At 47.2% G+C, this 141,057-nt stretch overlaps 4 protein-coding genes and 2 long non-coding RNA genes across 10 annotated transcripts in view; 3 read left to right on the top strand and 3 right to left on the bottom strand.

The window, feature by feature from the left end:
• LOC310764615 (uncharacterized protein) overlaps positions 1–15,375 on the top strand; it is an 18,720-nt gene extending 3,345 nt beyond the window's left edge. Inside the window, exons 4-15 of the mRNA XM_083618917.1 lie at positions 363–488; positions 1,211–1,262; positions 2,762–2,822; positions 4,171–4,262; positions 6,042–6,215; positions 7,818–7,859; positions 9,824–9,979; positions 10,955–11,028; positions 11,423–11,471; positions 12,645–12,702; positions 13,428–13,507; positions 14,972–15,375. Coding sequence (XP_083475043.1) covers positions 363–488; positions 1,211–1,262; positions 2,762–2,822; positions 4,171–4,262; positions 6,042–6,215; positions 7,818–7,859; positions 9,824–9,979; positions 10,955–11,028; positions 11,423–11,471; positions 12,645–12,702; positions 13,428–13,507; positions 14,972–15,013 — 1,006 coding nt within the window. The 3' untranslated portion in view covers positions 15,014–15,375. The remainder of the gene's footprint in view (positions 1–362; positions 489–1,210; positions 1,263–2,761; positions 2,823–4,170; positions 4,263–6,041; positions 6,216–7,817; positions 7,860–9,823; positions 9,980–10,954; positions 11,029–11,422; positions 11,472–12,644; positions 12,703–13,427; positions 13,508–14,971) is intronic.
• A 14,833-nt stretch (positions 15,376–30,208) lies between these two features.
• On the bottom strand, positions 30,209–56,190 carry LOC310764621 (uncharacterized protein). Its single transcript, XM_083618929.1, has 16 exons — positions 55,876–56,190; positions 52,976–53,102; positions 51,528–51,615; positions 48,087–48,194; positions 46,508–46,624; positions 45,742–45,793; positions 44,339–44,399; positions 42,748–42,839; positions 40,854–41,027; positions 37,659–37,700; positions 35,333–35,488; positions 34,770–34,843; positions 34,050–34,098; positions 32,780–32,837; positions 31,990–32,069; positions 30,209–30,556 (listed from the first exon to the last, which is right to left on the bottom strand). The coding sequence occupies exons 2-16, from the start codon at positions 53,082–53,084 to the stop codon at positions 30,515–30,517; spliced, it is 1,302 nt and encodes a 433-aa protein (XP_083475055.1). The 5' UTR covers positions 53,085–53,102; positions 55,876–56,190; the 3' UTR covers positions 30,209–30,514.
• An 8,356-nt stretch (positions 56,191–64,546) lies between these two features.
• Positions 64,547–121,195, bottom strand: EFCAB8 (EF-hand calcium binding domain 8). 4 transcript variants are annotated; one of them, XR_014549157.1, is made up of 28 exons: positions 121,056–121,195; positions 113,169–113,235; positions 111,182–111,362; positions 108,817–108,935; positions 107,259–107,362; positions 101,670–101,838; positions 99,093–99,198; positions 98,557–98,641; positions 96,972–97,084; positions 95,611–95,684; positions 94,277–94,407; positions 90,296–90,363; positions 88,810–88,958; positions 87,366–87,503; positions 86,513–86,608; positions 85,115–85,342; positions 82,284–82,354; positions 81,699–81,906; positions 79,586–79,747; positions 78,725–78,833; positions 77,566–77,699; positions 75,486–75,707; positions 74,619–74,814; positions 73,642–73,810; positions 71,829–71,961; positions 70,033–70,231; positions 68,478–68,576; positions 64,547–64,949 (listed from the first exon to the last, which is right to left on the bottom strand). XR_014549157.1 is itself a non-coding variant. In XM_083618371.1 (28 exons), the coding sequence occupies exons 1-28, from the start codon at positions 121,151–121,153 to the stop codon at positions 64,737–64,739; spliced, it is 3,810 nt and encodes a 1,269-aa protein (XP_083474497.1). In that variant the 5' UTR covers positions 121,154–121,195; the 3' UTR covers positions 64,547–64,736. The 4 variants fall into 4 exon arrangements, 3 of the variants coding, with proteins under 3 accessions (XP_083474497.1, XP_083474498.1, XP_083474499.1); XM_083618371.1 differs by having other exon boundaries at positions 74,650–74,814; XM_083618372.1 differs by having other exon boundaries at positions 74,650–74,814; positions 77,566–77,703; positions 78,729–78,833.
• Positions 108,833–121,115, top strand: LOC310764897. Its single transcript, XR_014549333.1, has 3 exons — positions 108,833–108,958; positions 110,364–110,551; positions 120,991–121,115. It is a non-coding gene; the product is annotated as an uncharacterized lncRNA (long non-coding RNA).
• A 362-nt stretch (positions 121,196–121,557) lies between the features above and the next one.
• On the top strand, positions 121,558–123,355 carry LOC310764854. Its single transcript, XR_014549279.1, has 2 exons — positions 121,558–121,688; positions 122,228–123,355. It is a non-coding gene; the product is annotated as an uncharacterized lncRNA (long non-coding RNA).
• Positions 123,152–138,468, bottom strand: MAPRE1 (microtubule associated protein RP/EB family member 1). Of its 2 annotated transcripts, none has more exons than XM_083619153.1 (7): positions 137,847–138,468; positions 135,035–135,158; positions 131,645–131,790; positions 129,146–129,353; positions 128,140–128,258; positions 127,093–127,245; positions 123,152–126,129 (listed from the first exon to the last, which is right to left on the bottom strand). In XM_083619153.1, the coding sequence occupies exons 2-7, from the start codon at positions 135,153–135,155 to the stop codon at positions 126,073–126,075; spliced, it is 804 nt and encodes a 267-aa protein (XP_083475279.1). In that variant the 5' UTR covers positions 135,156–135,158; positions 137,847–138,468; the 3' UTR covers positions 123,152–126,072. The 2 variants fall into 2 exon arrangements, with proteins under 2 accessions (XP_083475279.1, XP_083475280.1); XM_083619154.1 differs by having other exon boundaries at positions 135,035–136,913; positions 137,176–137,857.
• Positions 138,469–141,057: the final 2,589 nt, after the last annotated feature.

Raw genomic sequence — 141,057 nt, 5'->3', positions numbered from 1 at the left:
CATTTGATTCATTTGATTCCTCCAATATGGCGCCCTGTGAAAGCCCCAAATTTGGCTGCCCCAAATGGATCTTCTCCATCACAGATCTTCACAATTCTGTGCTCCCTTGGCTGGGCACCCTGCGCGGAGGAACCACCGGCAACGCCCTAAATCTGATTCTGCTCCATTACTGGCAGAAGTTCTCCAGTCTTACCTGACGTTGCCAATATTTGAACCCGGGACCATTTGTGTTCAGAGCACATGCCTGGCCACTGAGCCGTTCCTCGTCTGGGGTGGTGGCGGCGGCCATAGTGCCCTCGTTTCATCCTCGCCTCTCGAATCAGGGATGGATAGCAGCTGACCTTCCTCTCCTCTCTGCTTAGGCTGCTACCGGCCACAGTGAGCGTCGCATTTTGTGCTACCATCCGGCTGGCGGTGGTACCTTTGGGGCTGAGCTTTGGCAGCTGCTCTTCAGAGTACGTGGAAATCAAAGTAGACCCACTGATCAAGTAGGTGATGCTCAACTTCCTTTCCTTGGCAGGGGGACAGGACAGGCGGGGGTGGGTTGAGCGCCTCTCTTTCCCACAACAAGGGAAAATGCTCTGAGCCGTCAAAGGTGTGTGAGATTCCAGCCAAGTCTATCACCAGATCTAGGATAGCAGCATGTTCCACTGTGGAAGGAGGTGTGGGTCCAGAACTGGCCTCCACAGTCACTTACGGGCTCACTGGTCAAACCGTGTTTATGGAAGACAATCTTACTCGGCTACGAGGGATCGCCCAAGAAGAAAGACCCAGAAAGGCAAAGGGCTACAGCTTCCATGCAGGGGTGGAGTGCATGAAAATGCTGCCCAGGTGGGGTCCGCAAGGCACCCCTCCCCCAGGGGTGTGGTGCGGAGGGAGCCCACTGCTGCAATGGGGCAGGGGCTCACTCCTGCACCCCATTCCTGGAGAGGGCGCAGCAGTATTGCAACCCAACCCTAACCCACTTTCTGCCAGAGCTGCTGGGCTGGCCATGAGGAAGCAGGATCTGATCTTCACCCTCCATGCTCTCCAGCACCCCCTGCTGGCAGGGCACAAGGGGGATCTCTGCCGGGGGGCTGGTTCAATTGCAATTATGGGAAGCGATGCATAAATGAAATGAGTAATAACAACAGAATATGAAGAAAGGAAAGAGGAGCAGGATTCCAAAGAACCTCTCTGCTAACTTAATTCCTGCTCTCTTTTTTTGTAGTTTGCAGCTGCCAGTAGTGGCGCAAATCCTGGCCCCCATGCTGGATCCTGTGGTAGGTCTCACAGAGCATTTTATCTCCCCTCTTCTAGCAGCCCCACATCAACAAAGCGGTTCCAAAAAACAGGAAGCAAATTCAGTTGATCGGAGGCCTCTGCCTCTGCAATGCTCTCTTCAGGGGAATCTGGTGTCTCTTGTGCATCTATGCTTTATTGTTGTTTAGTCGTTTAGTTGTGTCCGACACTTCTTGACCCCCTGGACCAGAGCACGCCAGGCCCTCCTGTCTTCCACTGCCTCCCTCCGTCTGGTCAAACTCATGCTGGTAGCTTTGAGAACACTGTCCCACCATCTCGTCCTCTGTCGTCCCCTTCTCCTTGTGCCCTCCATCTTTCCCAACATCAGGGTCTTTTCCAGGGAGTCTTCTCTTCTCATGAGGTGGCCAAAGTCTTGGAGCCTCAGCTTCAGGATCTGTCCTTCCAGTGAGCACTCAGGGCTGATTTCCTTCAGAATGGATGCATTTGATCTTCTTGCAGTCCATGGGACTCTCAAGAGTCTCCTCCAGCACCAGAATTCAAAAGCATCAATTCTTCGGCGATCAGCCTTCTTTATGGTCCAGCTCTCACTTCCATACATCACTACTGGGAAAACCATAGCTTTAACTATACGGACCTTTGTCGGCAAGGTGATGTCTCTGCTTTTTAAGATGCTGTCTAGGTTTGTCATTGCATACTATCTGCATGCTATCCCTTGCTTTTCCCTGTAGGACTAATTGCAGTTGTTAACAGTCATCCACAGGTTCACCATACCCATTGAGTCAATCACCCATCTCCTACTACCCTCCTGAGAAAAACCCCACCCCACCCTCCCAGTATATATAAGGGTCTGGTGACTTCTATTTCATGTGACTAATAGGTGGCCATGACCTTTCCAGACCTGGTAAAAGCATGCACACGAAAGCTTATTCCCAGAACAAACTTAGTTGGTCTCTAAGGTGCTACTGGAGAATTTTTAAATTTATTTTGAAAAAGTTCACTCACATTTCAGTTCACGATTTGATCCCTGAAAGGCAAGCTTTAGCTAGTAGTTACATCAGAATCTGTGAGTTCATCTCACATGGAGATTGAACTTGTGTGCTCCTGGCTAAGAGCCAGCAGACAGCAAAATTACATTAAGAAAACAAAATGGCCGCAGGAGAGCAGCATTGCAGTAAGAGATCAGCTAGCAAGAGAGCAGGTGAATGTGTGAGAGAGAAAGCTTAAAATGGCTGCGTGACTCGGCTCTTTTATGGAGTCAGCCCGGGCTGTGCCCATCTCCCAGGTCACATGCAGAGGGAGGACGCTCCAGACCAGAGGAACAGGAAGTTTGACTGGCTGGACGGTCATCCCCTGTATGTCCACTCTAGCAGTACAGGTAATGTTGTACTTGACTGCTCCACTGGATCACATCCCACATCTAGGATGTCCCCAAAAGAGTGGGGCATGAAGGCACCTGCTTGATCCCAAGAGACAAGGAGTTCCAAGTTTCTGACCCACTGAACCTTCTCTTTTCCTGCAGGTTTGTGGCCATGCCCCGAAGATGATCACGCAACTGAACATCCTCCATAACTTCCAACTTCGTAAGCGTTAATGGGGTGCACTGCTGGTTTATTTAAAAGACTCACGAGTCGCTTTGATATTTTTAAAAAATCCCAAAGTGGTACGCAAAAGAATAGAATGTCTACAGCAGGCACAATAAGATGATATTTATCCAGAAAGCTCTACGCCTTCACAGTAACCCAGTGATGGCCAGACTTGGCCACTGTGGTAACCAATAACGTAGCTGAGCTCTGCTCTGAAAATGAACGCAAATGGGTTTTGGCCAACACAGAGGACACAAACGGCATTAAGAATGAGGTCACCAGGGAGGAGGCTAAAGCTGATGGTCTGAGGGTCAAAAATGAAGTCTAGCGTTAAATAGGTCTTTGGTTCCCAGTCCTGGGATTCTCCTTTTTTTGTTTTTGAAGTAGAGGATTTGAGAGGAAAAAGTTTGATTTGGATTTTTGGGGGTGAGGTGAAAGTCCCTATTCTTCAGAACTCCCTGCCTATCAATGCTTTGGCTGGTACTTTTTTCAACACCCACTAAAGGCATTTTTCGCTAGGCAAGCCTACTATGCATTTGCTTTTTCAAACTGCTGATTTTTTTGCTTATATTGTTACAGGTTTTTTAAAAAAATGCATTGTTTTTAAAGCATTGTTAATGGATATTGCACACCGTTCTATGTAAATGGTTAAGAGTTTTTTTCCATTAAAGCAAAGCGTTATATCGTTCTTGCAAAATAAATAACTGCCCTGCCCACATTCCACATGTAAAACAATAGGATCCCATTCACAACCAGAGGTGCCAGTGTATTAGATATTTGTTAAATGGTACAAGTCATAAAACGAATGGGTATTGGGGAAACATTGATAAGGGGGCAAGGTGAAATTAAGGGATGCAGTTAGTCTTAATGTAAAAGAGTTGTGAGAATCTGAGAATCAAAATGTAATTTAACGTATTTAAAATTTCGAGGGCATACGTTGCCTATTTACAGGAGGCTCATTTAATGGAACAGGATAAATCTTTATGAATGAAAGATTGGGGCGGGGGTAACAGGTACACGTCACGGATACTTTGACGAATGCTAAAGGTGTGGCCATTTGGTTCAAAAAGCATTTTTCTTATGTACTTCTAGCCGAGAGGCTGGTACCACCTCTCGCCCCCCCCCCTTAGTCTCAGTGCTGTCCCTTGCAGAACTCAGCAGGGGGCAAGATGGAGACCAGACCGGGTTGCCTCTGCCTGACATTGGCTCTCTGGCGCCACCTACTGCCCGACTCCCGGCCTCCTGCCCCATCAGTCCCAAGAGCTGCCAGCCATCCCTGCTTGGGCTACTGTTCTGCTGTGCTTTGTGGTCCAGCTTTGGAAAACTCCCAATCTTTCTCCCCCAGAGCCAACGCCGTTCTTCACAGGCTGCCAGTACATCTGCACAAGGCCCTATCCACCTCAAATCTACTCTGCCTACCTGGATTTCCCTTTTGTGGTGAGTGGCTTCATCTTCTAGAAGGCTTGCTACAGGCCCAGAGGGGGTCAGTCTGAATAATGGATGCAGGGAGGGAGGGCTAGAATTAGGGCCGGGCGATATTTCAAGATTGTGATACATCACCAGCGAAACATTGCAATATACTGATAAATCACTATGCCTGAAATAAGGATCAAGCTACGTACAGGCATACGCGGGTGGCGCTGTGGGTTAAACCACAGAGCCTAGGGCTTGCCGATCGGAAGGTTGGCGGTTCGAATCCCCGCGATGGGGTGAGCTCCTGTTGCTCAGTCCCTGCTCCTGCCAACCTAGCAATTTGAAAGCACATCAAAGTGCAAGTAGATAAATAGGTACTGCTCCGGCGGGAAGGTAAACGGCTTTTCCGTGCACTGCTCTGGTTCGCCAGAAGCGGCTTAGTCATGCTGGCCACATGACCCGGAAGCTGTACGCCAGCTCCCTCAGCCAATAAAGCAAGATGAGCGCTGCAACCCCAGAGTCGGCCACGACTTGACTGCAGCGAACGGAAACGCCATTTACCTTCCCACTGGAGCGGTACCTACCGTATTTATCTGCTTGCACTTTGACATGCTTTCGAACTGCTAGGTTGGCAGGAGCAGGGAAACAAGCAACGGGAGCTCACACCATCGCGGGGATTCGAACCGCCGACCTTCTGATCGGCAAGTTTGCAAGGGGAGACTCCCTTGATTAGATGCTGGCCGGTGAAGGGACTGACCCATAGCTGTCAACTTTTCCCTTTTCTTGCGAGGAATCCTATTTGGAAAAAGGGAAACGTTGATAGCTATGGACTGACTAGTCCACCAGGGGGCTGCAACACCTGCCCCATCCCGGGTGCCAGCAACCCACGCTATGCCCCTGCCACAAGGGTTATCTAGTTCAACTGGCTGCAGCGCAGGAATCTCAGCTTGCTGCTCTCTGGGCTGGCAGTTCCTTTAGCAGTTGGCGCTCTGACCTTCCCACCTGCTTTCTGAAAGGCCGCTGGACCTGCCTTGGGTCGTTTTCCAGCCAGTGGCTTTCCTGTTGCCTCCAGATCTTATGTTCGGGCGCAGGCTGACTCACGGCGACTGTGCTGGTCCCGTGGGTTACCCAAGAGGCGAGGTCCAAGTCCGGCCCGTGGTCAGAGGTGCAACGTGGAAGCAGTCCGTAGTAGCTGAAGCTGGGTGCAGGGCAGGGATTCGGGTGAAGTCAGAAACAGGCATGCAAGCTGGGAGCCAGGGTGGGTCAGGAGCTCAGGCAGGAAAGCAGGACAGGGTTCAGGCAGGAACTAGCAACCAACAATGTTGCTCCCGCACCCTGGGACTGGGGCTGGCCGGCTTTTATCTGCCCCGAGGCATAGGGCGGCCCCGATCCACAGGTGACTCACCTCTCCTGGCCTGGAGGCGAGCACTCCTCCTGTGGGAACTTAGTTCCCTCCGCCTCTCTGCCCTGAGCCTCTGCAGCTCAGGAGAGGCTGGAGGGTTACCAGACCCAGAGGCAACCTCCGCTTCCTCTGACGGGGCTGAGAGTGGAGCACCTGCAGGCAATGGGTCCTGCATCCCCTCAGGAGCCAGAGCAGACTCAGCTGACGCCTGCACCTGAGGCTCCAGCATAGGTGATGACCCTTCAGGCTCATGCTCCAGCCCCGGCTCATCTGATTGTGGAGGTGGGGAATCCTGTGCAGGCTGGGATCCCTCAGGTTCAGCCTCCGAGTCCGAATCCCAGGCCATCACAGCGACTGCAGTTGGGTCCCACTGAATTTCCCCCCTCTTGTTCTCCTCGCAGCCTCAAATGTCCTGCGGAGGAGCTGTGGTTCCCTGGCCCACCTATCCCATCTACTACCCGCCAGCCACCCTCATTCCTGACGGACACATCTGTTATTTTTTGAACGAAGCTGACACAGGCAACATCTTTTCAACTTTGCTGGCAAGAGGAGTGTTCAGCCTTGAGCTCACCCAGGTGAGTTCTGCACAATGAGGGCCCTTTCCCTGGGCAATTGACAACAAGCTGGAGGCAGTGGTCGCCATTTTGGGGGGGGGCACTGCCCCCTTGATTCTATAAGCTCACCCCCCAGTGCCCCCCAACCTTACCCTATTAAAAAAAAGCATTATTCAGAGCAGCGGTTTGCACAACCTGCCATGGAAGAGAATAACACAATAAAATTCAAACCAGTAACAATTAATTGCACATTTATCCACAATCCAATTTATTTGTTCGTTTAGCTTAATTAATGCAGCCGAGGTGATCAACTTGATCCAGGGTTACCAGCTTTTCAAAGTCTGGAAGCCATTAACACCTCCAGTGCCCTTTTGCCCCTTTGCCTCTTAGTGCCCCCCCAAGATGATTCCACCACCTTTAGGAAGCAGTGAATCAGAGGGTCAACACCAGAGATATTTTTGCCCCGCTCAGTGAAATATGAAGCCTGTGCAAAGATGGCAGCTTGATCCGATTCAGCTGAAGCCCTGGGATTCAGAGCTTCAGGGGCCAGTTTGTTCATCTGGGCCATTAATATTCTGCTTCATACTGCTTAAAGTAAGGATAGGAGGAAAGGCTATATTGATTAAGTATTATTCTTCCTTCCCATCAATATAGCAAGAAACTAGTTTGCAGATTTGTTTGAATCTCTTTAGTTAAACAATCCAATTTGGCTTGCTCAGAGGGATAATTCCTGGTGTCTCCTTTTATCCTTCTTAAAAGAATAAAGACACAAGAGTCTTTCCTTAAAAGTAGCAAGAAGTTTACTAGAGTCAGGTACGTAGCCTTGTTGGTCTGATGCAGTCGAAATAAATTTAAAAAAATTCTCCAGTAGCACCTTAGAGACCAGCTAAGTTTGTTCTGGGTATAAGCTTTTGTCTGCATGTACACTTCTTCTAAGCTTTTGTCTGCATGCACACTTCTTCAGGTACACTGAAACAGAAGTCACCAGACCCTTATATATAGTGGGAGGGTGGGGTTTTTCTCAGGAGGGTAGTAGGAGATAGGTGATTGACTCAATTGACTGAATTTGACTTCTCCAAAGGATTACATCCCACACGAACACTCTCCGCTTTTCACATCTGGATCGCAAAGCAAATGTGTGTGTTTTTAGAAAAATGGGGAAATCTACAGAAAGGAACAACTACAATTAAAACCCCACATTTTAAAAATCCCAGAACAATTAGCCATGATCCCCTTAGGGCAGTTCTACACTTGCCATTGATAACGTTAAAAATGTGTTATTAAAATGTGACACCAGAGGGTGCTGCAGAGCAGAGAGCCAGCGACAATGGGAAACTGCCATTCAGCGTTCTAAACGTTATTAAAAAATAACGTTCTGTAAGATCAATATAGATCCAGCCCCTGTCATAAATATAAGGGTAGTATCCGGTGCTATTTGCAACAGGACACCCGTTTCTTCTTCTCCTCTCTGTGGCTTCGCACAACCTCAAGCCTCAGTTTAAGTAACCAGGGAGACATCCTTTCAGACAGCGTGTCTCCTGGTTGACTCTTTGAACAAAGCCCAGCGTGGGGGGGGAGCGGCATGGCAGAACATTATAATCAAGATGTATTTTCTTTCCACAGTCGACTGTGACCACCACTTTAATAATGAGCCACATCCCTGAGGTACGTGATCCTCCTTGGCTGTGTGTCAGGGGATGGGGAGATTTTCAGAGATTTGTTCATGGGCCAGCAGGGTTGCGCAATGGCTTCTTGGCCCCCCTGCGATGGACACACCATTTTTGGGAGCGATAACGACCACTTTGGAAACACCCCTCAACAAGTTCAGGACAACGATACCCTTTTCCTCTCCCCAGGGGAAGCTCTGGAAACTAGCCTTGCAAGTTTGCAGCTTGGTTCAGCTGATGCTGCGCAGCGGGAGCCGATTGGCTAGTGCCTGTGTTGTCGCCAGCACATCTCTCCGCTCTGTCCATGGAGCAGTTTTGCAGCTGTTTTCAGGGGCTTCAGTGGGGACAGGAAGGACTGCCAGCTGAATCAGGATTTGCTGGTCTGTCACACAAACTGTGAAGCCAGCTGCAACTGAAAGTGAAGAATCCTCTGGGCTGGCTTTTTCAAAAGCATTTTATTGTTTTCCCACATGAGAGAAACACAATTTAAAATACAATAAACAGCAGCAGCTCATAGCTGGAATCGCTGCTTAGAACAAGTTTATGATGCGTATGGAAATCTCTCCAGATGTTTCTGTGGGTCTGGGGAGGTTGTCTCAGTTGATTGTCCCATCTCATATGGTGAGATATTGCCTCTGGCCTCCCTGACCTGGCAGGTCAGTTTCTCAACCAGAGCAACAGGGCCACACCTGAGCATGCCACGAATCTTATCGACAGGCCTGCTGCAGAAAACCAATGTTTAGCAATTTCTAAACAAAAAAGCCAGCATCTCCTGGTGAGATAAGTTGATTTCATAGAATTATAGAGCGCTGGAGCTGGAAGGGAGACCCAGGGTCATTGTATATTATTGAAATTGTATATTATGTCCTACATCTTGCGCCCATTTAATCATTACTGATTTTCCTTCTTCATCTTTGGTCTACCATTCCAAAAGGATATTATATGCCTTTTAAAAATTATTTTGTGTTTTCTTCTATCACTTTATCAAATTAGAGCAAATCATATAGCCAAGGTAGCCACCAACTGTAAAGGAGATGAATTTATTTGACCCTATCTACATCAAGCTATATTCTATCTTTATCACCAAACTCCGAATATAATTGCACATTGTATTAATTAACATTATTTTTAATATACTAGTGGTCATGTGACAATCTTAGCTTACAAATTTTATTGTTTAATGTCTTAATTTGTATAGTAAGGTACTTTTATAGCTCTGTTAAGAGTAGGTAATGTCTTGATAATATAAATGTTTTAAGTTTCAATTCAGTATATTTTCTTTTAACTGTTGAATGATTCTGTGTACATTGCGGCAGCCTTTGGCTATGTGCAATAAAACTGACTGACTGACTGACTGACAGCTCCTTAAATACCAAATTGGTCTTCCCTCTAAAAGATAGCTTCCATAACACCTTACGTTAAAAACCTGACAGTACCAAATGATCGAAGGTTATTCACCAAAGCCAGAATAAACGTCTTTCCTTCTACAATGTTGGATGGCAGGTTGAGAGGAGTTCCCTACCAGGACAGACTTTGCTCGTGTGCTCAAGACATCGATTCCATAAAACATATTTTGTTGCACTGTGCAAAATATGAGCAAGCCAGGGCTGAACTGATATTACCCTTGCTGGTACCTTTCCCGGGAAAATCAGAGGCTCACTATGTCAGGTACCTATTAGAAGACCGGACAAACGCTAGAACATTAGCAGTGGTGAAGTTTTTATCGGTGGTTGCAAGAACCAAGGATCCCTATCTTTAAGTTGGAACAAAATGCTTGTTTAACCTGGAGGTAGGCTGTCTGAATTCTGCATTGCTTTGTAACGATTTGTTGGGTCTCTGGACCGTAATAAGGATTGATTGATTGATTGATTGATTGATTGATAACTTCCACCCCACTGATGACGTGCGCCAGAGCCAGGATAGATGATCTTGAGAGATCACATCTACCCTCTTTTCCGACAGATTGAATGTCCAGCGGATCTTCCTTCTTTGCTGAAGTTCTCGTGCAGAAGCATCTCCATCCAGTTTACTGCTAATGCTGTCATTCTTGATGCTGAGCTGCGTATCGATATTGGCTATTTCCAGTCAGAGTTTGTTGGCCTCCTTCAAGCCACAGCGGTAAGTAAAAACACCGGGCAAGTGACCCTTCAGGAGCCCCTAATCAGGGGTGGAATTTTCTGAAAACCTCAATGAAGATTTTATCTACACCTATTTCCCTCCCCAATTCTTGTTTTGCTCCTTGGTCTCAACAAGAAGTGCGTCTTCCCCGATCACCCACCCTGCTGTACTGAAAAGATGAACTATTAGGCACACGTGCTATCTAGGTTCCTAAAGGCAACCAGCACGCAGCTATAAATGAAAGGCAATAAATTGGTGAAAGACGAGCCACTCCTCTGTGCAACCTGAGCTTTGCGTTTAATTTTGCACATGCTTATTTCGCTTTATGGGATGTGGGTGGCTCTGTTAAACCACAGAGCCTAGGACTTGCCGATCAGAAGGTCGACGGTTCGAATCCCCGCAACAGGGTGAGCTCCCGTTGCTCAGTCCCTGCTCCTGCCAACCTAGCAGTTTGAAAGCACGTCAAAGTGCAAGTACATAAATAGGTCCCACTTCGGCGGGAAGGTCAACGGCGTTTCCGTGCGTTGCTCTGGTTCGCCAGAAGCGGCTTAGTCATGCTGGCCACATGACCTGGAAGCTGTACGCCGGCTCCCTCGGCCAATAAAGCGAGATGAGCGCTGCAACCCCAGAGTCGGCCACGACTGGACCTAATGGTCAGGGGTCCCGTTACCCTTTCCCTATATTACCGATAAAGAGTTGGTGAATGTTTATTCCAAACCTGCCAAGGAGTCCAGTTCATTTTGTTGTTTCTTTAAGTATTTTGTAAAAGGTTCCCATTCTTCTTTAAAGTCACAGTTGTCCTTGTCACGTAGTTTATGTGTCAATTTTGCCAATTCCACATAATCCATCAGTTTCTCTTGCCACTGTTCTTTAGTCGGTATTTCCTCATTCTTCCATCCTAAAAAACCCCTGGATTGCTCTCAATCTCCCCGGGCCAACGGTTCGACTCTGATGCCCTTTGCAACCCAATTTCAGAGACTGAGAATAATTCTCCGCCCGGCCAATGACTGCCAAAGAGGACTGCTGCTGTTGTCGGTGGATGTGATAAGGTAATGCATGCAAGGACCCTTCCTCTGGTTTCGATTAGGTCCCTTGGGACCGTGGATGGAGGCCCTAGTGGGCAGCTGTGGTGGGCTTGGGGCAGAGAGCGTTGTTTGTGGGCACCCTTGACGCTTCTTCCTCCCTGCACACAAGTCACACTTCCTGCCACCTGACTTTTCCTGGCTCTGGAAAGGTCCCCAGATAAGTAGGTGTTGAAGAGGCCTGTCTCAGAAAGCAGGGATGCAGGGCTCAGGCTGTGAATGCAAGGAAGGAAAGAGGCCCTATAGATTGAAAGTTGCAAAGATACCTGGGGCTGGCTTGGGATTGAAAGTTGGGGAATGGATGGGGAAGGGATGGGTGGCTCTGCCCTCGCATCACAGCGGCTCATTCCTCTCTCCCCAGCGACCTCCAGATTACAGCTGCTTGCAGCGGGAGCCCTTGCACGGTTTATGTAAGTATCGGGTGATTTAATGGGGCCAGTGGGGCTCATGGATGGAGCTGACCTCACTCAGCCTTTCCCCCCCTCCAGCTTTTAGTCGGGCGAAATCAACATCTCATGGATTTTTGCCCAGGCCCTTGTAGGGCATATCGACCGCACAGATTTTAAACCAATTGACACATCTCTTCCCTCTCTCTAGGGTATCATGGGCCCTGTGGTTTTGAGGGTGGCAGGGGCCTCTAGCAGAGACCCCCCAGCTTTGATATCCAACTACAATTCCCATGATTCCTCAAGGGGAAGCCATGACAGAGTGGAAGTGGTGCTGAAGCGATGCTGGTTGCAATGCAGAGAATACGCTCCCGCCTTGCATCTTGCACTTTCTGGGCTCGATGGTTCTCCCCCTACTATCTGGTCTTCTTTGGGGTCTTCACACCTCTGTGACATTCCGGGGTCTGCCCAGTGTACATGAAGGAGCATCTCCACACCCATCGTTCTGCCAGACACTGAGGTCCAGCTTCGAGGGCCTTCTGGTGGTTCCCTCCCTGTGAGAAGCAAAGCTACAGGGAACCAGGCAGAGGGCCTTCTCGGTGGTGGCACCCACCCTGTGGAACGCCCTCCCATCAGATGTCAAAGAGATAAACAACTACCTGACATTTAGGAGAAATCTGAAGGCAGCCCTGTTTAGGGAAGTTTTTAATGTGTGACATTTTGATGTATTTTTAATCTTTGTTGGAAGCCACTCAGAGTGGCTGGGGAAACCCAGACAGATGGGCGGGGTACAAATAATAAATTATTATTATTATTATCCAACACACCCTGGTAGAAGTGCTACTTACCTACCTTTCCCCCAGTCTCCTTCCAGATGCTTTGAAAGGGACCCCTAAAGGCATCTAGTCCACCCCTTTGGCCCAAGGGCTGGTGGTCTCCCACTCACCCTCCTGCCCCACTCCCTTTCTTCCCTATACGGAAAGCAAGTGCAAATGCAGGAAAGGTGCGATGCCTCAGAAGGTGGCCCAATTCTCCTTCATTTGGAGGCTGCATGGCCATGATCCATGCATTCTTTAGACGTGGTTCCTGCACTGCAGCAGGTTGGACTGCATGACCCTTGGGGACCCCTTTGAAGTCCACAGTTCCATGATTCCCATCTGCCTCTCTCTTGACGCCTGGAGGGTTTTCTTTTCGCAGGGCTCCGTGATAGAGGAACTGTTTCCGATAAGGACACACTGCCAGAACTTATTCAACGGTGAGTGTCGCTCAGGGGCGCGTTTGGCTGAGACGGCTGGTGAGATTTGCACCGGCTCAAGCATCTCCTTCCGACTTCGCCGCAGCGAAATCTAGGGGATGGTCGGTTTAAAGGTTCCAGCATTCGGGGACCCTTGACATGAATGTCAGCAGCCCCCCAATCCTCACTTGCCCCCCAATGGAAAACCTTGAGAGACTGGCAACTTCCACATTGGGAGCTGCACGGCCAGGGGAAAAACAGTGCTGTTCAGGGTTGTAAAGACTGTGGAGAGAATTGGGTGCACTCTTCCCACCTTAGATCAAATCTATGCTTCCAGGTGCCATAAGAAAGCTCCAGAGATAGCGCAGGATAGTGCGCACCCCGGAAATGATCTCTTTCAGCTTCTGCCTTCTGGAATAACGTACAGGGTTATAAAGACTAGGACTAGCCACCTGAGAAACCGTTTCTACACAAATGCAATTCTGGTTCTAAACGCAGCATAAGGAGTCTCTATAGTATATTGTATTTTAAAATGGGGTTTCAGAGTTTTTAGGGGTTTTTGAATGTCTTATGTAGATTTTCAATTTTGTTGTTCTGTATGGGACAATGACAATAAAGATATTGTATCATATCATATCGTAAGTGCTCCGAGGTGAAAATGCCAGGGGTATCAGTCTTTAGCTCTTGCGATGTGGGCTCAGCCATAACTGCATGATAATTTTTTTATTCCCCGTCTTCTCCTGCAGAGAGGCTGAGAGGCGGAATCCCCTGGCCTTTCCCCATAAACTGCGCCTGTTCCTTCTGTCGTGATGTCATCATTGTCCCGGTGAGAAGAGAGACTTTAAATTGTATGCCAGTGTTGGGTGGGAGTGCCTAAATCTCCGTTTGGGGAGAGAATGGGGGACGTAAGAAACAGGGGAATTGGGAAATAATGCAGGGAGGGCACTGTGTCCCATAATCCCTCTTCTGCATTCATAAGAACTTGATCATTTAGTGTGGCAACAGCTACCCTTTGGAACTCCCTGCCTCTTGATGTTGAGCTTGGAAACGCTTATGTGATTTTTATTCTGTTCTGGTATTTTAACTCCAGCTATTGACGCAGATCAGAGCCATTCTGGCTAGTAGCCATGAGAACGGGGGGAGTCTGGGGTGAGGAAGGTCTACCTTTTGGCTATAGCTTGACTTCCACCAAGGATCTCTCTAGCTGCCCCTGACAGGCTCCCTCTCCAACCCATGCTGCTTTTCCCTTCCCAAGTTTCATTTCATTTATCTCCCTCCTGCTGTGTCCTGAGGGACGCAGGTGGTGCTGTGGGTTAAACCTCAGAGCCTAGGGCTTGCCAATCAGAAGGTTGGCGGTTCGAATCCCCGCGACAGGGTGAGCTCCCGTTGCTCAGTCCCAGCTCCTACCAACCTAGCAGTTCGAAAGCATGTCAAAGTGCAAGTAGATAAATAGGTACCGCTCTGGCAAGAAGGTAAACAGCGTTTCTGTGCGCTGCTCTGGTTCACCAGAAGCGGCTTAGTCCTGCTGGCCAAGTGACCCGGAAGCTGTACGCCGGCTCCTTTGGCCCATAGAGCGAGATGAGCGCACAACCCCAGAGTCAGCCACAACTGGACCTAATAGTCAGGCGTCCCTTTACCTTTACTGTGTCCTGAAAGGGTCCCTGTTTGCCAGGATTTCTTCCATTGCCATCTCCCCCCCCCCATGCCCCCATTCTTTCCAAAGGGGCCTGTGCAGGAGAACGTCCCAAAGGAATTGTGCCCTGAGTTTATTATTTCATAAAAGTTGTACACCCCCTTTGAATGGGAAAGAAAAACCCTGAGGGTCCTTACAAAAAGAGAAAAAATAATGTGTACGAGGAATGTGTAACAATGCAAGAAATATAATTGTACAAGGGAAATGTATACGGAAAGTTTAATTGCAGACACAGATAAAAAGTCCCGCCAGCTTTCTAAGCACCTGGATGGGCTTGTCTAAAGAAGAATGTTTTTAGCAGGTGCCAAAAAGTGAACTGCAAAGGTGCCACTTTGATGTCCATAGGCCGGGAGTTCCAAAGTTTGGATGCTGCCACACTAAATGATGGAGTTCTTACAAAGGCGACACGGGTGTTAACGTAATGCAGTGGCCCCAATTCCCTTTCCCCGGAGTGCATGTGTCCACTGTTTGGGTTTTCTGCCTCAGGTGCCAGAATTTGCAGGGGCCTGAGTTGATGAGGGTGGAATCCAGTGGCAAAATGGGAGGTTCATCATTCTCACCCAATCTCTTCTGGCCTTTTTTTCCTTTAAAAAACAGAAATTTGCCATGTGGTGCTGCAACCTGAACTACCTGCCCTGATGACCTCGGGTGGCTGGAGAAGACCCTTCGACGGAAGCCAGAGCGGTCCCTTTGCTTCGCTCAGAAGGGGGAAAAGGAGGGGAAACCGGGGTGGTTGATTTCTCTATGTTCTCTTTAGTGGGATGGGGTCAATCATGCACAGGTGTGTATCTGCAATTGTGCACATCTTTAGATCTTGCAATCAGGGCTTTTTTCAGCTGGAACTCACTTGGGTGCCATTCTAAGAGAACAAGGGAGGCGTTTGTGGTGAGTTCTGGCACCTATTTTTCTAGGAAAATGGCGGTGCTTATTTTGCTTAAGGGCAGTTTTCAGGGGTGATTTTAAGGGCTAAAGGGTGAGAAGAAAGTTGTTTCATTAAAGAATCTTTGGACTGCATTCCTGAGTTGTGGCATCTGATATTTATTTCTTTATTTAATTGCTTTGTCAAATTTATGCGCCGTTCGATTCTTCAAACAAACAAACACACACACAAACCTCAAAGCGGTTTACGAAAAGGTGAAATGACAAAATCAGGAATAATCTGCGATACTTTAAAACGTGCAGAGAGTTAAAATGCTACAACAGATTAAAACTTGCACCAACTTTCTAAGCCTCTGGACGGGCTTGTGTAAACTAGAACGCTTTCGGCAGATACCGAAAAGAATACGGCAAAAACATCTGCTTGGCTTCAAGAGGCAGAGAATTCCAAAGTTGAGACACTATCGCACTAAATGATCAAAGTCTCAGCTAGCTCCTCATTGCTTGAGATATTCGCACCTAACCAAGGCTGTGCTTTGCACATAGTTCAGGTCCACATATGCAAATAAGGGATCGAAAGTAACGTTCAGTGATTGGATAGTATCTGAAGAAGTGTGCATGCACACGAAAGCTCATACCAAGAACTAACTTAGTTGGTCTTTAAGGTGCTACTGGCAGGAAAAAAATTTTTTTGTTTTGCCTAAATTGCTGGTATAAGATCTCAGGAGTGGCTGGTGAGAGCCATGCGGTCTGAGCAGCCAGCTGAAAGCGCATCCTACCCTCCAGAGCAGGAGAAAACAAGCTTGCCCCATGCTCTTTGGGATGCCCCATGGCACCATTGGCCCCTTGCAGAACACGCCCACTAACCCCCACAGATCGGGAGGGGCCCAGGCCATGGCTGTGGGCTGATGGGACTTGTAGTTCCCGGAGGGCGCCATGTTGGCGGAGGCTGGTTTAGACAACTGCAGTTCTCTTGCTGCCACTTTCCGCACTCCGACTGACTCAGTTTCGTGTCAGTTCCCTGCGGGCTCCTCTTCCCTTTGATGCCAACTTAGCAGACGGCACATTAGAAGAGCTCCTTTTGCTGAGAGACTAAAAGCGCGGAGGACGCTTTGATGTCGGAGGAATTACGATCAAAGCTCCCGCCGGTGCCACAATGCAGCTGGCTCTGCAAGTGAGGAGGAAACAAAGAGGCAGCTAAGTGCACTATGACTATATTCAGATCGGAAGTGAGGAGCTGATGAGTGGAGGAGACCCCACAGAGACGCAAGGCCTGGCACTCGCTTTGATTGTCGCCCGGGGACTCGAAACCCAAAGCGCTTTACGGAAGAGGCTGGTGCGTGAGGGTGGGGCACCGCCTGACCAACCCCGGTTTTTCCTAGGTGTGTGAAGGCCTGGAGGAAGGATAATAAAAAAATGGGGGGGGAGAAACCACCCCAATTCCACCCCGTTTTCCTCCTTGTTTGTTTCTGAAGATTTGGAGAAATAACAGAAAAGTGAGGAAGGAGTGACCTCATTTTTCAGATTCCCCCCCCACACACATTTCCGATTTTCTCTCAGCCAGCCCCAACTTTGCTGACTTCTGACTTAGAAGCAGCCTAGCCCAGGGGGTGGCACTGCCAGAGAGCTGCCTCTGGGTCCTTGGCCTCAGGTGTTGCCCTTGCAGAACTCATCAGGCAGGAGGATGGAGGTAAAAATGGACTGTGTGTGTGTGTGTGTGTGTGTGTGTGTGTGCAGCAGCAGCAGCAGCAGCAGCAGCAATTTTATTATTTATACCCTGCCCATCTGGCTGGTTTCCCCAGCTACTCTGGGCGGCTCCCAATAGAATATTAAAGGTATAGGTAAAGGGACCGCTGACCGTTAGGTCCTGTCGCAAACGACTCTGGGGTTGCAGCACTCATCTTGCTTTACTGGCCAAGGGAGCCAGAGTTTGTCCACAGACAGCTTCTGAGTCATGTGGCCAGCAGGACTAAACCGCTTCTGGCGAACCAGAGCAGAGCACGGAAACGCCGTTTACCTTCCTGCTGGAGTGGTACCTATTTATCTACTTGCACTTTGACGAGTTGGGACCAAACAACGGGAGCTCACCGCATCTCTGGGATTCCAACTGCCGACCTTCTGATCGGCAAGCCCTAGGCCACAGCACCACCCACGTTCCGTAACAGAATATTAAAAACACGCTAAAGCATCAAACATTAAAAACTTCCCTAAACAGGGCTGCCTTCTAAAAGTCAGATAGTTGTTTATTTCCTTGACATCTGATGGGAGGGTGTTCCACAGGGCGGGCGCCACCACCAAGAAGGCCCTCTGCCTGGTTCCCTATAACTTGGCATCTCGCAGCGAGGTTGTCACGGCTAAAAATTGGCCACTGTTTCTTTAATGCTTAAAAAGCTGGGTCAGCATGAGTCAGCGGCCTACACCGGGTTGTATATATAGAGTGAGAAATGTTAGTTTGCTGTTGGGTTGGTTGGTTGGTTAGTAAAAGCTAGTAGTGGTGAAGTGTATACAGTTGGTCAGTCACTTTTGCAGAAAGACTTTTAAGAATAAAAGCAGAAAGTACTCTGCAATGATACTTTTCTCATGGACTCTTTTATGCTGATAAGGGTCCGAGGACCAGACTGAGGTGACAAAGGGAGATCAGAAACCCCCCCCCTTTTTTTTTGCAAACACTGACAGGTTATGGGCCCATTGTTTCTGAGCATGTGGAGAGTGCAAAACTACTGACAGCATCTCAGCAGGGAGCTGGTGAGTCCTGGTGGTGCATGGAGCCAGTGGCTGTGTGTTGGAGCAGTTGGTGGCAAGCTGTAACTGTCTGCAGTGACGCTGGAGCGGCTAGGATCTGAGGATCAGGAAAGCACTCAGCATTGGCTACTGAAACAGTTTGAACTGCTAGAGGACCACAGTAGGCGACTCACAGAGCGGCTACACCAGTTGCAGAGCCAGGCGGGACCTGAGGGTCAACAGAGGCAGCAGCTAGAATCCAGTGAGTGCCAGCCAGGACCATCTAGTCGGACTCTAAAGAGAGAGTCAGGAGAGATTGCTGGAGGCCCCACAGAAGGGGCTCAGCAAGCACCAGCAGAGATGGCAGATTTCCAGTCTTCCCAAGTTGTAAATATTGGGAGATGCATCCCTTTTGAACTTCTCTCAGAGAGCAACTGGCTGAGTTGGTCAATTAGAATGCAGCAGTTGCTAAGGAGAGATGGACTGTGGGACTGTGTTGAAACTGAGGTTTTGAGAACTGACTCTGCTGAGGAAAAACGGCTGGATGAAAGGGCTCGTGCCCAAATTATGCTGTGTTTGAGCAACTCTCAGTTATTGCATGTAGCAAATGCCAGCACAGCGTTTGAGTGCTGGAATTTATGAAAGGCAATGCATGTCAGAGAAACTGCTGGAACTATAATTTCTCTGACCAGAAGGCTGTTCAGGACTGTTATGAAAGAAGGTGAGAGTTTGGCAACTCATCTTCAAATGCTGAAATCTCTGTTTCTTCAACTACAGCAGAGAGGTAAGCGTTATGATGAGACTGACCAAACCTACATTATCCTTTCAAGTTTGCCTGAAAGCTGGTTGCCCGTAATTAACAGCATGGAGAGTATGCGTCCCCGAGATCTGGCCCTTGAGTATGTGGTTGGAAGATTGACCGAAGAAGCAGAAAGAAGGTCAGATAGACAGGCTGAACTCCAAGAGCGGAGAAGAAGAAGAATCATAGAATCATAGAATCATAGAGTTGGAAGAGACCACAAGGGCCATCGAGTCCAACCCCCTGCCAAGCAGGAAACACCATCAGAGCACTCCTGACATATGGCTGTCAAGCCTCTGCTTAAAGACCTCCAAAGAAGGAGACTCCACCACACTCCTTGGCAGCAAATTCCACTGTCGAACAGCTCTTACTGTCAGGAAGTTCTTCCTAATGTTTAGGTGGAATCTTCTTTCTTGTAGTTTGGAACCATTGCTCCGTGTCCGCTTCTCTGGAGCAGCAGAAAACAACCTTTCTCCCTCCTCTATATGACATCCTTTTATATATTTGAACATGGCTATCATATCACCCCTTAACCTCCTCTTCTCCAGGCTAAACATGCCCAGCTCCCTTAGCCGTTCCTCATAAGGCATCGTTTCCAGGCCTTTGACCATTTTGGTTGCCCTCCTCTGGACACGTTCCAGTTTGTCAGTGTCCTTCTTGAACTGTGGTGCCCAGAACTGGACACAGTACTCCAGGTGAGGTCTGACCAGAGCAGAATACAGTGGCACTATTACTTCCCTTGATCTAGATGCTATACTCCTATTGATGCAGCCCAGAATTGCATTGGCTTTTTTAGCTGCCGCGTCACACTGTTGGCTCATGTCAAGTTTGTGGTCAACCAAGACTCCTAGATCCTTTTCACATGTACTGCTCTCAAGCCAGGTGTCACCCATCTTGTATTTGTGCCTCTCATTTTTTTTGCCCAAGTGCAATACTTTACATTTCTCCCTGTTAAAATTCATCTTGTTTGTTTTGGCCCAGTTCTCTAATCTGTCAAGGTCGTTTTGAAGTGTGATCCTGTCCTAAGAAGAAGAGTTTGGATTTGATATCCCGCCTTTCACTCCCTTTAAGGAGTCTCAAAGCGGCTAACATTCTCCTTTCCCTTCCTCCCCCACAACAAACACTCTGTGAGGTGAGTGGGGCTGAGAGACTTCAGAGAAGTGTGACTGGCCCAAGGTCACCCAGCAGCTGCATGTGGAGGAGCAGAGACGTGAACCCGGTTCCCCAGATTACGAGACTACTGCTCTTAACCACTACACCACACTGGAGGAGTTACAGCCGAGGGGGCCAGCAGCAGAATCTGCCAATGGAGCAACGCCAAGGTTTGGACTTGGCCATGGCGGTGAGGAGGTGCTATAGATGCAACCAACCTGGGCATCTCAAGCATCAATGCAGGGCAAGACTTCCAGGAGACGACGTGGAGGAGAGACAGCAATCGATGCAGAAACATAAGCAGAAGGGGTTCTCTACATGGAAGAAGAACACGTGTTCTGCTCAGTTTGTGTCTGCATTTTCTCGAGAGGAGAGGCAGATACCTCGAGGAACATGGTTGCTGGACTCTGGGAGCAGCAGGATTATCTGCAACAGTCGGGAGGACTTTAAGACCCTGGGGAAGCCAGCTGATGGAAAAGACTCAATCTATCTTGCTGATGTCATAGAAGCAAGATTGATGGCCAGGGAACATGTTTCCTGCAGTGCTTGAACACACTACTCTACCAGAGACTCTGTTTGTCAGCAGTTTGGACTATTGTTTACTGTCTGTAAGCTGTTTGATTAATGCAGGGTATAGTGTTAAGTTCACGCAGGATGGTTGTCTGATAATAATAATAATAATAATAATAATAATAATAATAATAATAATAATATCTTTATTGTCATTGCCCCCTCTCGGGGACAACGAAATTACTTGACTGCTCCATAAAAACACTAATTAAACAATACAGTATAGTACAGCAAGGAAGATTAGATGACTTTCAAAGTCCAGGCTTCCCATTCAGGGCCGAGATCGCTCTGGAGAAGAAGCTGTTCTTAAGACGGCTCGTTCTTGTCTTCATCGTCCTGTATCTCCGTCCCGACGGCAGGAGCTCGAAGAGACAGTGACCAGGATGCGATGGATCTTTTACTATGTCCAGTGCCTTCCTATGGCACCTTGTGGCATAAATCTGCTCTAAGGTGGAGAGTGGGCAGCCAACAATGCTCTCTGCTGCCTTAACAACTCTGCACAACCCCATCCTGTCCTGGGTAGTACAGCTTCCGTACCACACACATAAGCCATAAGTGAGCACGCTCTCAATGGCACAGTGATAGAAGGCAAGCAGCAGTTTCTGCGGAAGATGGTTTTTCCTTAGAATTCTCAAAAAGTACAGTCTCTGCTGCGCCTTCTTCACAAGCCCCCTTGTGTTGACACTCCAGGACAGATCCTCTTGTAATTCAATGCCCAAAAATCTGAACGTTGTTACCCTCTCCACACAGACCCCATCAATCAGAAGTGGCTGGACATTGCTCTTCTGTCTCCTGAAGTCCACCACAAGCTCCTTTGTCTTCCTTGTATTTATGAGCAAGTTGTTAGCTCTGCACCACTCTGTCAGCTGCTCCACCTCATCTCTATAATCCGTTTCGCCCTCCCTTCCGGGGATGAGCCCAATCACGGTTGTGTCATCTGCAAATTTGACAACCCTATTACTAGAGTGAGTAGCGACACAGTCGTATGTGTAGAGAATATAAAGGAGCAGACTGAGTATGCATCCCTGTGGTGTTCCTATGTTAGTCTTAAGCATATTAGAAGTATAAGGGCCCAACCGAACCCTCTGGGGGCGGTCTGACAAAAAGTCCAATATCCACCCACAAAGTGATAACGGAAGCCCCAGATCTTCCAGTTTAGACATCAGACGCTGTGGTAGAATGGTATTAAATGCCGAGCTGAAATCTAAAAAAAGCAGTCTGGCATACCCCCCCCCCCCCCCGCTGCTCCAAATGTGCAAGGACGGCATGGAGGGCAATCGCCACAGCGTCCTCTGTCGATCTTTTTGTTTTATAAGCAAATTGGAATGTGTCCAGTCCCTCTGGTAGGCAGGCAATGACATAATTTCGTACCAGCTTTTCAAAGCACTTCATGATTATAGGTGTGAGTGCTACTGGACGAAAGTCATTCAGATCTTCCGGGTTAGATTTTTTTGCTATTGGAACGATAATAGAGGACTTTAGGCAGGATGGAACAATAGCCTGGGCTAGGGATCGATTTAAAATCCCAGTGAAAACTCCTGCTAGTTGATCTGCACAGTCTCTCAATACCCTTCCAGCTACCCCATCTGGCCCTGTGGCCTTCCTTGGGTTGATTCCCTTCAACACCTTCCTCATCTCTTCTTTTTCCACAGAGACTGCTACATTCCTTTGTACTGATGATGGTGATGGTGGTGATGATGGCAAAGCCTTCCCAGGGAGTGGTGGTGGTGGTGGTAAAACCTCAGCAGGTGTTGCTGCAGATGTTACTTCAAAACGGGCAAAAAAGGCATTCAAATCCTCTGCGAGGGATGCCCCTCCCTCGTCTGCCAGGGAATTCTTGGATTTATACCCTGTTAATTCTTGTACACCTTGCCACACCTGCCTGGTGTTGTTACTTTGTAGATGATTCTCCAGCCGCTGTCTATACGCCTCCTTTGCTACACGGATACCACTCTTTAGATCCGCTCTAGCTAAGCTGTACAGCGACTTATTTCCACTTCTGAAAGCATCCTTCCATGAAAGGATGGAACTCAGGTATGTGGCCATGCAAAGATGGAAAATGGGCTATATGTAATGCAGGACAAGCCTATTAAAGCAGTCCAGGTGGTTCAGGAGAATTTACCCGTTCATAAGGGGTGTGTACATGATCTGCACAGGAAACTGGGTCATGCAAATTTCTGTGTGCTTTCTGAGATGCAAAAGGTGTGCAAGAACCTAAAAGTAAATAGCTGTAACTATTTCCTAGATTGCAATGTATGTAAAATGGCCAAATCTAAGAGGAAGCCTGTGGCTTCTAAAAGTGACAGAGTATCTAAAGAGGTTTTAGAACTTGTCCATTGTGACGTGATAGGCCCTTTCCCACAAAAGACTGAAGGGGGTGCCATATATGCTTTTCTGGTAATAGATGATAGATCACGTTTTAGTTGGTTATTTTTGTTAAAGCAGAAATCTGAGGTTTTCCCCACATTCAGAGAATGGGTTGCCCAAGCTGAAAAGTTCTTCGCTCACCCTGTTGTGCAGTTGCAAACAGATAGGGGTGGAGAATTTCTGAACAAACAATTTGGGGCATGGTTGCAATGTTGTCAAACTCCTCATTTGACTAACCCTTATAGCCCTGCTGAAAATGGTCTGTGTGAAAGACGTGGGGCTGTAATACAGTCAGTAAAGCACTGCCTGCTGGATTGGGTCACAACCATAGGCTGTGGGGTGAGGCTTTCCTCACAGCAAACTTTCTGATTAATAGAACCTGGTCTAGCTCTATAAAAGATATTCCTTATCGTGTGTTGTTTGGGAAAGAACCAGAGTGGACAATGCTCCATAATTTGGGTTCTTGGGCACATGTAAATATCCCCAAAGCTCTGTGCCAGAAAGGGGGCGCTAGAGCACAGAAACTGCGGTTTGTGGGATATCAGCCCTATGGCAAAGGGTGGTGTTTCAATTTACGCCCAGGACGCGTGGTGACTTCGCTGACCAGGACAGATGGACTGCGATCCATGCCAACCCAGATTGCCTACTGCTCCTGCAAGTAAGAGAAGAGGCTTCTTCTCAGCCATAGGCAACACAGGAGCAGCATGAGGAGGAGGCACAGATTTTCCCAAAAGATGTGGCACTAGATAATACTTCTCTAGAGGAAGAGGAAGAAGAGCCAGAGATAAGGGGGGAAGAAGAAGTAGTAGTGCCTAGGCGCCCCCAGCATTCAAACAAGGGTGTACCTCCTCAGGGTTTGACCCTAGGAGGAGTGAGAGTATGCAATGTGAGTTGTGTGGAACCACAAAGTTATAATGAAGTCTTAGACTTACACCCTGGAGAACGTGCTTTGTAGGAACAAGCTATGAAAGAAGAAATTGACTCTTTTAAATGTAACAAAGTGTTCGAGGTCATAATGCCGCCACCTGGTGGCAGAGTGGTGTCATGCAAGTGGGTTTATAAAAGGAAAACCCTTGCATCTGGGGAACCACGTTTTCAAGCCAGATTAGTAGCCAGAGGGTTCACTCAGATTAAAAGGGAGAGTTATGATGAAGTGTTTTCTCCCACTGTAAAGAGTGAAACTTTTTGTTTAATGCTTTCCATTGCTGCTGTAAGACAATTAGCAGTGCACCATTTTGATGTTGATGCTGCATATCTGCATGCAAATTTAGACCATGAAGTGTTAATGAGACAACCCCCTGGGTTTGAAGAGGGGAATGGTGCAGTCCGGCGTTTGAAAAAGGCTGTTTATGGTCTCAAACAAAGTGGAAGGTGTTGGAACCAGTGTTTCAATGAAGCCCTTGTAAAACTTGGTTTTAAAAGGAGAGTAGCGGATCCATGCCTGTACACCAAGGGGACGGGCAACAAATATCTAATGCTCTTAGTCTTTGTTGATGATTTGCTTGTAGCAGGGAGTTCCACAGATGAGATCCAGAAGCTCACAAGTCAACTGGAAAAGAGGTTTAAGCTTAAAGCCTTAGGGCCTGTAAGCAATTACTTGGGAGTAGAAGTAAGGCAGGAAGCTGATGGAAGCTTCCTATTGAGCCAGAAAGAGAAAATTATTCATTTGATAGAGCAGTTTGGCATGGAAAACTGCAAGCCAGTTCAGACTCCCATGACACCAGATTTCCCAAAGACAGTGTGTGATGATGAATTTGATCAGCCTGAGTTGTATCACTCAAAAATAGGATCACTGTTGTATTTAAGCCAGTGGTCAAGGCCAGACATTGCATGTGCTACAAATGTTCTGAGCCAACGTGTATCTAAACCCAGTACTGCCGATTGGTGTGCTTTGAAAAGGCTTATCAGGTATCTAAAGGGGACATTAAATGTATGTTTGAAGATATCTAGTACACAAGACGAGAAACTAGAAGTATTTGTTGATGCGGACTGGGGAAGCTGTGTAACTACTAGAAAATCTACAAGTGGAATGGTTATGATGTTTGCCAATTCCATAATTGGATGGAGGTCAAAGAAACAAGGATTTGTTGCAACCTCATCCTGTGAGGCAGAATACGGGAGCCTGTCGCTAGCATGCAATGAAATCATATGGTTTATACAGATACTAAAAGATCTAGATTGTAAAGTAGATTTGCCTATCCAAGTGTATGAAGATAGCCAATCGTGCATTGCATTAGCGGGCTCAGAAATAATGAAATCCACATCAAAACATATTGCTATCCATCATGCAAATGTTAGAGATTGTGTACAGAATGGGGAAGTCAAACTGGAGTATTGTCAATCACAAGATAATATTGCTGATTTGTTTACCAAGCCTTTGCCAGCAACATGTCATAATGAACTGATGACAAAACTGGGTTTATGTATATAGTGTATGTATGTATTGCATGTATGTATGTATTGTTTCTGTTGGGGTTTTTTGCATTTAAGAAACAGCAGGGGTATCATGGCTAAAAATTGGCCGCTGTTTCTTTAATGCTTAAAAAGCTGGGTCAGCATGAGTCAGCGGCCTGCACTGGGTTGTATATATAGAGTGAAAAATGTTAGTTTGTTGTTGGGTTGGTTGGTTGGTTGGTTAGTTAGTGAAAGCTAGTAGTGTTGATGTATATACAGTTGGTCAGTCGCTTTTGCAGAAAGACTTTTAAGAATAAAAGCAGAAAGTACTCTGCAAGGATACTTTTCTCGTGGACTCTTTTATGCCGATAAGGGTCCGAGGACCAGGCTGAGGTGACAAAGGGAGGTCAGAACCCCCCCCCCCCTTTTTTTTTTACAAATACTGACAGAGGTAACCGCCAGAAGGCCCTTGGAGCTGGACCTCAGTGTCCAGGCAGAACGATGGGGGTAGAGACGCTCCTTCAGGTATACTTGAGGCTTCAAGTACAGAGGCTCACACCCAGATTCCCAGCTGGATGGACTTTATCTGGGACGGCATTACCAGACAGAGCTGAAAGAATTTCCACCAGAACACAAACTATACAGTACAGGTAAAATATATGCCACCTGCTTTCACCCAACTATCTCACCTCTGACCACGTGCCTTGAAATGCAACCTTATTCAACCCATTATTTTACTATACATGCTGGAACCCTCCTTGAACCTTACATGCAGCCTGTAAGTTTCCCTTCAGCTGGTTCTTACCAGTCTTGCAGTCAGGTTGCATCCTTGCATACATGAAACTGGCCTCACTGAGAAGAGGACCTGACAGTAATTTCACATCCAATGCAGAGATGAAGGAGCTGGTGTTACTCTATGGCAAAACCTTTCAGGAGCAGGACCTCTGCATGCCAGTGGTCCCAGACTCTGCAGGAAGCAGAGCTGGGAAAGAGACTCTCTTTTCACTGGAGACCACAGAGAGCTGCTGCTCACCAGCAGAGTCGATCCTTGACTAGATGGACCATGGGCTCCCTGATTTGCTATGAGGTATCATCCTGCCAGACACATCACCTTGCCAACAAAGGTCCGTATAGTCAAAGCTCTGGTTTTCCCAGTAGTGATGTATGGAAGTGAGAGCTGGACCATAAAGAAGGCTGATCGCCGAAGAATTGACAAAGAATTTTGAATTCTGGTGCTGGAGGAGACTCTTGAGAGCCCCATGGACTGCAAGAAGATCAAACCTCTCCATTCGGAAGGAAATCAGCCCTGAGTGCTCATTGGAAGGACAGATTGTGAAGCTGAGGCTCCAATACTTTGGCCCCCTCCTGAGAAGAGAAGACTCCCTGGAAAAGACCCTGATGTTGGGAAAGATGGAGGGCACAAGGAGAAGGGGACGATAGAGGACGAGATGGTGGGACAGTGTTCTCGAAGCTACCAGCATGAGTTTGACCAAACTGCAGGAGGCAGTGGAAGACAGGAGGGCCTGGCGTGCTCTGGTCCAGGGGGTCACGAAGAGGCAGACACGTCTAAACGACTAAACAACAACAACAAAAAGAATAAAGACACCACAGTCTTATTCATGATCAGGCAGATCCCTGAAGGCAGGCTTTAGACTTAAAGTTACAAATACATAGAAATAGGTTTACCCCAAAAGGGAGACAAGCATGGGACTGCTGGCTGAGAACCAGGAGTGTAGTCCAGGTGAAGCTGGAAGCAAGCAGAATGAAAAAGAAGGAAGGGAGAGGGAGGTGGCTACATGACTTGGCCTTTTACCAGGTCTGGAAATGTCACAGCCACCTACTAGTCACATGAAACAGAAGTCACCAGACCCTTATATATAGTGGGAGGGTGGGGTTTTTCTCAAGAGAGTCGTAGGAGATGGGGGGTGGTAAACCTGTGGACGACTGTTAACGACTGCAATTAGTCCTACAGGAAAAAGCAAGGGATAGTATGCAGATGACGCCACCCTCCCACTATATATACGGGTCTGGTGACTTCTGTTTCAGTGTATCTGAAGAAGTGCGCATGCGCACGAAAGCTTATACCCAGAACAAACTTAGTTGGTCTCTAAGGTGCTGCTGAAGAATTTTTAAATTTATTTTGAAAAAGTTTACTCACATTGGGACGCGGGTGGCGCTGTGGGTTAAACCACAGAGCCTAGGGCTTGCCGATCAGAAGGTCGGCGGTTCAAATCCCCGTGACGGGGTGAGCTCCCGTTGCTCAGTCCCTGCTCCTGCCAACCTAGCAGTTCGAAAGCACGTCCAAGTGCAAGTAGATAAATAGGTACCGCTCTGGCGGGAAGGTAAACGGCGTTTCCGTGCGCTGCTCTGGTTCGCCAGAAGCGGCTTAGTAATGCTGGCCACATGACCCGGAAGCTGTTTGCAGACAAGCGCCGGCTCCCTTGTCTCTCTCTCTCTCTCTCTCTCTCTCTCTCTCTCTCTCTCTCTCTCACACACACACACACAGTCCATTTTTACCCCCATCCTCCTGCCTGATGAGTTCTGCAAGGGCAACACCTGAGGCCAAGGACCCAGAGGCAGCTCTCTGGCAGTGCCACCCCCTGGGCTAGGCTGCTTCTAAGTCAGAAGTCAGCAAAGTCGGGGCTGGCTGAGAGAAAATCGGAAATGTGGGGGGGGGGGAATCTGAAAAATGAGGTCACTCCTTCCTCACTTTTCTGTTATTTCTCCAAATCTTCAGAAACAAACAAACGAGGAAAACGGGGTGGAATTGGGGTGGTTTCTCCCCCCCCCCAATTTTTTATTATCCTTCTTCCAGGCCTTCACACACCTAGGAGAAACTGGGGTTGGTCAGGCGGTGCCCCACCCTCACGGACCACTCTCTTCCGTAAAGCACTTTGGGTTTCGAATCCCGGGCGACAATCAAAGCGAGTGCCAGGCCTTGCGTCTCTGTGGGGTCTCCTCCACTCATCAGCTCCTCACTCCCGATCTGAATATAACCAGAGTGCACTTAGCTGCCTCTTTGTTTCCTCCTCACTTGCAGAGCCAGCTGCATTGTGGCACCGGCGGGAGCTTTGATCGTAATTCCTCCGACATCAAAGCGTCCTCCGCGCTTTTAGTCTCTCAGCAAAAGGAGCTCTTCTAATGTGCCGTCTGCTAAGTTGGCATCAAAGGGAAGAGGAGCCCGCAGGGAACTGACACGAAACTGAGTCAGTCGGAGTGCGGAAAGTGGCAGCAAGAGAACTGCAGTTGTCTAAACCAGCCTCCGCCAACATGGCGCCCTCCGGGAACTACAAGTCCCATCAGCCCACAGCCATGGCCTGGGCCCCTCCCGATCTGTGGGGGTTAGTGGGCGTGTTCTGCAAGGGGCCAATGGTGCCATGGGGCATCCCAAAGAGGATGGGGCAAGCTTGTTTTCTCCTGCTCTGGAGGGTAGGATGCGCTTTCAGCTGGCTGCTCAGACCGCATGGCTCTCACCAGCCACTCCTGAGATCTTATACCAGCAATTTAGGAACTTTCCCCACTTTGTAACTAAGCAAAGTTTTACTGCCTGGGCAACTTTCTGAAGGACACGAATCTGACCTTTGAAGAGTTTGCAAGTAAACCTTATTATTTTTATTTTTTACTAATGGTCCTTTTCCCATGCTGGGGGAAGAGAGAAACTTTGGAAAGAAACTTTTTAAGGAAATGTTTGGGAACTCATCTTAGGAGCCAATGCCTAGGGGCCAAGAAAGAGAAAGCCTCTGTTTCTTTCTCCTCACATTATACACTGTTTTTGTTCAGGCTAGTCAGTAAAGTGCTATCTGGATTTATTTCTCTCTGGACTCCGTCTGCATTATTTAGGTGACTTTGCTAACACGTACAGGCACCTTTTCCACATCGATTGATTGGGGGTTCCCCCGCACCATCTTGTGGTCCTGTCTCTTTTAGCTTTGGCTTCCATTTTGCATTGTGCCACACACACACATCATGGCATTTTGTGACGGATGCCCATTGCACTTCCTTCAAATTCCATATGGGACCATTGTCCCCCAAAGATTGGAGACCCCCGAACTAACATGTAAGCAATGCACCTGTTATGTACTGAAGTTCTCACCCTGGGCCAGCAGGGGGATACTGTAGATAGTTCAGGTCCACATATGCAAATAAGGGATCGAAAGTGACGTTCAGTGTTTCAGCTCAGTGATTCAGCTCAGCTCAGAGGGTGGCCGCATCTGGCTGTGCTCTGTTGTCCATCAATCCCACCTTCATCGCCAGTGTTAAGTAGTGGGTGAACATATCAGACGACACAGTGATTCTTCAAACAGCTCTTGCTTATTCACAGGCCAGAACAGAACTGAACTGAAGGCTTCAGCCAGCCTGCTCATATAGAGCTCCACTAGAATGCAACAGTAACCATTTTCTGTAACTATCCAATCACTGAACGTTACTTTCGATCCCTTATTTGCATATGTGGACCTGAACTATGTGCAAAGCACAGCCTTGGTTAGGTGCGAATATCTCAAGCAATGAGGAGCTAGCTGAGACTTTGATCATTTAGTGCGATAGTGTCTCAACTTTGGAATTCTCTGCCTCTTGAAGCCAAGCAGATCTTTTTGCCGTATTCTTTTCGGTATCTGCCGAAAGCATTCTAGTTTACACAAGCCCGTCCAGAGGCTTAGAAAGTTGGTGCAAGTTTTAATCTGTTGTAGCATTTTAACTCTCTGCACGTTTTAAAGTATCGCAGATTATTCCTGATTTTGTCATTTCCCCTTTTCGTAAACCATGTGTGTGTGTCAGTGTGTTTGTTTGTTTGTTTGTTTGTTTGTTTGTTTGAAGAATCGAACGGCACATAAATTTGACAAAGCAATTAAATAAAGAAATAAATATCAGATGCCAAAACTCAGGAATGCAGTCCAAAGATTCTTTAATGAAACAACTTTCTTCTCACCCTTTAGCCCTTAAAATCACCCCTGAAAACTGCCCTTAAGCCAAATAAGCACCGTCATTTTCCTAGAAAAATAGGTGCCAGGACTCACCACAAACGCCTCCCTTGTTCTCTTAGAATGGCACCCAAGTGAGTTCCAGCTGAAAAAAGCCCTGATTGCAAGATCTAAAGATGTGCACAATTGCAGATACACCCCTGTGCATGATTGACCCCATCCCACTAAAGAGAACATAGAGAAATCAACCACCCCGGTTTCCCCTCCTTTTCCCCCTTCTGAGCGAAGGAAAGGGACCGCTCTGGCTTCCGTCGAAGGGTCTTCTCCAGCCACCCGAGGTTTTCAGGGCAGGTAGTTCAGGTTGCAGCACCACATGGCAAATTTCTGTTTTTTAAAGGAAAAAAAGGCCAGAAGAGATTGGGTGAGAATGATGAACCTCCCATTTTGCCACTGGATTCCACCCTCATCAACTCAGGCCCCTGCAAATTCTGGCACCTGAGGCAGAAAACCCAAACAGTGGACACATGCACTCCGGGGAATGGGAATTGGGGCCACTGCATTACGTTAACACCCGTGTCGCCTTTGTAAGAACTCCATCATTTAGTGTGGCAGCATCCAAACTTTGGAACTCCCTGCCTATGGACATCAAACTGGCAGGACTCTTTTTGGCACCTGCTAAAAACATTCTTGTTTAGACAAGCCCATCCACGTGCTTAGAAAGCTGACGGGACTTTTAGTCTGTTTCAGTAATTAAACTTTCCGTATACATTTCCCTTGTACAATTATATTTCTTGCATTGTTACACATTCCTTGTACACATTTTCTTTTCTCTTTTTTGCAAGGCCCCTCTTTACCAATCAAAGAGGATGTATAACTTTTATGAAATAATAAACTCGGGGCACAATTCCTTGGGAAGTTCTCCTGCACAGGACCTTTTGGAATGAACGGGGGCATGGGGGGGAAGGTGGCAATGGAAGAAATCCTGGCCAACTGGGACCCTTTCAGGACACAGTAAAGGTAAAGGTAACGGGATCCCTGACCATTAGGTCCAGTCGTGGCCGACTCTAGGGTTGCAGCGCTCATCTCGCTTTATTGGCTGAGGGAGCCGGCGTACAGCTTCCGGGTCATGTGGCGAACCAGACCAGCGCACGGAAACGCCGTTGACCTTCCTGCCGGAGCGGTACCTATTTATCTACTTGCACTTTGAAGTGCTTTCGAACTGCTAGGTTGGCAGGAGCAGCGACTGAGCAACGGGAGCTCACCCCATCACGGGGATTCAAACCGCCGACTTTCTGATCAGCAAGTCCTAGGCTCTGTGGTTTAACCCACAGCACCACCCGCGTCCCTCGGGACACAGCAGAAGGGACATAAATGAAATGAAACTTTACTATGGGAAGTGGAAAGCAGGATGGGTTGGAGAGGGAGCCTGACAGGGGCAGCTAAAGAGATCCTTGGTGGAAGTCAAGCTATAGCCAAAAGGTAGACCTTCCTCACCCCAGACTCCCCCCGTTCTCATGGCTACTAGCCAGAATGGCTCTGATCTGCGTCAATAGCTGGAGTTAAAATATCAGAACAGAATAAAATTCACACAAGTGTTTCCAAGCTCAACATCAAGAGGCAGGGAGTTCCAAAGGGTAGCTGCTGCCACACTAAATGATCAAGTTCTTATGAATACAGAAGAGGGATTATGGGACGCAGTGCCCTCCCTGCATTATTTCCCAATTCCCCTGTTTCTTACGTCCCCCATTCTCTCCCCAAACGGAGATTTAGGCACTCCCACCCAACACTGGCATACAATTTAAAGTCTCTCTTCTCACCGGGACAATGATGACATCACGGCAGGCGGAACAGGCGCAGTTTATGGGGAAAGGCCAGGGGATTCCGCCTTTCAGCCTCTCTGCAGGAGAAGACGGGGAATAAAAAAATTATCATGCAGTTATGGCTGTGCCCACATCGCAAGAGCTAAAGACTGATACCCCTGGCATTTTCGCCTCAGAGCACTTACGATACGATACGATACAATATCTTTATTGACATTGTCTCATACAGAACAACGAAATTGACAAACTACATAAGACATTCAAAAACCCCTAAAAACTCTGAAACCCCATTTTAAAATACAATATACTATAGAGACTCTTTATGCTGCGTTTAGAACCAGAATTGCATTTGTGTAGAAACGGTTTCTCAGGCGGCTAGTCCTAGTCTTTATAACCCTGTACGTTATTCCAGAAGGCAGAAGCTGAAAGAGATCATTTCCGGGGTGCGCACTATCCTGCGCTATCTCTGGAGCTTTCTTATGGCACCTGGAAGCATAGATTTGATCTAAGGTGGGAAGAGTGCACCCAATTCTTCTCTCCGCAGTCTTTACAACCCTGAACAGCACTGTTTTTCCCCTGGCCGTGCAGCTCCCAATGTGGAAGTTGCCAGTCTTTAAAGGTTTTCCATTGGGGGGCAAGTGAGGATTGGGGGCCCGCTGACTTTCACGTCAAGGGTCCCCGAATGCTGGAACCTTTAAACCGACCATCCCCTAGATTTCGCTGCAGCGAAGTCAGAAGGAGATGCTTGAGCCGGTCTCAGCCAAACGCGCCCCTGAGCGACACTCACCGTTGAATAAGTTCTGGCAGTGTGTCCTTATTGGAAACAGTTCCTCTATCACGGAGCCCTGCGAAAAGAAAACCCTCCAGGCGTCAAGAGAGAGGCAGATGGGAATCATGGAACTGTGGACTTCAAAGGGGTCCCCAAGGGTCATGCAGTCCAACCCGCTGCAGTGTAGGAACCACGTCTAAAGAATGCATGGATCATGGCCATGCAGCCTCCAAATGAAGGAGAAATGGGCCACCTTCTGAGGCATTGCACCTTTCCTGCATTTGCACTTCCTTTCCGTATAGGGAAGAAAGGGAGTGGGGCAGCAGGGTGAGTGGGAGACCACCAGCCCTTGGGCCAAAGGGGTGGACTAGATGCCTTTTGGGGTCCCTTTCAAAGCAACTGGAAGGAGCCTGGGGGAAAGGTAGGTAAGTAGCACTTCTACCAGGGTGTGTTGGATAATAATAATAATAATTTATTATTTGTACCCCGCCCATCTGTCTGGGTTTCCCCAGCCACTCTGGGCGGCTTCCAACAAAGATTAAAAATACACCAAAATGTCACACATTAAAAACTTCCCTAAACAGGGCTGCCTTCAGATGTCTTCTAAAAGTCTGGTAGTTGTTTTTCTCTTTGACATCTGATGGGAGGGCGTTCCACAGGGTGGGTGCCACCTCCAAGAAGGCCCTCTGCCTGGTTCCCTGTAGCTTTGCTTCTCACAGGGAGGGAACCACCAGAAGGCCCTCGATGCTGGACCTCAGTGTCTGGCAGAACGATGGGTGTGGAGATGCTCCTTCATGTACACTGGGCAGACCCCGGAATGTCACAGATCGAGAGTTGGGGGCTTTGGGAAATGCTTGTAATTTTAGAGGTGTGAAGACCCCAAGGAAGACCAAATAGCAGGGGGAGAACCATCGAGCCCAGAAAGTGCAAGATGCAAGGCGGGAGCGTATTCTCTGCATTGCAACCAGCATCGCTTCAGCACCAGTTCCACTCTGTCATGGCTTCCCCTCAAGGAATCATGGGAATTGTAGTTGGATTTCAAAGCTGGGGGTCTCTGCTAGAGGTCCCTGCCACCCTCAAAACCACAGGGCCCATGATTCCCTAGAGAGAGGAAGAGATGTGTCAATCGGTTTAAAATCTGTGCGGTCGATATGCCCTACAACGGCCTGGGCAAAAATCCATGAGATGTTGATTTTGCCCAGCTAAAAGCTGGAGGAGGGGAAAGGGCTGAGTGAGGTCAGCTCCATCCATGAGCCCCGCTGGCTCCATTAAATCACCCGATACTTACAGAAATCGTGCAAGGTTTCCCGATGCAAGCAGCTGTAATCTGGAGGTCGCTGGGGAGAGAGGAATGAGCCACTGTGATGCGAGGGCAGAGCCACCCATCCCCTCCCCATCCATTCCCCAACTTTCAATCCCAAGCCAGCCCCAGGTCTCTTTGCAACTTTCAATCTATAGGGCCTCTTTCCTTCCTTGCATTCACAGCCTGAGCCCTGCATCCCTGCTTTTTGAGTGTTATGTACTGAGTTGAATAGGATTCAAAAAGCAGCAGTCTTATTGGTCCTAGAACAATAGGATCCAGAATGCAGCCGTCTGATTGGTCCACAGGAGCCACCCAATCCAGCTCCAGGTGGAAGGGAATCCGCAACCAGATTGGCCTAGAGGAGAATCCCGGAATTAGCCAATCACGTGGGGCCCCTTGTGTAAATAATGTATATAAAGCAGACATTCTGGGGGAACTTCCATTCCTCCTCACCACTATGAGCTGAATAAAAAGCATGAAATCCACTCTCGACTCCGAGTATATTTCATTGAGACAGGCCTCTTCAACACCTACTCATCCGGGGACCTTCCAGAGTGTGAGTTGTGTGCAGGGAGGAAGAAGTGTCAAGCGTGCCCACAAACAACCCTCTCTGCCCCAAGCCCACCGCAGCTGCCCACCAGGGCCTCCATCCACGGTCCCAAGGGACCTAATCCAAACCGGGGGATGGATCCTTGCATGCATTACCTTATCACATCCACTGACAACAGCAGCAGTCCTCTGCGGCAGTCATTGGCCAGACGCACAATTATTCTCACTCTCTGAAATTGGAATGCAAAGGGCATCAAAGTCAAACCGAGGACCAGGTGAGATTGAGAGCAATCCGTTTTTTAAGAGATTTAGACTCCGTCCAGCTTTGCTCACATCAGATGGAGTCTTGTATCAAACGACCACTTGCGCACAGACGCTGCATGTTTCTTTTAAACTGAAATAAGTATGTGCAAAATTAAACGCGAAGCTCAGATTGCACAGAGGAGTGGCTCATCTTTCACCAATTTATTGCCTTTCATTTATAGCTGCGTGCTGGTTGCTTTTAGGAACCTAGAGAGCACGTGTGCCTAACAGTTCATCTTTTCAGTACAGCAGGGTGGGGAGATCGGGGGAGACGCACTTCTTGTTGAGACCAAGGAGCAAAACAAGAATTGGGGAGGGAAATAGGTGTAGATAAATTCTTCATTGAGGACTTTTCAGAAAAGTCCACCCCTGATTTGGGGCTCCTGAAGAGTCACTTGCCCAGCTTTTCTACTTACCACTTCAACTTGAAGGAGGCCAACAAACTCTGACTGGAAATAGCCAATATCAATACGCAGGACAGCATCAAGATAGACATAGTTAGCAGTAAACTGGATGGAGATGCTTCTGCACGAGAACTTCAGCAAAGAAGGAAGAGCCGCTGGACAATCAATCTGTCGGAAAAGAGGGTAGATGTGATCTCTCAGGATCATCTATCCTGGCTCTGGCGCACGTCACCAGTGGGGTGGAAGTTATCAATCAATCAATCTTTATTACGGTCCAGAGACCCAACAAAACATTACAAAGCAATACACAATTCAGACAGTCTACCTCCAGGTTAAACAAGCATTTTGTTCAGATGGGATCCTTGGTTCTTGCAACCACCGATAAAAACTTCGCCACTGTTAATGTTCTAGCATTTGTCCGGTCTTCCAATAGGAACCTGACATAGCAAGCCTCTGATTTTCCCAGGAAAGATACCAGCAAGGGTAATATCAGTTCAGCCCTGGCTTGCTCGTATTTCGCACAGTGCAACAAAATATGTTTTATGGAATCGATGTCTTGAGCACACGAGCAAAGTCTGTCCTGGTAGGGAACTCCTCTCAACCTGCCATCCAACACTGCAGAAGGAAAGACGTTTATTCTGGCTTTGGTGAATAACCTTCGATGGTTTGGTACTGTCAGGTTTTTAATGTAAGGTGTTAGGGAAGACCAATTTGGTATTTAAGGAGCAATCAAAGGCTGCCGCAATGTACACAGAATCATTCAACAATTAAATGAAAATATACTGAATTGATAAAAACATTTATATTATCAAGACATTACCTACTCTAAACAGATCTATAAAAGTACCTTACTATACAAATTAAGACATTAAACAATAAAATTTGTAAGCTAAAATTATCACATGACCACTAATATATTAAAAATAATGTTAATTAATACAATGTGCAATTATATTCGGAGTTTGGTGATAAAGATAGAATATAGCTTGATGTAGATAGGGTCAAATAAATTCATCTCCTTTACAGTTGGTGGCTACCTTGGCTATATAATTTGCTCTAATTTTCCCGCTAAACCCCAGGACGCCTTTTCTGACAGGAAGAGCTGTTGGACAGTGGAACAGACTCTCTTGGGATCTGGTGAACTCTCCCTCTTTGCAGGTTCCTAGGCAGAGGTTGGGTGGCCATCTGTGAGGGACGCTTTAAGCTGAGATTCCTGGACATGATAATAGATTTGGATGGCATGCCTACCTCTGGTATGGAAAAGCAAAAGTGCATAAAGGATTCCACAATCATTTAATAAGAAGATCACTGTTTAAAGTATGGGAGGAATACAAAGATTAATTAGAACCCAAAGTGCCATGGTGGCTATCACCTATCGAAGCACTATCACTTAAAAGATTGGGTGGAAAAGGAGAGTGGCCAACATAGAGAGAACTGTTGGTGGAACAAGAGGGGAAGTTAAAACTGAAAGAATATGATGAAATAAAAGAACATCTTCAAAGCTGGTTACATCATAGACAATTACAGGATATATTTAAGGAGGATAACAAAAAAGGCTTCTCATATTCGGCTTCCAACTTCCAAAAGGAAGTGATAGAAGAAAACACAAAATTATTTTTAAAAGGCATATAATATCCTTTTGGAATGGGAGACCAAAGAGGAAGAAGGAAAATCAGTAATGATTAAATGGGCGCAAGATGTAGGACATAATATACAATTTCAATAATATACAATGACCCTGGGTCTCCCTTCCAACTCTCCCGTTCTATAATTCTATGAAATCAACCTATCTCACCAGGAGATGCTGGCTTTTTTGTTTAGAAATTGCTAAACATTGGTTTTCTGCAGCAGGCCTGTCGATAAGATTCGTGGCATGCTCAGGTGTGGCCCTGTTGCTCTGGTCGAGAAACGGGAGCTGGCTTCACAGTTTGTGTGACAGACCAGCAAATCCTGATTCAGCTGGCAGTCCTTCCTGTCCCCACTGAAGCCCCTGAAAACAGCTGCAAAACTGCTCCATGGACAGAGCGGAGAGATGTGCTGGCGACAACACAGGCACTAGCCAATCGGTTCCCGCCACGCAGCATCAGCTGAACCAAGCTGCAAACTTGCAAGGCTGGTTTCCAGAGCTTCCCCTGGGGAGAGGAAAAGGGTATCGTTGTCCTGAACTTGTTGAGGGGTGTTTCCAAAGTGGTCGTGATCACTCCCAAAATGATGTGTCCATTGCAGGGGGGCCAAGAAGCCATTGCGCAACCCTGCTGGCCCATGAACAAGTCTCTGAAAATCTCCCCATCCCCTGACACACCCAAGGAACATCTCACAGCCAAGGAAAATCACGTACCTCAGGGATGTGGGTCATTATTAAAGTGGTGGTCACAGTCGACTGTGGAAAGAAAATACATCTTGATTATAATGTTCTGCCATGGTCCCCCCCCCCCGCCCCCCATGCTGAGCTCTGTTCAAAGAGTCACCCAGGAGATTTCTTAAATTAAAAGAAGTTTAAGGATTATTTAGTAAAATATTCTAAGATAATATAAGTAGTAATATTTGTGAGTACCAAATTGGCTTGGGAGTTAAATGTTTTAAATTGTATGACACTATGGATAGAAGTGAATATGATAAGAAAGAAAGATGTTAATTGATTAAGTTAATCTTATTGGAAATTAGTATTGGAAAACTGCTATAATGAAATATATGGAAAATCAGCTAGAGGGATTTGAAGAAGTCAACTAACAATGGTAATAAAAGTGGGAGTATAATAGTTAGGATGAATGTTTGTATGTTTGTTTGGTTTTTTATATGTATTTTTTTCTTTTTTGTTTATGTTTGTTATAAATTTGGAAAATCAATAAAAAAAATTGGGGGGGGGGAGACACGCTGTCTGAAAGGATGTCTCCCTGGATACTTAAACTGAGGCTTGAGGTTGTGCGAAGCCACAGAGAGGAGAAGAAGAAACGGGTGTCCTGTTGCAAATGGCACCGGATACTACCCTTATATTTATGGCAGGGGCTGGATCTACATTGATCTTGCAGAACGTTATTTTTTAATAACGTTTAGAACGCTGAATGGCAGTTTCCCATTGTCGCTGGCTCTCTGCTCTGCAGCACCCCCTGGTGTCACATTTTAATAACACATTTTAAACGTTATCAATGGCAAGTGTGCTACTGCCCTAAGGAGATCTTGGCTAATTGTTCTGGGGTTTTTTAAATGGGGGCTTTTAATTGTAGTTGTTCCTTTCTGTATATTCCCCCATTTTTTAAAAAAATAACATCTGCTTTGAGATCCAGATGTGAAAAACGGAGAGTGTTTGTGTGGGAAGTAATCCATTGGAGCAGTCAAATTAAACAATCCCTAGAGTGGACACAGACAGGGGGATGTTACCCCAGCCAGTCAAGCTTCCTGTTCCACTGGTCTGGAGTGTCCTCCCTCTGCGTGTGACCTGGGAGATGGGCACAGCCCTGGCTGACTCCATAAAAGAGCCGAATCACGCAGCCATCTTAAGCTTTCTCTCTCACACACATTCACCTGCTCTCTTACTTGCTGATCTCTTACTGCAATGCTGCTCTCCTGCGGCCATTTTGTTCTCTTAATGTAATTTTGCTGTCTGCTGGCTCTTAGCCAGGAGCACATGAGCTCAATCTCCATGTGAGACAAACTCACAGATTCTTATGTAACTACAGTGGTAACTCTGGATGCGAACGGGATCCGTTCTGGAGCCCCGTTCGCATCCAGAAGCGAACGCAACCTGCGTCCGTGCATCTGCGCACACGTGGGTCACAATTCACCGCTTCTGCACATGCGCACGATGTAATTTTGACAGTCTGCGCATGCGCAAGCGGCGAAACCCGGAAGTAACGCGCTTCGTTATTTCTGGGTCGCCGCAGCGCACAACCCGAAAATACTTATCCAAAAGCTATTTCAACCCGAGGTATGACTGTACTAGCTAAAGCCTGCCTTTCAGGGATCACATCGTGAACTGAAATGTGAGTAAACATCTTCAAAATAAATTTAAAAATTCTACAGTAGCACCTTAGAGACCAACTAAGTTTTTTCTGGGAATAAGCTTTCACGTGCATGCACACTTCTTCAGATACACTGAAACAGAAGTCGCCAAACCCTTATATATAGTGGGAGGGTGGGGTCATCTGCATACTATCCCTTGCTTTTTCCTGTAGGACTAATTGCAGTCATTAACAGTCATCAACAGGTTTACCATACCCATTGAGTCAATCACCCATCTCCCACTACCCTCCTGAGAAAAACTCCACCCCACCCTCCCACTATATATAAGGGTCTGGTGACTTCTGTTTCAGTGTATCTGAAGAAGTGTGCATGCACAGGAAAGCTTAGACCCAGAACAAACTTAGTTGGTCTCTAAGGTGCTACTGGACAATTTTTTAATTTTTTAATTTATTTTGACTGCATCAGACCAACAAGGCTATGTACCTGACTCCAGTAAACTTCTTGTTACTTTTAAGGAAAGACCTCTGTGCCTTTATTCTTTTAAGAAGGATAAAAGGCTACACCAGGAATAATTCCTCTGGGCAAGCCAAATTGGATTACTTAATGTTATGTACTGAGCTGAATAAGATCCAAAATGCAGCAGTCTGATTGGTCCTAGAACAATAGGATCCAGAATGCAGCAGTCTGATTGGTTCACAGGAGCCACCCAATCCAGCTCCAGGTGGAAGTGAATCTGCAACCTGATTGGCCTATAGGAGAATCCCGAAATTAGCCAATCACGTGGGGCCCATTGTGTAAATAATGTATATAAAGCAGACATTCATTCCATTCCTCCTCACCACTATGAGCTGAATAAAGAGCATGAAATCCACTCTTGACTCCAAGTATATTTCACTTAACTAAAGAGATTCAAACAAATCTGCAAAGTAACTTCCTGCTATATTGAAGGGAAGGAAGTATAATACTTAATCAATATAGCCTTTCCTACTATCCTTACTTTAAGCAGATGAAGCAGAATATTAATGGCCCAGATGAACAAACTGGCCCCTGAAGCTCTGAATCCCAGGGCTTCAGCTGAATCGGATCAAGCTGCCATCTTTGCACAGGCTTCATATTTCACTGAGCGGGGCAAAAATATCTCTGGTGTTGACCCTCTGATTCACTGCTTCCTAAAGGTGGTGGAATCATCTTGGGGGGGCACTAAGAGGCAAAGGGGCAAAAGGGCACTGGAGGTGTTAATGGCTTCCAGACTTTGAAAAGCTGGTAACCCTGGATCAAGTTGATCACCTCGGCTGCATTAATTAAGCTAAACGAACAAATAAAAAAATTGGATTGTGGATAAATGTGCAATTAATTGTTACTGGTTTGAATTTTATTGTGTTATTCTCTTCCTTGGCAGGTTGTGCAAACCGCTGCTCTGAATGATGCTTTTTTTTTAATAGGGTAAGGTTAGGGGGCACTGGGGGGTGAGCTTATAGAATCAAGGGGGCAGTGGCCCCCCCAAAATGGCGACCACTGCCTCCAGCTTGTTGTCAATTGCCCAGGGAAAGGGCCCTCATTGTGCAGAACTCACCTGGGTGAGCTCAAGGCTGAACAATCCTCTTGCCAGCAAAGTTGAAAAGGTGTTGCCTGTGTCAGCTTCGTTCAAAAAATAGCAGATGTGTCCGTCAGGAACGAGGGTGGCTGGCGGGTAGTAGATGGGATAGGTGGGCCAGGGAACCACAGCTCCTCCGCAGGACATTTGAGGCTGCAAGGAGAACAAGAGGGGGGAAATTCAGTGGGACCCAACTGCAGTCGCTGTGATGGCCTGGGATTCGGACTCGGAGGCTGAACCTGAGGGATCCCAGCCTGCACAGGATTCCCCACCTCCACAATCAGATGAGCCGGGGCTGGAGCATGAGCCTGAAGGGTCATCACCTATGCTGGAGCCTCAGGTGCAGGCGTCAGCTGAGTCTGCTCTGGCTCCTGAGGGGATGCAGGACCCATTGCCTGCAGGTGCTCCACTCTCAGCCCCGTCAGAGGAAGCGGAGGTTGCCTCTGGGTCTGGTAACCCTCCAGCCTCTCCTGAGCTGCAGAGGCTCAGGGCAGAGAGGCGGAGGGAACTAAGTTCCCGCAGGAGGAGTGCTCGCCTCCAGGCCAGGAGAGGTGAGTCACCTGTGGATCGGGGCCGCCCTATGCCTCGGGGCAGATAAAAGCCGGCCAGCCCCAGTCCCAGGGTGCGGGAGCAACATTGTTGCTAGTTGCTAGTTCCTGCCTGAACCCTGTCCTGCTTTCCTGCCTGAGCTCCTGACCCACCCTGGCTCCCGGCTTGCATGCCTGTTTCTGACTTCACCCGAATCCCTGCCCTGCACCCAGCTTCAGCTACTACGGACTGCTTCCACGTTGCACCTCTGACCACGGGCCGGACTTGGACCTCGCCTCTTGGGTAACCCACGGGACCAGCACAGTCGGCGTGAGTCAGCCTGCGCCCGAACATAAGATCTGGAGGCAACAGGAAAGCCACTGGCTGGAAAACGACCCAAGGCAGGTCCAGCGGCCTTTCAGAAAGCAGGTGGGAAGGTCAGAGCGCCAACTGCTAAAGGAACTGCCAGCCCAGAGAGCAGCAAGCTGAGATTCCTGCGCTGCAGCCAGCTGAACTAGATAATCCTTGTGGCAGGGGCATAGCGTGGGTTGCTGGCACCCGGGATGGGGCAGGTGTTGCAGCCCCCTGGTGGACTAGTCAGTCCATAGCTATCAACGTTTCCCTTTTTTTAAGGGAAATTCCCTTATTCCGAATAGGATTCCTCGCAAGAAAGGGGAAAAGTTGAAAGCTATGGGTCAGTCCCTTCACCAGCCAGCGTCTAATCAAGGGAGTCTCTCCTTGCAAACTTGCCGATCCGAAGGTCGGCGGTTCAAATCCCCATGACGGTTCCGAAGGTCGGTGGTTCGAATCCTCCGTTTCCGTTCGCTGCAATCCAGTCATGGCCGACTCTGGGGTTGCGGAGCTCATCTCGCTTTATTGGCCAAGGGAGCCAGCGTACAGCTTCTGAGTCATGCTGTGGCCAGCATGACTAAGCCGCTTTTGGCGAACCAGAGCAGCGCACGGAAACACCATTTACCTTCCCGCCGGAGCGGTACCTATTTATCTACTTGCACTTTGACGTGCTTTCAAACTGCTAGGTTGGCAGGAGCAGGGACCGAGCAACGGGAGCTCACCCCGTCGCGGGGATTCGAACCGCCAACCTTCCGATCGGCAAGCCCTAGGCTCTGTGGTTTAACCCACAGCGCCACCCGCGTATGCCTGTACGTAGCTTGATCCTTATTTCCATCATAGTGATTTATCAGTATATTGCAATGTTTCGCTGGTGATATATCACAATCTTGAAATATCGCCCGGCCCTAATTCTAGCCCTCCCTCCCTGCATCCATTATTCAGACTGACCCCCTCTGAGCCTGTAACAAGCCTTCTAGAAGATGAAGCCACTCACCACAAAAGGGAAATCCAGGTAGGCAGAGTAGATTTGAGGTGGATAGGGCCTTGTGCAGATGTACTGGCAGCCTGTGAAGAACGGCGTTGGCTCTGGGGGAGAAAGATTGGGAGTTTTCCAAAGCTGGACCACAAAGCACAGCAGAACAGTAGCCCAAGCAGGGATGGCTGGCAGCTCTTGGGACTGATGGGGCAGGAGGCCGGGAGTCGGGCAGTAGGTGGCGCCAGAGAGCCAATGTCAGGCAGAGGCAACCCGGTCTGGTCTCCATCTTGCCCCCTGCTGAGTTCTGCAAGGGACAGCACTGAGACTAAGGGGGGGGGGGCGAGAGGTGGTACCAACCTCTCGGCTAGAAGTACATAAGAAAAATGCTTTTTGAACCAAATGGCCACACCTTTAGCATTTGTCAAAGTATCCGTGACGTATACCTGTTACCCCCGCCCCAATCTTTCATTCATAAAGATTGATCCTGTTCCATTAAATGAGCCTCCTGTAAATAGGCAACGTATGCCCTCGAAATTTTAAATACGTTAAATTACATTTTGATTCTCAGATTCTCACAACTCTTTTACATTAAGACTAACTGCATCCCTTAATTTCACCTTGCCCCCTTATCAATGTTTCCCCAATACCCATTCGTTTTATGACTTGTGCCATTTAACAAATATCTAATACACTGGCACCTCTGGTTGTGAATGGGATCCTATTGTTTTACATGTGGAATGTGGGCAGGGCAGTTATTTATTTTGCAAGAACGATATAACGCTTTGCTTTAATGGAAAAAAAACTCTTAACCGTTTACATAGAACGGTGTGCAATATCCATTAACAATAGCTTTGAAAACAATGCATTTTTTAAAAAAACCTGTAAAAATATAAGCAAAAAATCAGCAGTTTGAAAAAGCAAATGAATAGTAGGCTTGCCTAGCAAAAAATGGCTTTAGTGGGTGTTGAAAAAAGTACCAGCCAAAGTATAGGCAGTAGGTGGAGCCAGAGAGCCAATGTCAGGCAGACGCAACACCATCTAGTCTCCATCTTGCCCCCTGCTGAGTTCTGCAAGGGACAGCACTGAGACTAAAGGGGGGGGAGCAAGAGGCGGTACCAACCTCTGGGCTAGAAGTACATGATAGGCAGGGAGTTCTGAAGAATAGGGACTTTCACCCCACCCCCAAAAATCCAAATGAAACTTTTTCCTCTCAAAACCTCTACTTCAAAAACAAAAAAAAGGAGAATCCCAGGACTGGGAACCAAAGACCTATTTAACGCTAGACTTCATTTTTGACCCTCAGACCATCAGCTTTAGCCTCTTCCCTGGTGACCTCATTCTTAATGCCGTTTTGTGTCCTCTGTTCGGCCAAAACCCATTTGCGTTCATTTTCAGAGCAGAGCTCAGCTACGTTATTGGTTACCACAGTGGCCAAGTCTGGCCATCACTGGGTTACTGTGAAGGCATACAGTTTTCTGGCTAAATATCATCTTATTGTGCCCATTTAGACATTCTATTCTTTTGCGTACTACTTTGCAATTTTCTTAAAATATCAAAGCGACTCGTGAGTCTTTTAAGTAAACCAGCGATGCACCCCATTAGCGCTTACGAGGTCGGAAGCCAAGGACGATGTTCAGCTGTATGATTATCTCCTGGGCTTGGCCACAAACCTGCAGAAAAAGAGAAGGTCCAGTGGGTCAGAAACTTGGAACTCCCTGCCACTTGAGATCAAGCAGGTGCCTTCATGTACCCTTTTGGGGACCTCCTAGATGTGGGATGTGATCCAGTGGAGCAGTCAAGTACAACATTACCTGTATTGCTAGAGTGGACATACAGGGGATGATCGTCCAGCCAGTCAAACTTCCTGTTCCTCTGGTCTGGAGCGTCCTCCCTCTGCATGTGACCTGGGAGATGGGCACAGCCTTGGCTGACTCCATAAAAGAGCCGAGTCATGCAGCCATCTTAAGCTTTCTCTCTCACACACATTCACTTGCTCTCTTGCTTGCTGATCTCTTACTGCAGTGCTGCTCTACTGCGGCCATTTTGTTCTCTGAATGTAATTTCGCTGTCTGCTGGCTCTCAGTCAGCAGCACATGAGTTCAATCTCCATGTGAGACGAACTCACAGATTGTTATGTAGCTACTAGCTAAAGCCTGCCTTTCAGGGATCAAATCGTGAACTGAAATGTGAGTAAACTTTGTTATGTACTGAGGTTCTCACCCTGGGCCAGCAGGGGGATACTGTAGATAGTTCAGGTCCACATATGCAAATAAGGGATCGAAAGTGACATTCAGTGATTGGATAGTTACAGAAAATGGTTACTGTTGCGTTCTAGTGGAGCTCTATATAAGCAGGCTGGCTGAACCCTTCAGTTCAGTTCTGTTCTGGCCTGTGAATAAGCAAGAGCTGTTTGAAGAATCGCTGTGTCGTCTGATATGTTCACCCACAACTTAACAAACTTCTTCAAAATAAATTGAAAGAGTTGATGCTTTTGAATTATGGTGCTGGAGGAGACTCTTGAGAGTCCCATGGACTGCAAGAAGATCAAACCTCTCCATTCTGAAGGAAATCAGCGCTGAGTGCTCACTGGAAGGACAGATCCTGAAGCTGAGACTCCAATACTTTGGCCGCCTCATGAGAAGAGAAGACTCCCTGGAAAAGACCCTGATGTTGGGAAAGATGGAGGGCACAAGGAGAAGGGGACGACAGAGGACGAGATGGTGGGACAGTGTTCTCGAAGCTACGAACATGAGTCTGACCAGACTGAGGGAGGCAGTGGAAGACAGAAGTGCCTGGCGTGCTCTGGTCCAGGGAGTCACGAAAAGTCAGACACGACTAAACAACAACAACAACAATAAAGCATAGATGCACAAGAGACACCAGATTCCCCTGAAGAGAGCATTGCAGAGGCAGAGGCCTCCGATCAACTGAATTTGCTTACTGCTTTTTGGAACCTCTTTTTTGATGTGGGGCTGCTAGCAGAGGGGAGATAAAATGCTCTGTGAGACCTACCACAGGATCCAGCACGGGGGCCAGGATTTTCGCCACTGCTGGCAGCTGCAAACTACCAAAAAAAAAAAAAAGCAGGAATTAAGTTCTTTGGAATCCTGCTACTCTTGCCCTTCTTTATATTCTGTTGTTATTACTCATTTCATTTATGCATCGCTTCCCATAACTGCAATTGAACCAGCCCCCCGGCAGAGATCCCCCTTGTGCCCTGCCAGCAGGGGGTGCTGGAGAGCATGGAGGGTGAAGATCAGATCCTGCTTCCTCACGGCCAGCCCAGCAGCTCTGGCAGAAAGTGGGTTAGGGTTGGGTTGCAATACTGCTGCACCCTCTCCAGGAATGGGGTGCAGGAGTGAGCCCCTGCCCCACTGCAGCAGTGGGCTCCCTCTGCACCACACCCCTGGGGGAGGGGCGCCTTGCAGACCCCACCTGGGCAGCATTTTCATGCACTCCACCCCTGCATGGAAGCTGTAGCCCTTTGGCTTTCCGGGTTTTTCTTCTTGGGCGATCCCTCGTAGCCGAGGAAGACTGTCTTCCATAAACACGGTTTGACCAGTGAGCCCGTAAGTGACTGTGGAGGCCAGTTCTGGACCCACACCTCCTTTCACAGTGGAACATGCTGCTATCCTAGATCTGGTGACAGACTTTGCTGGAATCTCACATACCTTTGACGGCTCAGGGCATTTCACCTTGTTGTGGGAAAGAGAGGCGCTCAACCCACCCCCGCCTGTCCCGTCCCCCCGCCAAGGAAAGGAAGTTGAGCATCACCTACTCGATCAGTGGGTCTACTCTGATTTCCACGTACTCCGAAGAGCAGCTGCCGAAGCTCAGCCCCAAAGGTACCACCGTCAGCCGGATGGTAGCACAAAATGCGACGCGCACTGTGACCCTAAGCAGAGAGGAGAGGAAGGTCAGCTGCTATCCATCCCTGATTCAAGAGGCGAGGCCGAAACGAGGGCACTATGGCCGCCGCCACCACCCCAGATGAGGAACGGCTCAGTGGCCAGGTGTGCACTCTGAACACAAATGGTCCCGGGTTCAAATATTGGCATCTTCAGATAAGACTGGAGAACTTCTGCCAGTAATGGAGCAGAATCAGATTTAGGGCGTTGCCGGTGGTTCCTCCGCACAGGGTGCCCAGCCAAGGGGGCACAGAATTGTGAAGATCTGTGATGGAGAAGATCCATTTGGGGCAGCCAAATTTGGGGCTTTCACAGGGCGCCATATTACAAAAGAATACCCCCCCCCCAAAAAAATAAAGGGTTTAATTTGAGTCAAGAGTGCAGAACTATCCAAGTCCGTTAAACACACAAGCCAATATTTGCAACCTATTTAAGTGCTCAAGGAAATGGAATCTGTAAAATATAGTCACTAATTTTACTCTTCGGTTTAATTTGCATGCATAAGCCAGGAAAATGTCATTAGAAATGCTCCTCTAGACAAAGGCGAGAAACTTCAAACATTTTTTGATTCCCTTCTCTTCTGCTCAATATTTCTTAGATAGATAGATAGATAGAGATAGATAGATAGATAGATAGATGATAGATAGATGAGAGAGAGAGAGAGAGAGAGAGAGAGAGAGCGCGCTAGAGATACTTATTCAAAGATATACAAAAATACAAACCCACAGCAAAGTATATTTTTATAATATACGGAATTAAAACAGCTACTTAATCGGGGGGAAAGAACAAAGACAGAAAGAAAGAACGAAAAGAAAAGAAAGACCTTAAGAGAAAGAGAAAGAAGAGAACAATGGCCATATTATGAAGGTCCACCCAGAGCGCAGACAGCATGCAGTTAGATGACCAGGCAAAAAGCAGCTCCCGATCTTTCTATGTGCCTTTAGCCATGCTGTCAGGGGATGATGTGAAATGACAAATCATCTGGAGAGCCACCCTCCCATCTGATTTTTCTTTAGCGCTCTTAAATGCAAGACAGAGGGTGTCATGAGTCAGGCCATGTATTCGTTTCATTCATTGTTGTGCATATTTCTTCTGGGCACGTGGAGATGTTCCTTCCCTTGCCTAGTGAGCAAAGGCCAGGTTTGCCTTTGTTGATCTGCCCCTTTTCACCTCTGGGGTTGCCTTTCCCACCCAGCCAGAACAGCCTGGCCCCTTACGCCCAGCAGGCGCCACGGGAACAGCAAGAGCTTTTTTGGAAGGGAAGGGGGTGCCAAGAGATCAGCAGCCCCCTGTCCTCAAACCACAGAGGTCACGGCCAAGGGGAGAGTCCTGCCGTGCGGGAGCAGCGGGCAGAGCGGGCGCAAAGGCTTTTGCGGTTTTGTCTTCACAACTTTCGGCAACGAAGGGTCTCCCAAATCTGCCCAGCGACCCGGGATGCATCTTACTCACAGCAAAGAGCACTTGATCTGGACCACGAGGCACACAACCACGTCCACTCCATAGGGCGGCCTGAAAGCCACGCTCACACGCTCACACGTCAGGACATCGAATCGGCAGCTGCAGAAAAGGAAAAGGAGGTGTTAGGAGGGGGCTGAGTAGCGCCAGCCGAAGTTTCCACGACCCAAGGCAAACACGCTCCTTGCGACACAACCCTTTGCCAGCCATTTCCATTGTGGACAAGGCACCTTCCGGCTATGGTCATCGCAAGCTCTGGCGTGTCAACATTTACTACTCTGCGACTGCGTGTGACCATCAATAGCAAAAAAGGAAGGAGACTGCCCAAGTATTGGGGTCTTGGGTTTTTTACCCCCATGCAGATATAAGCACTTTTGAAGCAATCCATTAAGAGATATGGGCCACATAATCTCCTGCAATGATTTTACAAAGTTTTTTGCAGATAAAGTCGCTCAGATTTGGCAAGAGGTAGACTCCATTGTGGGAGCAGGAGAGTGCTAGAGTCCTGTCTAGTCAAGTTGTGTGGGATCAATTCCAATCTGTTACCTCCGAGGATGTGGACAGGCTGCTTGGACAAGTGAAACCAACCACCTGTCTCCTTGATCCTTGCCCATCCTGGCTTAGAAAAGCTAGCCGGGAAGGACTGGGCGATGGGCTTCGTAGGGTGGTGAATGCTTCCCTCTGTGAGAGAGCCTTCCCAGACCCGCTGAAAGAGGTGGTAATCAAACCACTTCTTAAAAAACCATCTTTAGATGCGGCCAATATGGCCAACTATCGCCCAGTCTCAAATCTTCCATTCTTGGTGACTGAGCTGGTGGTTGCTGGACAACTCCAGGCATGCCTGGAAGAAGCAGACCATTTGGCTCCATTCCAGTCGGGATTCAGGCCTCTTCATGGGATTGAAACTGCCTTGGTCGCACTGGTTGATGATCTCCGGCGGGCTAGGGACAAAGGTGAGAGCTGTTTCCTAGTTCCGATGGATCTCTCAGCGGCTTTTGATACCATCGACCAAAGCATCCTTCTGGACCGTCTTGAGGGGCTGAGAGCTGGGGGCACTGTCATACAGTGGTTCCGCTCCTTCCTCCTGGGCTGTGTTCAGAAAGTGGTGGTGGGGATGAGTGTTCAGACCCCTGGGCTCTCACTTGTGGGGGGCTCAGGGTTCTGTCCTCTCCCCCATGCTTTTCAACATCTACATGCAGTCGCTTGGAGAGATCATCAGGGGGTTTTGGCTGGGTGTTCATCAGTATGCAGATGGCACCCAGCTCCACCTCTCTTTCAAATCAGAACCAGTGAAGGCGGTGAAGGTCCGGTGTGAGTGTCTGGAGGCGGTTGGAGGATGGATGGCGGCTAACAGATTGAGGTTGAATCCTGACAAGACAGAAGTACTGTTTGGGGGGAACAGGAGGCGGGCAGGGGTGGGAGACTCCCTGGTCCCGAATGGGGTACCTGTGACCCTGAAGGACCAGGTGCGCAGCCTGGAAGTCATTTTGGACTCACACCTGTCCATGGAGGTGCAGGTCAATTCTGTGTCCAGGGCAGCTGTCTACCAGCTCCATCTGGTAAGCAGGCTGAGACCCTCCCTGTCCACAGGCTGTCTCGCCAGAGTGGTGCATGCTCTAGTCATCTCTCGCTTGGATTACTGCAATGCGCTCTATATGGGACTACCTTTGAAGGTGATCTGGAAACTATGACTAATCCAGAATGCGGCAGCTAGACTGGTGACTGGGAGTGGCCGCCAGGACCACATAACACCAGTCCTGAAAGACCAACATTGGCTCCCAGTACATTTCCGAGCACAATTCAAAGTGTTGGTCCTGACCTTTAAAGCCCTAAACGGCCTCGGTCCAGTATACCTGAAGGAGCGTCTTCACCTCCATCATTCTGCCCGGACACTGAGGTCCAGCTCCAAGGGCCTTCTGGCGGTTCCCTCACTGCGAGAAGCCAAGTTACAGGAAACCAGGCAGAGGGCCTTCTCGGTAGTGGCACCCGCCCTGTGGAACACCCTCCCACCAGATGTCAAAGAGGAAAACAACTACCAGACTTTTAGAAGACATCTGAAGGCAGCCCTGTTTAGGGAAGCTTTTAATGTTTAACAGACCACTGTCTTTTAATATTTTGTTGGAAGCCACCCAGAGTGGCTGGGGAAACCCAGGCAGATGGGCAGGATATAAATAATAAATTATTATTATTATTATTATTATTATTATTATTATTATTATTAAGCATCTGAATTATTAGCAAAGTTCTATTCAGGTGGGTGACAGCCATTGTTTTAGAGACCAATGATTCCCAAAGTGGGCAGTACTTGTAGGAATGTTTATAGATGCTAGGAGAGGATCTATTTATTGGATATTATCCTTCCTTGCTCACATTTGTGAGTTCAGCAGAGTGCCATCCCTTTGCAGCTTAAAAGGGAAGCTTTGATAGGCTAGCTTTAGCCTTGCAGTTTAAGTAATCCAGGATCCTTTAAGGCAGGCTGGATTCTCCTGGGTCTCTCTTCTTAAGAGACTCTACTGGCATCCATCAATAATCAATTCTGGGCCCATAGTCTTTGTACGGATATGTATAGATGCTAGGAGAGGGACTGCCACCAGGGGGCAGTGGGATTACCCAGGGTGGGGCGCTAAGAGGCAAGGAGGTGCTGGAGTTGCAAAAAACTTATCAGACTCTGAAAATCTGGCATCACTGGATAACATTCATCCATTTGATTGAACAGCTTCATTTGGATTTTGAATAAATGTACAAGTCACCATGACAGTTTTGAATTTCACTGTGTTGTTCTTCTTAGTAGGTCATGCAAACCACCATTCTGAATAAGGCTTTCTAGAGGGTAAGGTAAGGGGCATTGGGGATGGGTTTATGGAACCAAAGGGGCAGTAGCCCCCCAAAGTATGGGGACCACCGATTTAGACGAAGCGTGTGGATTACAGCATGAGAGGAGGTCTGAGCTGTTTGCTCCAGTCGCATAGCATTAACCAGCCTCTTTTGTTTCAGAAAAAATGGAGCCTGAAACTAGCATTTCTCTCCTCTACTTTTATTTTTTATAACTAAGCAACATTTTAAACTGCGTGTGCATCTTTTCTGATTGCTGTATGGAAAAGCACTTTATGATTAACCAGACATGTGGCCCCTCTCTGTGCTAGGGAAGTGGGATAGCTTGGGGGAAGCTTTTAAAAGGAGACATTGTGTGACTCACCAGAAGGATGCATTTGAAAGGTTTCACAGCCTATATTTCTACACTTCTCTTTGCTGCGTGTTTTGCCATGCTAAAGCTCTGCTGGAGCGTTTTCTCACCAAAGAGCACTTGCCATAACTTGGGTCTTGGCTTCCAGAATTCCAAGAGAAAAAAGAACCCGGAGCAACTTGGAGAAGGGAACTTGTCTCCCATAAAAGCATCTAAACTAATGACTTCCCAGCAGGAAAATCGTTACTCACCCAACCAGGCCAGGAAAGGTGGGGCCAGGGAGCTGTTGGATAGGACCTTGCAGGGATTGCGCCCAGTAATCTTTTGTGGAAAGGCAATCTGTAAAGACAACACAAACAGGAGATTATTGGAGAAGAGAGAGGCAAGGACCAGGTTCTTCAATGCCCTGGAACAAGCCAGGGTTGGTGCAAGCCAGCAGTCTTCCACCTTCAGCATTGGCAGTGGCGTAGCGTGGGGGGTGCAGGGGGGGCGGGCCGCACCGGGCGCAACATCTGGGGTTAGGGCAATTCCATGGGTTAGGGGGCGCAAATCCACGGGTTAGGGGGCGCAAATTACTTGCCTTGCCCCGGGTGCTGACAACCGACGCTACGCCACTGAGCATTGGGAAAGTCATGGCCGTGAGAAAAGTTCATTTATTTCAGTAATTCAACTGAAAAGGTGAAACTAATATATGAAATAGACTCATGACATGCAAAGCGAGATATGTCAAGCCTTTATTTGTTATAATTGTGATGATCATGGCATACAGCTATTTGCAATCCTTGTTTTGCTGATTTCATTTAATATTCTAATTTTCTGAGATTTTTAATTTGCGGTTTTCATCACCATGATCATCACAATTATAACAAATAAAGGCTTGACATATCTCGCTTTGCATGTCATAAGTCTATTTCATATATTAGTTTCACCTTTTCTGTTGAATTACTGAAATTAATGAACTTTTCTGCGATATTCTAATTTTCCGAGTTTCACCTGCATATAAAGCTGCATTAAAAAATTATAATCAGAGGTCAGCTAGCTCTTACAGAAAGATGCCGTTCTTAATTGCCTGCTCAAGCCTGATGGAATAATTGCAAAAGTTTTCAGCAGGTATCTGGAGGTTGGAACGTCTGGCTGAGCCTTGCCCGCCTGGGAAGGAGAAGGAAAGCACTCATCCGAAACCTCCACTGCCTTGCAGGGCATCTTTGGGAGAAGAAAAGGCTCTGCTTTCCTCTGGACCACATCAGTGGGGCCTCTGGGCATCCCAGGACCTCCAAACACACTGCCCAGGCTTGTGCCCCAGAGAGGTCGCTTTGGTGCTGCTAGTGCAGCAGTTGGACTTCACCCCCGGAGGCACACTCCAATGTCTCTGAAGACAGACAGGTGCCAACCACAACCCTATAGATGCCACACAGCTTCAGAATGCCTTAAAGGTCGTAGCTGGTGGTGCACAAGGAAGGAATCCCAGGAAAGGTGCAGGCCCAAGAACTCTCTGCGCCCTTGCAAGACTACAGTTCCCCTGGTTCTCTGAGGGAGGGGAGGCATGGCAAGGAACCATGTCTGGAACCTGTTCGTATGGGTTGTTGTTGCATCCGAGAAACACACCAAGCATTGAGCTACCTGGGGGTTTCCTGCAAAATAAATAAATGGTTGGCTTGGGGATTCTAAGTGTCACATTCGCAGGGGCAGATTCCCTTACAGTTTTCCAGCCCGGTTTGAGTGACTCTGCAGCCACTGATGCCCAAGGCGCCATGGAAGGAGAGGACGACACTCAGAAGGGCGACACTCAGAAGAACAGTCTGGGCCATGGCGGCTTCTGCAGCAACCTGGAGAAAGAGAGACAGCCAAAATGCATCAAAGGGCTTTGTTTGGCCCCCTTCATTAAAGCAGCCCGTCTCTAGCTCACAATTTTTCCAAGCAGAAACTTAAAGACCGGGTGCAGAGAAGACAGGTGGTGGTGGGCATGCAAGTTTTTATGAGGTCTGCCTTTGAGGTGGTCCATACTGATGCTTCAAAGCATGGGAAGGCAGACTAAGGCCCGGGGGCCGGAGCCAGCCCAATCGCCTTCTCAATCCGGCCCTCGGATGGTCCGGCTATCAGCATGTTTTTACATGAGTGGAATGTGTGCTTTTATTTAATATGCATCTCTGGGTTATTTGTGGGGCATAGGAATTGGTGCATTTATTATTATTTTTCAAAATATAGTCCGGCCCCCCACAAGGTCTGAGGGACAGTGGACCGGCCCCCTGCTGAAAAAGTTTGCTGACCCTGCTTCAAAGTGTCAGTTCCACTTGCATTTTGATATTTAGAAAAGCCCCTGTGGCGCTTCTGGAATTCTTACTATATTTGTAACCTTTATGCTGTTTCTCACGCAGGAAGGCCATGGACTTTCTGGATCAAATTGATGACTATTTGTCTAGCAGGAAAAAACCCTTTATCAGTCTTTCCTCCACCACCACCCTCAAGGAGAAGGTCTGGCTTCACACAAACAATAAAGCCTGTTTTATTCCTTGCGCATCAGGATACGGCTTGCTTTCCCCAAAATGTAAGGTTCGCCCTCTTCGCCCGAAACTTACCTCGTGTAGGCATAATGGCAATTTGCAAGAAGCAGGCATTAAATGGGGCATTTCAAAGGAAACATGCGATGTCCTTAGCAAGGAGGGAATTGCAGTCCAGCGTGGGTGCTGGAGCTAGCTGGGCTTTGGGAGGTTTCTGTATCATGGAAAACTTTAATTTAAACAATTTCACATGCAAAAAAGCAGGGCGGCGGTGATGTTGAATACAATGTCCCTATTTTCACCTGAGGACTGTAGGAGGGAATGGGTGTGGTGATTAGAGTGTCAGACTGAGACCTGGGAGAGACCAGGTATGAAACCTTGAGTTCTTTAGAGGAAAAGGTGGGGTGTAAATACAGAAAGATAAAGGAAGAAAATAAGAGGGACAAAAGAAGGAGAGGTTTTGTTTTCGTGGGGGAACAACCACCAGCCTCGGACACGGGCTTTAAGCTCAGACTTGTGCCTGGAAAGAGCAGAGCTAGAGGCCATCGCTGTCAACCTTTCCCTTTTTTTAAGGGAAATTCCCTTATTCCAAATAGGATTCCTCGCAAGAAAAGGGAAAAGTTGACAGCTATGGCTAGAGGCAAGTGTGGGTGAGCCCTGGGTCTTGACAGTCTCCAAGATGAGGTTGATCTCAACAGGGTCTGCAGCTTGGTTTCGCCTGTCTGTTGGGGATATTCCAGCTCTAGATCTCCTCCACTGAGCAGGAGGAGGAGTTTGGATGTGATATCCTGCTTTATCACTACCCAAAGGAGTCTCAAAGCGGCTCACATTCTCCTTCCCCTTCCTCCCCCACAACAAACACTCTGTGAGGTGAGTGGGGCTGAGAGACTTCAAAGAAGTGTGACTGGCCCAAGGTCATCCAGCAGCTGCATGTGGAGGAGCAGGGAAGCCAACCCGGTTCACCAGATTACGAGACTACCGCTCTTAACCACTACACCACAATGGCTGACTAGATCTTGGGTAGGTTCTGGCTGGAGAAGAGGAGACTTAAGAGAGGATAAGAGAATGGCTGCCACACAGAAAACGGAGCAGAAATTGTTTTCTCCTGCTCCAGAGAGGAGGACCAGGACCGATAGATTCGAATGATAAGACTCAACATCAGGAAGGACTTTCTGGTGGTAAGAGCTGCTCAGCAGCGGAATGGACTTGCTTGGAAAGGGTTCCCTTTACTGGAGGCTGGATGAGCACCTGTGAGGGATTCCTTAGCTGTGATTCCTGCATTGCAGGGAGTGGGACATGCAATGGCTCCTGGGGGGGTCCTTTCCAATGCTACAGTTCTATGATTGTGCGATCAAACACAAGACCCCCTTCTGGGTATATTACACCTGTGAAATTAGCTAAAATGTATAAGACAAGTAAGAAGTGTTGGAAATGTAAAGAAAAAGAAGAAGGAACATTTTCTCATATGTGGTGGGAATGTAAGAAAGTAAAAAAACTTCTGGGAAATGATATATAATGAGATGAAAAAGATGTTGAAATATACCAGAAGCATTTTTACTTGGTATTATAGGTGAAGATATCAATAGGCAAGCTGTGAAATTGTTTTTATATGCAACAACAGCAGCAAGAGTATTGTTAGCCCAGAAATGGAAGCAAGAAGAAATTCCGACAAAGGAATGGCAGACAAAATTAATGGACTACGCAGAATTAGCTAAAATGACAGGAAGGATTCAAAACCTGCAGGACCAGAGCTATTTGAAGAGCAACTGCAATCAACAAATTACGCTAGCAGGACTACAAGAAGTTTTGTAAGGAGAAATATATGAAATGTTGCAAAGTAGGGAAAGAAGAGAGATATTAGCTTTGAGATTTAAATGTAATAGTGGAAGTAAGAAATGTATATCAAGTGAATAAAGACTGGAAAATTTTCAGATGTGATTGATGGAAGTAAAAAAAATGGTGTAAGAAATGAAAGTATGTTTAATTACTGTTGAAAATGATATGTTGAAAAAATAATTAAATTTTTTTTTTAAAAAAAGAACCCCTTCCAAGCCTACCCCACCACTTCATCTCGAATCACCCCTCCTCCCAGTCTCCTTACCTTCTGTTGCTGGTTGATCTGGGCTGGGTGGTTGGTGGCTGCCTTGGACAGCCGTCCCCCAGGTGGCAAAAGGTGTGCATTATATAGACCAGCAAGGCAGGGCCAGTGGAGCCTAAAATTGGGAAGGCGTGGCCAAAATAATAGCTCGGAGAGAGGGGTCGCGCTGCAAAGAGCCAATCCACTTCAGACTGTGAGAAAAGGTTGAATGTGCTCCTTAGCTCTGAACAGGCCATTCAGACCAAGAGCAGCCTGGCTGGTGCACAACATGGGCTCTGAACTCAATGCTTGTTGAGTGTGCTGTCTTTGGTGAGCTTAGGGGAGAGAGAGACAGACAGAGACAGAGAGAGAGAGAGAGAGAGAGAGAGAGAGAGAGAGAGAGAGAGAGAGAGGAAGGAAGGAAGGAAGGAAGGAAGGAAGGAAGGAAGGAAGGAAGGAAGGAAAGAAAGTCAGGGTTTGCTTTAACAAGTTTCCTCCCCCAAGTTCTACAGGTTGTTTGGCTGCTATCTGCAAAATACATTTCTATCCCTTAAGCCTGAAAATACGATATTTTTCAGCTTCCAGTTTGACGCCATTTGTTCTAGATAAGAATCAGCAGCAGTTTAACTTTGAGGTGGCATCACCAAGCGCTGCAAACATGACGAACAGAGGCAGGGAAAACAAAAAAACATTTTTCCTTCCAGTAGCACCTTAAAGACCAACTAAGTTAGTTCTTGGTATGAGCTTTCGTGTGCATGCACACTTCTTCAGATACACAGGGATACTTCAGAGGCAGGGAAGAGCTTCCATTAATTCCTGAGTTAAAGGCAAACCTATAGACTCTGCGCTTTCCAAGACAATGCGTAAACAGAGAGGAGTGGGAAATGTGCACAATAGGGGAAACTGGCACTAAAAGGTTGATGTATTTTCATGAGGACTTTAAAAAAAAGATCACATGGAAATGTGCACAGCTGAACTCAGGACTGAAAAGTCAGAAAGATTCACCCATCCCTAATTACATACAGTGGTACCTCGGGTGGTACCCCCCAAACGATCTCTTCTTTTTTAAAATATTTTTTATTAACAATTTCAGCATAACAAAATTTCAAAACATATCATATTCATTATTTTTCCCCTTTTTGCTACCCCCCATCAACCCCCCCCAAGACTTCCCTCAGGTCCCCTCTTTGATTTCTCAGCATATATTATTTTCTGCATGTTATAAACTTGTACATACAGTGGTACCTCGGGTTACAGATGCTTTAGGTTACAGACTCCGCTAACCCAGAAATAGTGCTTCAGGTTAAGAACTTTGCTTCAGGATGAGAACAGAAATCGTGCTCTGGCGGCAGCAGGAGGCCCCATTAGCTAAAGTGGTGCTTCAGGTTAAGAACAGTTTCAGGTTAAGTACGGACCTCTGGAACAAATTAAGTACTTAACCCGAGGTACCTTACGTTATCTATCTATCATGTTATCAACCAATAAATTGGTGTATATTTATTCAAACCCTACCAAGGAGTCCAATTCATTTTGTTGTCTTTTTAGATAATTTGTAAAAAGCTCCCGTTCTTCCTTAAAGTCACAGTTGAACTTGTCCCGCAGTTTCTATGTCAATTTAGCCAGTTCTGCATACGTCATCAATTTTTCTTGCCATCCCCCAAACTATCTCTTGAACACCCTCAATAAATATTTTCAGAATCCAGCTATGATCAATACCTTCAGCCACTTAACCTTTCCTGTGGAGTGCAGTTGAAGTTTGCACAATCATTGTTCAATGAAGTTATAAGCATGTCAGCTCCAAAAGAAAAAGAGAATATTTTGGGAAAAAGGAAGAAATGTTTGGAATCTGATTGCAGACCTTCTGCATCACACCTGCTTTGATGTTGATCTTTCGCCCTATCGCGTGACCGGCCAGGCATGCTTCATTATGGGGGAATGAATGGGGTAGGACTGGATTCTATTAGCAGCTTCCAGAGCTGACGTTGTTCCCTGCTCAAGGTGGCGCATGCTAGCTTTTCATTAGCCACAAGTGTCCCTCTCCAGACAGATTGGACTTTGATCCTTGGAGTTTAGCAATGTGCCAGAAAAGGCCACACGACCGATAGCATCTCCAGCCGGGAGCAGTGCATGCCACCAGCTCAAATGCACACTCCATAAAAACTTGCAGGCCAGAATATGCAGACTTAACATAAAGAATAAGAGAACAAGAAGAACACACGTTTAGAGAAGATTGGAAAACGTTTATTGACTATATTAACACAATAGCAGGGTTTTTTTTAAAAAAAAAACAACACTTGTAATATTAAGGAGAATGTTTAAATTTGGAAATAATTAAGGATAAGAAAATTATAGACATGTATAATATAAGATGCTTCAAAAGAACCAGGGGAGGCAATCCCAAAATGTGGATCTAATACCGTGAGAATTTTTTTTTCTAATTTTTTTTATTATTTCTTTTTCCCCATGGTTTATATTTACTGTTTAATTGTGAAAATTAATAAAAAATATTATATAAAAAAAGAGAAGATTGGAAAAAGTTTGTTGAATATATGGGGGGAATTGCATACACACGAAAATGTTGGCAGCATTAAGATAAATTCAACAGTGTAAATAAGTTTAGATGGACGCAAGAATGGAATACTGAATGGTATAGTTTTTGTAGAATATGCAGAGATATGATATGCAATGATATCTTTAAGAGCGGACACACCACTGCTTCCTTCAACTCCCCTTGGAATGTCCCCGTGCCAAGGGACAAATTGATAATTTCAACCAGGGGGGTCCGTGCAACGTTTGGGCACGCCCTAATCAGCCAAGATGGGCACGGATCAAGGAGGCAGGTGGTGGGCCTACCAGCTTGGAGGAAGCTATCCACATCAGCAGGGAGTATCCAATCAAAATGGTCCAACACTGGACCCGAAGACAGTCGAGGGGCCTCCAGTTCAGTCACTGTATCTAAATTGACATGGAGTTCACGGCGGAGCAACAGGACTATCTCCGCAAAAAAAGCTCGCAAATGCCTCACAGCTGTGGGTCGAATTTGTGCTTAAATTTGGTTGTCCTCCTAAGGACGTTATTGACCTAATTATTCTAAAAAGTTGTGCCGTGCGAGAGCTAGCGGATGCAATGGAAGCTGCGAAGTAAGATTTCTTAGCAGCTTTCATAGCCATCTCATAGGCTTTCATAAGCGTCCTATAAGGTGTTCTTGAAGCTCCGTCACAAGTCCATCGCCATACTCACTCTAGCCGTCTGAGATCCCGCTTCATTTTCCGGAGCTCCTCGGTAAACCAAGGGGCCCAGTTTCGACGGGGTCGCAGAGGGTGCTTAGGCACAATCTCATTGATGGCCGCCAAGAGCCAGTTATTCCTGTCCTCAACAAGGTCATCTAATGAGTCTCCAGGAGGAGCAGGGTCTAGATGAGTTTCTAATGACATTTTCCTGGCTTTTGCATGCAAATTAAACGGAAGGGGAAATTTTTGTGTATGTTTTATAGATTGTTTGAGCAGACCACACCATAGTTATGACCCTGCCCTCATTTTACAGTTTCTGTCCAGTGTTTCTCGTTTTTAAAAAATATTAATAATTTTTTATTGGTTTTTCCTCATATTTTCCAGCATATCATCCTTTTAAACATCATTACAAAATTTTTGGCTATCACAGCCTAAGACTTCCTTCAACCTCAGCTGATGGTTTTCTAAAATCCTTTCTAATTATGCATTTTGTTACTATAGTTATTGCTATAAATTCAAATCTTAACACCTATTCTTAATTCTTTTCACAATAATTTCTATATTACCCCTTTATGAACTTTTACTTTGCCATACCATAGATATGCATGCCATCCTAATCTGTTGTCAACTCCTTCCAGATCTAAAAGATCTGTATTCTCCAACAATATCCAGTCCCTTAACCAATAAAGGCATGATGCTTCATAATACAATTTCAAATGTGGTAGGGAGAATCCTCCTCTTTCTTTTATATCTGTTAACAGTTTAAATTTAATTCTTGGCTTCTTCCCATGCCAGATAAATCTTGAAATTGCTTTTTGCCACTCTCTAAAGATACCAACTCTGTTAATTATTGGGATTGATTGAAATAAAAACAACATTTTCAGTAGCACACTCATTTTAATAACTGAAATCCTACCCATTAAGGACAGTTTCATTCTTCCCCACACTTCTAAGTCACTTTTAGTACCATTCCATACCGGTGTGTAATAGTCTTTAAATAAATTTATATTTTTCGATGTTAACCAGATTCCTAGGTATTTAACTTTTTTAACAACCTCTATTCCACTCTGATGCTGCAATGTATCAACCAACTCTCGGTTCATATTTTTCATTTACATTTTTGTTTTTTTCTTATTTAATTTGAAACCTGCTACTTGTCCGAATTGTTCTATTCTTTCTAGAATAGTACTAGTTATGGTTCTTCCACTGTTCCGAAGGCTAAAATTAGTGGCTATATTTTACAGATTCCATTTCCTTGAGCACATTAATAGGCTGCAAATATTGGCTTGTGTGTTTAACAGAGTTGGATAGTTCTGCACTCTTGACTCAAATTAAACACTTAAATTTTAAGGGCGGGGGAGGTAATCTTTTGTAATATTGTTGCATGATATATGAGCATTTCCAAGGCAAGATTGTAAAATTTTTGCAAGCAAGGAAGAAGATCACAAGAATTCCACCCCACTGGTTCCTCCGCTGGGGGACATGATTTATAAGCAAATTTCAAGATTAGTCTCCCTCTCAAGATCACTTCCTTATTCCTTTCTCGTAAACTGCTGTCTTTTGCAATGATTCACCCATCACGGGAGTGGGGTGGGTGAAGGGATGTTTTAAACAAACGCTGACTGCCCCATTAGGGGCCAGGGACAATGGGGCAGCTAAATCCCATTTGATTCATTTGATTCCTCCAATATAGCGCCACGCACCGGGTACCACCCTACCTTGCTACGCCACTGGGAGAGGGAGGACCTTCCAGCAGGAATTTCTGCCAGACAGCATCCCAGTGGGGAAATATGGCACCCTGTGCAAGCCCCAAATTTGGCTACCCCAAATGGATCTTCTCCATTACAGATCTGCACAATTCTGTGCCCCCTTGGCCACTGAGCCGTTCCTCGTCTGGGGTGGTGGCGGCGGCCATAGGGGCGCATCAGCACCTGCCAAGCCCTTCGCCCCCCAGCCCTCGTTTAAGCCTCGCCTTCCAAATCAGGGATGGATAGCAGCTGACCTTCCGCTCCATTGTCCATTGTTCTTTCTCTTTGCTGTCTGATGTCAGAGAGAGAGGGAGCCATGTTGCAGTGCTCCGTGTGTGTTTATATGTAAATAAAGTAGATTAGCCAAAATGCTGAGTTGCTGAGGTCTGTTACGCATGATGCACAAACTCTGCGGATTCCTAAGTGTGCGGGTGTCAGTTGGCATCGGTCTCTGTGATGTTCGAGCAGAAGAAAGCATTTGAAGCTCCCGAACGATCGACCAGGAGGGAGGGAACATGCCAGTCGGGCATGTGTCTCTACCAGGGTCCTACTCGAGTGTAGGCTGAACTCCTGACAGAGGAACCCTAGATTGGTGGCCACCTCTGGCTCCTGGTTGAGGCAAGTTCCCTAGTTTGACTATGCGCTACGTGCAAAACTGCTTCCTTTTGTCTTCCCTGAATCTTCCAACATTCAGCTTTTAGAGGACAGGGATCCAGAGATTACGCTAAGGGTGGCCAAATTCTGTGCGACTAACATAAAACTTAGGCAACAAGCTGTACTACCAAAATGATTAAGGTTTTAAATGACAATTTTAGGTTATATTTTAATGATCAAGATTATATATATATATTTAACTGCTATACAGTCATACCTCATGTTACATTTGCTTCAGGTTGCACGTTTTCAGGCAACCCGGAAGTACTGGAAAGGGTTGCTTCCGGGTTTCGCCGCTCACACATGCGCAGACATGCAAAATGCCGTCACGCGCATGTGCAGAAGTGACGAATCGCAACCCACGCGTGCGCAGATACGTTGCGTTCCTTTCAAGTTGCGAACGGGGCTCCGGAACGGATCCGTTCGCAACCAAAGGTAGCAGTGTATCTGTATTGTCTCTGTTATACCCAATTGCAATTCAATGTATTCCTGTTGTGTTTTATGATTTTCCTGGTATTGTAAGTGAGCCGGAACTGGTCTGTGAGTGTAATAATAAAATTCATTCATTCAGCTTTTGCCGTTATGAGAGAAGGAGAGAAAAAATGCTCCATCCACTCTCTTCGTGCCGTGCACAATCTCATAAACCTGTCAGCTCACAGAAGTGGCTGCTGGCCCTTGTGGAGGAGCTGAGGCACCAGCTTCCCAGGTAGAATGTATGGGGCCAACGTCACCCAGCTCATGACGCCATGGGCATGGCATCGGATGTTGGAGGAGCTGAATGCAGCAGCAGCGTAGCTTCAATGGTCCGCCAGGGCTCCTCCTCTGCCACCACCACCACCCAGGCTGCTTCCCTTTTCCTTCCCTGCCATGGCAGGAAGAGGAAGAGGAGGAGCCAGATGGCTGCTGGCACCATGCTTTGTTCAGCTTGGCCTCCTCCACCCCTTCTGAACATTGGGGGGCAGCCCCCTCCCCCAAAGTAATGGGGGGAGGGCAAAAGGACTCTGCCGCTAGGAGATGGTGCCCAGGGTGGGCGCGCTTCCGAGGGGGTTGGGGCATGGAGGGTGCCCTCCCAGGCGCTCGGGTGCACAGAGCGGCGTGCGTGCCCTGCAGCTGGGGGCGGAGTGAGCTCGCTTGGACTACTGCCATGCGCTCTACGTGGGGCTGCCTTTGAAGGTGACCCGGAAACTACAACTAATCCAGAATGCGGCAGCTAGACTGGTGACTGGGAGCGGCCGCCAAGACCACATAACACCAGTCTTGAAAGACCTACACTGGCTCCCAGTACGTTTCCGAGCACAATTCAAAGTGTCGGTGCTGACAGTTAAAGCCCTAAACGGCCTCGGCCCAGTATACCTGAAGGAACGTCTCCACCCCCATCGTTCAGCCCGGACACTGAGGTCCAGCGCCGAGGGCCTTCTGGCGGTTCCCTCGCTGCGAGAAGCCAAGTTACAGGGAACCAGGCAGAGGGCCTTCTCGGTAGTGGCACCCACCCTGTGGAACACCCTCGCACCAGATGTCAAAGAGAAAAACAACTACCAGACTTTTAGAAGACATCTGAAGGCAGCCCTGTTTAGGGAAGCTTTTAATGTTTAATAGACTGTTGTAGTTTAATATTCTGTTGGAAGCCGCCCAGAGTGGCTGGGGAAACCCAGCCAGATGGGTGGGGTATAAATAATTATTATTATTATTATTATTATTATTATTATTATTATTATTATTATAATTATGGCGGACATTTTGACAGCTTGGGGTCGTTTTGACAGCTTAGGGTAAGCTTGGAAATCACGGGCAGGCGGTGCACCAATGTCACCCCCCTCAGCAAAGATACCCGGGGCAATCTGCCCCCACCGCACCCCCCTTCCTCTGCCCCTGCCTGGAACATGCTCCACAGCCTTCTGTAGTGAAGCACATTGTGGCATTTGCCTCCAAGGATGGGTCATAAGGAAAGGGTTAAAATGGGTGTGATGTGATTGGCCAGTGAGAATGCAAGGGGGGAATAAAAGTTAGAGTGGGAGGTTTTGAAAGTCGGTTGAGGTTTGGGAGTTGGGAGTTGAGGCTTGGGAGTTGAAGAAGGAAGAGGGAGGTTTAGGTGTGGGTTGGTAGAGTTGTATTTTGAGAGAGTGAGAGGAATTGTTAGGTGGAGTCAGATAGTTGGAATAATCAGTTTGGAGTTGTTAGGAACTAAGAATAAGAAACTGCCAAGTAAAGTTAGCTGTAACCATAAGCTTGTTCCTGCATTTAAAAATAAACTTGATTACCGTATTTTTCGTCCCATAGGACGCTCCGTCCCATAGGACGCACCTAGTTTTTTGGGGGGGAAGTAAAGGAAAAAATTTATTCCTTTATTTCCCCCAAAAAAAGCAGGTCGGAGAAACCGAACCAGGTCGAGGAACAGCGGGATGGCGGCGCTGCGCCTCCCTGCTGTCCCCCGAGCTTGTGGGGCTGGCCGATGTCTGCCCAGCGCGAGGGGCGCTCTGATTCAGGGCGCCCCACCCACCGGGCGGCAGGCTGCTATCCGCAGCGTGGGGAGCCCTGCGGGGAACTCCTGCAGGGCTCCCCATGCTGCGGATGTGTTCCGGAAGCGCCGGGCGCCCTGAAAGCAGAGCGCCCGACGCTCCGGGAAGCAGGCTGCTATCCGCAGCCTAAACATCCCTGCGGGACCTCCCACAGGGCTGCCTAGGCTGCGGATGTGTTCCCGAAGCCTGGAGAGTGAGAGGGGTCGGTGCGCACCGACCCCTCTCGCTCTCCAAGCTTCAGCGAAAGCCTGCATTCGCCCCATAGGACGCACCCAGATTTCCCCTTCATTTTTGGAGGGGAAAAAGTGTGTCCTATAGGGCGAAAAATACGGTATTTGTTTATGTTAACAACTGACTGGACTCCATGTGTCCCCGTGAGATACGGGGTGGTGGCAGTGGAAAAAGCTATCGTAGACCGTCAATAGACCGTCAAACGTCTGGGGGCCCTGTGTGTGATCGCCACACACATCATCTGTTTGTCACCAGAACTCTCCATTGCAGAAAGCTCCCCACCCCATACTTAACAGGGAAAAGAACAAGCCACAAATTTCCAACAATTTGTTTATTTCAAAGGGTCGGACACATCCAATGCCAGCTTCTAGGAGGATCTGGAAATCGGGGGGAGCCGAAGAAGGGAGAGGGCCTCAAATCACTCCCGGCCCCCCCAAGCCAACAGCGGCCCTTGTGACGAGAAAGCCGCTGCCTCGCGCCTCGGAGCGCTCGCCGCAACTTGCAGCTCATTCCTTGGGCTCCATAACTCGCTTGCGCAACAGGAAGCTCTTGAGGGTGGGCTTGACGACGCCTTTGAGGGTTGCCCAGCGCTTGGCTCTCCGGGTTGCCCGGTGCTCTATCGCAGCCTGGGTCTGCAGGGACTCGGTCACCAGGTCCGGGGTGTATGCCTGGAACATGGGCTGGAGGTCTGTGTACTGGATGCAGCGGTAGATACGAGGCTGTAGGGAGCCAAGAGAGGAGGACTCAGTCAGGGAGCCCAAGAGAGCCCTGTGGATCTCCAACCCCGTTTTAGCCCAAAGTAGAGACATCACCTTGCCAACAAAGGTCCATACAGTAAAAGCTATGGTCTTCCCAGTAGTGATGTATGGAAGTGAGAGCTGGACCATCAAGAAGGCTGATCACCAAAGAATGGATGCTTTTGAATTCTGGTGCTGGAGGAGACTCTGGAGAGTCCCATGGACTGCAAGAAGAACAAACCTCTCCATTCTGAAGGAAATCAGCCCTGAGTGCTCACTGGAAGGACAGATCCTGAAGCTGAGGCTCCAAGACTTTGGCCACCTCATGAGAAGAGAAGACTCCCTGGAAAAGACCCTGATGTTGGGAAAGATGGAGGGCACAAGGAGAAGGGGACGACAGAGGATGAGATGGTGGGACAGTGTTCTCGAAGCTACCAGCATGAGTTTGACCAAACTGCAGGAGGCAGTGGAAGACAGGAGTGCCTGGTGTGCTCTGGTCCAGGGGGTCACGAAGAGTCGGACACGACTAAATGACTAAACAACAACAAGTGTTTTCTCCCCTTCTTTTTATTTCATTCTTTGTTTTTAAAAATCCAATCAGTTTATTTTTGCACGAGCCAAAGGCTATAACAATTTCATTGCAATTTTGCAGTACAGCAACCTAAAAACTTACAATTAGGACCCTCGTACCTACGGGACCGCCTCTCCTGGTATGTACCACGGAGGACCTTACGGTCTTCAAACAAAAACATTTTGGAGATCCCAGGCCACAGGGAGGTTAGGCTGGCCTCAACCAGAACCAGGGCTTTTTCGGCTGTGGCCCCGATCTGGTGAAACGCTCTGTCACAAGAGACTAGGGCCCTGCAGGACTTGACATCTTGCTGCAGGGACTGCAAGACAGAGCTGTTCCGCCAGGCCTCTGAATTGATTAGAATGTATTTCAATTAATTGACTGTGATTTTATGTAAACTGTGCTATTTTTATTGTTGTTAGCTGCTCTGAGCCCAGCTTTGGCTGGGGAGGGCAGGATATAAATAAATAAAAATTATCATCATTATTATTAAATAATATAATTACTGATATAATCATATATATATATATATTCATCAGTAATATGAGGGGGTGGAAGCAGGGTTGTCATCAACAAGCTCAAACCTAGCTCAGCTTCTGGTTAAACCTCAGAATCTCCGAAGCAACTTATGGCAATACAGGGTGATTCATAATGAAGTATACAGTTTCCAGATGCTGTAAGACAGTAACAGGCGACGACATGGACCACAACTGTAAACCATGAGGGAGATGTACTCATAAATTTGTGTTCCGCTACTGAGGGAAGTGACGTAGGCGATAGCGCATGTGTCACGTGACTAGTCAGGCAAAATGGCTGCGTCTGCAGTGGAGAGGGAATTTTGTGTTCTTGAATTTAGCAAAACGGAATCTGTAACTGTTGTGTGACGGCATTTTAGATCGCGATTCAGGGGGGAAACCTCCAAGCAGAAAATGTATCTAGGATTGGCATAAGAAGTTTGAAACTACGGGCTGCAAACTTAGAAGTCCTGGACGACCATGTATATTGGAAGAAGTCATCAATAGTGTTTGCACTGCAATTCAATGAAGTCCAGGAAAATCAATGCATAGGGTGAGTCGTGTTTGGGCAGAAATGGATTACCGATTCGATGTGTGTCGTGTGACAAAGGCTGCACACATAGAACATCTGTGACTGTTTCTAAAAAAAACAACTTTAAACATTTCTCTACAATTCTGTTACAGGTAACATAAGATATATTACAGTCTTTTTTTATAGTGCGTTGAAACTGTATACTTCATTATAAATCACCCTGTATTATCCAACTGTCCCATTCCTCATCCCTTTCTTTCTTTCTTTCTTTCTTTCTTTCTTTCTTTCTTTCTTTCTTTCTTTCTGGCTGCCAGTGCATAAACAGCCACTTTATGTGCCACAAAGCTATTAGGGTCACTCAAAGCAAACTGAACCTTTTCTGCAGAGTTTACCCATTTCCGTGCTTGGGAAATAAATCTCTCTCTCATTCTTTATTGCATGCAAACAGTGCAAGTATGGGAAACAGCAGGTTAAGCAACAAAGGAAACAGTAATGCGGAATTGTGGAAGGAGACCAGAGCAACAAACCGGCATATCAATTTGCAATCACAGCTCACTGACTTTCAGGTGGAATGCAGATACCCCCAGCGAAGAATGAGAAGCCATTGTTGTTGTTGTTTAGTCGTGTCCGACTCTTTGTGACCCCACGGACCAGAGCACGCCAGGCCCCCCTGTCTTCCACAGCCTCCCGCAGTTTGGTCAAACTCATGCTGGTAGCTTTGAGAACACTGTCCCACCATCTCGTCCTCTGTCATCCCCTTCTCCTTGTGCCCTCCATCTTTCCCAACATCAGGGTCTTTTCCAGGGAGTCTTCTCTTCTCATGAGGTGGCCAAAGTCTTGGAGCCTCAGCTTCAGGATCTGTCCTTACAGTGAGCACTCAGGGCTGATTTCCTTCAGAATGGAGAGGTTTGGTCTTCTTGCAGTCCATGGGACTCTCAAGAGTCTCCTCCAGCACCAGAATTCAAAAGCATCCATTCTTCGGCGATCAGCCTTCTTTATGGTCCAGCTCTCACTTCCGTACATCACGTCATTTTGGACTCACAGCTGTCCATGGAGGCGCAGGTCAATTCTGTATCCAGGGCAGCTATCTACCAACTCCACCTGGTATGCAGGCTGAGACCCTACCTGCCCCAGACTGTCTTGCCAGAGTGGTGCATGGTCTGGTTATCTCTCGCTTGGACTACTGCAATGCACTCTACGTGGGGCTACCTTTGAAGGTGACTCGGAAACTACAACTAATCCAGAATACGGCAACCAGACTGGTGACTGGGGGTGGCCGCCGAGACCACATAACACCGGTCTTGAACGACCTACATTGGCTCCCAGTACGTTTCCGAGCACCATTCAAAGTGCTGGTGTTGACCTTTAAAGCCCTAAACGGCCTCGGTGCAGTATACCTGAAGGAGCGTCTCCACCCCCATCGTTCTGCCCGGACACTGAGATCCAGCGCCGAGGGCCTTCTGGTGGTTCCCTCATTGCGAGAAGCAAAGCTACAGGGAACCAGGCAGAGGGCCTTCTCGGTAGTGGCGCCCGCCCTGTGGAACGCCCTCCCAACAGATGTCAAAGCGATAAACAACTACCTGACATTCAGAAGACATCTTAAGGCAGCCCTGTTCAGGGAAGTTTTTAATGTGTAATATTTTAGTGTATTTTTGGTTTCTATGGAAGCCGCCCAGAGTGGCTGGGGAAACCCAGCCAGATGGGCGGGGTACAAATAATAAATTATTATTAAATTATTATTATTACTACTGGGAAAACCATAGCTTGAACCATATGACTTTTTCTTTAGGACGTCGCTATTTTCATCGGAGACGTTAAAGGGCATGGGGTTATGTGAGCTCCCACCACCCCTTCACCCCGCCGACTCTCATCTTCTCCTGGAGCTCACTTACCTGGTCCTTGTGGGCTACGTAGGCCTTCATTTCCGGGAGCTGCTTCAAGACGGGGCGCGGAAACTTCTGCTTGTAGGCGCTGCCCAGGATATCGCTCTTCTGCGCTCACCGAGGGATTTAAGCCAGAGAAGTCGCTTAGCTGGGCCCTCCTCCCTTCCCCTGCCTCTGGCTCCCCTCCCCTGAGCTACCCAATGGTCCCACCTGCCTTTCCTGCCCCTGCCCTGCCCTGCATGCCTTGGAGCCATAGAACCGCAGAGTTGGAAGGGACCCCCAAAGGCCATCCATCCCAACCCTGGCAATGCAGGAGCGACAACTAAAGCATCCTTGACAGGTGACCATCCAACCTCTGCTTTAAAAACACCAACGAAGGAGAGCCCACCTCCTTCCACCTTTTGAATTGATTTTAGAATGAATTGATTTTACAATGCATTTCAATTAATTGACTGTAATTTTATGTAAACTGTGTTACTTTTACTGTTGTTAGCCGCTCTGAGCCAGGCTTCGGCTGGGGAGGGCAGGATATAAATAAAATTTTATTTTTTAATTTTTATTTTATTATTTTATTATTTTTATTTTTTTTTTTATTATTATTATTATTATTATTATTATTATTCCAAGCGAGTCCATTCCACTGTCGAATGGCTTGTAGCGTCAGAAAGCTCTTCCTAATGCTTGGGCTGGAATCTCCTTTCTGTGAGATAGCCAGCGTCCGATAACCAACGTGCTTAAGTCCAATTACTGCATGAAGGGGTTAACACCATAGAGCAGCAGTTCTCAAAGGGTGTGACATGCCACCCTGGCATGGCAGGAGAGGATGGCAAGTGTGGCAGGAGGATTCAAGGACAATCAAAGAAAGATTTAAACATTTCAGTATAGGATAGAATCAATATATATTTTTATTTGTTATATATATATATATATATATATATATATATATATATATATGAATATGATAACTTTCTGACCACAAGAACCGTTTGACAGTGCAACAGATTCCCTCAGAGGGTGGTGGGCTTCATTCGGAGGTTTTAAACAAAGGTTTAAACAAACCTGCCACAGATGCTGTAGTCATGAATCCTGCATTGCAGGGGGTTGGTCTAGATGACCCCCAGGGGACCCTTCCAACTCTTCAATTCCATGCCACATCAAGGCCTTCATCTGGAAGCCCTGTCCAGCTCCGTAAGTTGTAAGTTTCAATGGGTGGATGGCACTGAGTGATGTTTTAGCGCTCATTGGCTGGGCGTAGCCGGGGGGGCAGCTGCCGCCCCCATCAAGTAAATAAATATAAAAACTTAACTAAAAGTGGAAGTAATCAGAATATTTGAAATTAAAATGCTCAGGCCACTCGGATGCTATTGTGGAGCCTTCTAGCGATGCCACTGACAACCCGACTGAGAGATAGGCGTGGATTCCGCCAACTGACCCATCACGTCGCAGGCAGCTCGGTTCTGGAACAGGACAAACAGGTACCCTGCCCTCTCCCATGTGCTCTGGTCACTTTTTAGACAGCAGATGACCCGCCCCACCCCGCCAAGAAGCAAGAGATCTTCCTCACCAGCTTCCCAAACTCTTCCCACTGCTGATAAGAGGCCTCAATTTGCTCGTCTGTGATCTGGATGATTGGCGTCTCTTTATGCATCATTTCCTGCATCTTGCTGGCAGCGTCGTGGGACGACTTGACGTGCAGGAAATCCATCAGCATGGACTGCTGCCTCCTCTGCTGGCTCAGCGTCTGCACGATGTTGCGGGTGCTCCTGCAAGCAGGAACGGGGCGGGGGGGAGAGAAATAATGACCCTGGTGCATGCAAACAAGCACCTTCTCCATGTGCCTCTGTGAGAGGTCCCTCGGTGGCAGCACCAGAACAGGGCCTTTTCTGTGGTGGCTCCTCACTTGTGGGATGCTCTGACACCTTTGTTACCTGTCTTTAGGCACCAGGGGAAAACATTCCTCTTCAACCAGGCCTTTAACTGTTAATCCCAGACCCTCCAAGTGTCCCTATTTTCCAGAACCCATCCTGCTTTCTGATTTGTGTGGGATGTGATCCATTGGTACAGTCAAATGCAACATTCCCTTCATGTGACCTGGGAGATGGGCATAGGCCGGGCTGACTCCATAAAAAAGCCAGGTCACGAAGCCGCTTTCTCAGTTCAGTCTAGTTTAGTCTTGCAGTTTTGTCTTCTTGTCGTCTTGAAGTTATCTTGTTCTCTCTCTTGCTGCCATGATGCTCTCCTGCAGCCATTTTGTATTCTCTTGATGTAATTTTGCTGTCTGCTGGCTCTCAGCCAGCAGCACATGAGTTCAGTATCCCTACTATATGAGATGAAATCACACTGCTTCTTGATGTAACTACCAAGTAAAGCCTGCCTTTCAGGAATCAAATCGTGGACTGAAATGTGAGTAAACTTCTTGTTACGGTGGACCCTCGGGTTACGTTTAGGTAATGTAACTTTCGGTTTGTACCTCTTAAAAATGGGGCGAGGGTGGCATTGTGGGTTAAACCACAGAGCCTAGGACTTGCCGATCAGAAGGTCGGCGGTTCGAATCCCCACGACGGGGTGAGCTCCCGTTGCTCAGTCCCTGCTCCTGCCAACCTAGCAGTTCGAAAGCACGCCAAAGTGCAAGTAGATAAATAGGTACCGCTCCGGCAGGAAGGTAAACGGCGTTTCCGTGCGCTGCTCTGGTTTGCCAGAAGCGGCTTAGTCAGGCTGGCCACATGACCCGGAAGCTGTACGCCGGCTCCCTCGGCCAGTAAGGCAAGATGAGCGCCCCAACCCCAGAGTCGGCCACGACTGGACCTAATGTTCAGGGGTCCCCTTTACCTCTTAATTGGAAAATCTGCCGCTTACGGTCGCGGTGTGTGGCTTTGGCTGCAGGGTGCGTTAGAGCCGTGAGCGGACTCAAGCCTCTTCGTTCCCGACGCAGCACCGGCAGCCAGGAGGTCAGATTACGGCGAGTTACCAATGCTCCGCTGGACCTCCGGAGTCCCCAATATTCCGTGGGGATTTTTCGGGGGGCGCCTAGCCCTGGCACTCACCCCCAAAGCCCTGACAGCCTGGACCGTGTCCTTCCTTAATAGGACGACACGGAGCTCGCCGCCATTTCCCTTGGCAGCGGACCGGAAGTCCCAAGCTTCCCACAATTTGATCCCGGAATGTCTCGCTTTTCCTTAGGACGTCCCTTTTTTCATTGGAGAAATGTTGGAGGGGATGCTGTTTCTAGCAGCAACTAGCGGCTGTGTTCTCCATAGCGCTCGGGGGGGGGGAACTATTTTCCGTGCTGCAGGTGCAAGATTGCAGCAAACGGGCCCCTCCACTGCAGGGCCAAGAAAAGGCGTCCGCCTGTTTACTCACTCCCAGTGGGGCTGCCGGCCTTCGTTCAGGACCTTCAGGGTCTGCAGGGAGCCTGTTCGGCGGATGTCCTCAGGCACTTCTGCCGTCATCATGGTCTGCAATTCCAGCCTCCACACCGCCTGCCCAAATGTCCCTGCGAGAGAAGCACCTAATCTGAGCACCCTCACTTTTGCCAAATCACAACCCAAAGCAGAACACGCACACACTAGACACTGGATTTTGGTACTGGCTGCAAAAGTCATCGCCTCGGGAAATCTCAGCCTGGTGTTATTTTTAGCCAGTTTCCAGTCCCTAATGGCCACGGAAAATAGACCAAGGTTTCGAGAGAAGCTTAGAACTTGCCCCTAGTGATATATCCCTGAGGGCAAATTAGAGTCTGAGCACAACTTCCAGTGGTGAAAGGGAGTCTGCCCTACATAGTTGGTTGGCCATTTGCCTAGCTAGCTGAAGACAGTTTGCAATCTAAGAAAACGTATGCAAACTTTCTTTCTTTGCATTGCATGCATTAGTCAGAGAATCCAGCCGTTCTCAGGGCAGAAGCAGGATTGCCTTGCTGTGGAAAGTGTCAAAGGGGTGTGTGTCAAGGGTCCTATCATAGAATCATGGAGTTGGAAGAGACCCGCAGGTCCAGCTCCGAGGGCCTTCTGGTGGTTCCCTCGCTGCGAGAAGCCAAGTTACAGGTAACCAGGCAGAGGGCCTTCTTGGTAGTGGCCCCCGCCCTGTGGAACGCCCTCCCACCAGATGTCAAAGAGAAGAACAACTACCAGTCTTTTAGAAGACATCTGAAGGCAGCCCCGTTTAGGGAAGCTTTTAATGTTTGATAGACTATTTTAATATTTTGTTGGAAGCCGCCTAGAGTGGCTGGGAAAGCCCAGCCAGAGGGGCGGGATATAAATAATAAATTATTATTATTATTATTATTATTATTATTATTATTACCCCCTGCGATGCAGGAATATCAACCAGATCATATGCGGCAGATGAGCACCCCCCACCTTATAAAGATTAGGACTAGCCACCTGAGAAAGAGCTTCTATCCAAGTGCGATTTTGGTTTTAAACGCAGTGTAAGGTAGTCTCTGTGGGAGTATATTGTATTCAGTTATGGGATATCAGAGTTTTTAGGGGGTCAACCAGGCTGGGATAGCTGGGATAGCAGGCTTGTTGGTTTTTAAATGTCTGGTGTAGATTTTTTCAATTTCGTTGTTCTGTATGGGACAATGACAATAAAGATTATCATATCGTAAATTACTTTGATAAAATACATATTTTGTTATGTGCAAATGACTTTAGATACCTATTAGGTCCACACATTACCATATAGCATATATTCAACACAAAAAACAGCAACAATTTGTTGTTGACAAAGGACAGCTGGACATAGAAAGGGCCCCATTACCTTCAGGAGCTGAGAGCCTCATCAAACCTAAATCCGGCCCTGATTCAAAGTGCAGAGAAGAAAACTTCCTGGGCCTCCAGGAATCACTCACTGTCAATGGGGTCCTCAGGCCTGGGCCCTAAATGTGGCCTTCCCAAGCCTTCTATCTGGCCCCTGAAAACTTCCCCAGGCCACACACCTTCCTCCCACCCCAGAGCTACAGGCACATCGACGTGGTGCAGGTTTGGAGATGTGGGCAGTTCCTTTTCTTTCTGCTGCCCGACTGCAGCAGCTCAGGGCGAATGGACTTCCGGCATTGCAGCGGGTTGGGCTGGATGACCCTCGGGGGATGACCCAATGATTCCGTCGCTCTGCTCCCCTGCCCCGGACCAGCCTCCTGGTCTCCCACGACACCATCCGAGAGAAAATGCCTCACCCACGTGTCTCCCCGAGAGCATCCAGAGCTTGATTGTGCTGTCGTGGCTGGAAGTGAGAATCGCCCTGAATCTCTCCACGTATTTGATGCTGCCCACGTTCTTCAAGTGTCCCCTCCAGGAGCTCAGGCAGACGGGGGGAATCAGAGAGGTGAACCAGCCCTCGTGTTCCTGCCGCAGAAATTTAAAGAGGCCCCTGTTACACCGGATGCTGAAGCCCGTCATCAGGAAGGCGGCAGACCTAAATGGCCTCGGTACTGTATCCCTGAAGGAGCGTCTCCACCCCCATCATTCAGCCCGGACACTGAGGTCCAGCTCCGAGGGCCTTCTGGTGGTTCCCTCTTTGCGAGAAGTGAGGTTACAGGGAACCAGACAGAGGGCCTTCTCAGTGGTGGTGCCCGCCCTGTGGAACGCCCTCCCTGCAGATGTGAAGGGGAAAAGCAGCTATCTTATCTTTAAGATCTGAAGGCAGCCCTGTTTAAGGAAGCTTTTAGTGTTTGATGTATTACGGTATTTTAATATTTTGTTGGAAGCCGCCCAGATGGGTGGGGTATAAATAAATTATTATTATTATTATTATTATTATTATTATTATTATTATTATTATTATTTAGTGCTGTATTGCTTTTAACACTCAATTGGAAGCCGCCCAGAGTGGCTGGGGAAACTCGGCCAGATGGGTGGGGTATAAATAATAAATTATTATTATTGCTGGGAATAGTTCCTGGTTTGGGGGAAAATCTTGTGGGGTGAGAGAGGACCCTTCTGAGTCTTGTGGGAGATGGGATAAAAGCTACCAAGACTCACAGACTTTATGTCTGGGATGCATGAGATAAAGGAGTGTTCTGGGTTCAGACGGCGAAGTAGAATCAACAATAAAATGGAGAAAGCTGTCATTATTAAATAATCAAACAATCCAACATGTGCCAAGTTGCCCAAACACTTCCTCTCACGCAGTCCCATTGGTACAGCTTGGTACCTCTCTGGAAAAAGGATGTCAGGCTTCTAACCTCTTCGGTTATACCAGAGGAACTGAAGTCCGAAGGAATTCTGCAGTAATCGGGGATTAAGCCGCGAAAAGAGTTCTGGCTCGGCTGCGGAAGATTCTCATCGCTAATCTCTGACTCAGGGTCTATCTCCCCTCTCGGTGTGCAGTAATTCATGATATCCCAGATCTAGGAAAGGGGGAAGGAATGGTGATCAGAGGAGCCTGACTTGGAATTTTTCCGCGCTAGGCGTGCCTCCAGCCTTCTCGGTACGTTGCAGAAGAGATTCAAGAAAATGCCAGAACTTTAGGCTTGCGCAGCTAATAGTGGATAAAAAGGCCTCTGTTGCCCTAGTGCAACAAATCCGCTTTTTAAAAAAAAGAATAGGACTGTTTGCAGTCTGGAAAGCCACAGAGAAATGAATCGGAAAATTAGCAAAGTACAAGAGGTTAACAGAGAGGTGTGTGAACGCCCTGCAAGAAAATCCAGAGGAATGGTAAAAAATAAAAAAGAGCAAATATAATGCAAATAAATAATTGTTTTGAAACTGCATCAGGAGGAAGGGCAGGATACGAAATACAGCCGTACCTCAAAAGTCGAACAGAATCTGTTCCAGAAGTCCACCTGTTTAATGCTGTATTGTTTTTAACACTTGATTGGGAGCTGCCTAGAGTGGCTGGGGAAACCCAGCCAGATGGGTGGGGTATAAATAATAAATTGTTGTTGTTGTTGCTGGTACAGTCCAGAACATCTGGAGGGCACCAAAGCAAACAGGCAGCCAGGAGTTGGAGGTACCATACCCAGAATATGGAGCCATCAACCGCCTAGTCCCTAATCCACAGGGAAGTGGGAGCACTGACCTTCAAGTAGCCCAAGGAATCCCCAGTGAAGAGGACTAGGTTCTTGTCATCCGTGTTCATGGAACAGACCACGGTGTCCTGGGCCTGTCCGTGGCCTCCTCGGAATTTGCCCAGCATCCCTCCTTTGCCGCCGAACGTCCACGCGTAGATGTTCCCGTCAGAGCAGCTGGTCAGCAAAATGGCTGTGTGAGAGTCTCGCTCGCGAGCATTCAGAAAGAGGATCTAGAAAGGCAAAGACGGGTAAAGCGAGAGACCTTTCAGAATCGCAGTGGCCACAGGGGGTTTTCCCAGCGTGATGCCTTGCAGAGGACGTGGTCCAAAACTGCCCACATCCTTGACCACACTGGTTGTGGCCGATGGGAGTGATAGTGCACAGGATCTGGAGGGTGCCAGCTGGTTGGTAATTGGTCTCAGGGAGGGGCCCAGTTCTTCGGCTAACACCCTCTAGGAAGCTGCTAGGAAAACTTCTGGGTGGTGGAGAAGGGATTCTCCAGCTGTGAGGGCACAGGGTTGGACCTTGGAACCCATTGCAACTCTGCGATTCTGTGTGACAGTGCCGTACAACGGCGGCAGCCAATGAGAACCGTAATTGTGAAGCGCATTCCTGTACCATGCGGAATATTTACACAGTTATTGGACACGGCAGGCGTCAGTATGGATGACACCTGAACAACGAGAGCAATTGCATCTTATCAACATTGCCCAGCGCTTCCATCTGCTTCCAGTTTAACAGCTCTATTGCTGCCCTCGTTGTAAACCTTCCCTTCCTTGATCTCACTGTACATCTCAATCTCAAATTTATGTGGCTTTTCAGCAAAAACCATAATAATAATAATAATAATAATAATAATAATAATAATAATAATAATTTATTATTTATACCCTGCCCATCTGGCTATGTTTCCCCAGCCACTCTGGGCGACTTCCAACAGAATATTAAAATGCAATAATCTATTAAACATTAAAAGCTTCCCTAAGCAGGGCTGCCTTCAGATGTCTTCTAAAAGTCTGGTAGTTGTTTTTCTCTTCAACATCTGGTGGGAGGGTGTTCCACAGGGCAGGTGCCACCACCGAGAAGGCCGCCTGCCTGGTTCCCTGTAATTTGACTTCTCACAGGGAGGGAACCGCCAGAAGGCCCTTGATGCTGGACCTCAGTGTCTTGGCAGAACGATGGGGGTGGAGATGCTCCTTCAGGTTACGAACACTCCATTCAGAGTGAAAAGAAGCATTTAGCGGACGAAGGGGCAAGGTGGAAGACTGTGACACACTCTGGGGAAATGGCAATCCCGCGTTGATAGAAAAAATTATTTCCTTGAGTAAAGAAACGAGTGCATGCAACAACAGCAGCAAGAATTCTCATCGCAAAGTATTGGAAGACACAAGAGCTACCCACCCTGGAAGAGTGGCAGATGAAGTTGATGGACTATATGGAATTGGCGGAAATGACTGGCAGAATCCGAGACCTGGGAGAAGAGTTGGTGGAAGAAGACTGGAAGAAATTTAAAGACTATCTTTGGAAATACTGTAAAATTAATGAATGTTAAAACTATGCTTGGATTGGCAATAAGTGGTAACTAGCGACCAAAGTTAATAAGATTATGTAAAAAATGTACTGATAAACGGTTGAAAATATTCGGGTATAATATGTTATGATACAAAGTTAAGATATCTGAAAAAGGGTAAGAATTTGCTGAATTAAGTACGTAAATGGGAATACAAAAAGGGGGAGGTGTGAGGAGGTCAAGGATACAAGCAAATGACTCTGAGGATGTTGAGAAAAATGGATTTGTTTTATTTTTTTAATTTCTCTTCTTTTTTAATTAGCTGTTTTTTGTGTGTTTTGTACGCTTTCTTTTTTTGTATTGTTTATTTTTATCTGTGGATTTTCTTTTTTATTCTGTAAATCTCTACTTTTTTCTCTTGTAAAACCTTAATAAAAATTTAATTTAAAAAAAAGTAAAGAAACGAGTGCAGAAATGAGCGCTATTAAAAATCGGAGTTGGATTTCCGCAGGGCTGCTCTTGGCCGAACCCAAACCCCACGCTACTGGACCCGTAACGGAGGAACCGGCGGCACTAACCTTCTCTACACCAACCCGGCTGGCGATGACTTCTTCCTGCCACGTAGGGATCTCGGCCTTCGGTGAGCCGGTCTCAGGGGCTGCGTGAGCATGAGGACCAGCGGCAGTCTTGTCGCTTCCTTCGGGTTCCCAGGCTGCCTGCAAAGTCGAGAGAAACATCATCAGATCTTTTCTAAGAAGGTCCACCTGTTTTTTCCAGTCCTCTGGCCTGGCTTCTTGTGAAGACCTCTTGAATCAGCAGAATGTGCCTCACTGGGGACCAGCGGTGCAGATTTTATAGATTCCACCATATACAGGGTTAACCCTGTTGCACCCTGCTGAGATCATAAAAGTGATATTGGGCTGTTATTAATTTTATTAATTTATTTGTATTCCATTGCGTTTCTCTCCTTCCTTTGATGTTTTTTAAGCAGAGGTCGAATGGCCATCTGTCAGAGACGCTTTAGCTGCGATTCCTCAATGAATCTCATCTAGGGGTCCCTTCGAATGCTACAATTCTATGATTCCATGAAATTAGAATTCTTCAATGGAAATCTAGCCATGGGAAGAGCAATTAATCAGCTGGAAATAAAGAAGGCAGACGAGAGGAAGGAATCTTGAGGTTAAAAAAACCCACTGACAGCAAAACAAAAAAACAGCTGCAGACTCACACACACTCATGCTTAAGATCTTTAAGGACCAATAGTAAATACAGTGGATGCTTGGGTTGCGAACGTGATCCATGCGGGATCTGCTCATCTGCGCATGCGCGGGTTGCGATTCGGCGCTTCTGCGCATGTGCAAAGCACGATTTAGCGCTTCTGCACATGCACGACTGCCGAAACCTGGAAGTAACCCGTTCAGGTTTCGGCAGCCCCAACCCGAAAACATGCAACCTGAAGCCCCAACCCGAAAACATGCAACCATAACACAACCCGTGTTATGACTGTATATAAGAAGCCTGAGGTGGAGAAGACAATTGGGGGTTGTACAATGCACGTAGGTCTGGCTCCAGGCCAAGATAGGAAGCGCACTGAGAAGGGAAGGGTGTCTAAGAGAGAAAGACCTGCCTGGGTTCCCTGTCTTCAGGCACAAGCTGGCAGCATAATGCACCATGCCATGTGCTCACCAACACTTTGCACATTAGCCGAGCAAAGTTCCCCCCCCAAAAAAAAAAAACCTACCTGGGGCTTCATAATGTGGCTTCCAGGAACGGACGTAGCTGGGCGCATGATGCGGTTTCCGGGCATGGCTGAAGCTGGGCGCCTCTGGGGGATGGGTGATGTCACCTGATGCGACGAAAGAAGAAAGGCAGACAAAATTAATGGACTGCGCAGAATTGGATAAAATGACAGGAAGGATTCGAAACCTGCGGGACCAGAGATTCACAGAAGATTGAAAGAAATTTACGAATTATTTGAAGAGCAGCTGTAATCAACAAATTACGCTAGTAGGACTACAAGAAGGAGGAATATATGAAATATTGCAAGGAGGAGAAAGAAGAGAGATATTAGTTATGAGATTTAAATGTAATAGTGAAAGTAAGAAATGTAAATTAAGTGGGAAAGAAGTGGGGAAAAAAATTGTATAAGATATAAAAGTATGTTTAATAATTGCTGAAAATGATGTTTAAAAAACAATAAATATATAAGGTAAAGGTAAGGGACCCCTGACCATTAGGTCCAGTCGTGGCCGACTCTGGGGTTGCAGCGCTCATCTCGCTTTACTGGCCAGGAAGCCGGTGTACAGCTTCCAGGTCGTGTGGCCAGCATGACTAAGCCACTTCTGGCAAACCAGAGCAGCGCACGGAAACACCATTTACCTTCCCACCGGAGCGGTACCTATTTATCTACTTGCACTTTGATGTCCTTTCGAACTGCTAGGTTGGCAGGAGCAGGGACCGAGCAATGGGAGCTCACCCCGTCGCGGGGTTTCGAACCGCCGACCTTCTGATCAGCAAGTCCTAGGCTCTGTGGTTTAACCCACAGTGCCACCCGCGTCCCCTAATAAATATATATATGTATATATATAAAGATGTCACCTGATGAGTCTTTGCGCTGGCCGGCCGCTGAGGGATGGCAGTTTTGAAGGCGGTGGCCTTTCTTGAGCAGGCGAAGCACTTCTTCATCGCCTGCCGATGGTTGCAACCTGTCTTCTTGGGGCTCTTGTTCAGCAAGGGGATGTCTGGGTCCGAAGAGAACTCCTGGTGAAAGGGGACGCCATTTCCACTTCAGAGCAAGCAGGCGCAACGCTCGCCCCACCGCCCTCACCCCCAAATATTGAAGGGCGGGAGCAGACCAGGCCAGCTGTTCTCCCTTGGAAGAGGCGGGCTTGAGCTCCCCTTGGCCTCATCCCAGCAAAGGGATGTGGTGTTTCTTTCCACCATCAGGAAAGCCCACTTTGGGTCAACAGGTGGACTTTTAAACGGTTGGTGTGAGAGAGCATCTTGCTAGATGCATCCCACGACATGGGAAAAGAAATTTCGTTTTGGAAAGGGGCCTTCAAGATTTCCAATGGCAGAAAGATTAGAAATCCAAATGAAATAGTAGAAGCAATTGTACAGATTTTGTTACTTTTTTGTCACTATTAAATAATCTCTATTTACACATTAAAAACTACACATAATCACACACATTGTTCTGTTATGGAAGAAAAAGAATGTACACAAGAAGAAAATAGAAAAGAAAAACAAGAAAAAAGATGTGGGAAAATAGAAAGTTTAACTAAAAATCTTATCAACGACATGCAGGTTTTTAGGAATTACAAAACATCATCAACATTCTTTTAAACATATAAATCTAATAAGAGTTCGTTTTATCTTCACCTTATCGATTTCTCCTCACTACTCTTACTCTGTTTTCTGTGCCTATTCTCTAGTTTTATTCCCTGATTTGTTTAATGACTTCCTTCTACCACTATGCGGTTCCTATGTTCTCATTTCTTAGACTTTCTGTGTCCTTTCCTGTTCTGCGGGAACCTTTTCTCTTATCTCAGTGGAATTTAGTCTATGCTCAACCAAGAGCAATCATTGGAAACATACGACATCATGTAATTTTCAAAAACATCCCATTCTTTAAAAATTTTATTTCTCGAAGTTCTTATTGATTCTGTTAGTTTCGCTAGTTCAAAATATTCACATAGCTTTAGACGCCATTCTTCTCTTCCAATATTTTGCTACAAGAATCCTGGTGGCCATAATGGCATAAAGAAAAACTCTTTTATTAACCTTTGGGATGTTTGTTGTAAAAATACCCAATAAAAATAATTCTGGTGCTTTTGTAAATGTGTATTTTAACATTTTCTTCAATTCATCATATATCATGTCCCAAAATGATTTAAGTTTGGGACACGTCCACCACATGTGGGAAAAGTTTCCATTTTCCTGCTGACACCTCCAATACTTGCTGCTGTTTTATTTATTTTTTTATTTTTTGTTAATCTTTGCCAATTTTGATGGAATCAAATACCACCCGTATACCATCTTCATAAAGTTTCCATTAATCAGGTAGCATCTCTGGTCCCATGGGAATGAGAGACCAGGGCACTTCAGGAGATATTCTGAGCCCAGGGATTGGTCTTCAGCACCAGAAATTACTGTATTTTTTGCTCTATAAGACTCACTGTTTCCCTCCTAAAAAGTAAGGGGAAATGTGTGTGCGTCTTATGGAGCGAATGCAGGCTGTGCAGCTATCCCAGAAGCCAGAACAGCAAGAGGGACTGCTGCTTTCACTGCGCAGCGATCCCTCTTGCTGTTCTGGCTTCTGAGATTCAGAATATTTTTTTCCTTGTTTTCCTCCTCCAAAAACTAGGTGCGTCTTGTGGTCTGGTGCGTCCTATAGAGCGGAAAATACGGTAAATGAGCTCAGGTGGAATAAACCATTTTGTTATTGCTAAACAACTGGGAGTCGGACGCTCTTGCTGATCTCTGGCAAACCTGCCACCCAGAGATCTACCTTCTTCTGCCCACCCCTCAAATCTGTCTCGTGGGGCATTTTCCCTGAGCAAAACTGCACAGCAGCTGGCAGTGGCATGCGGAAAAGGCTACTGCTTTCTGGAGTGGGAGGTTTCACTCCTCCGCAGCCCCAGGGAAATGCCAACCGCCTTGGGAATTTACAAAAGAGAGCCTTTGTGGCATATGGGGCTTTGAACGTTACCCTTTGGGGAGCAAGGATCAAGGGGCTCTCGGATGCGTTAAATCGGCAGAACGCCTGCCCAGAGTGGACGCTCCACAGGACGATGTCTCCGTTGCAGGATGCGGTCGCCAAAAGATTCTTGCCGTATCTGTCCATGCACGAGATATCGTCAGAGTGGTACGACTTCCAGTGCTTGCACTCGATCACTTTCTCGTCTTCCTTGTTGTCTCTGGTTAGGAGAAATTAAGTAGCCCCATCGTAGCTGTCCAGGGTGCAATGGTGCAAAAACATGGTTACAAAGCACAGATCCACATGGATCCTCGGGATTTTTGCATTGGGCTACCCCAAACTCACCATCAAATCACAGATCATGTCTGTGGCCACAGGATGAACAAAAATCATACATCCACTGTTTCGTTCAGAGTATTTTTTTTCCTTGTTTTCCTCCTCTTATAACTAGGTGTGTCTTATGGTCAAGTGCGTCTTATGGAGCGAAAAATACGGTGTTGCCCAAGTCTTTAAGTGTCTAGCAATGGCCTGGCCTTGAAGTGGAGAACATTGGAAGTCCCCACCCCAGATGCCCACCAGCGCTTGGTCTCTACTTACAGGTACCAGGTCACTCTCTTGCTCCACCCAGCCACAAAAATCTTCTGGTTCATGTACAAGACGCAGCCGATCTATTGGGGAGACGCAAAAGTGCAGAAAGGTGGTTATTCAGACAAACAAGGTGCACACAAAAGCCCGAGTTGAGGCGTTGGAGAGTAAGAATTAGGCTGGGCAGATGAGAGACAGAGCTACGCCTGATTTCTGCCGAGATTTCCAAGGCTTTGGCTATGGGAGAAGCCAGTCCCTTTTGGGGTGTTATTGCATCGTCAGTGCGGGTTGTATACTATAATAATAATTATTTTAATTATTTATTATTTATACCCTGCCCATCTGGCTGGGTTTCCCCAGTCACTCTGGGCGGCTTCCAACAGAATATTAAAATACAATGGTCTATTAAACATTAAAAGCTTCCCTAAACATGGCTGCCTTCATGTGCAAATAAACCATATATCCTAAAGACACCACAGTCTCGTGGCAGATGAAGGTGACGGATTATATGGAATTGGCGGAAATGACTGGTAGAATCCGAGACCAAGGAGAAGAGTTGGTGGAAGAAGACTGGAAGAAATTTAAAGACTATCTTCAGAAACACTGTAAAATTAATGAATGTTAAAATGATGTTGGATTGAAAATAAGTGGCATTAGCAACAAAGTTAATAAGAATATGCAAAAATGAATTGATAATGGATGAAAATATAGAGTTATAATATGTTAAGATACAGAGTTAAGATAAACGAAAGAGGGTAAGAATTTGCTGATTTGATTATTTAAATGGGAATACAAAAAGGGGAGGTGTGAGGAGGCCAAGGAAATAAGCTAATGAGTTCAAAGTTACAAAAAACGGATTTGTTTTTAATTCTTTTTTAGCTATTTGTCTTTTGTATTTTTATTCTTCTTTTTTCTTTTTCATGTATTTTTCTATGTTCTCTTTTTTGTATCTGTTTCTTTTTATATGACCTTTTTTATTTTGTAAACTTATGTTTTTGTAAAACTTCAATAAATATCTTTTTTAAAAAAATAAAAATAAAGACACCACAGTCTCCCCTGTCCCTCATTCTGGGGAAAGCGCCAGAAACCCCTGGAATCTTGCAATGCCCAGAGACTGGGGTGGCACGCGAGAGTATTGCAGTGCAGTTAAGAGCAGGGATTCCTCACCAATGTCAGTGGCAGTTCTGGGTGTCTCGCTTTGGATAAAGCGCCTTGCCCAACCCCTTCCTCCCTGCCAGGTCAGACCCAGGAGCAGAACCGAGGGTGCCAATGCCCCGGCCAAGAGGGCAGGGCAGCTCCTGCCGCACAGATCAGCTCAGCCATTGCCCAGAATACTGTGGGGCATGGAATGGGCAGTGACTTGTAAACGCAGCAGATTCATAGAATCACAAAAGTGTAGTTTGAAGGGATTCGTGAAAAGGTTTCCCAGTATCCTCAGAACACTTGGGAGGGAGTTGTGGCCAAGGCTTAGGGCCCTCGTATCTACGGGACTGCCTCTCCTGGTCTGCCCCGCAGAGGACCTTAAGGTCCATGAATAACCATAGTTTAGAGGTCCCGGGCCCTATCCTCCACCAGGGCCAGGGCCTTCTCAGTGATGGCTCCGACCTGATAGAATGCTTTGTCCCATGAGACCAGGGCCCTTCAGGATTTAACCTCCTTCCGTCGGGCCTGTAAGACAGAGCTATTCCACCTGGCCTTTAATCTGAATTCATCCCGATCTTTTATTTCCCTTCTCTTCCCTGCCCCTCCCCGTTTATGAAGACCACCCGCTCTGAGACCCCACAGCCAATTCTCCCCTGGTCTTCTCGCTGGCCCAAGCAGGACCAATTCAGCCAGCTAGCCCTGGGGATTACCGAATTGATTTTTGAATTCTGAATTTTATTGTTATTCATGTTTTTATACTGTATTTTATGCTGCTTTTATAATTAAGTGTTTTAAAGTGTTTTTAATTTGTTGTTAGCCGCCCTGAGCCCGGTTTTTGAACCGGGAAGGGCGGGGTATAAATAAAAAATTATTATTATTATTATTATTATTATTATTATTATTATTATTATTATTATTATTACATCTGGAGACCCAAGTAGGACCAATGCAGCCAGCTAGCCCTGGGGATTATTTCCCCTAAATTGATTTCTGAAATTTGAATTTTATTGTTATTCATGGTTTTTATACTGTACTTTATGCTGCTTTTACAATTATGTGTTTTAAATTTGTTGTTAGCCGCCCTGAGCCCGGTTTTTGAACAGGGTAGGGCGGGGTATAAATTATTATTATTATTATTATTCCGAGGTGGCCAGTCGCTGGTCTCCTGCATCCCCTTTGGAGCGGGAGCGGCAAAGGTTTCTCTGGCTGAGAAGGTTTATCCAACCAGAACTGATGAGAAGATGGCGGCTGCCAGGAGCGAAAATACTTTTGGATTGATTCGGCAGAAACACCAGCGTGTGAGGAGATGTTGCAACTGACAGAGGGGAAGCATACACCTAAAATCCACACAGAAACGCATCATTTTACTTCAACTCGGTTGTGGAAACAACTCAAGAGGCCGTGAAAGAAGGAAGGTTAACAACAGGAAGATTTAAAGTAACTATTAGAAATGACTATCAAAAGCAGTAGAAATGTGAGATGATCAGAGCCCCCCCCGAACTTGAAGCATGAGAAGTCCCAATAAAAAAAATTATAATTCGGCAGAATATTTGGATTATTCAATATGTATAGGTATAATGTGGAATATTTAATGCGATTGGATTGGATTGTTAAAATGGAAAACTTAATAAAAATGTTTTTTTAAAAAAAAAGAGAGAAGGGTTATCCAACCAGATTCTCATTTCGCCCCCTGCGCTGACCTCAGCCTTGTCGTCAAAAGGCAGCTCTATCAGGCAGGCGCCGTTGTTGAAGTTCCACAATTTGATGGTCCCGTTTTTCAGGGCTGTGATCAGCCGCCTCTCAGGGGTATCAAAGGTCATTGCCGTGATTTCCACCGGCTGCCCTGACGAGGTGGAAAACTCCATCACTTTCTGCCCGGTCATGATATCCCAAACGGTGATGACCCCACTGTAGCAGCCGCTGACCACCTGTGGGAGAAAACCAGAATGGACGGTTAACTCGAGAAGGTCGGTCAGATTCACAATGTGCATTTGCACATGCACTCTCCGTTCGTTGAGAGTTCTCGCAACCAGAAAAAGAATTTAAAGCAAGCAAGGCCATCCACCTTCAGGCACAAACACACCGGCGGGCCAGCCTTCAAAAATGCACAGCACGGCAATCTTTTGTTGCTCTTCCCAACTCTAAAACGAGAAACCCAGCAGGATACGAGATAGATGCAATCATCCGGAAAAACTTAAAAGAGCAGCAGGGGACAATTTAAAAGAAACCATTGCAATTCGAAAAGTCACAAAGCTGTTTCAAGCCTAGGGGAGCAAGCATTGTTCTCCTGAATAATAATAATAATAATAATAATAATAATAATAATAATAATAATAATTTATTATTTCTACCCCACCCATCTGACTGGGTTTCCCCAGCCAGTCTGGGCGGCTTCTAACAAAAGATTAAAAATACATTAAAACATCAGTCATTAAAAATTTCCCTAAACAGGGCTGCCTTCAGATGTCTTCTAAATGAATGGTAGAGAGGTTGCCTGACTTCTCAGGGAAGTGTATTCCACAAGCGGGGAACCGCCACTGAGAAGATGCTCTCTTTATCCCTACGCAGCTCTTAAACTGCAGGTAGGTTCATACAGAGAGAAACTGAAAGAGAAACTCCACACCTTCCTCTTGTCTCACTGCTTTCCCCCGGAGGAAACTGCTCTTTAGCGCTCAGTCGGAGCAAACAGCAAATCGGGTTTCCCCCGGATTGCCATTTGTTCCGATCTATCGCTAGAGAGCAGGTTTTCCCTTGGAAATGAGCAGGGCAAGAGGAAGCCAGTGTAGGTCTTTCAAGACCAATGTTATATGGTCTCGCCGGCCGCTCCCAGTCACCAGTCTAGCTGCTGCATTCTGGATTAGTTGTAGTTTCCAGGTCACCTTCAAAGGTAGCCCCACGTAGAGCCTATTGCAGTAGTAGAAGCGAGAGATAATATATGAAAACTTTGGACATGCCCCTTTATTGTCCCTCTCCTCTCTGCCACCATTCCTGCTGAGAACGTACCAAGCTACCTTATAGCAGCTCACATCACTGGCCCACCTAGATAGTCCACACTTTTTTCTCCCAGGGTGCTTCCCTCTTCCCAGCCAGGTGTTCACCTGCTTAAAGTTCTTGTTGTAGAGTGCACAGCACACCGGCTGGTCCTGGGTCTTGGCATCCAAGTCGACATATTCCACGCCGTAGAAAAAGCCAAGCTGTAGCAAAACGACACAGGAGACTTTCTCAGAGGAGAAATTGCCGAGAGATGACTGTTCGCCATTTGATGCCAACAAGCCCCACCTGCCACCTGAACAATGTGCGCTGCAAGCAACAGGCAGGCTGCAGAAACCCCAAAATTCTTTCTTCTTTCAATGATAGAATGACAGATTAAATTTTGTGAATATATATACATCTGGCAAGACTCACAGCATTCATAAGGGGACAATCGGACCAGAAATTATTAAAAGAATGGGGATGTGCTAAAGAGTATATGAAAAAACATTGTTCTGGAGTAAGTATACGATATGTAATGAATGATGCTTTGCAGGGTTAAAGAAAGAAAAAAAATGGTGCAAAAAGTATAAAGATACAGGTAATCTACATTAGACACAATTTAGAAAGAGTAAAAATTTCGAGGTCTTAGAACAAAAGAAGGAAGTCAATATGTGTATATGTACGTAATGATTAGAATGATGATATTGTTTTATTTGTCGATGTGTGTTTCTTGTTTTGTTTTTCTTGTGTTTGGTTTTGGTTTTCTTGTTTGTACTGCTCTGTTTTGGATTCAATGTTTGTAATTTTTGTTGTAATTTTGCATTGAAAAGAAAAAAAAGAAAAGAAACCCCAAAATTCAAAATTATGCTAATAAACACAGTTCGCAAACTATGAGGCGGCACCAGCAGCAGCCCAAGTCGAGAGAGGAGCCATTTCTCGCCTTCTGATCCCACGGTCCTTCGCCGGCCCCCTCCTCACCGTGTAAGTGGCACAAATGATGTAATTGCAGGGCCGGTGGTAGTAGGTGGCCGAGATGGGGTAGTTGCCCAGGGGGACGTTCCTGCCGTGGATCGACTGCAGGCAGAAGTGATCCAGCAGATCCCAGACGCGGATGTTCTGAGAGAGAGAGAGAGGAGAGGGGAAGGCAGAGGGCCTGAAAGGGCTGGAGTATGGATTGGACCCATAAGGTGGATAGCAGCAGCCGGGCTCAAGAGCTTCCTTAGCCCTCTGCCCACCCAAACCATTGCCTGCCACGACTCCAACTGGGAGCCTGGCGCAATAAGGAAAGGGGTGGACGGACTCCACTGTCAAGCCAGGGGGTCTCCAATCAGCAGTTGCTGGCAATCACTGGTGACACGATGACCAAGTACAACAATGCAGTGTCGATATCAAGTCTTTATATAATCTATACAGAACACTGAACCATATGAAATATGCACTCTCTGCAGAACCAAATAAACAGAAACCTTCTAAATCTCTGAAAGTCACAAAATATGCACTGTAATGCATAGAATGTTTTCAAGAGAATCCATCCAGAGTGCATATTTTGTGACTTTCGGGGATTTAGAAGATTTCTGTTTATTTGGTTTTGCAGAGCGTTCATATTTCATATATTTCATATTGTTCAATGTTCTGTATAGATTACCGTATTTTTCGCTCTGTAAGACACACTTTTCCCCTCCTAAAAAGTAAGGGGAAATGTCTGTGCATCTTATGGAGCGAATGCAGGCTGCGCAGCTATCCCAGAACCCAGAACTGTGCAGCGCTCCCTCTCGCTGTTCTAGCTTCTGGCTTAGCCACGCTCTGTCCCTTCCCCCACCTCCCGCAAAAGCCCCCAAGAGCCGCGCTCCCTTTAAAGAGTGTGTGGCTCTTGCTGCCTTTGCGGGAGGTGGGGGAAGGGACAGAGCGCGTGGCTCCTGCCTCTTCGCTCAAGAGGCTTTGCGTTGCTTTCTTGTTTCTTCTTTTCCTCCACTAAAAACTAGGTGCGTCTTATAGAGCGAAAAATATGGTATATAAAGAGTTTATATTGACATTGCATTGTTGTACTCGGTCATCGCGTTGCCTTTGGATATTACTGACACTCGTTCACAACACAGGGCTTAAATTGTTTGGCAATCCCTGGTGGGCAGAGTTGCTTGAGTGCTGCTCGGAGGCATCCCATAATGGGCCCCTGCTTGGCCACTGTGAGCATCAAAAAAGATCCTGGTTGCTGGATCAGGCCAAGGGCCCATCTTGTCCAGCATCCTGTTCTCACAGCGGCTGCTGGAACAGTCGAACTCTGCTCCAGAGCGGGTTAAATTAATCTCCAGTTGAAAGCTCTAGGCCTCCAGCCCCACCCTTCCACTTCCTGGGGATGGACGGACAGGGATCCCCCACACTCCCACAGCAGCCCTTTCCCCGCCTCTCGCACCCAAACCCCTACTTTGTCTTTGGAGACGCTGACGATGGTGTTCCTCTGCCCATTGATCATGATGTGGGTGACAGCCGTGGAGTGGCCTTTCATCTGCGTGATGGGGCTGCTGGTTACATAGGGGTTCCAGATGCGGATCAGAGGCTCGTACCCTCCTGTCACTGGCAAAAGAGAAAACGCATCTCAGGAGCTCCGGCGGAATCGCTCCGCTTTTGCCATTTCCTGCATACCTGAAGGAGCGTCTCCACCCCCATCATTCTGCCCGGACACTGAGGTCCAGCGCCGAGGGCCTTCTGGCAGTTCTCTCCCTGCAAGAAGTGAGGTTACAGGGAACCAGGCAGAGGGCCTTCTCGGTGGTGGCACCCGCCCTGTGGAACGCCCTCCCACCAGATGTCAAAGAGAAGAACAACTACCAGACTTTTAGGAGACATCTGAAGGCAGCCCTGTTCAGGGAAGTTTTTAATGTGTGACATTTTGATGTATTTTTAATCTTTGTTGGAAGCCGCCCAGAGTGGTTGGGAAGGCCCAGCCAGATGGGCGGGGTATAAGTTATAAATTATTATTAACAGTACTTTTTTTTCTAAAAAAAATGTTTAGGGGTACTCTCATTTTCCTACTCATATTGAAATACTGCCCCTCAATGAGGCCAAACTTAGATTCACGAAATGTTTAGGGGTATGTGTACCCCCAGAATAAAAACACTTATTATTATTATTATTATTATTATTATTATTATTATTATTATTTTATGTTCTATTTTCTAATGCAATGATGTTAGCAGCTAATCATGCCATTGCATTAGAAAATACATCCCATCAGTGGCACAGTTAGCGGGACTGGAGCCACTTTTAAGAAAGCCCAGCCAGATAGGCGGGGTATAAATAAATAATAATTATTATTATTATTAATTTGCGGGGTGCACTGACTGATCGATCTGCGGAACCGTCTGCATCGCTTTTTGGGGGCAGCCATCGCAAAGCATAAGCTGATGACAATAGTGCAGAAGGATTGCAGCAGACAGATCAGAACAAAGCAGGTCCCTCATCCCTTATTTAGGGCCTTCAAATTTAAAACAAACACCTTGCATTAGGAACAGAAAGGAGCCAGGAGCCAGTTCAGCTGTTTGAAGGGCAATGTTGCCTCTTGTCTCCATCATCTCAGACCTCCAGAGGGATGCTGAGAGAATGAACTTGTGGTTTTATATTTTGATTTTGTTCTGTGAACCACCCTGAGAGCTCATAGGGTGGTGTATATAAATTCAATAAATAAAATAAAATAATAAACTAACTGGGTCACACCCTTCTTCCCGGTTAACCACCAGGGCAGCAAGGCCATTTCGGTGCCTCGACTGGGTTAGAAACAAGACTCGAACGGATCCAGGTAAATCATTGCCAACTAAGAATACCTGAAGGTGCCGTTCTCTCAGGCACCTGGTCCCCAAAGAGGATACTGGCTCCAGAAGGAGGCGGTTTTAAGGAGCCGTTTCTAGAGAACGTACCAAGGATGTTCATTTCCGAGGAATAGTCAAAGCAAAGGATGCCTTTCTTCAGAACGATCACCGCTGATCTGGGAGAAATGGAAGAGGGGAGGTGTCGATTAAGTACGCCGGTCTCTCTTCTTTTTCTTTCAAAAATAATTGAATGGCTGGCTTTCTGAAGAAACGGGCCAGAAAGACATTTGCCCAAAGCATGGTGGGCTGCAGGACGTTTTGCTAGAGACACCCAACCATGATCCGGGAAGGAGCAGAGGCGCAGAGATGAGATCAACCTGGATTTCTGCAGCAAGTCTGCAGATTGCAAAGTGCACCGCCGCGCATCTGACAAAGTAGGTTCTTGCCTAAGAAACCTCAAGGCAATGTGAGGCCTGTCCTGTGTCTAGAAACCAAGGGGCCAAACGGTTTCCTGTCTGAAAAATCCGCTCCACTTCCCAGTGGGGAGGAGTTGCGGTGGACCACGAGGCCACACACTCCCCACCAGGGGCGGCGGACTCTGTCCCCTGTTGCCTGGGGGATCCCAGCTACATCAAAGCCCGGCCAGCCAACCCGCTGGCCGGGGGGGGCGTGGCCGGGGCCGTTTAAACGGAGGAGCGAGCCAGAGGTCTTTCTCTTCCCCAAATTCGCATTTCTTGGATAGCGAGACATGGGATGCGCTGGGCAGAGATGCTGCCAATTGTGATGGCCAGGGCGGAGGCACATGGCCCCCCCCCCAATGCTTTGGTCATACAGCTGGGAGAGAACGACTTGCCTTGCCGGAAGGGCATGGACTTGCTTTTCACTATCAAAAAGGACGTGGACACTCTGGCGCTCAATTTCCCGAGAATGACTCTCGTTTGGTCGCTGCTGTTGGAGAGACGCGTTTGGCGTGGCAGCAATTCCCCAGCTGCTACAGACCGTGCCCGGATGCGATCGAATCGTTCCATTTCACAGAAAGTGGTTGCATTGAATGGCCGGGTGATCACGCACCCTTCCATGGTTTTCAGTAAAATGGCCTTATTTTGCAACGACGGCATGCACCTTTCCGAATGGGGGAATGATATATGGCTGGGTGACATTGCAGAGGGTCTGAGGCATCGGTTACAGATGTGAGGGTATTTGGCGCCAAGCCTTTGGGGCTCTTGTGGTGGTTAGGCATTGTTTGACCTTGTGTGGGGGAGGGGAGGTGTGGCCATCACCTGCCCCTCCATGCTTAAGGGTATTCTGCTAAAGGAATCCGGGGGTGTTGATCTAGTCTGAAGCCCAGCTGGGGGGCTAAGGCCTTGACACGACCCCGACGGGAACACCAGGGGGAGCTTGAGCTGGTTCGCATCAACAGGGCTCCCCCTACCGGTGGCTTGCCCTTACTGGACTTCCTGCGCAATGGGCAGGAGTCAGATATATTCAGGTCCAATCAATGCCTAAGCCAATACCGCTCACATTCTGTAATTTCAATAAAGTTGTGGCCAAAATCTGCCCAATAACATAAACCTAATACCCGTGTCCTTTTGTGAGTTATTTCCAATGAGGGGGTGGCTGTGGGGTCTCGACACGCAACCCACTCCTTACTGCTGAATTGGAGCAAACGTCAATCTGTGGAAAATCTGACTGCAGTTTTCTCTGATTCAATGGTAAAGATGAGGTTTTCCAAGGGGGAAGATGCAGGACAAGTGGGAGTCTGGATGAGCTCTAAACTTGCTATCTTTTAAATCAGTTACAGATAGGTAGCCGTGTTGGTCTGCCATAGTCAAAACAAAACAAAAATTTTTCCTTCCAGTAGCACCTTAAAGACCAACTAAGTTAGTTCTTGGTATGAGCTTTCATGTGCATTTTTATCTGAAGAAGTGTGCATGCACACGAAAGCTCATACCAAGAACTAACTTAGTTGGTCTTTAAGGTGCTACTGGAAAGAAAAAAAATTTTTTTGTTTTAAATCAGTGTTTCTCAACCTGTGGGTCCCCAGATGTTTTTGGACTACAACTCCCATCATTCCTAACCAGCATGACAACATCCGGGGACCCAAAGGTGGAGAACCGCTGCTTTAAATGCTTTCATTTCACACCATTCTACTACAAACTGAAAACAGAGGTGTTGGATGCACCCTTGTTAACTATGAAAATCCTTTAATAAAAACATTTTAAAAAAACAAAAAAAACCTAATTATTGCTCCTAAAGAGAACAATGAAGTGCAACACCACCATCTGCTGTCCAGTTCTTGGAACTGCAACCTTGAACTTTCGGTGATCGTAATTCCTGGCACTTGCAGGCTGTGAAGTATAGCATATGCACAATCTTGTTGCAATCCTTGGAACAACCCTGTAAAGCAGAAGGCCACTGACATTATCCCCCCCCCCCCATTATTTCAAGCCAGGGAGGCGGCTGAGACGGCGCTCGCCTAAGACCGCTGAGTGTGTGGGAAAGATGAGATTCAAACCAGGGAATTTAGGATTCAGAGCTGGATTAAAGTTAAAGGTAAATGGACCCCTGACCATTAGGTCCAGTCGTGGCCAACTCTGGGGTTGCAGCGCTCATCTCGTTTTACTGGCTGAGGGAGCCGGCATACAGCTTCCAGGTCATGTTGCCAGCATGACTAAGCCGCTTCTGGCGAACCAGAGCAGCGCATGGAAACACCGTTTACCTTCCTGCCGGAGCGGTACCTATTTATCTACTTGCACTTTGACGTGCTTTCAAACTGCTAGGTGGGCAGGAGCAGGGACTGAGCAACGGGAGCTCACCCCGTCGTGGGGATTCGAACTGCCGACCTTCTGATCGGCAAGTCCTAGGCTCTGTGGTTTAACCCACAGCGCCGCCACCACCACCAAACTCCCTAACCAAGTTCGTCCCACGTGAATCATTTGCCCTGCTTTGCCCTTGTAAACCAGGGCCGCCCAGGAGGCAGGGTGAGGAGGATGCCTCAGGCGGCAGGCTCCGGAGAAACAGCAGATCTCAAGGCTGATCTCTATTCCCTGCTTGTTCCCAAGGTAGATCTTCAATCACTTCTCCCCATTTTGTGCCCTGACAAGAAAGGCAATGCCTTCCTGCGGAACAGGCACCCTTGTTCTGATTTTGCAGAGAAGAGGAGAGGGCAGCTCTTCCCACAGGTCCTTTGGCGGCGGGAGGCCAGCTCATGCCTTCTCCCCGTGGGAGATTTAAGCATTTCTCGGAGACAGGATTCCAGCGCCTTGTCGATTTCACTTCCCCGGCTGAAATCAGAGTGGAGGAGAAACTGGGTATACCTGCAAATCCTGGGAGGTTCTGTCCTCCCCAAAGTAACGTTAAAAATAAAGACCTCCAGATTTAAAGATTTAACCTTTAAAGCCCTATACGGCCTAGGACCCTCATACCTACGGGACTATCTCTTCTGGTATGTCCCACAGAGGACCTTATGGTGTTCAAACAAAAACATCTTGGAGGTCCCGGGCCACAGGGAGGTTAGGCTGGCCTCAACCAGAGCCAGGGCTTTTTCGGCCGTGGCCCCGATCTGGTGGAACACTCTGTCCCAAGAGACCAGGGTCCTGCGGGACTTGACATCTTTCCACAGGGCCTGCAAGACAGAGCTGTTCCACCAGACCTTTGGCCAAGGCACAGTCTGACCCCCTCCTTCGGTAATCCTCACAAAACTCTAGCCCTGTGGTTGCCATTAATTTGATTCTGAATTGATTTTAGAATGAATTGATTTTAGGATGCTGTGTTACTTTTATTGTTGTTAGCTGGGGAGGGCGGGATATAAATAAAATATTATTATTATTATTATTATTATTATTATTATTATTATTATTATTATTTCCCAGGGGCCTTTCTGGGACCCAGGTTTCCCATTTGAAAGGTCCCTTGGAAACTTGTGCATTTACAGCCTTGGCCACAAATTCCAGATGGATACTGCCCATATTTTATGGCTCTCTGAAGTTTCGGACCCATTCCCTACCCACCTTCCAGTGGAAACAGTAACGGTGTTTCAATCCCACCTTGGGTTCATTTCCAGAGCAGAGAGAAAAAGGCCTCTCTTACTGGGTTTTACCAATGTTATGCAGCGGGAGAGAGGTGAGGGCCATGGCAGTCTTCTCGGCTGGCGTGCAGGAGGCGACCAAGTTGAGCTGCGGGATGTACTTGATCTGTTGGCACCAGTCTCCGTGCAAAGCCTGGAGGGGAGGGAGAGGAGGAGGAGGAAGAAGAAGACTAAACTTTGCAAAAAAGAAAGGCCAGAGAGCTGTTAACTGAAAGGAGCGCTCTATCTGCCTGCATGCCATCTTTTGGAAATCCCAAAGGAGAGGTGTACTCATTAACCTGCTTAAAATGCACGCTGGGTCCTTCTTTTGTCTCAATTCAGTTCAAAGCTGGTTTGGAGGCAAATGCAACAAAATGCAGTATTCCATAAGAAAAGACACGCATTGTGGCTAACATCGTGCGTGAGCCTCTTCCCAAAGATGCAGATTAATTGAAGTGTGTACACAGCCCTTCAGATTCCTCCCTTGACCAGAAACCTCTCGCTTTCTAAATTAACAGGAAGGAGAAAGGTTGCTGTTTTCGTGGTAATGGAAATTAATGCGTCTTCGTCCCCCATTCCCCCCCCCCCCGCTTTTCTCCAATTTTCATGCCTGGTCATATAGGTTTTGCAGGATTTTGAAGCAATTCCAGAAGATGCAAAACCTGTATGCCAGAGGCAAGAGTCTGTGCTGAGCATGAGCAAAGATCCGCATTTCAAACTCCCTGGAAGACGGCTATTGTATGTCTCCAGCCTTAATCGTCTGTTGTCTCAGCGAATTTGTAAAAGGTGTATTCATTTTGGCTTGAACCGCACAGACATAATAATCAAGATCTTTGAAAACTGGGAGTGGGAGCCTGAACAAGAGACAGAGAGGAGAACTAAGCAAAGCTCACTTTCTCAGGACCTTTCCATGATTTGGCAATTCAGATTATAGTGGCAAGGCTAGGAGCAGGTACCTGGAACAGCCAGAGGCCCGCAGGTTGGATGAATACTGGTTCCAACCACCACTTGCCCATCAGTGGAAAACTTAGTGGAATTTAAGCCCCCTCTGAGGTACAGCAGATGCCAACATCGTACCTGTTCTTCCAAGATTTCATAGGGAACTTGAATTAGCAAAGAGAACTGCAAACTTGTAAGTCTGCCGCCTTAATATATTTTATTGTGATATTTTAATTGCTTTGGGGGCTTTATCACACACATATTTATTATTTATTTTGATAGTTTTCACTGCGGTCCTTAAAAAAATAAAATAAAGGTTAGGATAGAAACACGTTTAATAAATCAATATTAAAAGCAGGGAGCGCCTGGCGGAAATCACGCTAACTCTGGAGCAGGCAGGTTCATGGGGAAAACTCACAGGGACATGGAAATTCCTGTATTGTTCAGCCTTGTTTTTCAGGAGGATGTGGACGGGGACTCTAGACATGCCACCTGTGAGGACAAGAGCCAGGGAAAAACATTGTGCACCAGCAGAGCCCAGTAGAGCCAAAATATAATGCATTGGCTCTACTCCCTCGTTTGTGACCGTTAATCCACAACAGATTAGTAGTAGTAGGAGTAGTAGTAGTAATAATAATAATAATAATAATAATGTATTACTTTTACCCCACCCACCTGACTGGGTTGCCCCAGCCACTCTGAGTACCCTCCAAGGGAATATACATCAGAAATTAAACGTTTCCCAATACAGGGTCGCCTTCGGATGCCCACAAAAGGTTGTATAATGGGTTACCTCTTTGACATCCGACTGGAGGGTTGAGAATTGGCTAAAAGCACAAGTTGGAATTCATAGTTCGCACATTCCACTAAGCCACTAAGCCATGGTCTGTTTCACAAACTATGAGCTGCCCCATAGGCGACTGAGGAAACATTGGCTTGTTTCTCCAGAGTTTGCTTTGTTTTCCAGCTGCTAAACTACCTTTGTAGTTTAGTTTAGTGAATGTCTGGGGTGGGGTATCCAAACAGTGGCATAGCAAGGGGGGGTGCGGTAGGGGCGGTTCACCCTGGGTATCACCCAGAGGGGGGTGACAAACTAGAAAAAAATAAGTACAGTGGACGCTCGGGTTGCGAACGTGATCCATGCGGGAGGCACGGGCAGGGTTCCCATATGACGTTGGGCCATAGACCTGTAGCTTAGTAAACCATGGCATAACATTACAGTGGTACCTCGGGTTACATACGCCTCAGGTTACAGACTCCGCTAACCCAGAAATAGTGTTTCAGGTTAAGAACAGAATGCTTCAGGATGAGAACAGAAATCGTGCTCCGGCGGCACGGCGGCAGCAGGAGGCCCCATTAGCTAAAGTGATGCTTCAGGTTAAGAACAGTTTCAGATTAAGTACGGACCTCCAGAACGAATTAAGTACTTAACCTGAGGTACCACTGTACATGTAAACAAAACCAATCTCTCTCTGAAGGTCTGATCTGGAGTAATGGATCTACAACCCTAACAGAGTCCTTACTTTGCGTTCATTTGCTACCACTGATGCTCAGCTTATGAGTAAAGCAAATATTGCAAAGGCACCCCTACCACTCTCTCTCTCATTTGAAAGGAAAGCTCTGTCAGTGCTCAGCAAAAGGGGGAGCACCAAAGATCAAACATCGCAATAAGGGTCGACTTGCACCCCTTTTGTGGAGGCTCAGGGACCAGCAGCTCCCCCTCTGCCTGGCCAGTGTTGTGAACTGTCCCCCGCACCAGCCTGGACCAACTTGGCTCACCTATGTAGCTGCGGACATTGAAAAGCCCGTTCATCACGACATCCGACGAGGTGAAGATCAGGACGTTCCCTTTCACGTCCCCAACAGAGAAGATCGCTTTGCGGCCATCGGTCCTAGTTCAGGCAGGAAAAGAAAAGGGATGAAGGCCAAAACCTGCAGGTGTAGCACAGGTGCGGAACAGGTGAGAGCTTGGCCTACCTGGGAAGCAGTCAGCCTCTGACAGAAGCTCTGCCTGCTTCTCCAGGTAGCAGAGCAGAGCGCTGGAATTGGGATCCAAAATGGGCATCGCTCCAGATTTCCTCTGGCCACAACGCAGGAGCATAAAGTACTTTGTTTGTTATTATTGAAAAATTGTCCAGTAGCACCTTAGAGACCAACTAAGTTTGTTATTGGTATGAGCTTTCGTGTGCATGCACACTTCTTCAGATACACTGAAACAGACGTCACCAGACATCTTATATACAGTGGGAGGGTACCTTATATATAGTGGGAGGGTACCTTATATATAGTGGGAGAGTGGGGTTTTTCTCAGGAGGGTAGTAGGAGATGGGCAATTGACTCAATGGGTATGGTAAACCTGTGGGCGACTGTTAACGACTGCAATTAGTCCTACAGAAAAAAGGAAGGGATAGTATGCAGATAACCCCACCCTCCCACTATATATACTGGTCTGGTGACTTCTGTTTCAGTATCTGAAGAAGTGTGCATGCACACGAAAGCTTATACACAAAACAAACTTAGTTGGTCTCTAAGGTGCTCCTGGACTTTTTTATTATTATTATTTCGACTGTGTCAGACCAACACGGCCACCTACCTGAATCTAGAATCATGTTACGCATTTTTGCATTTCTATACTGTAAACTGACCTATGATCCTCGGGTAAAGGGTGGTATATACATCTTAAAGAATCTTAAAGAGGAATATCAGCATGTTATTGAATCAACCAAATCCACTGATAAGCAGAGGGAAGGGACAAGCCTTGTTCTTCTGTATTGACATGCGCAATAAACTCAAACCAGACTTCTGCAAATCTATCCTTTTTTGCATTGTCCCCTGGAGACGCGTAGTTTGCCGCTAAACCTTTCTAGTACTGTAAAGCAAGTTGCCAAACTGTGAAATGCCAAAATGAAATATTGGCTCCATTTAGATCTCTCCTGAAGTGGGCCATTGCAACTCTAGTGGCCACCCCCCCCAAAAAAAAAATAAGAAGATGGAACAATTAGCTCTTCATTATGTATATTAAGATCAGCTTCCTCAAAAATAGATAACAGTGTGAGTTGGGGAGAAGAGATAAAACAACAATTTGAAAATTGTATTGATTTCTTTTTTAAAAAAACCCCGCAGAACCAAAGGTTTGTGCTTTTCCCCATTCCCGCCGTAAATGAATAGGGGATCCAGCAACTGGGCAGCCCCCGTGACTCTAAATTGCCAGGTGCGGTTGTGTCGATGGTTAGCGTAGGCCGGGTCTGGAAACAGAGTGTTGGTTATGGCTGGGGCTGGTCCAGCCTGTGTCTGGGGAGATGGTGAGAGGAGGGTGAGAGGGGGGTGAGAGGAGAAATGCCCCCAGGGTCTTCTCTTGACATACCAGTAGTCCATAGCCGTGGCACATCCTTCCAAGTCGACGAGAGTGAAAATCCGGTCACATTTATTGCCACCAATGTCAAAGAACTCTGGGTGGAAAGAGGAAATGGAACACTTTATTCGAGGGCTGTACGTGCATCGCTCCCTTTCCCAGCCTGCAGATCTGAACTGACTCCACTGAAAGGCATTGCGCTGTGAAGACGTAATGGAAGCTGCATCAGAGTTTGACCTCCAGAGTCTCTATTCGCAAACACTAAGCACCACTGGCTGCGCCAGTCAAACATCTTTTCCCTCTCCCCGTAACACTGCTTCCCCTGTGGAATCGATGGGAAGTTGACTCAGAAGTCCAGAACATGCGAAAACAAAGTTCCCCTGGACACAGTTCGGAACCAACCTGTGGAACTCATGGCTGCATGGTGTGTATTTTGAGCGAAAGGGTTGCAAGCTCAACATACTGAGGCACACACGTTATTTGGGGAAGCAGGGATTGCAAGGCAATCGGGTGGCAGGGGGACCTTCCCCTTTGCGTTCTGCACTTACCAATATCCTGGTCTGTCGTTGCAACCGCCAGTAAGTTGATATTGGTAAGGCACACCATGTCAATCACCCAGAGTTTCAAACTGTGACGTCTTTTGCTCTGGTCCAGCTGCATAGAGAGAGGGGGGTTCACAGAGAAAAGAAAGTGATGGGGGAGACAGAAGGAAGGAAGGTTTGCTGTTTGCACATCACGTTTTTCATGTCTGGAGCCTCATACTGCTGGCAGGCTCCGAGACAGGAGGAGGAAGATGAAGAACAACCGGGGGGAGCGTATGACGGGGGGGTGGGACCTAGCTCGGAGGGCAAGGAAACAAGGAAGCAGGGATGCTTTCTCCAACCTTCCTGTGGAGCAGAGAACCTCAGCTTCTCGGCTTTCGTTGAAAGATTCAGGACATAGAAATGAAAGTCCTTCTTTTTCTTTTTCAAAGATTTTATTGATTTACAAAAGTGTGTGCAATGTCTCTCCCCCCCCCACCCCAGTAACATTTTTTACAGATCAGTTTCATTTGTTGAGACATTAGGAAGAAAAGGGAGAAAGAGGTGGAGGGAGGAGAGATGAGTGGGGATGGGGTCTGGTGGCGATGTTTTTATTTTACTTAATATATGTGGGGTTTTGTGTCAGCGTCGCTTGTGCAGGTTCTTTGCTGTTCGCTTGTGTTCCTTTGATGGTGAGAGATGTTGGGGTTGGCCTGGGGTGTGGTTGTCCATTTGTGGTTGGCTGTGGTGATCGTGTGTGAGTGGGGTGGGTGGATGTTTTGGGTCAGGTTAGCCATACTGATTTGTATGCTGTTGGTGGATTTTTGTCCTTGTCTTCTTGGGCTGTGTATGTGATAAAGAGGAACCAAACCGGGGTGAAGGCGTCTTCTTCTATTTATCCCCGTGTCAGTTTCAGTTTATTGGTTAATTTTTCTAGTAGGGCTGTTTCCCATACTATTTGGTACCATTGGTCCAGGCTTACTCCTGACAGGTCTCTCCAGTGTCTGGCTATGATGCTTCTGGCTGCTGAACGTAGGTGGGTTATGAGTTCTTTGTGGTGTAAGTGGGCATTGCTGTCATGAAAGTCCTTCTTCAAGCAGTGCAGCGTTAATCTAGAGAACTCCTTCCCACAGAAGGCAACAATGGTCTCCAACTTGGACAGCTTTAAAAGAGGATTTGACTAATTCATGGAGAAGAGGACTATTGATGGCTACTAACTGGGATGGTTCTGCTCTGCCTCCACAGATGCTTCTGAATACCAGTTTACTGGAAACCACAGGAGGAGGAGAGAGTTGCTCTTGTGCTCGGATCCTGCTGTGCTGGTTTCCCACTTGCATTTAGGGAGAGGCTAGGTTTGCATATTTAAAGTATATTAAAGCACTTCTATTGCCCTATCACAGCAAATCTGCCTTTTGATGGTTGCTTTTTTGTTTGATTGTTTTTAAATAATAATAATAGTTTATTATTTATACCCCACCCATCTGGCTGGGCTTCCCCAGCTACTCTGGGCGGCTTTCAACAAAGTATTAAAATACAGTGGTCTGTTAAACATTAAAAGCTTCCCTAAACAGGGCTGCCTTCAGATGTCTTCTAAAAGTCTGGTAGTTGTTTTTCTCTCTGACATCTGGTGGGAGGGCGTTCCACAGGGCGGGTGCCACCACCGAGAAGGCCCTCTGCCTGGTTCCCTGTAACTTGGCTTCTCTCAATGAGGGAACCGCCAGAAGGCCCTTGGCGCTGGACCTCAGTGTCCAGGCAGAACGATGGGGGTGGAGACGCTCCTTCAGGTATACGGGACCGAGGCCGTTTAGGGCTTTCAAGGTCAGCACCAACACTTTGAATTGTGCTCGGAAACGTACTGGGAGCCAATGTGGATCTTTCAAGACTGGTGTTTGGAAAATAAAGGAGAAATGTTTTGGCGAGTGCACGATGACTAACGCGAAGAAGCCTTAAACGCCCCTCATGCAGATCAGGATGGGTGATCACTGTCATGCAACCTTCACACATTCAGATCAGAACAAATGTTCAATAAAAACCAGATGCAAGCTAACTTTCACCTGGGTTTTGTAAGCACCGGGAGGTCTTTTAGAGGGGCCCTGAGAAGCCTTTTAAGCCACCGTGCGATTTCATCTGTTCTCCACTCACGCAACCCCACCTTGGAACACATCCTGACTTTTAAAAGATCTCTCTAAATGCCACCAGCCATGGCAGAACAACATGCCCACTTGGGACCAACTGAGCTACAAAATCACCTTGCCCCATATACAACCCCTCAAAGGCTTCACTCGGCAGAAACGGCACGACCGACAGGCCCCACTTGAAACCCTTTTTGTAAGAACTCAGTTGTTTAGTCTGGCAGCACCGAGACTTTGGAACTCCCTGCCTATTGATCTCAACCAGGTGCCTTCGCTGTATTCCTTTCGGCGCCTGCTAAGAACATTATTGTTTAGACAAGCCTGCCCAGGGGCTTAGAAAGATGATGTGAATTTTCACCCGCTTTAGTATTTCAACTTTACATATTTTTTTTCTTGGCTTTTCTCAGAGACTAGAGAGAAAAAGGGAGTCCTTCATACCAAACCACCATCCTGGGCTGACCAGGCTACCTACCACAACAGTACGAAGCCTTTTAAAGGTGTCACTCCAGTATTGCAGGATCCCGTCCCTGCTCACGGTCAGGAATCGCCCGGACGGCGATCGGCTTTTCCTCGCCCTCTCCAAAAGCCCCCTGTTCTGGTTTGGGAAAAACTGGATCTTGACAATTTCCTCAGAGTGAGCCCTGGAGGAAAAGGAAGAGGGGAAAGAAAGAAAATGGCTACAGACACATATACTGTGCTTAGGAACATTGCAAGCAAACTTAAAATCATATAATTCTTTTACAGTGGTGCCTCGGAAGACGAAATTAATCCGTTCCGCGAGTCTCTTTGTCTTGAGGTTTTTTCGTCTTGCGAAGCACGGCTATTAGCGGCTTAGCGGCTTTAAGGAAACAAGGAAACAAAGGAACAAAGGAAACAAACTCACAAGAACTCGCAAGACGAAACGTCTTGCGAAGCAAGCTCATAGGGAAAATCGTCTAGCGAAGCGATGCAAAAACCGAAAAACCCTTTCGTCTTGCGCGTTTTTCGTTTTGCGAGGCATTCGTCTTGCGGGGCACCACTGTATTCCGTCAGGCCTCTGCAGGCAGTTAAGAATACATCTCCTGGCAACAGTTTATTGATGCTTAACCTTTTTTCTGCTTTTAAACTCTTTTTAAGTTTGTTTTCATGCTTTTATTGTAGGGCTTCTGTTTTTTTAGCACGGTGAACCGTTTTGGTGTGTTTTGTGATTGTGGCATATCAATGCTTTTATAAATAAAAAACAAGAGATCTGTACTCCTGTGAGATCAGAAAACCATGCAAGGGCAAAAGTGCATTTGCAATCAGAATTCATAGGTGAGCGTTTTGAGACCTTGGAGAGCACAGGATTCATTTCGGTCCAAGCAGAAAGCAATTCCACCATCCAGGAGAGCTCTGGGCTTGTCTTAACTCACCCCAGGCTAAGTTCCCATCAGTGTGTCCAGTTCCAGGACAGAATCACCTCTTAATGTAAATTGGTTATTGTATTTTAATATTCTGTTGGAAGCCGCCCAGAGTGGCTGGGGAAACCCAGCCAGATGGCCAGGGTATAAACAATATATTATTATTATTATTATTATTATTATTATTATTATTATTATGTGAACCTTCCTCCGCATGACTGTGGTCAGCCTCCTCAGTTTCTGGTGCCATCAGCCTGCCCCTTTGCCCTTCCACATCACAGACGCAGAATCTCGTCCTCTCCCTTTTATGAGGGTCAACCAAAAAGTCACAAAATAGTGAGTACTGCAAGGACCACAATAGCTCCAGGACCGCCTCTCTCCAGATGAACTGGCCCAGACCCTGCGATCAACTTCTGTGGCCTTTCTCTGTGTGCCTCCTCCATGAGAGACCTGGAAGGCTGGCACCACAAGAACAGGGACTTTTCTGCAGTGGCTCCCTCTTTGTGGAACTCTCTCCCCAGGGAAGCTCGCCTGGCACCTTCAGGCGCCAGGCGAAAGCGTTCCTCTTCAACAAGGCCTTTGTCTGATTGACACCTGATGCACTTTTAAATGTGATGTGGGAGGGGTTACTGGTATGCTTTGGTTTTTGTTGTGTGCTTTGTGTTTTCTACCTTGCATTTTTATGTTGCGAACCGCCCTGAGGTCTACAGACGAAGGACAGTAGACAAATTAAATAAACAGCAAGTGAGATTTCAGGTGCTTGAAATTTTATTATGTTTTGATATTCTGCTGGGGGCTGCCCAAACTGGTGGGGAGGCCCAGCCAGATGGGCAGAGTATAAATAGTGGAATGATGGTGACGTTGATGATGATTTTGTCGTTTGTACCCCACCCATCTGGCTGGGTGTTGCCCCAGCCACTCTGGGAGACTTCCAGCATATATTTGTTGTTGTATAGTCGTTTAGTCGTGTCCGACTCTTCGTGACCCCCTGGACCAGAGCACGCCAGGCACTCCTGTCTTCCACTGCCTCCCGCAGTTTGGTCAAACTCATGTTGGTAGCTTCGAGAACACTGTCCAACCATCTCGTCCTCTGTCGTCCCCTTCTCCTTGTGCCCTCCATCTTTCCCAACATCAGGGTCTTTTCCAGGGAGTCTTCTCTTCTCATGAGGTGGCCAAAGTCTTGGAGCCTCAGCTTCAGGATCTGTCCTTCCAGTGAGCACTCAGGGCTGATTTCCTTCAGAATGGAGAGGTTTGATCTTCCTGCAGTCCATGGGACTCTCAAGAGTCTCCTCCAGCACCAGAATTCAAAAGCATCCATTCTTTGGCGATCAGCCTTCTTTATGGTCCAGCTCTCATTTCCATACATCACTACTGGGAAAAACATAGCTTAACTATATGGACCTTTGTCGACAAGGTGATGTCTCTGCTTTTTCCAGCATATACATAGAAACATAATTAAACATTAAAAACATGCACAAACCTTCACCTGCCACAGATGTACGGCAGCTACCTTTCCGTGTTTCTATTTTGTTAACTGCCCTGTGGTCTTCGGATGAAAGGCGGTATACCAATTAAATAATAATAATATAATACAGTGGACGCTCGGGTTGCGAATGTGATCTGTGCAGGATGCACGTTCGCAACCCGCAGCAGCATGCCTGCACACGCGCGGATTGCGATTTGGCACTTCTGCGCATGTGCAACTGCCAAAGCCTGGAAGTAGCCCGTTCCAGTACTTCTGGGTTTCAGCGGATCTGTATCCCAAAAAAACAACCTGAAGCGTCTGTAACCCGAGGTATGACTGTAATGTCTTCAGCAGACTGCATGTCAACCAAAGAAGCGACTGGGGATAAAGGTAAAGGTAAAGGGACCCCTGACCATTAGGTCCAGTCGTGGCCGACTCTGGGGTTGCGGCGCTCATCTTGCTTTACTGGCCGAGGGAGTCGGCGTACAGCTTCCGGGTCATGTGGCCAGCATGACTAAGCCGCTTCTGGCGAACCAGAGCAGCGCACAGAAACGCTGTTTACCTTCCCGCCAGAGCGGTACCTATTGATCTACTTGCACTTTGATGTGCTTTCGAACTGCTAGGTGGGCAAGAGCAGGGACCGAGCAATGGGAGCTCACCCTGTTGCGGGGATTCGAACCACCGACCTTCTGATCAGCAAGTCCTAGGCTCTGTGATTTAACTCACAGCGCCACTCACGTCACAACTGGGGATACCAACGGGGGGGGGGAAGGTTTGCCATTGACGCCACAAAGTCTGTATTTGTTGGCAGATTTAAGGCGGGGTGTAGGTGGTAATAGCACAGTTGCACAAGAAACTCAGGGTGGCCTTTTGCAAAATCATCGAGAGCAGGGCTGGATTTTGCATTCATCCCTAGAGGGCAAAGAGCAAGATTCCATCTGCATCAGCAACAGGCGGGACAGGAATCCTTTGCTCCTGGGGACCAGGAGTGGCAAATTCTGTCTGAAAGGTGAATGGGAAAACCACCTCCGTCAAGAATTTAAACCAGGGGTTCCCAAAATGGGAGGTAGCACCCCACAAGGGGGCAGTGGGATTCCCGGGGGCTGGGGGCTGGGGGGGGACAAGGGCAGCAAGGGGGTGGCTTTCAGGTTTTGAAAAGCTGGTCTTGCAGGATCAATTTCTTCAGTTTTGTTAAATCAATTAAACTGAGTAGTTTCGATTGGGTTTTGAAAAAACGTGCAATTAATTTTTTTAATTTTCAACGCAACATTACAACAAAAATTACAAACATAAAGTCCAAAACAAAGCAGTACAAACAAGGGGGGGGGAGAACACACATCTACAAAGAAAACCGTATCGTCATATGTACGTAATGATTAGTATGAAAAAAGTGCTATTAATCGTTCGTGTCTTGAATTGATTGTGCTATGATCTTCCTTCAACATCAAAAGAACTAAGATCATGGCCACTGGTCCCATCGCCTCCTGGCAAATAGAAGGGGAAGAAATGGAGGCAGTGAGAGATTTTACTTTCTTGGGCTCCATGATCACTGCAGATGGTGACAGCAGCCACGAAATTAAAAGACGCCTGCTTCTTGGGAGAAAGGCGATGGCAAACCTAGACAGCATCTTAAAAAGCAGAGACAACACCATGCCGACAAAGGGCCGTATAGTTAAAGCTATAGTTTTCCCAGTAGTGATGTATGGAAGTGAGAGCTGGACCATAAAGAAGGCTGATCACTGAAGAATGGATGCTTTTGAATTATTGTGCTGGATGAGACTCTGGAGAGTCCCATGGACTGTAAGAAGATCAAACCTCTCCATTCTTAGGGAAATCAGCCCTGAGTGCTCACTGGAAGGACAGATCCTGAAGCCGAGGCTCCAAGACTTTGGCCACCTCATGAGAAGAGAAGACTCCCTGGAAAAGACCCTGATGTTGGGAAAGATGGAGGGCACAAGGAGAAGGGGACAACAGAGGACCAGATGGTTGGACAGTGTTCTCGATGCTACCAGCATGAGTTTGACCAAACTGTGGGAGGCAGTGGAAGACAGGAGTGCCTGGTTTGCTCTGGTCCAGGGGGTCACGAAGAGGCGGACACGACTAAACGACTAACAACAACATGATCTTCCTTAGTGGGTCGTGCAAGCCAGCATTCTGAATTATGCATTTTAATAGGGTAAAGTAGGAGGCGCTGAGGGTGAGTTTATGGAACAGGAAGGGCTTTGCCTCAATAAAGTTTAGGAACCACTGAGTTGAAGAGCACCATTTGCTTCTCCTCTCAGTCTGCAGCCTCCGCCTCGGAATTTGGTCTCCAAATTGACCTCAGGGCCACAGCTTCCAGAATCCTCATTTCAAAGAATCAAGGAGCTGGAAGGGAATCTCAGCATCATCTAGAAGTCCAACTCCCTGAAATGCAGCAATATGCAGCTGCCCCTTACGGGGATCAAACCTGCAACCTTGGCATTATCAGCGCCATGACTTACCCGACTGAGCTCTGTACTTAAAAGAAAAATCCTTGTTCCTCCTTCCCCCCACCCACCCACTCCTTGCTTTGCGTAACGTCTTGACGGATGAAGAGTCCTCTGCCCCATCCTGACTATTCATTTATAGCAATATCATATCACTTTAACCATCATGGCGTCCTCCAAAGAATGGGATCTGCAGCTGGTTAAGATTGCCTTGGCCCAGTATACCTGAAGGAGCGTCTCCACCCCCATCTTTCTGCCCGGACAGTGAGGTCCAGCACCGAGGGCCTTCTGGCGGTTCCCTCGCTGCGAGAAGCCAAGTTACAGGGAACCAGGCAGAGGGCCTTCTGGGTTGTGGCACCCACCCTGTGGAATGCCCTCCCACCAGATGTCAAGGAAATAAACAACTATCTGACTTTTAGAAGACATCTGAAGGCAGCCCTGCTTAGGGAAGTTTTTAATGGCTGATGTTTTAAGGTATTTTTAATATTTTGTTGGAAGCTGCCCAGTGTGGCTGGGGAAACTCAGCCAGATGGGCGGGGTATAAATAATAAATTTTATTATTATTATTATTATTATTATTATTATTATTATTATTATTAGACACACACACACCCCATTCCCCTCCAGAGCTGCAATTCCCAGGGAATTCCCCTGGGAAAAGGGACTGGCTGTTCAGCCACTCTAGGAATTGGCAGCTCCACTTGGCCTTAACCCCTTCCCTCCTGCCCAGAGGACAAAGGGACCCTTACACGGAAACCGGTTTCATGGTCGTCTGGAACTCGGGAAGCATCTTATTTTTCAGCATGTCGTCCTTCCCTCTGTATTCACGCAGCATGTAATTCAGATACTCCTCCTGCAGGGAGAGAAATTGCCGTTGTCATTCTCACTCTCTCCGCCAGCACGGTGCTTTTCCAAAGATTCTCTCGGGCCCGGCTAATATGTAACCCAGCCGATCCCAGTCTTACATGCCACCCCAATCTCTGAGTGGAGAGAGACTGCAGGAGTTCCAGGCCCTCACCCAAGTTTGGTTTCCTTGGGGTGAAGGTCAGCGGAGACTGTGGTATCTATAGGACAGAGTTCCCCAAACTTGAGTCTCCAGCTGTTTCTGAACTACAATTCCCATCATCCCTAGCCAGCATGTCAGGGATGATGGGAACCGTAGTCCAAAAACAGCTGGAGACCCAAGTTTGGGAAATCCTGCTTTTGGAGCATGTGGTGTCTTTATGATTGTTATTTTATTTGCACATATATGGAACCTGAGCATAGGATGGGAACAGGCTTGTTTTTGCTGAGATTTCCATTCCACCTTAAGGAATAGACGTGTGGAATTGTTGCATGTCACATGTCTGTTTACATTCCAGCACAGTATGCTGGGAACTTCTGTTGTGTATAGCTTTTGCTTTTCCCGTTCTCCATGAGACGACATGAGAGAGAGACAAGATGTTTCTTTGTCCTGATTTAGGATTAATAAATCTGTAGTTGTAGTATGCTTCCACAAGCCTCACGCCTATTCTCTGTGCGCAGTTCTCTCTGCTGATAGCGTGCCCTGGCCTTGAAGCCCGGGTCGCTGATTTACGTCGGAGCTGGGGGTCAATGGAAGATGATGGCACAGCTGGGGCTTGCCAGCTGGCCTCCCGAAACTCTACATGTCAACAGTTTTCTCCTGCTCTGGATGGTAGGACTTGAACCAACGGCTTCAATTTGCAAGAAAGGAGATTCCGACAGAACATCAGGAACAACTTTCCCACATCAAGAACTATTTGACTGTGGAACGGAAGGTTGTGGACTCTCCTTCCTTGGAGGTTTCCAAGCAGAGCTGGGATGGCCACCTGTCATGGATGCTTTAGCTGAGATTCCTGCATTGCAGGGGTTGTTCTAGATGACCCTTGGGGTCCCTTCCAACAATTACAATGCTATGATTCTGTGATGGAGGGGCTCACAACACTGAGCCCTCTCCAACAGATCTTGCTTCTCCATTAGCCTCAGCTTTGGATCCAGTACAGAGCAAGCAACCCATTTATAGGATGCTGAGGAGCAGAGGAAAAGCCCAGGGCTTGCAACGCATCCCGGGAATCTGAGCTACCATTTAAAAACAGCAGAGCGAGTTTCTAGCCCTGAGGGCGGCAATGATATTCTTTACAGAGCGGAGACCAGAAGCCAGAGGGTGGCCAAGTCAGATTTCTCAGGGAGCGCTGAGCATCTGTGCCCTGCAATGACTCCTCGCCCCACCTGTGCCAGCCAAAACCACAGGAGTTATGCAGCACGGCTTCTCAAAACGTTGCAGAACAAATGAAAGCAGGCACTTGCCCAGTCCACGGCGCCGTCACAGTTGGTGTCCACCTTCATGAAAATCACGTCAATGTCTTCATCAGAAACGTCCCCCATGATCTTCTTCATGGCGCATCGGAATTCTTCCATGTCCAGACCTGAAAGGCAGGAAAGCAACTGTGTAATTAATTTAATTGTAGTAGTAGTAGTAGTAGTAGTAATAATAATAATAATAATAATAATAATAATAATAATAATAATAATAATAAATTTATTTATATCCCGCCCTCCCCAGCCGAAGCCGGGCTCAGGGCGGCTAACAACAATAAAATAGTACAACATTGTAAATTAGTACAGCGGGTATAAGTCGGAAGTTTCTTTTCTTTGCTGATTCAAATAGTGGATGTCATTATGCCTTTATTCACACTTTCATTCTTCTTTCTCTTTGTTTTTTCTTTCTTCTGTTCTTTTCCGTTCTTTTCATTTTACAGTCATACCTCAGGTTACAGACGCTCCAGGTTGCGTTTTTTCGGGTTATGGACGCGCCAAAACCCGGAAGTACCGGAACGGGTTACTTCCGGGTTTCGGGTGTCACGCATGCGCAGAAGTGCTAAAACGCGCTTTGCACATAAGCGTGAATCGTAACCCGTGTGTGCGCAGACGCACCACTGCGGGTTGTAAACACTGCAGGTTGCGAAAATGCATCCCACACGGATCACGTTCGCAACCCAAGCGTCCACTGTATATTTATATTCTCTATAATCTTTATAACATAGTGAATGCTATTTTGTTGGTATTGTATGTATTTTAAGAATCTGTTTGTCTAATAAAAACTTCAATAAAACATGGTAAGAATGGCAAACCAAGATGATGGACTATGCCGAAATGGCACAATTAACTGGGAAGCTCAGAAATCAAGAAGACAGGAACTTTTTTAAAAAAAAAAAGATTGGGGAAAATTTATCCCTCCCCTTATGGTCTTGATTTATTGGCTACTTTTAAAATGAGGCTGCATTTTAAATTGAATTTTAACCTGTATTTTAAATTGTGCCGTTGGGGTGGCGACGAGATTGCACTGGCCTATCTATTCTGAATGTATTCTGAATGTTCTTATGTGATGCCAATAAAGGTTACTTGTCTTGACTTGAAACTGGTTTTTTTTCCCCTATCATGTTTTTTACTGTGATTTTATTGGTTCTTAGCAGCCCTGAGCCTGGCTCTGGCCGGGGAGGCTGGGGTATAAATAAAATATTATTATTATTATTATTATTATTATTATTATTATTATTATTATTATTTACGAGACCACTGCAAGCAGGTTAAAGCATGAGCAGGATTCTAACCACACTTGTAAAGTAACGGAAAGTACGGGTAATTTAGAAGGATAAAAGTTTGCATAAATATTGATATGCAGTTGTAAATATTAACATTAGGACCCATGAAAGTGATTGGTGCAGGGGGAATCAGGAGATTCAAAGCCCTCTCGATATTTGGATTTTGAACTGATGTTTGTAACATGTTTACATTTTTAAAAAATCTAATTAAAAAATCATTTAAATAATAATAATAAGAGCTCCCTTCCCCAGGCACAGAACGTTACTCTGCAACCAGAAGGGAGACCAAGAAACGGAGGATCCTGAGGGAAAAGCCCCCAGTGCTGGTAGGACAACTTGCCTACAGAAGGACCGGATCCTCAGCATCCCCGGGGGAAAGGACTCAGCCTGGAAGATTGGAGGGCGGCGGAATTTAATCCATCTTAGTGTTTCAACTTCTTGTAAGTTTTAAAGCACTGCTGTAAATCATTCTCAGGGTTTTTCTGTGTTGCCTTTTTGTAAATCGCTTTGAGGTGTTGGTGTATTATTATTATTAGTAGTAGTACTAGTAGTAGTATACATGTTATTACAGTGGTACTTCGGGTTAAGTACTTAATTTGTTCCGGAGGTCCGTTCTTAACCTGAAACTGTTCTTAACCTGAAGCAGCACTTTAGCTAATGGGGCCTCCTGCTGCGCTGCCGGAGCACAATTTCTGTTCTCATCCTGAAGCAAAGTTCTTAACCCGAGGTACTATTTCTGGGTTAGCGGAGTCTGTAACCTGAAGCGTATGTAACCTAAAGCGTATGTAACCCAAAGTACCACTGTATTTATTTTTTTATTTTATTTATTTATTTATTTATTATTTTCCAAAAGCCAAAGAAATACAAAAAATACAGAAGAAACAAGAAGTAAAAAAAGAAATAAAAATACAGAAATATAAAAAAAAATAACAGACCAAAGCAAACATTCCCCCCCCTTTCCCTCTTTTGAGATGTATGTAATGAATGAAAAAGAAAAATGAATATATATATTTTTTTTAAAAAAAAAATGCTGTGTGGGTTTGAAAGGAGCCCACGGAAAGTAGCCTCACCTCCTCCGCCATCGATGTCCGCCTCGCGGAACATGCGCTCCAGCTTCCGCAAGTGGTCATAGTTGATCTGGTCCTCCACCTGCTTGGTGCGAGACTCATCGTATAAGCCAGCAGCCTTCATCAGCTGCCTGTGGGATGAGCACACCGGGCCCAACTTGCTCAGGAGACCAGGAAGCCTGGGCTGGGAGGAAGGAAGGAAGACAGGGGGTCAGTCCGTCACTGAAAACACCAAAACACACCCTTGGAAGAAAGGGCCTGAGCTGCCCGCCATTTCCCTAAGTCATTGGTCCATTTCTTCACGTTTGGTGGGAATGCCCTTTCCTTAAAATTTTTTGGAAGTGAAATAAAAAAATTAAGGTTTTATATATATAATAAGGGACGCAGGTAGCGCTGTGGGTTAAACCACAGAGCCTAGGACTTGCCAATCAGAAGGTCGGCGGTTCGAATCCCCACAACGGGGTGAGCTCCCGTTGCTCGGTCCCTGCTCCTGCCAACTTAGCAGTTCGAAAGCACACCAGTGCAAGTAGATAAATAGGTACCGCTCCAGCGGGAAGGTAAATGGCGTTTCCGTGCGCTGCTCTGGTTCGCCAGAAGCGGCTTAGTCCTGCTGGCCACATGACCTGGAAGCTGTACGCCGGCTCCCTCGGCCAATAAAGCGAGATGAGCGCCGCAACCCCAGAGTCGGCCACGACTGGACCCAATGGTCAGGGGTCCCTTTACCTTTACCTATATATTATGAAAATGGCCAATATACACTAAACAAGCAGAAACTGCAACTGCCGTCATTCCCCCATCAGTCAGCATAATTGTTGTTGTTTAGTCGGTTAGTCGTGTCCGCCTCTTCGTGACCCCCTGGACCAGAGCACGCCAGGCCCTCCTGTCTTCCACTGCCTCCCACAGTTTGGTCAAACTCATGTTAGTAGCCTCGAGAACACTGTCCAACCATCTCTTCCTCTGTCGTCCCCTTCTCCTTGTGCCCTCCGTCTTTCCCAACATCAGGGTCTTTTCCAAGGAGTCTTCTCTTCTCATGAGATGGCTAAAGTCTTGTAGCCTCAGCTTCACAACCTGTCCTTCCAGGGCTGATTTCCTTCAGAATGGAGATGTTTGATCTTCTTGCAGTCCATGGGACTCTCAAGAGTCTCCTCCAGCACCACAATTCAAAAGCATCAATTCTACGGCGATCAGCCTTCTTTATGGTCCAGCTCTCACCATAATATATATGCTTTAGTAAAACAACCAGAGCATGAACAAGAAGTCTCTATAATGTATATCTTTCAGGGATTGTACAGATTCAAGAATGGTGCACGCTACATAGGAGAATATTTTGAGAATGAAAAACATGGCCAAGGCATCTTTTATTATCCAGATGGATACCGATATGATGGAGGGTGGGTGGAGGACCAAAGGCATGGAAATGGCTTTTACTAAAAGGTAAATGGAGACACATACGATGGAGAGTGGTTCAATCACTACAGGCATGGGCAAGGTACATATCTGTATCAGAGCCAAGAGCCACATTCACTCACAGTCAAATCTTCCAGGGTCCGTGCATTGGTGGTGGGCGAAAATGTGGATGGGGCTCTTGCATTTGCACAACAGGCCAAGTTCAAGCCAGTTCGGTTCCAGAGCTTTCTGCACACAAATCTCCATCTAGGTAAGTTAAGAGGCATCATCACAGTTCAAGGCCCCTTTGCAGCCAGGGGAAAGCACTGGCTGTAAACCAGAAGGTTGATGGTTCGAGCCCAACCAGGGACAGCTGTCGGCAAGATTCCTGAATTGCAGGGGGTTGGACTAGAGGACCCTGGTGGTCCCTTCCAACTCTACAGTTCTATGAAGCATGGCCAGAGAAGGCCTGGCAGAGGGGCCTCAGATATCCCAGATTACAGCTTGCTGTAAACCGCTTTGATAGATTTTCATGGCATACGTACATACGACTTTCGACAGATGCATAAATAAACAACAGTACATCTTCCCAACTCATACTTACTGGGGCGGGAGCTGGTGCCGGAGGAAGCTGCTGAGTGGCAGGGTCTTTCTCAAATTCGAGGCCTCCCCTAAAAATATTGGAAAGAAAGCAAAACCAATGAGGACTTTTAAGTATTTGAAAGACGAGGTCCCCACTCCTTTGGATGGATTCAAGGCTGTGGGCTTTCAGCCTCTCTGAGATTTAAGGAGTGGTCTTGAGTGTGTTCCTCGTGCTCTGCCTCAGTGCTTCCTTCTGTAAAATGGGTAATGGTCACTCAACCAGGAAGCTCACACTTAGCTAGGAGCTTTATGGCACGTAAACCGAGGTTATGGGCACAACGATGGAATGTCTAGGTGCACTTTTTAATAACAAGAATACAAAGCTGAAAATGAATTAACTGCAGCTAAAATATTATGTTCATTTTTTTTACATGGTCTAGTCCTTCCCCTGCCCACCCCCCTAATATTCTTAAGAGGATCTCTTCTCCAGTCTTCAGAAAGTAGCTGGTAGTGGGGAGGCAGAAAAAGGTCCCCCTTTCCTTCCATGCAGCAGTTTTAATCTGAACTCTTAGGCATAGTACTGCGCCCAGAGCTCAAAAACTGCTCGCGCGAATGAAATTCATTATTGCAAAACATGCCTAGGACAATGGGAATTTTGAGGGGAAGAGTTGCCAAATGACCTGAGAAAGGCCTCCTCCTGTGCCTTGAAGAACAGCTTAATCAACAGAAATCAGCGAGTGGGGCTTTTCCCAGCTTGCAAGAGAAGCACCAATCCATGTTTCATTATGATCCCATGGCAAATAACCCTCCTTAAAATTAACATGAGAGATTGGCACAGTTGCCTGTTAACAACAGCTGATCAAAACTGTTGTGAAAGGCACAGGAGCAGAAGCTGGGAAAGAAAGTTGGCAACCTGAGCTGCAAGGGGAGTCTCAAAGGGGAGACTGCCGGGAGGCTGGAGAGCAGGCAGATGGCAATGGGGACAGGGATGGTTTTCCCAGTAGTGATGTATGGAAGTGAGAGCTGGACCATCAAGAAGGCTGATCGCCGAAGAATGGATGCTTTTGAATTCTGGTGCTGGAGTAGACTCTTGAGAGTCCCATGGACTGCAAGAAGATCAAACCTCTCCATTCTGAAGGAAATCAGCCCTGAGTGCTCACTGGAAGGACAGATCCTGAAGCTGAGGCTCTAAGACTTTGGCCACCTCATGAGAAGAGAAGACTCCCTGGAAAAGACCCTGATGTTGGGAAAGATGGAGGGCGCAAGGAGAAGGGGACGGCAGAGGACGAGATGGTGGGACAGTGTCCTCGAAGCTACCAGCATGAGTTTGACCAAACTGCGGGAGGCACTGGAAGACAGGAGTGCCTGGCATGTTCTGGTCCAGGGGGTCACGAAGAGTCGGACACGATTACATGACTAAACAACATGCCAAGCAGAGGCAGGTATGCCAAGCAGCGAAAGCAAGGCCTGGAGTAGCTCGTTGCTGCTCCACAGAAGATGGGCGAGAGGTAAAGGTACAGGTAAAGATACCCCTGACCGTTAGGTCCAGTCGTGGCCGACGCTGGGGTTGCGGCGCTCATCTCTCTTTATTAGGCAAGGGAGCCGGCGTACAGCTTCCAGGTCATGTGGCCAGCATGACTAAGCCGCTTCTGGTAAACCAGAGCAGTGCACATTTACCTTCCCGCCGGAGTGGTACCTATTTATCTACTTGCACTTTGATGTGCTCTCGAACTGCTAGGTTGGCAAGAGCAGGGACTGAGCAATGGGAGCTCACCCCGTCGCGGAGATTCGAACCGCCAACCTCCTGATCAGCAAGTCCTAGGCTCAGTGGTTTAACCCACAGCGCCAGCAGCAAAAAGAAGGCAGAAGCAGATGCTTGAAAACGAAGAACCTTTAAAAGCATTTGTGTGCACAAGCTTGCATCAACTGGAGCAAGAAGTGGTACCTTTCCGTTCAGCTCCGGACGTTCAAGATGCTACAGCCGCAATCTGTGCAGATCTGCAAAATTCTGGGATATGCTTATGGGTGGCCAGCAATTAATCTGAAACTGATTTTTTTTCTAACGGCGTTCACTACTGCCCACAGAGACGTAGGATCGCCAGCACGAGGCACCACTTGCCGCTCTGGCCAGTAAAACTGTTTTCTGCCAGGGATCTGAAAAGCCGGTAAACTCCAGGTTCCGTCCCCCCCTCCCAGGCCCCGCCCCTGAGATCCACCTGCCCCTCCTTTGGGCATTCCAGGCAGGCTGCAATCCCCAAGGGCAAGCAGCTTGGATGGGGCCAAAGCTCAGCAGGCAAACAGCAGCTCTGCATGGGAAAAGAGGGGGCTCCGTCCCTGGAACCGCGGATCAGGGAGCCTGAAACTATTGGGTTCTTGCTGGAAAGAGGAGCGGGCAAAGCCAGGCTCTGTAGACTCCATATACAAGCACCGCTTCCTATGCCAGCTCACTGCATCCCCAGTTTCTTGCCTGCAATCCCTCGCCCTGCTCCTTTTAAACATAGAACTGTAGAGTTGGAAGGGACCCCGAGGGTCATCTAGTCCCACCCCACCCCAAATGCAGGCATCTTTTGCCCAGCATGGGGCGCGAACTCATGACCTTCAGAGCAAGTGTCTCCAGCGAATGAGCTATCCCAGTCTACATGTTGTTGTTTAGTCGTGTCCGACTCTTCGTGACCCCTGGACCAGAGCACACCAGGCACTCCTGTCTTCCACTGCCTCCCACAGTTTGGTCAAACTCTTGCTGGTAGCTTTGAGAACACTGTCCCACCATCTCGTCCTCTGTCGTCCCCTTCTCCTTGTGTCCTCCATCTTTCCCAAAATCAGGGTCTTTCCCAGGGAGTCTTCTCTTCTCATTGGGTGGCCAAAGTCTGGGAGCCTCAGCTTCAGGATCTGTCCTTCCAGTGAGCACTCAGGGCTGATTTCCTTCAGAATGGAGAGGTTTGATCTTCTTGCAGTCCATGGGACTCTCAAGAGTCTCCTCCAGCACCATAATTCAACATACAAAGAGCATTCGCTGGATCATGCCAATGGTCTGCTCCCATCTGTTGATCAAAGGCCCCTCCCAATCTCTGAGCATCTGCTGGATCAGGCCAGCGGCCCGTCTACTCCAGCGTCCTATTCTCACAGAGACCAACCAAGAGGACCCAAAGGGAAACCTCCCCCAGCAGGATCTGAACACAAGAGAAACTCTCCTCTCCTGTGGTTTCCAGCAATGGGGATCCAGAAGCATTGCTGCCTCCAGCCGAGGAGGGAAGAAAACAGCTTTCACGGCAAGTAGCCATTGATAGCCCTTTCCTCTGTGAATTGGTCTAATCCTGATCAAGGCTAGTGGCCCTCACTACCTCCTGTGGGAGTTCCACAATTTAACTATCTGCTGCATAAATAAATACAGTGGTACCTCAGTTTTTGAATGTAATCCCATTCCGGAAGACCGTTCGACTTCAGAAACATTCAAAAACCGAGGTGCAAAGGGCAGTCTGCTAATTCAGTCATGAAAATTGTGAAAAACAACAGATACACGCAGTGGAAGCCGTTCAACTTCCAAGGCGCGTTCGAAAACGGAAGCATGTACTCCCAGGTTTCCGGCGTTCGAAAACCAAAATGTTCGGCAACGGAGATGTCAGAAAAGCGAGGTACCACTGTACAGTCATACCTTGGGTTACAGACGCTTCAGGTTGCGTGTTTTCCGGTTACGGATGCGCCAAAAGACGGAAGTACCGGAATGGGTTTTGGTGCTTTGCACATGTGCAGAAGCACCAAATCGCAACCCGCCTGTGTGCAGACGCAGTGCTGCGGGTTGCGGATGCTGCAGGTTGTGAACGTGCCTCCTGCACGGATCACGTTTGCAACTCGAGTGTCCACTGTACTTTATTTTATGTGTCCTGTCCACTCACTCAACAAAACATACACACACACAATCCTGCTCCTCCCCATGTGTGAGCAACCCAGGCCCTCCATAAATCTGGGGGTAACTCCAGAACAGACTTGGGGGGCACAGAAGGAGGAGGAGGAGGGAGTCTCATTGCATAAGCGGTGATAGGACGCTTACTTAGCACAGCAATGAAAATAAACCACTCTCTCTTTAAGCCATAGGCTGCATCCTGTTCCGTGGGCAGGGCTGTTTTCCAAAGGGGCCTGACAAAATGTCAGGCTACATGGACCTCCGAGTGCACTCAGCAAAGTCTTTGATGGGCAGACGTTCAACAGGTGAAGCATTGCACAGCTTGGAAGTGCAGCAGATGGGAGAAGCTGCACCTGTTGGTTTCTTTGGCTTGCCATTGACAGCCCTCTCCTCCCTGTGGTGGGTGGGGGCTAACTTGTTAAATCTTTATTTCTTATCTAAATTTAAATTTAAATCTAAATCTTTAAGGATTCATAACCTTGTTTTTATCCTGCTATATACTGCTTTGATGGCCGCAGGCTGTGAAGCGGTTTATAAATTTGTAAAACAAATTATAAATAAATAGTTGCTTTCCAGGGAATCTATGTCATCTAGGATGTGCTTGCTGCTCAGGGTCCAATGTTCACCTGGCTCTTGTGGGACTGCAACTGTGATAGGAATTTTATGGTCTTAGATATATGGTAATGTTCATAAGTGTACCAACCAAGCACGTACATAGATCAGCACAGGAAGACCGACCTGGAACCATTTTGATTCCTAAACTGAGCCAATGTTTTCTCTGCAAGGTCAAAGTGGGAAACCTCCCCATTGTCTCTTTCCTCACAAATCCTGTCTTAAGGGCACATTTAAGATATGAATAGGGTGAAGACTGGCCAGGCTCTCCAGGCAATCCAATCAAGTAACCTGCCAGACAGGAGATAAACAATGACAGGAGAAAAACAACATTCAAATTTCTGTTTTAAGACCGCCTTTTCTGTGATATAGGTGTGATGTATCTGAGGGGTGGTCTTAGGTTACACCCCTTCTGTGATGTATGTATGATGTTTCTGAGGGTGGTCTTGATGTACAGGGTGGGAATTTCAAAAGTCTTTATAAGGCCATGCGTGCCATTTTTCTGGGTTCCTCCTCTCTCCTGCGTGTGAGGGGAGCACCCTGTTGCAACAGATCAATAAAGATCAGGCTTACTAGCTGCTTTGCTTCTCAATATTCTCTGGTTGGCCTCTGTTATTCTCTCCTACCAATAGGGAACCTATGTAAGGACTCTATATGGGCTCTTGGATACCCCATAAGGGAAAGGGGGCAGATTTTTGTTTACAACACAACTCTCATAAGTACAGCTGTGTCAGCTTGGGACTGATGAGAGTTGCACTCAGGCAACATCTGGAGGGCACCAGGTTGGCAGACGGTTGGCTGAACGCACAGGATGCGACAACCTTGCAAAGGTAAAGCAGGTCAGAGTCTCAGTTCTGCCTGACACACACACTCAAGATGCTGCCTTCAATCAATCATGTAAGGTAGCCAAGATGGCGCTCTCCAAATGCTGTTGGAACTACAACTCCCAGAACCCCCAACTATTGGCTGGGCTAGCTGGGGCTGATGGGAGCTGGAGTTCAACAATGTTGTTGTTGTTTAGTCGTTCAGTCGTGTCCGCCTCTTTGTGACCCCCTGGACCAGAGCACGCCAGGCACTCCTGTCTTTCACTGACTCCCGCAGTTTGGTCACTCATGTTTGTAGCTTCTAGAACACTGTCCAACCATCTCGTCCTCTGTCGTCCCCTTCTCCTTGTGCCCTCCATCTTTCCCAACATCAGGGTCTTTTCCAGGGAGTCTTCTCTTCTCAGGAGGTGGCCAAAGTCTTGGAGCCTCAGCTTCAGGATCTGTCCTTCCAGTGAGCACTCAGAGCTGATTTCCTTCAGAATGGAGAGGTTTGATCTTCTTGCAGTCCATGGGACTCTCAAGAGTCTCCTCCAGCACCATAATTCAAAAGCATCAATTCTTCGGCGATCAGCCTTCTTTATGGTCCAGCTCTCGCTTCCATACATCACTACTGGGAAAACCACGGCTTTTACAAAAGATGAACTACTTATGAAAGCTGTTTTAAGAGATGCCATGCTACAGCCAGAATTTTGCAGGCTCTGTTTTGCAGGATGCTGCCTTCCTGTCACCTGTGGTCAGACTCAAAGGGTGCATTGAGGAGCCATTGCTGCTGAGAGAGTTGAGGCATCAGCTGTCATGACACACATGTGCTTTCGCATATCATGTCTGTGCCCAGCATGCGTGGCCCATCAAGCCCACTGTATCACCTGGTCTGACTGGCAGCAGCACCCTCTGCAAGGGAATCCCAGGAAGACCAGAGACTCTTTGGGTGGGTCGTTCCCACGTTTAGGAAATTGCTAAGTTACCTGAAGGAGCAAATGCATAGCTTAGAGGTACTCCTGGAAACAGCTTTGTTGCTAGAGGCCCAAGTTTCCTCTCTGACTAGGACTGCCTTTTATCAGCTTTGTTTGGTTCGCCAACTATGGCCGTTCCCAGACAGGCATAGCTTGATCACTGAAGTCCATGCATTGGTAACCTCAAGGCTAGACTACTGTAATGTGCTCACCGTGGGGCTGCCCTTGGGCCTGGTTTGGAAGCTCCAGCTGGCGCAGAAGTGAGAACTTCTGGTCAGAAACATGTGGCACCATTGTTAAAGCAGCTGCCCTGACTGCCCATCGACTACCAAGCCAGGTTCACAGAATGATAGTATCATAGAATTGTAGAACTGGAAGGAACCGCAAGAGTCATTTAGTCCAAGTCCTTGCAAGGCAGGAATCTCAGCTAAAGCATCAATGGCAGATAGCCATCCAACCTCTGCTTAAAAGTCTCCAAGGAAGGAGATTTCACAGCCTCCCGAGGGAGACCACTCCACTGTCAAACAGCTCTGATTGCCAGAAAGTTTTTTTCTGTATTTCTAGCTGGAATCTCCTTTCCTGCAATTTGAAGCCATGGGTTCGAGTCCTACCTTCCAGAGCAGGAGAAAGCAAGCATGCTCCCTCTTCCATGTGACAATCCTTGAGATATTTGAAGATGGCTATCATATCTCCTCTTTTCCAGGCGGGTGGTGCTGTGGTGTAAACCACTGAGCCTAGGGCTTGCCGATCGGAAGGTCGGTGGTTCGAATGCCCGCGACGGGGTGAGCTCCCGTTGCTCGGTCCCTGCTCCTGCCAACCTAGCAGTTTGAAAGCACGTCAAAGTGCAAGTAGATAAATAGGTACCGCTCCGGCGGGAAGATAAACGGTGTTTCCGTGCGCTGCTCTGGTTCGCCAGAAGCGGCTTAGTCATGCTGGCCACATGACCCAGAAGCTGTACGCCGGCTTCCTCGGCCTATAGAATGAGATGAGCGTGCAACCCCAGAGTCGTCCGCAACTGGACCTAGTGGTCAAGGGTACCTTTAATCATATCTCCACTTTCCCAGGCTAAACATACCCAGCTCCTTCAACGGCTCCTCACAAGGCTTGGTTTCCAGACCCTTGGTCATCTTGGCTGCCCTCTTCTGCACACCTTCCAGCTTGTCAATACCCGTCTTAATTTATAAAGCCCTGAATAATTTAGATGCAGAGTACCTCAGGGATTGCCCGAGCCATTCTATCCCAGCTCGATCAGGGAGAGAGGGCAGGTAAACAGGGAGTGACTATAATACACAGGGACACCTTATTATCTACCAGTGAGCTTCAGAGAGGATAACAAACAAGCAGCAGAGAGGACCCTGCCTGCAAAGAGCCTACAATCCACATTTAGGACTGCCACCAGCCAGCCAGGTCTAGTGGGTGGGGAGGCTTCCTAAGCACAGAGCACATTCTCCATGCACACATAGGCAGGCGTTGGAAGGGGAAGGGAGAGCCTTTCAACAAACACATAAGCATATTCTGATTTAATGTGAATTTGCATTTCTGCTTGGTGCACAGGTAGGAAGTTGGGAGCAGACAGACACATTAAGGGAATGATCCGGTGGCCCTGCCCCAACACTCACCAGCTCACGGAGGGGTGGACGCTGAGTTTCCGGGGTGTGCTCAGCAGGGAACTTGTGGGCCTCTCCGTGCTGCTGTCTTCATACTTATTGCCCTCCATCTTCAGCAAAGAGTTCAGCAGTCCTCTTGCTTAGTATCCAACCTCTGCAGGACTCTGCAATCAACTTGCAAGGATTCAGCCGCTTGAGTGCCAATAAACTCAACTGTGATGTCACGCTTCAGAATGATTACCTCATTTCACTGAACTTCAGGAAGAGACAGCTGGGGCCTAGAATTCTCTCTGCTAAGCTTGCACTTAAAATATTGGTTTCAGATGAGGGTGGGAGGTGGGAGTTCAAGGACTAGTAAATGAACAGAATGTTAGACAGGGAATGTGCGGGGGTAACAGGCAAAGACAGGCTGGAATTTCCCCCCAAAGACTATGCTTACAACAGAGGATTTGAGGTGGTGTAGGTCTCTTCTTCAGAGGAGTAGCTCCTGGTAAACAGAAATGGGAGGCGATATTTGGGGCATATGGGCATGCATAGGGAGAGGGGCAGAGATGCAGCAACCCAGTTGGAAATGATCTTCTGGAGCACTCAGGAAAACAAGATGACAAAGGAAAGCAGGTGAAATCAGAGCTGGGGCACAAAAATGTAAGTGTTATTTGCAAATTATAAAAGGGACACAGAAAAAAGAGGAACCACAGTCAGAGTATTGCTGAGATGTTTTAGTTACAGATTGTGGTTCCATGTTGTAGTGGGTTTGGGGGATGTTAGTGTGTGTTAGATGCCTTAGCAGGGCTTAACCTGAAAACAGCAGAAAATATTCCAGTAGCTATCAGCGGCTACTAGGCAGAATGGCTTTGCTCTAACCTCCACTATCAAATACCAGTTGCTAGTGATATTCAATTTCTGCTCAGTATAGACCTATTGAAATTAATAGACCCAACTTTGTGGGGTTCGTTAATTTCTTTGGGTCTACCCTGAGTAAAACTTAGTTGACTACCAACCACCCGTTCTCACAGGTTCTAGTCAAACACTCAAGTGCTGCACCACACTGACTCTGTGTCCCCATGAATTCTTCCAGTCTTTAAACAGCTTTGCCACACTAGGCAAGGCAATGTGGACGGGGACAACCAAAACCTACTTCCCAAACTGCAGGTCCCTTTTTCTTTTGCAGAGCCTTTATTTAGGAAATCACAACTGGAAGAACTTTGCCCTGGATGACTGCAAACCACATATTAGCTAAACTTGAACGTTGCTTGTCCATATGTTGACCACGGAGCCCAACTATTGAGTGTACATCTGAGCAGCAAGAGTCCTGACCTTTCGAAATAGGTAGGATTCTATAAGTGCATTCTGTTCCCCCCAGGATGTACGGGACAGATTGAGATGCTCATGGGGCAACTTCATGGTGTCCTGCGCTCTAAATGACGGCATCCCTGTACCACATTGTGTTTACCTCTGAAGGCTGCCTCAGTTTGAATACTATCACAGCCACAACAGAGGAGGGTGGGCTGCAGCCCAAAAATGGGAGTCATGTCACATTCCCAGAGGCTATTATTGCATGGGCTTTTCTCCAGCACTAGGCTTCAATTCTAAAAGCACTGCATTTTTATGCAATGCCTTCATTTCACTCTCTTAAATGGAGGTGTGTCAATCCTAGATAGCCAAAACAAGTAGGAGGAGAATAGCAAGCTGCAAGAAAAAAAAGGCTATGCATGTTCCACTGTGGTCTAGGAGGCTTACTCTCAAGAAAGTGTGTTCCAATTCAATAGTACTGTGTCCATTTGAAAGCTGGGGAAAGGGAACTGGCTAATGCCCTGTTAGTTTAGGGAGATCCCATTTGATCACTGGGTATCATGGTAGCAAGTGAGCACCTTTGAGCTAATTCTCAAGTCTCTGGCATTAGGAAGGGCCATGACCTGGCTGTTAGCTTTCTGCCACTGGGAACAGGATGGGCATCTCATGGCCAAATTCTCTCCATTCTTGGAGTGGAAACATTTACAACCTACTTCAGAGTTGTATGGGTGACGATCTGTAAACTGCTTTGAACACTGCAAGTTTCAAACAAATCTTTACCCAGCCAGAGAAATCACGATTCTGTGAAGACAATATTTTAATTGAAATGCTTGTAGTTTTATTTTAGTCTTGGAACAGTTACAGTAAGAATTGTCATTGCAAGTAAGAAGGTTGACAAGACTGAACAACAAGAGTTAAGAAAAGATATCCTGCAAGCCCACTTGCAAGACCAGACGTACGCTGTGGGGTACAGACAGGTCCATGTCTTAGTTTTTGGTTGTTCTATTTAGTCTGCCTTCCACATGTCTTCAAAAAAGGCCAAGATTAAGGCAGGCTTGCTTGCATTTTTATTTTCCCCCAAATGAAAGGATCCTTTCAGCAGGAGAGGACTTTGCATCAGGTACTGTACCAGGAGAGCAGATTTATTATCATTTTGGGAGGAGAGGTTGTGGCAGTTCTTGGTCCAGATGACACAATGAAGACTTCTTACATATTATACGCAACTCATTAAAATATCAGCACTTCTCTGGCCAGAAAGTGGGAGTTCTACACGTGAAGCTGCTACATGCCAGATTAGGTATCTTATTCTGGTGAAGACACAGCAAACATCAACTGTACGATGCCATAAAGGCAGCATCTCTAGAACAGCAGCTAAGATTGTCACAGTTCACCAGGTAAACTGACCCACCTGCCTGTCTTCCTCCACCTCCCTTCAGCAAAGACAACCCTGTGGCACAAACACAGCCAAAAGAATAATGTTGTCCTTGTGAGATAGGTATGAACTAGGTGGAGCCTCCTACTATCAGAGCATCAATACCTTGCAGCCAATACATTTTCCTTCACGTGTGCAGGAAACCAAACAGCAAAAAGATTTGGTGTGTCATTTTAAAAACCCCCAACTAACTTCAGTGGATTGCTACGTATCATTTGCAAAGAGCTGTTACTCTTATAGTAGTCTTCAGAACCAGAGAAGGTATCTTGGGCAGTTATAAATGAAGAGTTGTCTCGTGGAACAAGCAGCCTCCATTGCCCATCTGTGCAGGCACTCAAAAAGTTTAACATGTGATAAGACATCACAGCAAGCAACTGCCTCTACATGAGGCTGCTTGTCAAAGACACTGGCAACACACAGACAGAACTATCTACATGAGTAATAAGGTAACCCGGTGTTTCGTGGGCAGCAAGCCGCCACAGAGCAAGCACACAGAGTCACAGCAACTTTTGTTGAACAACCCTATTGCTAGCAAGGGATATCGGGAGGAACAAGCTGAAGCTCATCCTCAAGACGTTCTTTCACAAAATTGGTACAAATTGTGTCCACAGGGTTGCAGTGTGGTGCCCTTAGTAGCAATCTGATGCTGGGCAACTTCCAAGCAAAGAAACTGGGATCTTTGGGGGCCCAGAACAGAACCAGACCCACAAGAACATGACACTCCAGCAGACACTTGCATTCTTGAAATAACAGAACTTTATTTAGAAACTGTTTAAAAGTAGAAAAAACCCTGTCAAGAGGAGTCTGGGTGGAATATGGTTTAGGGCACAAAGTATCTAGAAGGCCACAAGAGAAATAGCACCTCTGATGTTTTAAATAATGGCTTGCTTTTTTGGCATTTGATGAATTTGGGTCTTCCTCTGAATTTCCATAGGGATTCATGCACTACACAACAGTTACCATAAAATGCTTTGCTTTCTACACACATTTAGAACACATAACCACGGGAAGCAAATGAACAAGAGCACACCAAGCCCAGAGGCTCAGTCTTAGCTGTGGCTGTGGGCAAGATCTCAAGAGGGCCCTCCCCAAAGAGCAGCAATCGACAGGGGGGTAGGTGGGCGGGATTTGCTCCACATAAGAGGGACGGGGTCAAGCATGAAATACTGTAATCAAGACTCATCTGAGCGCTGTATTTTCTGCAATATTGGATTTCCTATTTAATGCACACCAATCAGTGTTCTTTGCCAGCCGTCAGGAGCACTGGCAAAGGCTTAAAGGTTGGGAGGCTAACTCAAGGAGGGGACACACAAACAGAGAGACAGTCTGGAGATCAAGACTGGCCTCAGTGCAGCACTGCAAAACAAAACTACCCAAATCAATACAGTTTAGTCAGCAGGCTTGGAAGAGGAGGAGGAAGGGGGCGCAGAGAGGAATAGGACCCACAAAACTCAATGGACCAGAGACACAAAAGCAGGTGGTGGGTGAGGGAGGGGACTGGATGCAGGCTGTGAATTAGGTGAAGAGTTTCAAAAGGGATAGCCTTTTTGGTTTGGAAGACACCACATGCCATTGGCCACAGTACAGCAAAACCGAGAGGCCTTCAAGCACATCCGTATCTTACGCATTCTAGTCTTGCAACAGGCTACATACAGTAAAGTCTTTCCCCCTTACGACAGTCAGTGATCAGGAGGGCAGCTCTGAATAGATATTGGGCTGTTCTAATTACCCCTTACGGAGCCCTTACTGACTTGAGGCGCCAAGCAAGTCCTTCCAAAACAAGAAAGCCAGATGCTCAAACCCCAATATAGAACACACAAAATCTCTCATCACATTACTTCAATTTGGCATCTGGAAGCACATTTTAAGCCCCCTTAAGGCATCTCTTTAATTGCAGAACATATTTCATATTTGCTCAACCTTCCTGCGAAAAAGTCAATCCTGAAATTGCTCCACTACATACTCCCCACAGCCCACAAAAAGAAAAGAAAAACAGTACAGCAAACTCTCCACAAATCAGTGCCTTACCAGCAACCAAGCAACTCTGCAAACTCCAAATATTCAACCCCTTGCTTCCAAATTACACCAACTAGATGTTAATACTGCTCTGCTACAAAAGTGAGAAAAGAGCTCTCAAATTAAACCCATTGGAGGGGGGGAAGTATTAAAACTTACGCAAAGTGCACTTCAAGAGGTACTTTTTACTTATGAAAAGAATAAAATGGAGTATTTTAAGCACATGATTGGGGAAAGCTGATTTCTGAATTCTGCTATTGCTGCTCTGCTGGTACAGTCGGTGGACCACTAATACTCCTCTTGCTCCTCTGGTGGCGCTCCTTCATCTGGTATGACAAAACCTTCCTGAAAGGGAAAACAGAGATGCAGAGACCATTGCATTAATCAGCAAGGAACAAGGGGCAAAGGCAAGATGCCGCCTTCCCTTAGAACAGGGATTGCCAACCTTTCTAAACCAGTGGGCACACTGAGATTTTTTAAGTGCACTGTGGGCACCAGTCACAAAATGGCTGCCATGGTGCAACATAAAATTAGAGAGAGTACTGTGCTGGTAGGTCTTTCCTCAAAACTGCATACTCAAAGAGGTTTAACCTACTGAATTTCTGCCTGCCACGCAGTTGCTAATGGGACAAGAGTCCTATTTTTCCCCAGTGCCAACCCTAAAACAGAGCCTAGCCTGGGCAGACGTGTATACCATTGTACTGCAAACTGACAACACAGTGAATCCTTAATGAGTGGCCGGCTTTTGGTTCTACACACAAGAGACTTACATAAGCTTCCCTGCAAAGTCTGCGCATTTTGCATTTGCCACTTTGCCTTTTTTGTAAAGTGGGTGAGAAGGACACCTTTTCTGTTGTGGCGCCCACTCCATGAAACCATCACCTTTCTGAATTATGCTGTGCGCTCATATGAATAGTATTTTAGCACCTGCTGAAAGCTCATTTATTTCCAAGTCATTGCTAACAATTAACACCAGTCTGTCTGTTTGGGTTTTAGTATCTACATGGTTATTGTTTAGGTGTTGGTGTTGTAATTTTTGTACTGTGCTGTATACCACTTTGTGGTTTTTAAATGGAAAGTGGTATATTATTATTTTAAAATAATAGTTAAATAACCCCCACTGAAACCAGTGAAAACTGTACAAGAATACTTCTGAGTGGTTGAGGAGCTGAACTTCTCTCAGTGGGGTTTGCACAGAAGGGATCTTCCTAACTAAACTGTGTCCCAAACGCAGCTGCAGGAGCAAGCATAGGCATAATCTGGAATGTCTAAGCCAGAAATTGGGGGAAGCATTTACCAGATACTTACATCCGTGGCATAAAGAATCTCCACAATCCTTTGAAGAACAGGGTCACTCTCTCCTTCATTCTCCTGACAGATCAGCTCAATGTTCCTCAGTTTTCCAAAGTAGAAGTCTCTTTCCTTCTCCAAATCTTCCACAGTCATCTTTAATACATTGATCTGCCAAAAAACAATTCAAAGTGCTTCTTACGGAGAAAATGCTTGTGCCCAAGAAGGAACAAAGGGGAGGCTTGCACATTTAAGGCTGCAATCTTAAGTCTCATTAAACTCAATAGGGCTTGCTACCAAGTAGATGTGCATAGGATTGCATTGCAATGTTGCTCTACCAATGAAATGCAAGCGATCTTTGTGGGGGAATAACTGTATGAGACAACTTTGTATGTTTTGAGGTTTTAAGAAACACTGTACTCCTCTTAAGCTAGATGAACTAATGGTGTGCAATGTAATGGGTGGGCAGTTTAAGCAGCAGTTTTCAGCACAACTCTTGCGCTAAGAATGGCGTGGAAACGACTTCACCAAGGTCCAGTCCCAAAGCAACATCTGTAAAGCGGCCAGGGCAGTCCCCAAATCATGTGGTTCTACTTACCAAGACCAATTTGGGCAACATAACCACTGCCAACAACTCTCTTCCGCTACACATTTGGAGTCTATAGCTCATGAATGTAGATTATGGGTGGAATTCAATGTCACGCTAAGGCATTTTTGCTTGTCAGGTAGAACAATCTTACTTCTCCCCCCATGTGCTATTCGGGGGGGGGGGGTCCTGATCCTTCCAAGAAGATTTGGAGAGCGCATGGGGGTGGAGGCAAAGGGGAGGGGAGTCCTGTTGCACTAGCAGTACTTGTGCTGGCTTCTAAGAGCGCAACCACTTAGCTGAATCTGGCCTGATGTTCACATCTCCATTACAAAGATGTGATCAGCACAGAAAACTCCAAGGTATCTCTCCCACAGTCATGTTACTTTGTGATAATACATTGCAGTGCATTTGAGAGTCAAGACCACCCATGCCGTGAGCCTCTGCTGATCGGTGCAGCCTACTTGCTGGAAGCCCACCTGCTGGATCAGTTCAGCCGACTCTTCTTCCCCAATTCCTCCAGGAGCCTTTTTAACCATTGCAGGTCCAGTTTTATTAGCCACTGTTGTTCTCTGTGCAACCATGGGCCTTGCTGGAGCTGCAACACAGAAGGGTATTAGCTGCAGTTCCAAAATGCCCATTCCACACACCTGTGCTCTACATATTAGCCAACTAAAGTGAAACAGCACCCAAAGTGTACCATCCCATGTGCAGGAAAGCACCTTAACCCTACAGCCTCAAAGAATGCCACCTCCCTGTGAAGTGCTAGGTACCGAACACAGGCTTTACAACCGCTTTCTGTAAGGAAGCAGGGCGCTCTACTCTTGCTGCCTTCAGTTCTTGAGTTCCCACAAAACTGTGATCTACAAAAGGAAAGCATTTCTAGCTGTTATACGCGGAACTGAATTACACAGTATACCACCAGATTAGGAGCACCTGGTCACAGGTAAGACACAAGGCAATCCCCTTCCTGCTGGGGAGGAGCAGGATTAAAGGGCAGTCTCAAGCAGAGGGTGTTTGTTTCCTGTCTGGAGACAGGCACACCCTTGTGAAATATAGGAAGCGACAAGTTTCAACAACAGCCTGGATTTCAGCAATGACTCGCAGGCATACATTAAAAGGGCTGTGCAAGTGCCAGAGTGTGAATACATCTTCACACAAGCACAACCCTGCACCACCTCTCAGTGCTAAGCACATCTCCAGATGTGAACCTGGATGGCACATGGATGCTCATGCGATGTATTCATACTGGCACAAGAGGCATGAAGAGACAGAGCACGCAACAGCGAGTCTCTGCCTCCAACAGAGACTTCCTCTCCAGGCTGCCTCCCAATTCTCAGGTTCCTTGCTAGCAGCCTCTGGGCAAAAGCAGCCAGAGATCCCGTAAGTCCCTCACCCAACACACAACACGAAGGCATCCGATTATGAGAGCCCTGAACCACAAAGCTAGCCTGGTCAGACAGATTTGTCAACAGCTTGCCTTACCTGTGCCAGTAGAGCTAAGATTCTTTTTGGGTTTGTTGAGAAGGGGTACGACAAGAGCAGGGGCTGGTGCCGTCTCCTGGCCCTGCCGAGCTGCCACAGGGTCATAGTCTTTCCCATCGTAGTTTGCATCAAAGAATTTTTTGAACCACTGAACAAATTCAAAATTATCCTGGAATTTTCCTTTCACTAATTTGTCCACAGGAATTATCTGAGGGAAGAGAGGAGTATATTTAGTCCAATGAGAAAAACAAAACACTCAAGATGTTTCTGAGATGAGTGGACAGAACTTGCCGGCTCCAGTTCAAGAGATTCCTCCAGAAACTTGAGCCAGGGGAGAATAGGTAGGCCCAAGGTTTTCTGCACAGAGGTCATATTCCAACAAACTCTGGAGTGCATGCAGAACACCAATGAGGAAGCAAGCACGAGAATGATATCAAAATAATGTTACAACAAGGAAGGCCTGTTTTTGTAATATTCTTTCCCATTCAGAGTTTAAAAATTGTGATGCAACAATTGTGTCTGATGTTCTTCTGGCCCTGTCAGCCTCTTACCTGCAGTCTTCAATACACACTGTACATGTTTGAATATGCTATTCTGCAATTTTTCTGCTAAGTCAGGTGCAACTGGTCATTTTAAAGTGATAATTTAAAATACAGTGGTACCTCGGGTTACAGACGCTTCAGGTTATGTGTTTTCGGGTTGCGCACCGCACCAAACCTGGAAGTACCGGAACGGGTTACTTCCGGGTTTTGGCAATCATGCTTTGCGCATGTGCAGAAGTGCCAAATTGCAACCTGTGCATGCGCAGACGTAGCGCTGTGGGTTGCGAACATGCCTCCCGAACGGATCACGTTCGCAACCTGAGGTTCCACTGTAATGCAATTTTAAATTATGATTAAACTCAATCTGCCTTGCTCTCCACCACCATCGGCCACAGTCTCTCTGCACTCTCCTCCACCTCTTATTCTTTCCCCACCACAGAGGTCTCTGCACCCCTTCCCTGTTAAGCCCCAAGCGAATCCACCTGCGGCTGAAAGCAGCACATCAGGGTAAAGCACCAAATTCAATCACCATACGACATCACATAGCGGACAGGTGGGCAAGGCTGGCCCCAAATGGCCTGGTGGGTCTAATTAGGCCTGTGGGCCAGAGGTTCCCCATAGCCACTTTTCTGCATGTATACTGGTACAGTTTATGTGTATGTCTGGAAAAACACAGTACAATGTTAAAACAGATTTTTTACAGAGTGAGGTAGGAAAGGGGATTTGGAATTTTCTCCTGAGGCCACAAATCATTTCAGAGTTGGTTGGCGCACAGCCTTTCATGTTCTGCATAACTGATACAAAAGGAAAAGTGCCAGAAACCTTTGGAAAATGGAACCATTTAGCCTTTGGTAGTGGGCTGAGTCAGGGTGGGCTGAGATGGTGCAAACTATCCACAGCCCTCATGGGGAAGCCAGCAGTCTTCCATTGCTATTTTCATCAGTACAAAAGGGGCCTACTTGGCATATCACACATGCCCTAACGAAAGCTCAACAGCTGATTTTTTTTCCTAAGGAAAAGCAGCTTAGAGGAAGGTGCTTTCCCCCCACAGACATTTCTCTGCTACAAAGTGCTCTTTTCTCCCACCTATTTCCTCCTGTGGGGCATCAAAACGCATCTGTTCTTACACAGAGTTTTGGAAGCCATGTGTGTGCTGGGTTGGTGGAGGGAAGCATATTTTACAACCAAAAAACAGGCAGAAGCCAAAGAGCCTCCTTTCCCTCCACCGCCTTCCCCCTCTCTTGCATGCATGTTTGCTTCATGCAAATAGCCTCAAAGGCTGGTTCCCACTGGGGGAAAGCAATTGCTTCCAGGCAAGTCACACGGGGATCTTTCGCTTAAATCTACACTATGACAAGGATACCTTCAAGACAAGCGGAGGCAGTTTTGCTGTTGTAGGCTGCCAAGTTTTTTTGCACTTGTCTGACAAGTTGCAAAAAGGGAGAGTTTGGATGTTCTGCCCTTCTGTAGAAGACTATGAATTATTAGTCCATGCACAGTAGTCCAGGGAAATGTAATTCTGCTGCTTTTTGGAATTTTCCATTAATTCAGTGCTCTTATAGTTTTAATTCAACAGTGACTATTGTATTTATAGATCTTTTCTGTACAAATCAGGGAAACAGCTTTAAAAGACAAGAACTGCAACTGAGAACAAGATATGGTTAGTTGAATGCAGATGGCATTCAGCATTATCTGAAGAAATGCACCTTGTTTAGGCTGACCAATACTGTTAGGTGACAGAACCCCTGATTTATCAACTTTTATTAAGAAACTGAGCAAGTGAACACTGCCTGATGAGTGGCAGCTGCCAAGAATAAGTAGAAAAGATCAGCAATTTAGGACAAAAGCAACACCAAAACTGTTAAATAAAAGGACTATTTTAAGCCAGCATCCTGAAAACTGCATTTTTCCATAAAGGTGATTCAAAGCAAGTGCATTCCAAGACAAAAGAGCTTACTTTGTCAACACCCATTCGTTTAAAACCTGCTTGTAGGACCTTGTAGTTTTGGATGTATTCATGTTCCAACTTTGCCTGGAATTTTACTTTCTTCAGTGTTACAGAACCAGGGAACAGCATATCCATAAACTGACAATAAGCAGCACCTGAATAGATAAATAAAAACAGGCACACTTGTGAAAAATTGAACCAGACATGCACTACAGCTGTCTCAGGGATTGCAAACCCTTAGAGCAGTCACTTTTGTTAACAAAGTTTTAAGTTTTGCAAGAATCCATTCCCCCATCTCCCACCCAATTCAACAAATAAGACAGGGGAGATCATGAGTTCTACCACCTTTACAGTTCCTGGTTAGCAAAACCAGACCACTGAAAAGTCACTAGTCAACACACTGCATGGCATTATGGACAAACACTTCCAAGCTGTGACAATAATTTTGTCTCTTTGCTTGCTTTAGCAAGAGGCGCCTTTCTTCAACCCATGCTACTGCCACAATGACAACCACCCTTCGTTCAGGGATAGATATACCCTATTACATGGGTAGGCAAACTAAGGCCCAGGGGCCGGATCCAGCTCAGTCGCCTTCTAAATCCGGCCTGCAGACAGTCTGGGAATCAGCGTGTTTTTACATGAGTAGAATGTGTGCTTTTATTTAAAATGCATCTCTGGGTTATTTGTGGGGCATAGGAATTTGTTCATTTTTTCCCCAAAATATATTCCAGCCCACCACAAGGTCTGAAGGACAGTGGACCGGCCCCTGCTGAAAAAGTTTGCTGGCTCCTGCCCTATTATCATTGGCATTCAGCTGCTCCCCACAAACTGGGACATGTCCAAGCAACAGCCTTTATTCAACACATGCTAAGTAAAGGCGGTGCTATAAGCCTGCAATATTGCTACTGAACAGCTACCTCATTGCTGAGAACCTGTTACTGTGGAATATGCAGGCGCCAACATTTCCACTTCTCCCAACACCTTAACACTTAAATCAAGCCCATGATCAAAGTCAGTCACAGATTCTAAGAGAAAAGATACCACAAAAGAAAAAGCAGACATCTTCTGCAGGAAGGTGGCATGGAACTTCAGCATCCCGGACTGTAACATTCCCTGTACCTAAACAGAGTGGGCACATTCCACATGGAATATTACCTACACAAGGAAATTTATTTATAAGCAGCTTGAATGAAAAAGAATTCTCCAAGTTGTGCACAGATAAAATGACAGACAAAGCATAGCTGCCCTTCCACATTCTCATTAGGATGTCAGCCTTCCCCAAAAGCAAAATACTTCAGGAGTTGAAAAAAAATTCAATGGAATCACAACATGAGGTGATTGTTATGCATGACTGTTATGTTACGCTTACTCAGGGCATCTGAAAAATCACTTCACTTGCTGCATTTTTTTTGTTGTGCTAACAAAGCTCCACAGGTGGTACAATGAGGAAATTACTGTGACTGACCAGTTTGCTTCAGACAGTACAGGAGAATGGTAGTTAAAACAAACTGCAAATAACCATTAAGGGCAACATCTCTCAAAGTCTAGTTCTCCTCAAGCATAACAAAGGTGTTTCCGATCACCCTGATGAATCTAGGAGATTTTACTGTGATTACTCAATGACTGTTAACCTTCAAGAATGAGAATTCCTCAGTTCCCATTTCCTTACATCATGATTCTATTGCCTCCTCAATCACTTCTGTTCTGTGGCAGCCATCAAGTTGACTACTCCAAAATTAACACAACACTTTATTTTCCCACTTTGTCAAAGCAGAATTTTTATCTTAGCACCAATTCTTCTTCACTCTGAGCTCATCATCAGTTCCACCTCAACAGCACACATGTAGCCATGGATGAGGGCAGCACTGTTCCCCAATGCAGGTAATAAATGTTGTGTATTAACCCTCTCAGTACATTTGCCCGGCCATGTATTCACTTATCCTAGTCTTTACACCCTCCTTTTCCATCCATCAATTTTTCACAATGACCATCACTGCCTGTACTGTGTAGTTCCTCATTCAGATGTGACTTGAAAGCCCTCCTAGATCTTCAACAATTACTGTGTCTGCATTAAGATATGCTTCACTCTCCCTTTGCTTTTCCTACTTGGACTGTACATTACAAGTCCACAAACTCAGTTTAACATTAAAAACAAAAACAAAACAAACAAGCAGCATTACAGCTTTGCAAAACAGAAGCTCTGCTACCATCACTATGGATTCATCTCCTTTGAGGTTTATCCACAGTGCCGAAGTCTTGTGCAAGCATTGCTAACACTGGGCAACCTTCCATAGGGATTAATATAGGATTTGCAAAAACAGAACCTAGTTTTATCTTCTGCAAAGCTTAGAAATTCCCTTAAACAGAGGTGGCCCACGTTGGAATTCAGGTGTGGAGCCCAGATGGATTCAGATTTTTCCACTGGCTACATCTCTGCTAGAGATGGATGATACATCAATATTTTGTCTCTTACTGGTATGAACTCCAGAACATGATAAAGGTTTAGAAATTTTTCACCCTGTAATATATAGAGAATGCACTGCCCTGCTGACCCGGCAGGCAGGAAGTGGCACTTTACTGCAAAGTAAATGGCCATTTCCTGCCTGCCTGCAATATCAAGGCATAAGCCCTTGCCTCCTCTCAGCTGGCATTGCAGAGTAAAGGGCTTTCTGCAAGGCCATGGCTTTGCTCTTTAGTTATGCAGGTTCAAGGCACACACCTCATGTCTTTAAGGCACACACTTAAAGAGTAGACTCAGCACCAAATCAGGTTAGCACAGAAATCAGGCTAAGCAGGATATCAGGGTCTCTACTCTGCCTGGTATGTGCCTTTAAGGCCCGTGGATCTTGGGCTCCTGCTTCTGTTCAGGAAATGATGCATCACTTTTGCAGTAAAGACTTTATGCATTTGGAAACTAAGGTGCAGACAATGCTGAAAGTCAAGGCACGACTGACAGGTATGAGGAACCTTTGGGCTTCCAAGATACTGCTGAAACTACATCTCCCATCATTCCCAGCCACTAACCATGCTTGCTAGGCTTGAAGAGAGTTGTAGTTCAGCAACACCTGGAGGGCTCTAAAGCATCTACCACAAAAACCCTTCTATGCCACAAGCAAGGGATAAGAAGCTGAATGTACCTGTAGAAAAGCATACATATTAATAACAGATGGTTCAAACAAGCATGCCACACCCTACACAGAAAGGCACAAAAACATTTGTACTCACTTGGCTGTGGAAATTTATTCTGAACTCAATATGAGAAGCAGTTAAGACAAGGCAAGCAAAGCTGAAACCCATCAAAACAGCCTTCTAGCACCCACCACTGATTTTTCAAAGGAAAATAGTAATGCTTTGGAAACCTCAAGCAGCAAGTTCCTCTGCTCTCAGCACTTTTCTTACCTGAGCAAAGCTGCTCTATCTTTGTCAAGTTCAATTGTAAGGACTCATTGATCCAGGCGAGCATGTCATGTCGACTCAAGTTATCGCTTGTCACCGAAGTGGAATACACATTAACGGCCATTTTCTGCAAGGGGAAATAGCCAAGAAGGGATTTCGTTTATACACAGGCTAGTGAACCAGCACCTGCACATCTCATGCTCCAAGGAAGCCTTTTCCAGACATCAAGAGCACAGTCACATCTGTTGGATATAGGCCACCTCCTTAGTAAAACGTTTACTGGAGACAGTCTGGTTATTTATCAGAAATCTACTGTCTGAGTAATGTGATGAGACTATATTTATACATAGCTGGATGCAAATGCTGTACTCACACGCAGGCAAAGCAAGTAAACTTACTTGATAGTACCAGGAAATATACTGCAATAGGCATAACGATCCACTGCAGGGAAGAGTACTGTAACCCATTCAATTTAACAACTGGCTCAGAAACATTCTCTTTTACCAATAATGCTCATTCTCTTTCCACAAAATAGATAAAAGAGTAGCGATGAGATTTAAGAAGAACTCAGAGATGAATAAATAAGTAAATGAAGACGCAGAAAGAAATTAGGAAAGGCTGAATGGATGCACTGGGTCTTCAAGGAAGATGAGGTGCTTCATTTTAGGCAAATACATGTAACAGGAAAGTTTAGTGGTAGATTCTGAACACTGGAGGAAGAGGAGGAGATGGCAAAATGCAGCGCACTGGTGCATTTTTATGCCCAATATGAAGTCTAAAGCAGCTGTTTCAAGAGAGGGCATGAACTGTTTGTTCACATTTCACCCAAAATTAAATGGCAAGGTGTTTTTACACTAATGAAATTTAACTTGTGTGGTCAAAATAAAACAAACAAAGTCTGGTTCAGAAACACATAGCAAAGCAGACATCCTCCTAATTCAGTGGTACCTCAGGTTAAGTACTTAATTCGTTCCAGAGGTCCGTTCTTAACCTGAAACTGTTCTTAACCTGAAGCACCACTTTAGCTAATGGGGCCTCCCGCTGCCACCAGAGAATGAGTTCTGTTCTCATCCTGAAGCAAAGTTCTTAACCCGAGGTACTATTTCTGGGTTAGCAGAGTCTGTAACCTGAAGCGTCTGTAACCTGAAGCGTATGTAACCTGAGGTACCGCTGTACTGGCAATGAACTCTAAGGGCCTAGCCAGTCACTTTGGTTTAGCAGGCCATATAAGGAGGCTGCATTCACTACAATGGCAGGGATTACAATGGTACCTCTGGTTGCGAACGGGATCCGTTCCGGAGACCCATTTGCAACATGAAAAGAGCGCAACCCGCAGCGGCGCATCTGCGCACGCGCGGGTTGCAATTCGCCGCTTCTGCGCATGCCTGTGACATCACTTTGTGCGTCTGCGCATGCGCGAGTGGTGAAACCCGGAAGTAACCCTTTCCGGTACTTCCAGGTCGCCACGGGATGTAACCTGAAAGAACGTAACAGGAAGCAAACGTAACATGAGGTATGCCTGCACGTGGAAGCATCAGTCTTGCTATCTTACCACAGATGTGTATCTATTTTATGCACAGGAGAGCACCCCCAACCTAAGGATCGTGTTCCACACAGGCTTGGGCGAGCTCTGCTTTCCAGATAAAAAATGTGGCATTGCTGCTTCAGGAGGCATCCTGGAGGGGGGAGTTTTCCAGAAACACCTCTGGGAGTCTCTGCAGGCGCGCCTGTGCTACGGTTCCCTTTTACCTTCTCAGAGGGGAAGTGGCCAGACACCCCCAGCCCCCTACCAGGCATGCGAATTGCCCGTGAAACTCGAGTTCCCCATGAGTGGGAGGGAACAAGCCTTGAACGGGGGGGGGGGGGGGGCAAAAATCTGTAGCTATGTGCAGTGGCGTAGCGTGGGTTGTCAGCACCCGGGGCAAGGCAAGTAATTTGCGCCCCCTAACCCATGGATTTGCGCCCCCTAACCCGTGGATTTGCGCCCCCTAACCCGTGGATTTGCGCCCCCTAACCCATGGATTTGCGCCCCCTAACCCATGGATTTGCGCCCCCTAACCCGTGGATTTGCGCACCCTAACCCTAACCCCCAGATGTTGCGCCCAGTGTGGCCGGCCCCCCCTGCACCCCCCACGCTACGCCACTGGCTATGCGCTCTTCTCAGGAGCAGAGAGCGAAGCTTGGAGGAGCAAAGTAGGCCAAGGCTGAGCGAGAGGGGGTGGGACCCTTGCAAGGAGGGCTTTGCTGGGCAAGTGCCCCCCCCCGTTCCTTGCCAGGGAGGTGCCCCACATCGCCACAACTGACCTATCCTCTCAAGTGCGGGGGACCCAGAGGTCCTCTAGACGGGGCAGGACCTACACCTGCCCGCTCATCATCATCATGGCGATGGGAGGCGGCGAGCCCAAGATCCGCCGCCAAGTCAGCCTCCCGCCTGGCCCGGTCCCCGGGGCGGGTCCCATTCCGGGGTTCCCTCCCCAGCCACGCACCGGCAGGCGGGCGGAGCACGGCGCCTCTTCCCCGCACAGAGGCCGAAAAGCAGCGCTGCCCCATTTGCATAAAAACCGCACTCATCTGCATATGCAAATAGCACGCGGAAGGTTCTGTTCCCCACCCCCACCCCGCGCGGCCTTTCGCTCGCGGCCGGAGCCGAGGAGGGCGGGGCCCGGCCCGCCTCAGACTCGCCTCGCCGCCTCGCCAGGCCCAGCCGGCCGCCGGCCGCCGCCCTCCCTTTCTCCTCAGCCGCCCCCAACGGAAGGACGGACGGAGGGACGGACGGACGGGTCTCCCCCGCCGCCGCGCCCTCAGAGCCCGTTACCTCAGTCGCTCGCCGTTCAAACCGGCCCCGCCCGCCTCGCCCGGGATATAGCGTCACGCGGCTACGCCGGCGGGCTGACGTCACTTCGGGGGAGAGCGGAGGAAAGAGGAAGGAGAGCCGCGTACGGCCGCGGGGAGGGGCTTCCCGAGGGGAAGAGGCGGGGTCGGCTTCCACGCCCGCCCTCCGTTGCTGAGAGACGGCGAGTCTTGCCCGCCTCCCGGCTTGAAAGACAGAGCGGCTGGCCAATTGGCGCAGGGGGGAGGAAAAGCGCGTGACGGCTCCGCCCCCTCTGGGAAGCTGGCCCCGCCTCCTTTCACAAAGCGACGAGCTTCAGGGTCCTGGGTTCGAGTCCCGCGTTCAGCTCAAAATTCCTGCATTACAGGGGGTGGACTAGGTGACCCTCGGGTTCCCTTAGATTCTATAAATCTAAGATTTGCTGTTTCCCTCAGAGGACCACGCCCCCTTTGTACCCAATTCTGTTCAGAAAATTTTTGGTTTTTGTAACGCGTGTCAGGGAGTCGTCAGGCCTGCACGTGTGAACGCTCCCTGTCTGCGCGTACGGAGAGGCGCTTCAAGAAAGCGCCCGCGGCTTCCTCAGCCGTCGACTCTTAACCGCGTCCCCCTCACGCGGCAGGGACTACATTTCCCAGCGTGCCCCGCGGTGCGCACTCATTTCTCGGTTCCGTGAATCCGTCTTTCCGGCCGCGCATGCTGGGTAATGTAGTCCATCTGGGGAAAGTTCGTGTGGTGACGACACGCCGGCGGCCGGAAGTAGTTCCCGAGGGATGCTGGGTAGTGTAGTCCGATCGCGCCATTCATCTCTATGGAAACCATACCTAGCACCACCCCGCTTCGGGCCTTTGAGCATCCGCTGCCACCATTTCTCCAATGGAAATCGGGACGTCCTATTCCATCATCATCATAATAAAAAAATTACTATTTATATGCAACCCATTAAACATTAAAAATCAGATGGAAGGCAGGATAGCTGTTGGTCTCAAAGTTGCATGGTTACTTGTCACCTTGGCTCAGGGGTCAGATAACTCCATTCCCTCCAACTTTTCTCCAGTGGAAATAGGGGATTCCAGCAGTGGCCAGAGGACTGGAGAAGATCAGTCTACATCCCAATCCCAAAGAAGGGCAGTGCTAAAGAATGCTCCAACTACCGCACAATTGCACTCATTTCACACGCTAGCAAGGTTATGCTTAAAATTCTACAAGGCAGGCTCAAGCAGTATGTGGACCGAGAACTCCCAGAAGTGCAAGCTGGATTTAGAAGAGGCAAAGGAACCAGAGACCAAATTGCAATCATGCACTGGATAGTTCCAGTTCCAGAAAGACATCTACTTCTGCTTCATTGACTATGCAAAAGCCTTTGACTGTGTCGACCACAGCAAACTATGGCAAGTTCTTAAAGAAATGGGAGTGCCTGATCACCTCATCTGTCTCCTGAGAAATCTCTATGTGGGACAAGAAGCTACAGTTAGAACTGGATATGGAACAACTGATTTGTTCAAAATTGGTAAAGGAGTACGACAAGGCTGTATATTGTCTCCCTGCTTATTTAACTTATATGCAGAATTCATCGTGCGAAAGGCTGGGCTGGATGAATCCGAAGCCGGAATTAAGATTGCCGGAAGAAATATCAACAACCTCAGATATGCAGATGACACAACCTTGATGGCAGAAAGTGAGGAGGAATTAAAGAACCTTTTATTGAGGGTGAAAGAGGAGAGCGCAAAATATGGTCTGAAGCTCAACATCAAAAAAACGAAGATCATGGCCACTGGGCCTATCACCTCCTGGCAAATAGAAGGGGAAGAAATGGAGGCAGTGAGAGATTTTACTTTCTTGGGCTTCATGGTCACTGCAGATGGTGACAGCAGCCACGAAATTAAAAGACGCCTGCTTCTTGGGAGAAAAGCAATGATAAACCTAGACAGCATCTTAAAAAGCAGAGACATCACCTTTCCAATAAAGGTCTGTATAGCTAAAGCTATGGTTTTCCCAGTAGTGATGTATGGAAGTGAGAGCTGGACCATAAAGAAGGCTGATCGCCGAAGAATGGATACTATTGAATTCTGGTGCTGGAGGAGACTCTTGAGAGTCCCATGAACTGCAAGAAGATCAAACGTATCCATTCTGAAGGAAATCAGCCCTGAGTGCTCACTGGAAGGACAGATCATGAAGCTGAGGCTCCAAGACTTTGGCCACCTCATGAGAAGAGAAGACTCCTTGGAAAAGACCCTGATGTTGGGAAAGATGAAGGGCACAAGGAGAAGGGGACGACAGAGGACAAGATGGCTGGACAGTGTTGTCGAAGCTACCAACATGAGTTTGACCAAACTGCGGGAGGCAGTGGAAGACAGGAGTGCCTGGCGTGCTCTGATCCAGGGGGTCATGAAGACTCGGACACGACTAAACGACTAAACAACAACAAAGGAAAAGTGGGACATTATGGGATCTAGTCAGAAGCCAGGCTGGCCTCTGCAAATCCAGGACTATCCCTGGGAAATAGGGACACTTTGAGGGTCTGCTGCCCCAGCAGTGGATAATGCTGTGGGTTTTTTTATTTAAAAATGAAATAAAAATGAGAGCGAGCCCTTCCCTCTTCCCTCCAGCTCCCACCCACTGAAGGTGCAATAGTTAGTTGCCTTACAGGAGGAAGGAGAGGTTTGTGGCACCTTCAATTTCTATTGGTACAAGCCAGACTTCGCCACATGCTGTTTGCTGGTGCTGCTGGGACTTGTAGTGCCAACATCTGGAGGTTACCAGATGTCATGATTTGCATTTTTGAGTGCAGAAAGTATTGGTGGGTCCCCAGATGTTGTTGGACTACAACTCCCATCAACCTTGAGCTCTGGCCTTGCTAGCTAGGGGTGATGGGAGTTGTAGTTCAACAACATCTGGGGACCCACAGGTTGAGAAAGGCTGCTTTAAGGTGTAGAGATCTTTTCTATTCTATTTGATTCAAGGAGGTTCTGGGACTTTCTCTCTGTGAGACACAAGTTACAAGCTGGAAGTTTCTAGCTGAAAAGCAAGTTTCCATTCTTCCTGTAAACAAGGAGAAGGTTCCTGATGTTTGGGTTATTTCTTGAGAGACGCTGAACAGCTGGCTGAAACTGCTCCTGTTAATCTCTTTCTCTTAAGGTCATGCTCACTCTGTCCATCTTTTCTTAGTTCTCTATTTTGTTCCTGTGCGGTGATCTGT

Source organism: Podarcis filfolensis, assembly GCF_964270895.1.
Source record: "Podarcis filfolensis genome assembly, chromosome: 6".
Lineage (NCBI taxonomy): Eukaryota > Metazoa > Chordata > Lepidosauria > Squamata > Lacertidae > Podarcis > Podarcis filfolensis.
The sequence above is the reverse complement of the archived record's forward strand: the minus strand, read 5'-3'. Positions and strand labels throughout refer to the sequence as shown.

Bases quoted from the DNA above. Each gene is read 5' to 3' on its own strand.
- LOC310764621 (XM_083618929.1), bottom strand. From the start codon at position 53,084: ATGGCCCAGACTGTTCTTCTGAGTGTCGCCCTTCTGAGTGTCGTCCTC. The intron at 34,099-34,769 runs GTAATGCATGCA...CTCTCTCCCCAG, and splicing joins TTGTCAGTGGATGTGATAAG to CGACCTCCAGATTACAGCTG. The intron at 32,838-34,049 runs GTAAGTATCGGG...TTCTTTTCGCAG, and splicing joins GGAAACCTTGCACGATTTCT to GGCTCCGTGATAGAGGAACT.
- EFCAB8 (XM_083618371.1), bottom strand. From the start codon at position 121,153: ATGGAGGGCAATAAGTATGAAGACAGCAGCACGGAGAGGCCCACAAGT. The intron at 108,936-111,181 runs GTGAGGCTACTT...CCTGCCTTTCAG, and splicing joins GGACATCGATGGCGGAGGAG to GTCTGGACATGGAAGAATTC. The intron at 73,811-74,649 runs GTTAGAAGCCTG...TTTCTGCGGCAG, and splicing joins CCTCTGGTATAACCGAAGAG to GAACACGAGGGCTGGTTCAC.
- MAPRE1 (XM_083619153.1), bottom strand. From the start codon at position 135,155: ATGGCCGTTAATGTGTATTCCACTTCGGTGACAAGCGATAACTTGAGT. The intron at 131,791-135,034 runs GTAAGAAAAGTG...TTATCTATTCAG, and splicing joins GATAGAGCAGCTTTGCTCAG to GTGCTGCTTATTGTCAGTTT. The intron at 128,259-129,145 runs GTAAGGCAAGCT...TCTGTGTTGCAG, and splicing joins TCTTAGCTCTACTGGCACAG to CTCCAGCAAGGCCCATGGTT.